The sequence below is a fragment of the Eleutherodactylus coqui genome, chromosome 4, assembly GCF_035609145.1.
Source record: "Eleutherodactylus coqui strain aEleCoq1 chromosome 4, aEleCoq1.hap1, whole genome shotgun sequence".
Lineage (NCBI taxonomy): Eukaryota > Metazoa > Chordata > Amphibia > Anura > Eleutherodactylidae > Eleutherodactylus > Eleutherodactylus coqui.
The window spans coordinates 95,611,543-95,726,533 of NC_089840.1; the positions used below are offsets into that span (position 1 = coordinate 95,611,543).

The 114,991-nt window shown below is 44.1% G+C and overlaps 1 protein-coding gene across 4 annotated transcripts; it reads left to right on the forward strand.

Annotated features, from left to right (window-relative positions):
• The first annotated feature begins 40,756 nt into the window (after positions 1–40,756).
• Positions 40,757–103,074, forward strand: CD99 (CD99 molecule (Xg blood group)). Of its 4 annotated transcripts, none has more exons than XM_066599885.1 (16): positions 40,757–40,947; positions 67,987–68,001; positions 69,455–69,484; positions 71,163–71,219; positions 74,320–74,364; positions 78,157–78,201; positions 79,314–79,379; positions 79,591–79,623; positions 81,908–81,979; positions 85,302–85,349; positions 91,334–91,354; positions 92,063–92,086; positions 92,662–92,703; positions 94,456–94,569; positions 97,742–97,798; positions 100,254–103,074. In XM_066599885.1, exons 1-16 carry the CDS (start codon positions 40,899–40,901, stop codon positions 100,277–100,279), a joined length of 744 nt encoding a protein of 247 aa, XP_066455982.1. In that variant the 5' UTR covers positions 40,757–40,898; the 3' UTR covers positions 100,280–103,074. The 4 variants fall into 4 exon arrangements, with proteins under 4 accessions (XP_066455982.1, XP_066455983.1, XP_066455985.1 ...); XM_066599886.1 differs by having other exon boundaries at positions 92,662–92,698; positions 94,454–94,569; XM_066599888.1 differs by lacking the exon at positions 92,063–92,086 and having other exon boundaries at positions 92,662–92,698; positions 94,454–94,569.
• Positions 103,075–114,991: the final 11,917 nt, after the last annotated feature.

The window sequence follows — 114,991 nt, forward strand, 5'->3', positions numbered from 1 at the left end:
AAATTACTCTTTTGTAACTGGGAAAGCGTTCACATTTTTGGCATACAGAAAGACCTGAATTGTAAATTAAAAAAACAAAATCGTATTCTAACCCTATACAGGTACATTTTCTGAAAATAGACACCCGGCTCGTTGTAAAAATGTCACCCAACACTTTACACTCACAGGTCCTTCCTGCAAATTTGCATCAAAATGTAATATTTTGTTTAAAAAATGCATAAAAATATTCATGTGTGCGGCAAAAATTCTGATTGGAGTAGAGCGAAAGGTGGGGTCATAGTATGTTTCATCTCTGGTCAAAAAAATCTCTAAAGGGGTTGTCCAGTTGTAAACTACTGATGGCCTATCTTCTGAATAGGTCATCATTAGTAGATCGGGAGGGATTTGTTGTAGTGTATCCCGCTAATTGGCTTTTTTTTGGACCGGTGGCCATGTGCATTGAGCTGATTTTTGCACGAAGCAGACAGCTCTGTTCCCACTGCAGTTGCTTCGTTTGGTATTGCAGACCAGCTTCCCACTGAAGTGAATGGGAAATTGGCCTGCAATACCAACCCTGGCCACTGCAGTGGGAACACAGCTGTCTGCTTCCTGCAGAAAGCATCTCAGTGCACATGGCCACCAGCTGATCAGCCAGGTTCCAGTATGATGGATCCCTGCCTATCTGCTATTGATGACCTATCCTGAGAATAGACCATGAATAGTTTACAACTGGACAATCCTGTAAGTTAGCTGTGAAAGGGTTTTCGCAGTAAACACATTTATCACCCATCCACAGTGTAGGATGCACAGAATAATTAATTGCAGGGGGCCCAAATAATGCAGGGACCTTCATTCTTGTGATCTTTTGTGGATTCCATTGGTCGGACTCCCAACGACCATATGTATCGTGTGAATAGGTGAAAGGTGTTTAGTGGAAAACACCATTAGTTATTAAACTACCTTAGACAAGCATACATTCGTTATTAGTTATTTCCCCATAGCCACCATAGACAATAGATATTAGAATTACCCTCCTGATTAGCAGAGATATTAGACAATAACAACAGTTAAGCTCCTACTAGATGTGACCCCCAAAAAAGAAAGTGTTATTACTAGAGATGAGCGAGCGTACTCGGAAAAGCACTACTCGCTCGAGTAATGTGCTTTATCCGAGTATCGCTGTGCTCGGGTCTGAAGATTCGGGTGCCGCTGCGGCTGACAGGTGAGTCGCAGCGGGGAGCAGAGGAGAAAGATCTCCCCTCCGTTCCTCCCCGCTCTCCCCTGCAGCTCCCCGCTCCGTGCCGGCACCCGAATCTTCAGACCCGAGCACAGCGATACTCGGATAAAGCAAATTACTCGAGCGAGTAGTGCTTTTCCGAGTACGCTCGCTCATCTCTAGTTATTACCCCTTGGTGATATCCAAAGTACATGCACGTCAGATGTGTACAAGATTTGTATAAAGCGGCGAGTGTCGGCTGTCATTGACAGCCAACACCCGGCCATAGTGGCTGTCATTGGATATAACTCTGATGCTAGGCATTAATCATTTAGATGCCACTGTCAGTTTAGACATCAGCATTTAATATGGTCCAACAGAGGGAGGGGACTCACAAACGGCCCCCATCGCTACAAGATTGCAAGTTGCCGTTTAGGTCTCATGGCAGACTGTGGCCTTGTAAAGGCCCACAGGGCTGCCTTGGAATTTTTGCCTATGGCAAGGCTAAAAAGATTGCCTTCAAAAATACTGAAGTATTACAGTAAGTTGCATAAGTGATCAAATGATTGCTAGCTCAAGTCCTCTGAGGGCTAAACAAAAAGTAAACATAAGTTTAAGTTTTTTTAGTTATTACAACAAGTAAGAAATATTAAACATTTAAAAAAAACTCCTTTATCCTTTTGTTTAAACGCAAAAAAAGGATAACAGAAATAAATATATTTGGTATCACGGCATCTGTAAAAGTCAGATCTTCACTGACCAATCATTGCAATAGGAACAGATGGCGCATCACATCTTGTGATCAGTAATGCGTTAGCACATGATGGCCACGTCATGACCTGAACTCAGATAATGCGCTAACCTCTAGTCTGCATAGCAGAAGGCAATATTTGGTAGTTATAGGTAAATGTAGTGACTTAGGGCTCATGTCCACGGGCAAAATATGATTTAAGATCCGCAGCGGATCTCCCGCATGCGGATCCGCATCCCATAGGGATGCATTGACCACCCGCGGGTAGATAAATACCCGCGGATGGTCAATAAAAGGCATTTTAAAAAAAATGGAGCATGAAAAAATCTGGACCATGCTCCATTTTCGTGCGGGACTCCCGCGGGGACGGCTCCCGCGGGCTTCTATTGAAGCCTATGGAAACCGTCCGGATCCACGGGAGACCTAAAATAGGAATTTAAAAGTATTTACCCATCCGGAGCGGACCGGGAAGGTCTTCTCTTCCTCACGGCCGCATCTTTGTTGCTTCGGCTCGGCGGATGTGCCCGGCGCATGCGCGCGGCCCGTCGACGGCGTGCCGGCGACGTGCCGCCGGCGTGTCGAATTCATCCGCCGGCCGAAAAAGAAGATCCGGCCGTGAGGAACAGCTGACCTTCTCCGCCCGCGCCGGATAGGTAAATGCTTTTAAATTCTTATTTTCAGCGCTCATGTCCACGGGTCAGGAGGGACCCGCTGCAGATTCTCCATGGAGAATCTGCAGCGGATCTGATTTTCCCCGTGGACATGAGGCCTAAGTGACTTTGATGGGGGGCAGACTGTTGGTGCCCAGAAGTGTGGTGCCAGTATTTTTGAAGCAGTCACACTTGTTGGCTGTTTCCAAGTAACCTGAGACTGGCTGAACCATGGACAGACATCCGACAGAAAATCGCACAGCGGCAGGTCACATGTGGTCGATTGTAGAGGTAAGCTCAGGTGGCACGTCTGGTATCTCAGCAACAATGTGCCACAATGAGCCAACTAACTCAGCAGTACAACTGTGGGAAAGTTAGACAAATTTCCACAACGACCATGTGGTGTACCTTGCGCTATAAACTGACAAGGGTGCTCCTGCTGACCCCGCATCATCACCAACAACTCCTCTCATGGGTCCAGGAAAGACGTCAATGGACCTTGGACACATGACAGAAAGTTGTCTAGAGTTATGAGTCACTCTTCCTGCTGAATCAAATGGATCACTGGAGCCACAGCTGGCATAAACACCATTAGGCTGTATCAGGTGGACTGGACCCTGCTGATCTAACCTGTGGGTAGAAGATAACTTTATAGCTTGGTACAACCGCTTCCTTTAAAAATAAAAAGTACCATATATGAAAATATTTAGAATGCAATAGTTAGGGGTTAAGGCCCATTTATACACAAATCGTTCAAAAGATAGGTTTTGAGTGACTGTTTAGCATAAACTGCTAATGGACACTAATGTCCATTAGCAGTTTATCACCTTCATTTACACATAAATGAGCCTCCAGGACCTATATGCAGAGAACAGCAGGTGGTCTGCTCCCTGCATTCAGCTCCTTTGTTCTGCTGTGGGCTGCAAGCTGAATACAATGTAATCAGCGCTCCCACAGAGAACACAGTACCATGGACAGCAAACACAGCATGCGGTCTGTGTTATCTTCTCTCTGGCTGAACAATGGATTTTATGCTCACCCAAAGGTCCATTTACACACAAAGATTATAGCTCAAAATTTGTTAGAAACGGACAGCTTTGAACAATAATTTTGCATTAGGTACTAATGATGTTAATTATCTGCCATGTCCATTAGCAGCTAATTAACATAATTAGCATGTTAATCAGCTTCCAAGAGATGTATTTACAGAACAGGCGGTGGTCTGTTCTTTAAATACACGTCCATTGTTCTGCTGTGGGGCTGCCAGCTAATAACTATGTTATCAGCGCTGCCTGTGGAGAACACAGCATGAGATCCCTCTGATCAGGGACGATGGCTTTTATGTTAAGCTGAACTCCACATGTCACAAAAATCTAGAATATTGCATATTTTTGAGGTTACGTGCACTGTAATTTGTTGCTAATTTTTGGTGCAGAATCTGCACTGAGACGTCAGTCAGATGAGCATTTTTTTGTGCGCTACTAGGCATGCAAAAAAAAAGCGCCACCCGCATCTACTGAAATCACGTGACCGGGCAATTTTTTTTTCATACTCAGAAAACCTGAGCTTCATGCGCATGAAATTTGCCCAATCACTCTAACAGCTGCGCTAGGAGAAGCACAGCTGCTCCAGGAGGAGAGATAGAAGAAGCCCCACAGGGCTTCAGGATTTCCCCATAGCAGGGACAGAGAGCGGAGCTATGGGGGATTTCCTCATAGCCTGTAGCAGAGGGAGACGGAGCAGAGCTATGCCCTATTGCTCCCCTCTTTCTCCCTGCTATGGGGAAATCCCCCATAGCTCTGCTCTCTCTGACTGCTATGGGGAAATCACAAAGCCATGGCAGACATTTTAAAGAGTGCTTAGGAGTATCTTCTTTTGGAAGCCTTCTCCATCAAGTGGAAATGCTATTGCTCATAAATTTCATAGATCAGTGGCAGGCACTCTGGGACCCCAGAGAATGAACCCCGAACCTCCTCCTTTTCAGAACATCGCCCACTATCTCATATGACTGCCTACATCGTCCGACAGCAACCAAGGCAAAAGAACATCCTCGTCATCAGAAGACGTCTTCAACCTCAGCTATTCTCTCACAAACCCAGAAGTATCAAAAGCACCGCAGGATGGCGTCACACCACACATGTTGAATATTCATGGGTAATTACAGGGGGCTGGGTCAATGATGACACCATGACGTATTGCTAGTGAGTTTTTACTTGCACGTAAATGTGCTTAAAATATATGCCGTTATGCACGCAAACCCCCCCCCCCCCCATTCACCGTGCAAATACATTGAGCAGGAACGACTATATTTGCGCTTATGATTGCGTGCAGAAGCCCTAAGAATGGTTTCACATTTGCAGCGGGAATTCCATTTTCCTGCTCTGTTGATAGGGGAATCCCCTGGCCAAACGGGTCCATCTTATGATGCAACCAACAGTGCAGAAAGATCCCAATTGACTTTAATGGGATCCATTTAATTTCTTCTCAGCTGCCTGGCATTTTTTGTTAAAGAAAAAGTATAGATGCAGTGCTATGTCTTCTGGAGTTTTGTGCCGGATCTGCGACGTAATCTCCGTCCAGAGGTCCCAATGCGGATGTGAAGGCAGCCTTACTGCAATGTATTTGTAATGGATAATATTCTGGGAATATTTCTTGTAAAAGAAATGTAAAGCAAAAAAATCCATATGATCACAGCAAAAACTACACGTCTCTTGGCATTTTCTCTGTATGACCTTTTTGGTACCAAAGCAAAGCAGTTCTCAGCTGTACCACTATTTGTAGTATCATTGAGTATTATAGTTCCCAAAGATATAGGTATACTTTCATGCACAGAAAACCGAGAAACTAGTTTCCTGAGCCTGAGCTTCTCATTAAAGTGGAATTTAGGGAATTTAGTATCCACCCAGTAAGATAATATTTCTGCAGCTGAGTACAACATATAGAATGGTGTAGCTTATATAATTTATTTGTACCATGTGGCAAGAATTGATAATATGGCACCAGTAGTGCCTACTATTAGCCTATACTGTACCACCATGTGCCTCTACTTCATACATGATCCACAAGACCTTAGACTGGTTTACACTTCTTTGCCCTGAATCGGATCTAAAATGCTTGAAAATCAAATGGACATCAGTTTGAATCAGTTTCCTCAATCCTTCGCTTAATTGATCTTGAAAATAATAGTAGAAAAATAATCATGTAAATACAAAAAACATGAACTGATGCAAAATGGTGCCCCTTTAGCATAATTAGGTCTCGCCATACAGGGTTAAAATGTTGCAGTGGGAATAGACTGTGATTTGCACCAAAATTGCGGCATGTGTCAAAATTTGCATCACATTTTGGCACATTGGAACTGAGCATGCTCAGTAGGAACTGGAGCCTTGGTTATGAAAAGGGACCTTTTGTGCTAAGTCACAGTGTAGTGATAGTGCTGAGCAAAGTGAGCTGGAGGTGCTGCAGAAGCTGCGCATGAGAGAGCTGTGGAGCTGCTGAGAAAGGACAGTCTTCAAAGGCCAAGAGAGTGAGAGAGACAGCTTTGTGTCTCCACAGTAGCGAGACACCTAGGTAGTGACAAAAATGTACAGAAATCATGGTAGAGAAGCGCTAGACCCTTGACTAGACTGAATCAGACAAAGGAAGTACTCCAACATGACATATTGTATGCAACACTAGCTTTAATCTGATAATAATAAACTTTATTTGTATAGCGCCAACATATTCTGCAGCGCTTACATAGACAGGGGGAATACAGAAAGACAAAAGTACAAACATTACAGAACCACGGTTACATAGTAATCAATTGATGGAAACAATAGGGGTGCGGGTCCTGCTCCAACGAGCTTACATACTACAAGTAATGGGGTGATACAGAAGGTAAAGGGCTGGAGATGTGCACGGTATGGCGAGGTGGAGAGTGAGAGATGCTATACACATAGACAATGGTCAGACATTTAGCCGTGTGACGGCAGAAACAGTATGACTGCAGGAGTGGTTTATGATGGCTAGCAGGGATTGCAGTCAGTAGGTCAGGGAGCATGTTATCAGGTGGAGTACAGAGGGGTTTATTTAGGGAATGCGGTATTCCTCCCTGAAGAGGTGCGTTTTTAGAGCACGCCTGAAGTTCTGCGAGTCCTGGATTGCTCGGGTAGCCTTTGGTAGTGCGTTCCAGATAATAGTTTTGCACACCCAGGAAAAGTTTAGACTGTGTGTTAGCAGGCCTGCTATAGGGGATAGGGCTCGTATTGCGGACATTAGCATCATACAAGTTTCTGATGCCCGAATCCAGGGGTTGGATTGTGTTGCCTGAAGGTGAACATGGGACCCAACTTTTGTAAGAGACTGTATTGGACTGTTGACCCCTAAGGGGCAGCTGTGTTGCTGTGTCATATATTCCATAACCGAATATTGTATGAAACAGTGCTGATAATAGTTGTGTTATTGATATTCTCCAGAAATTATTCCTATTGTGCACAAAGTATTGTTTTTATAAGATGTAGTTAAACATAGTTAGATTCTAAGTGAACATGTTTAATTGTGTAACCATCATTGCTGTACTGTTATTGTTCATTTCTGCACTTATCAATAAATTATGTAAAGTTTGGTTACTCCATCTTCTGCATTGTATCCTGAAACCTGCATTGCACCACCACCCACGATTCACATACCCATATTAAAGGGATTTCCTGGGGCTAAGATACTGATAACTAGAGATGAGCGAGTATACTCACCAAAGGCAATTGCTCGAGTGAGCATTGCCTTTAGCGAGTATCTCCCCGCTCGAGACAGAAGGTTCGGGTGCCGGCGGCGGGCAGGGAGCTGCGGGGGAGAGCGGGGCGGAACGGAGGGGAGATCTCTCTCTCCCTCTCTCCCCCTGCTCCCTCCTGCTGACTGCCGCTACTCACCGCTCCCCCACGCCGGCCCCCGAACCTTCCGTCTCGAGCGGGCAGGTACTCGCTAAAGGCAATGCTCGCTCGAGCAATTGCCTTTAACGTGTATACTCGCTCATCTCTACTGATAACCTATCCCCAGAATAAGGTCACCAAAATCCAATCGGTGGAGCTCCACCACTTGGGACTCCCACTGATCACCAGTCTTAAATGACTATAGTATTTAGGTAAGGGCTATGGCCACTTCGCTGCATATGAGGCACAGTGTTGTACATTTAATAACGATTGTACATGTTATAGCAGCTTAATGTCATTCACTTAAAAGGGACTGAGCTGTTTTTAGGCCATGTGACTGACGAACATGACATAACAGGCTTAAGAAAGAATCACAGTTGTCACCTGAACTCCCCGGCAGCAGACCACCTATGATCTGATATTGATGACCTATCCCTTTAAAGGGAATATATCACCAAAATATTTTGGTATTAATTAAAACCAGATAGTGAAACATTTTCCATTTTTCTAATGTGTTTCAATTTTCCATTTTTTTTTGTTTTTTTTTTAATCTGTTGTCTATACAGGACTAAGTGGTCGGCCATCTTCCCTGAGCTACATTTAACAGCATTTAGAGATATGTTTTAAAGCAGCTTCATGGGCCATCCACACAATGTACAGGACGGGACCCATAGACTTGTGTGGGAGACTGTTCTAGACTGTTCTGTGCAGAGGTCATTTATCAGGGAGGAGGAGTAGATAGTCACAGCTTATACCTATTGCGAATGGTGGATACTGTGTTATCTATATATAGGTGTCGCCTCTCAGTGTAATACTACCTGTGATGTCAGTGAGATCAGAAAGTGACAACTAGTATTAGGTTCTGTGGTCAGTGTGAAAAATGCAGGATTTTATTTATTTTTTTAAATATAGATTGTGACTGAAAGTTGAAAGAAAATCACCAAAAATTCTAAAAAATATGTTTAACACAAAAATATGTTATAGGTCATCTTCTGGTGACACCTTCTTTTTAAGGGGTTGTACCCCAATATACATTTAATACCTACTTACAGGTTAAAAAACCCTCACTCCTTCTCACTGCACAACAGTAATGAGACGTTTGAATGGGGTGGCGGTCAAACACGTCAAGTACAATGCTTGGCTGTTTCTGTCTACGCACAAAACAAAGTTAGTCATCACTCCCAAACAACGTGAATTAAATGTGCAGGTGCACACTACAATGCAAGAGAAAGCAAACACTAAAGATACAGCAGCATTCTGTGGGTGCGAAAACTTGTATCAATTTGCATGTATGGATGATTTTGAATTGCATTAGTACTCTATTTAATGTACACATGAAGGTTCTTAGCACACACACCGTGATCAAATCATGTGAGCCCATCTGCCTCAACAAGGCGACCTCATACAGATGGGAACAATCAGTAGGCCAAAGATGTAAAGCAGAAACATGAGTTTAAACCACATGGAAGCAGTTAGGCTGACCAAAGAACAGATAATAGAATTCAATTGGGATGAGAACTCAAAGGTCTCTTTAACATCTTAAGGACACAGTCTATTTTGGTGTTGAGGGCTCAACACTTTATGGGGAATTTTCATCTCCACTTTTAAAAGCCATAACTGTCTTATTATTCCGTCGACATGGCCGTATGAAAGCTTGTTTTTTGCGTGGTAAACTACAGTTTTCTATTGGTACCATTTTTGGGTGCATATAATGTACTGTAAAACTTGTATTATTTTTTAGAGCAGGGAGAGAAAACACATCAATTCTGTCATTATTGTTTTTACAGTGTCAATCATACAGCATAAATGACATAATACATTTTTTCCATTTTTGCACAAAAAAACACTTTATTTTGGAAATTATAATTATGTTTACATCGCTGCATTCAAAGTCCCATAACTTTTTTATTTTTCATGGAAGGAAATCTGTGAGGGCTTGTTCTTTTGTGTCACGAGTTGTAGTATTTATTGGTACAATTTTGGAGTACATATGGCTTTTTTTGATCGCCTTTATTGCACTTTTTGGGATGTAAAACAAACGATTTTTGCTGCACAGGATAAACAGTGTGCTCAAATTATAGACCATTGCGGACATGATGATAATAAATATGTGGGGTTTTTCTTTAATTTTGATTTGTTTTTTTTATACAAATAGGCAAAAATGAGTAAAAAAGTTTTTTTCTGTTATGTTTTTTACACTATTTTTTTTTCTTACATTTTTACAGCTATAATCGCAATGCTAAGGCATTATTTTTTTTTCTATGGGTTGCATGCTAGGAGCAGGAAAAGAGAATCCTCTTGCCGAAGAGGTCCATCTTATGATGGGGCTGAATGGACCCCATTGACTATAATGCGGTCTGTTTAGTTTCCCCTGGTTTTCCAGCATTTTCATGGACAAAATAGCGAAGCATGTCGTGCTATTTCATCTGTGATTCAGACGGAATTCAGCAATGGAGACTGAACAGAGCTCTCAATGGTAATGTCAACATAGATTTTGTTTAACGGGATGGAACTATTGGCTAGTAACCCCTTCATCTACCAAAGAGTACCAAAATAAGGAAGCAACACTCTAGATAATTTAACTCAGAGAAAAGCAGCTGTTTTGTATATACAAACAGTTATCAGCGTTGTCCCGCTGAGCTGATTGCTCCGAGAAACAGCAGAAGCATGGACAACTCCTTTGTTCTCAGAGCTTTCAGCTGGTATCCCGCGTTTAGGCACAACGATTATCGCTCAAAAGAGGGCTTTTGAGCAATTTGTGAGCAATAATCATTGTGTCTAAATGGGCCTTAAACTAGCATGTCATTCAGTTTTCTCATTTCTCAATTTGCCTTTGTCAGCCAGTGCGACCCACTATTGAGATACGGGGCAACCCACTGCAATGTCAGTGTGAGTTGTAATCCTGTATTGTGGGACACACCCATCTATTGGCTGGCTTCTGTGGTATCGTTCACATTGCAGATTTAGTTGCATGCAGTCCTCCCCAATCTGGGCTGGGTTGAGTGGGTGGCTGCATATAAGTCTGCAGTGGACAGTTTAGCTCCTCTGGCTTATAGTCTGGCTTGCTGCATATTGTTAGGTTCTACGGCCATTGTGCCTACCCTAAGGTCATTGTGCCGGCCTTATGGCGATCGTGCCTGCTTAGCGGTGATCATGCCTGCTCTGCACCTTATCAGGTATTGCATTTTTGGCTCTTTTCCAGTGAAAGAAGTTGAATATTAGAATAAATAATTACATAGATAATTAATTGAAATTATATAGAATGTCATGAAATATTTTTATTTTTTTTATTTTTTTTAAACTGCATAAAATGAAGTCATACCATGTAAAACATTAATATTAGATGTTCATAAGAATCAATACATAAACAAAAAACACAAATACATTTTAATGTATTTTGTATAAAATCTCTGAACGAGACATAGTGCATAAAAATTTATAAATTAAAGTTGGACGATTCTGTTTAATTATCCAAATGGCAACAATATTTAAATTGTAATAGAAAGAATATCTATGCTCAATGTAGTCAGTTAGCAAAAATTCCCTCTTTTCTTCCCCTCCTCCCTCCCCCTTTTCCTTACAATCGAGAGAGCGGTTTGTCATTAGGAAGCTTATGTGTTGCTATTAAAGGGGTTGTCTCGCGGCAAACATCAAAATTTTACTTTACCCCATTCCCCCTGTCACCCCGCTGGCATAAAATAGCAATTTAATGCGGTTTTTAAACCTCTTGCTACTCACCGATCTGACGAAATCTGAAGTTTTAAAAATCTTCTGCCTAAGATGGCCGCCGGTCCTTTCCCAGGGATGCACTGCGGTTTTCTCCCATGGTGCACCATGGGCTCTGTGCGCTCCATTGCCGATTCCAGCCTCCTGATTGGCTGGAATCGGCACACGTGACGGGGCGGAGCTACGATGACGACGCAGTGACCAGCTCTCCGGCACAAGCGGCCCCATTCACCAGGCAGAAGACCGCACAGCGCAAGTGCGTCTAAAAAAGCAAGAAGCCAGCGAAATTAGACGGCACCATGGAGACGGGGACGCTAGCAACGGAGCAGGTAAGTGAATAACTTCTGTATGGCTCATATTTAATGCACGATGTACATTACAAAGTGCATTAATATGGCCATACAGAAGTGTACAACCCCACTTGCTGCCGTGAGACAACCCCTTTAAGTAAAAGATTCTGTCTGTTTTGTAGCATATCCATTTACACCAAGTCTCCAGATATCTATCCAGATTCTCATCTCGGAGGCATCTAGTTTTTTCACATCATCCACTTTTAATTTGTTATTCTAATAATGCTCTGCATGTTCACAGAGAAACTGTTTCTTGTTTTTCTCTCCCACATGCTTCCAGGGTTTCGATCTGGATAAGCGGATTTCCCTTTTTTATTTCTGTACCCACCCTAAAATTTATAAATAAAGAATTTATACAAAAAAAAAATTATTTATAAAAATTGTTTAGAGTACATAACTGAATAATATGTCTACTATGTAGTGAATTTGTACACATCAATTAATTTCTGTACATTAATGCGTTCCCATTTATAGCAATTTTAAAAAAGGACAAAAACTAACAATTTTCTCTAGTAAAATTTCCAAATCTGATGATGTAATGCTCGATCGGCGGGATATGGTACTGACAGACACACACAGCACCAGACGTGGAAACAGATATCATATATAACATTTTCTATTATGATGATGCCATGTGCGCCGATGATGCCATGCACAAAAGTGGCAAAATGTGCCAGATATCGTACATAACATCAGCCACAGGGACAAGCAAAAGAAAATCTAATGCAGGGGTGGCAAAGTTTAGATATGGTTTACCGGGATATGGCAGAGATTTCTCCTATCCTTTCTACCATTCTGGAGAACAGCGGGTATTAGCTGAATGGCTGAAGCAGGAGTTTTTAAACTGGTGATATTGCAAGGAATTTTGAAAACAAATAAATGCATAGAATCACTCATGTGCAGAGAGACGCATGAGAAATCCCATGCAGTGTGAACTTTGGTGTGATTTAGGGCCCTTTTACATGCAATGATCACTTAAATGGCCAAACGATTTAACAACATTTTTTCTTACAATAACTGGCACCTAATCATCTCTATTTTCCCTCATTATCTAAAGTAAACTCAGTAGCAGCTGGCTCTGTGTTTGTGCCAAAGATTATCTGGCCTGCAGATTCCATTGTCTTCTTCCTTGCATACACAATGAGTACACTGTCCTCTCCTGACATGAGTAAACACTGCACTCATTGTGTATGCAAGGCAAACAAAACCATCCTTAAGTCACTGAAAAGACAGAAGGAACTGCATTCAAATGGAAAGAATTCTGAGATGCTTAGCGATGGTTTTTATGCCGACTAAAAACCAGCACTGAAAGACAACAGAACTAATAGTGCACGACTGCAAGTGTTTACATGTAATGATGACCGCTCGCTCTCTGCCGTTTGAATGAATTTTGAGCGATAATCATTGCATGTAAAAGGTCCTTTAGTTTTGAAAACTCAATTAAATGGGAAAGGAATGTGGGAATAGGGACAATTTAACAGTCTAAGGGCTCTTTCACACGGGTGTAGGCGTTCTTACATTTTGTTGCTTGGCTTAAATCCTCTGAATTGACTTCTAATGCCTACATAGAGGCATCTGTAAGCTTTTCACAGCGTTGGCTGCTGCAAAAACACCTCGCCCTACCTTTTTCCCCCTGCTCCCATAGGAGTCTATGGGACCCGCTGGCGTATATTGGAGAAAAGATAGTTCCAAAATTATCTTCTTGCCCAACGTATATGCGACGGTGTGTATTTTGATCGCGTATGTTCTATTTTTCACGGTTCCACGTTTTTTATGCATGGATGCATTGGAACCAATGCTTCACATCGGTAGCTTATATACAGCCGGGTGTGAAAATGCGGCGTATATGCGCTCGTACGAAAGTGCCCTAAAGGTGGAACATGAATTAATATGTGTTTAATTGCGTTCGTTGTTTCAATAAAGATTTTTAAAAAAATCGGAAGAGAAGCACCCTGTTTCAATTTTCCTTTGCTTCTTTTCACCCTTAGTTTTAAAACATCAATAAATGATAAAAGAATGTGCGAATGGTGACAAATTAAAAATCTGAGGGTGGAACATAAATTAGTATATATAGGCCAACTGCACACTGGCAGAAATCCTGCGGCGGGATTTCCTGCAGGATTTCCGCCGCTCAAAGCCTGCATAGGATTGCGTTAACAAACGCAATCCTATGCAGACGACCGCGGTTTGGCCACGCAAACAAACCGCGACATGTCCTATTTCTGTGCGGGGCTCGCGGAGCCCCGCACAGAAATGTCACTCACCCGGCCGCCGGCTCCGGTCTGCGCATGCGCGGGCTGCCCGGCAGCCGGCACATGAAAGAGCCAGGGTAAGTATGCGCTCGTCCCTGCAGGCGCTCGGGTCGGGTCCCGCGGCGAGAATCCTCGCCGCCGGATCCGACCCGCTCGTCTGCAGGTGGCCATATATGTATATAATTATGTTAATTGTTTCAATAAAGATTTTTTGGGGAAAAACAACCCTTTGCTTCCTCTACTTTTTTTAATGAACTATTAATTTCTCATTTGGATTTTAATTAAACTGGCTTTCCAAACATTCCAAACATTTCCAAACAGTCCCAGTGGAGTGAGAGCATTGAGTTTGTATATCCAATACATTTCTCGTACTATTACTACTGGGGCCTCTAGGGGGTCACTGTTAATATGGGGACCACTGTGGGGTCACTATTAGGGCTCATTCATTTGGGCGTGTGATGATAGTGCTTAAGATGACTATTTGTAGCCTCCGTTTTCCATAGTTTCAGCCATGTATATATGCTTTGCATCAACTTTGCGTTCTAGATAGCTTGTTGTTGTAGATTTCCTGGGACCTTGAAAGCATTCGAACATAGTGCCATTCTTGTTTCAAGCTTATGTCTTGTGATTTTGACTCCCTTGAAACTGGGAGCTGGCCACTTCCAGTTGTGAGAGTTTCGGTAAACACGTCAGCAATGATACGTAAGCACTTGGTTTGAGTGTAACATAATCTGGTGAGCCTTATGGAGTCAGAGGCTCTGTACTGGTGAGGAGACGTCCTCAAACTGTTGAATTGTCCCAAGGGTTCTGTGTCTTTGCTGGCGCTTCCCCAGCTGATGACCAGACAGATGATGCTTGTATCAGCCATTGGTGATGTAAGTACTTAACATTTACTAGAAATTATGGCAAAAGTGTACATGATATCACTTACTATAAGCAACTGTATTACAGTTCATTCTATTAGTAAAACTCTGTTCAATTTACCTCTTTGTACTTTTTTAAAGACATATCAGAACCACAAACAGGGCGTAAACATATTTTGGGCATGCAAATAATCGTATTTGCACGACCAAAAATCGCTTATGACTATGTTTTTTGCCAGATCCTGCGTGTTTTTATATGCGCAAATACACTGCGTATTTGCATATGCAAAAAGAACACAAGTGGGCCCATTGAAATGAGCACAAATATACAGGTTTCCTGCATATTCACTGTGTATTTCATTTATTTCAATGGTGTATTGTAGTGCAGAAAACACACCAAAATAGTTCATGCCGAATATATTTTCACACAATCGCAAATCGCATGAAAAAACATGCTAATGTGAACGAATCTATTAAAATCTTGTTCTCATTTGCTTCTATGTGAAATAACAATAATGAAATATTTAAATAACACAGATATATGAATATATCCAATGTAAAAGTTAAAAAAAGAGATAGGACTAAAATAGGAACATTGTTTTCACCTGACATTGTCATCTCACAATCAACAAAGTCATATTCAACATCACCCGGAAGTAATATGGCAAATAGGTGTAGATGCCAGACATTGGCAGAATTTCTATCCATGGCACAGGAAAACAGAATGAAATGCTCAGAACTCGATGTGCTCTTCACTTGTAATGCAAAATGGTGACTTAAAGCTCAATGGAGAGAAATAAATCAGCTGCCATCCAAAAGGGATGGGGTTCACTTATTTTCACAATTTTAAATACTTGTGTTCATTAAAAACCAACACCATATGACCAAACCGTAGAACATTCTGCAGTGGAAAATCTGCAGCATAAAAACACAAGTAAGGCTGGGTTCACACAGGGCGGATTCCCGTCGTAAATCTCGCGGTTTGGCCGCAGCAAAAACCGCGAGATTTCCGCCGGGAGAACCGCCGCGGTTTAAGCCGCGGCGGCTTTGAAGCGGCTCGGCCGCACACTTTTCCGTTGCGGCCGGCGCTCCCATAGAGGAGAGTGCAGCCGCGAGGTAAATAAACAAAAAAGGAAAGGTAAACAGACATGCTGCATCTTTTACTATTTGGGGAAATATTTTCATCTGTTTCACTGTCTGGTACTATTGTTTGCAAGAACACTATAGAATCATAGCTGGAAGAAATCATCACAGTGATATGAGCCAAATGGAGAAGAAAAGAGTGAGCTATCTATTAGTATTAGAGAAGACATCACCTGTGAGTCTAAACGTTTCCCATTAATGTGTATAAAAAATGTCTATAAATTGCTACAATTGCTCTTACAATGTAGACATCTTACAATGTAACAGTGTTCAGGGGTACCCACTCATGAAACCTTAGATTGGTCCCACCGCCACAGTGACTTCTCATATATACACTGCTTACATGTGGCCTGCATCATCAAGAAGTAAAGAAGTTAGCTGTTATATGCAATAGCTCCACATTTTATTTTTTACCTTCGGTGTCAGACAAACACAAGGATAACTTCTTGCTGAGGACACCCAGCAGCCTAGGAGGGAGATGGGATGTATAATGGCAGACAAATTTTTATTTCTAGGTTGTGGGTGGATGTGTCTTTTAAGACTTAATGACTAATATTCCTTTAGAAATACAAATATTTGAAAGTAGACTTGAAAGTGAAACGTTACAGTAGTGACTGACATTACGACACCCATGTGAGCCATTCATAGTGTTAGAAAATGAGATATGTAATTGACGAATTCCTCTTCTCCCATTGTTTTCAAGAGCCATTAGATTTGTTTCAGCAAAGCTTCCCAGTCTGGCTCTATTGTTACAAACCAAGGTGGGATTTCCACAGCTGAAAGGCAGATAGTATCCAGCCTCTGTAACAGCGAACTTGAATATCCAAACATGATGATCAGCAGCCACAAGGATAAGGAAATTGGCACATAATGAGTCACATCATTGCTGCTGTGTTTAATTGTGAGTCAAACACGTATCCCCAGAAGTTGTCCTATTATATACCAAGCTGCCATATTACACACGTTCTTGTGCTCTGTTCCGGCTCTACAAAAATAGCTGCAAGCACTCACCTATCATTTTATGCTGTGCTAATCCTGACTTTTCCTGAGCAGTAATGGTAAGGTACATAAAACCACATCACGCCTCATGGAGCATGGCATTTGTTTTGATGGGGACGTTGTGTCCTTGACCCAGCTGCGGTAACAAAAGCAGCCCTAAAAGATCGGAAATTCACGCTTTACAGAATACAAAGAAATGCTAATATACTGACATATCCTCATAAAATATGCTGGTTGCAAAAAAACTCTACTGCACCCTAAAGGGACGTTGGATGGGTCATAAATATTTCATTCAATGTCAACTATATCATAACAAAAGTGTTTAAGACAACAAACAGTGAGGAAAATCCATTAACCCTTTTCAGCTAGTTTGGGGCTTTCTGACACAGATCTGTTGGGTGTCACCTTATGAAGTGATAACTTTGGAATGCTTTTACTTATCAGGGGTTGTTAACCTGAAGTTTTTTTCATTTGCTTGGACATCTTGTCCAAAAATCACGGACAGCCAACATTTTTTATGAACACATCGAAAAAACTAGGCTGAATGATAAATATTATAAGGGCAGTTTCACATCTGCGTCGGAACTTCCGGACGGAGATTTCGATGCAGATCCGGTTGAAAATACTGGAAGGAAAAGTGCTGCATGCAGCAATTTTTCTTCCATCCAAAAGCTGGGCGAAAAACAGGCAGACCCCATTATTGTCAGTGGGGTCCGTCCACCTCTGTTCGTTCCGTCCAGGGATGGAACCATTTGGCTGCCGAGATTCCCCTTTCTTGCTCCTTGAACTACCTGCCAGCCATGCAACAACTTAAGGGCTCTTTCACACATGGTTTTCGTGTGGTGGAATGCAACTTTTACAGTAGGAAATCCTACTGTAAAAGCCCTAAAATAAATTCTATCTGCATAAAAAAATTAAAATAATAATACATCACCTATTAGGCGCTGTCAGCTCTGGCGCGCGTCTCCTCTTTAGAAAAGTGTAGACTTATTTTAACTTTTTTTTTAGACTCCAGAGGGGACAAGAACTTACGATGCTTTGATCGCTTCTGCCATTGCATTACATTATACCGCGATCCAACAGGCATTCTAGCATGCCATGCCACAGGCATAGCTTGATAGGCAGTTTGCAATGACAGCCATGTGGCCTTTCAGAAGGTGCCCAGCTGCCATAACACCTGCACAGCAACCCGCAATCTGCAGAGGGACATCGGTACATGCAGTCTGATGAGAATCTAACGCTCCTCTATTTGTATACATATTTTATTCCTCGGTTCCTCTGAAGTAACCATGACTTCATAAAATTTTCTGTGTGAACAACAGGTACATACCTGTACCAAATTAACTTGGGCGAAGCTGGGTATACCAGCTAGTATATTATATATAGTACATGTGACCCAAAATGGGGCCAATAAAAACTACAGCTCACCACACAAAGAACCAGCCCTCACATGGCTATATGCAACAAAAAAATAAAGTTATGGCTTTGAAAAGTGGAGATGAAAATCCCAAAAATTCAATATGTCCTTAGGTCCAAACTAGTCGCGTCCTTAAGGGGTTAAAGCCTCCTTCACAAGAGTGTTGCAATTCTATGCTTCAAAGCTCGCACCATAAAATCTCATGAACAAAGAATAGCCGTAACCAAGTCGCTGCTATTATTCAGGATTTCTCCGTTCATTTACACAGTCAGCTGAGGCGTAATCCAGAGAAATTATGCCGCAGCCCCGAAATCCCTCAGTCGGCAGAACTTCTAGTAATCCCTTTTAAAAGCCTCACTAGAGGTACCTGTCAGTGTTTAGCAGCACTAGCCACGGCTAAACTCCCTCCCCCTCCCTTTTCTGATGGCTCCCATAAGAGTCTATGGAGCCTCCAGCATTGTTCAGACCAAAGATAGAGCACAGCCTATAATTTTCCTGTGAATAAAATTTTGGTCGCTGAAATAACGCGCTTCTGTGGTATATCTTTCGCTCTGATTTTTTTGTGCACCAAAAAATCATTTATCTGAATGTATACATTGGAAATCTATGATTCAGAGGGTCGCAATTTTTTGCGCAGCTGGATTAGCTGCCATATAACACTCGTGTGAATAAGGCCTAAGGATGAATCACTGAGGACAAAACAATGAGGTTAAAGGAGATGTCTCGAGGAAGCAGTGATTTTTTTTTTTTGCCCAGTCCCCCTAATTAAACATACATTACTAATTAACCCTGTAAATTACTTTTCTAGCTGGTTTGTACTTACCGTTCCAGCGTTTCAGCAACTTATAAAAGTTTCCCCAAGATGGCCACCGGCTCTTTCCCCGTCGCTCGCTGCAGCCCGACGTGCGCGCTCCCGAGACGCTGCCAGCTGTGTCTCCATGGCAACCGGACGCCAAGCAGCCGCCGACCGGACGCCCCGCAGCCGCCGACCAGAAGGTAACCGGCGCAGCCCCCCCCCCAGCGACAGCCCCCCCGGCCTAGCGCTAGTTCCCCCATCACAGCGGCAGCCCCCCCGGCGCAGCGACAGCCCCCCCCGGCCTAGCGCTAGTTCCCCCATCACAGCGGCAGCCCCCCCGGCGCAGCGACAGCCCCCCCCGGCCTAGCGCTAGTTCCCCCATCACATCGGCAGCCCCCCCGGCGCAGCGACAGCCCCCCCCCGGCCTAGCGCTAGTTCCCCCATCACATCGGCAGCCCCCCCGGCGCAGCGACAGCCCCCCCCCGGCCTAGCGCTAGTTCCCCCATCACAGCGGCAGCCCCCCCAGCGCAGCGACAGCCCCCCCCCGGCCTAGCGCTAGTTCCCCCATCACAGCGGCAGCCCCCCCGGCGCAGCGGCAGCCCCCCCCCCGACCCATCACTTACCTGGGACGCTTCTCGGGGCTGCTGGGCTGGGCTGGGCGGCTTCTCCGCTGGGCAGCTCCAGTTTCTGCACCTTCCTCTAACAGAGGAAGGTACAGAATGGCCGCTCCAGCGCGCTCCCGAGCAGTGACAGCTCGTCTGCGCATGCGCAGAAGAGCTGTAGCGGGGAGCACACTGAAGCGGCTCGTGCTGAATGGAGAAGACCGGACTGCGCAAGCGCGTCTAAAAAAGCAAGCTGCCGGCGAATTTAGACGGAACCATGGAGACGAGGACGCTAGCAACGGAGCAGGTAAGTGGAATAACTTCTGTATGGCTCATATTTAATGCACGATGTATATTACAAAGTGCATTAATATGGCCATACGGAAGTGTATAACCCCACTTTGTTTCGCGAGACCACCCCTTTAAGTAAAATGATATAGCTGTAGTCTGTAGATGGTTAAGCTGGAAAACACAAAATAACTTTACAGCTAGAAGATGGTCAAAAGGGTTGACTAACTAAGGGCGCATTCACACCTGCAGACTGCGTTGAGGCTGCCTCTCTGTTCTGTTTTCCAAGCAGAGAAAAGTAATTAGAATAGAAATAAACTTACCCTTTTATTCCCTTTCAGTCTGCTTCCATTCATTTTTTTTAACTGAACAAAGAAAGCAGTCTGTTCAATAAAAAAAAAAATTGTAATCATTAGGTAATTATAGTACCAATATTTCAGATGGCGCAATGCACCGCACAGCTTAGCAACATGCACGTCACACACACAGGTCTGCTACATGCACATCACACACACAGCTCTGCTACATGCACATCACACACACAGCTCTGCTACATGCACATCACACACACACAGCTCTGCTACGTTGTTTTCGCATGTTAGCTGCATATGATTTATCAACTTCAGCAGCTCACTGAGGAGACATGTTCGCTCATAGCTTTCGCATATCTGCTGCTCGAGATTCACAAACTTCAGCTGGTGGCTGAGGTGAAATCGTGGTTTGTCGCTGAGTCATGTAAGCTGCATTAACTTTACTGCGGCGTTGAACCCTCCGTGTTGACATGTTTGCACAACAGCGACGGTTTGTTTCAACACTGGACAACGGTTGATGATTAGATGAAGGCTGGACTGGTGTTGGCAGCATTAGCACTTAATATGACATGATATCACGTTCAGGAGATGCGAAGATAGTGGTGAAGGACTATGCTTCAATGTTCTTGGTCAATATGCACCTCCAGCCATGTATGTGTACAGCCTCAACATTCTGCCATGGAATTTCATGTGGATCCACATATGGACTTAGCCCCAGTTGGTCGGCCAAATATGTGTGCGGTTGCCCGAACTGAATATAATGGCTAGAGCTGACATGTCAATTCTTTTTTTTTCTACAACGTGGATTTTTAAATCCTTTTGTGGAAAACAGAATGTATAAACTACAGCACAATTCTTCATGGCATTCAACAAAGTGCTAAAATAGTGCAGATTTCACTGCGGACTTGGGTATGGAATCCATGCCCAAATGATGTTGTGTGAACTAGTCCTTAAAGTGTGAGTTTAACATAACTGCTCAATAACCATAAGGGTGTACTTACAGGGGCGATATTCCCGAGAGTTCCGTCCAATTGCAATATGGATGGAACTTGCATGGGTAAAGAAAACCTTCATTTGAATGGGTTCATGCACAGAAGCAATTTTTACTAGGACCTATGGTACGAGGTTGAAAAATCTCTGCATGTCCTATTCTTGCATTCGTTTCGCACAAGAATAGGATACATATTATGCGGTATCCCTGTCAGGAATATACTGATTATATGATTGATTATTTAGACTACATTTTTGCTTCTCTTAAACACACATCAACTTAAGAGTTATTTTTCTGTTCTAGACAGAGAGCTAAAGTCAATGTTTAAGAAGGTATTTAAGATGTGCATGTCTTCAAGAGTAGTTTAAGCATACAATAAAAAGTTATGTTATCATGCGTCTGGGAGGAGGATCATCTGTGTATGCTCTAGATAAAGACTGCACACAATAGGTTTGTTTTTCTATGTCATGGCAGAAATTGATGTCATTCTCTCATGAAGACTAAGAAATCGAAACAGGATTTTTTTGCTAAGATAGTATAAAAGTTTTAATTTTCAAAAGCTGTTCAGAGGAGTAAGGGGACGCTCTACTCATCCAGTTTTTGTATCCGATTGAAAGTGGGCTTCTCTGGTTGCTGATATTCAAGTCAGATGATGCTACCTCCCAATGTAGCGAGGTAATTTCCGGGTGAAGGTCCTCTTTTAAGTCAGATGATGCAATGGAAGTTGTCATCTTTATATATAGATAACGTGTGATGTAATTTGCAATCTTTATCCTTTGTATATAGATATTATCCTTTGTACATCGATATATTAATTTACAAAGCAGAACAATTATTCATCACTGTGTCAATTATCACTTAATTTGAATAAACTATTATTGTTAAACCCTCCTTACTGTCTTATTCTCTTTAAAGCAGCATTCAAACCTAAGTATTCTTCCTTAAAGTAAAACAACCCAGCACGTCGTACAGCAGATTGACGGAGTGTCCATATGCTGTGCAATGTGAGTTGCAAACAAGAATTTCAGGAGCAATCCGCACTCCCCATATAAATACACCCTAACGACTTTTTCACACGGGCGTTGACATTTTTACGTTCGCTTGCGAGTAACGTAAAAACGCATGAGCCGGCGAACAAATCTAACATTTGTGCACCCATTCAGATGGCCCTGGCCCGAAGCATATAGGCTGAGCCTATAATGCTTTTGGGCAGGGGGAAAACAGTTTTCCCTCCCCCTCACTGTCTCTCAGCAAGGGGAGGAGGCAGAACGGGGCGGGAGCTAGTTTGCTAAGCTTCCGCCCCATGTCAGCAGCCAGCAATGGGAGGGGGCAAGGGCTTAGCAACTAGCTCCCCCCATTGCAAACAGCTGGCAAGGGGTGGAGAGAAGGGGGGGGAGTTTAGCAGTCATGCTGCTAAACTCTCTCCCACCTCCCTTCTCTGCCAGCTGTCATAGGCTCACACAGGAGTCTATGCAGCCGGCTATTCCGGCTAGGAAGAAAGTTCCAGGACTATCTTTCCTGCCCGTTGTAAAAGCGCACGGGCTATATTGGCCGACCAGGTGCTTTTACGCTGCAGGAATATGCCTATTTTATCTGATGCATTGGAATCCAATGCATTAGATGGTAGCGTATATCGGCCGGGCGTGAAAACGGCTGCCAATATACGCTCGTGTGAATCCAGCCTAAAAAACACATATACTGTTTAAGACAGTGTGCCTGTTGCTACTGTATGCTGGCATAAGAGAGCACAACGAAGCCGTCAAGGTTCCTTTAACTTTCTTTCTGGGCTTCAATGAAGGAGGGACAAGAGCAGTTATCAATCCAGTTATAATGTTTTTGTTTAATGAAAACAGCTTTCATGAAGTAGAAGTGCTGCCCTTGACTATTTAGGGGTTAAAGGTCAAGTACTTGAGCATGAGCCTTCAGACAGCTGGACATAATTTGCCTGATCCTGAAGCATAAATTATTCTCTACACACTTGGCTCTTTTGTGTAGATTTTCACAGGCAGCAGTCATCAGTGTTTCCCTGGTAGAGAGAGGAACATCAATACTTGGAGACACACTCCAGTGTAATGCACATTACTGATAACATATTTGCTTGCCCTTGGCAACTCTTATATATATGAAAGGGACAACTGGGAACTTTCCATTAAGCTACTTTTTGGTAAGGAAAAATAATTTTATGTTAAGAAATCAGTCCATCAGAACTTGTCTGAAAAACAGAAAGATGGGAAAGATGGTTGTTCAAAACTACTACTCAGACCTACACAGCAGACCTATCCCTGTTATCAGTGTGGCAGGCACTACAATATGCTGCTCTCAGAGTGCTGGAAAAAGATGGCGACAGAGTCTCTTTAAATAGGCTGCCAGTAAAAAGTGCTCTATACTCCAAAACAGAAATATTGTATAAAAGTATATTGTATAAGGGATCAACCCAGAGGCGTAACTTGAAACTTCTGGGTCCTAATGCAAAATCTGTAACTGGGCCCCCAACTATAATGCTTTATTCATATTACTGAGCTCCCTATAGCGAGAAGAGAGGCCTTATGGGCCCCCTAAGGCTCCTGGGCCCGGGTGCAACCGCGTCCCCTACATCCTCTATAGTTATGACCCTGGATTAAATTATTACATGTTCAAATCCCCTATGGGGACTATGACTATGACAAAAGTTAAAAATCTATATATTTTTTTTAACATAAATTGATTGATTTTAAGGGGTTTGTTCACATTTCCATATTTAGCGCATGCATTTCACTTGCGCAAAAACCCCTTAGTGTGCTGTACTTTTCTGTGCATATGTGCACCAAAGGTCCCCATAGGAGTTAATGGGGCTGCGCAAATGCGCACGCAATACGCAGGGAGATGAATAATATCCTGCGTAATTCTGCTGGAAAAAGTCCACATCTGAAACACATTAGATAAATTAGCCATTTCAATTAGTGCGTCTTTGTACAAAAAGCCGCATTCAGTGTGCAAAAAAGTTGCGCCGAGGCGCGCATAAATGCATCATCGTTCATGTGAAGGGTGCCTTACAGAGTCCCACTTACAGAAAACTAAAAAAGGTATGGGTGTCAGAATATGGCAACAAAAGGAATTCATTTTTAACATTTTTTCCCTGCAAGTCATAGAATATAAAAAATTGGTATTGTTGTAATCACACTAACCCATACAAGATTTCAATGGGTTCGTTCAGATGCGCTTATTTTTCATGTGCATTTCACTCATGCAAAAAAATACGTAACATGCTCTACTTTCATGAGCAATTGTGCACTAAAAGTCCCTACAGAAGTCAATAGGGATGTTCAAGTGCGCGCACAATACACTAGGAGCTGTGTGAAACACTGTGTAATTGTGCAGGAAAAAGAACACATCTGTCACTCATTGGACATCTTTTACCCCCCATTTTACCGACCTCGGAAGAATGGATGGCACTCTTGCGCTGGCAACCTGAACCACACGGAGATTGAACCTGCAACCTGATTCAAGTCGTGACTTCTGCTACCTTAACACTCTGCGCCATAAATAAGGTCTACACAATGACAACACATATAATACTGAAAGCACCCTGTGAGGTCACTCAATTTCTAGCTATAAAGAAGAGATAGACTCAGTACCCAGCTGTAGTGGTCAGCTCTAGGTAGAATTCAAATCCCTTCTGAAATTGGATTTGTTGTGGGACTGCCTCAAGCAAATCAAAGTGCACATGCTCAATAATCTGGAACTGCCTTAGGTAGAGATATAGTCCAGTGACTATAACCAGGCCAACGATCAGAGTTCAGGACCTATATATGACCGATAAGATGTTGAGTCGGTCGATCTCCAGTAGGGCAATCAAACTCAATACAGAGGCACAATACCACGACTATTGGAAATGGGATGGTTCAGTAAGGGCATCAAAATCCATAAATTAAAACATATTTTAGCTTAGTACAAATAGCAAATTATGATCAATGCTCTGGCTCAAAATGTGTAAAGAGATTTTGGACTCACTGACTGCTATGTCTAAATCTACCTGGTCACAAGATTTAGATCATATATAAATGTTAAAGCTCAATAAATGATAAGGAGTAGATCAGAAAAAAATCATTTGGATAGCTCACAGAAATTTTAGAAAAGCTCAATATATAAGCTCGATGATATAATTAGATGGTTCGATGCGTTTCTTTAGGATGCTCCTAATGCCTCAGGAATCCAATACAACTGAATGGATATTTTCACAACACAGTATATTGCACCCAGAGTTCCCTAGCCAAGTCAAAGATATAGATGGATTGACTAAGGAATCAGTCAGTACTAGATATGTCTCAAAACTCGTGAAGTAACCCCACTCGTGCTATAAAAGGGCACCATTTCAAGCATAGCCTGAGAACCACTGACTATTAAACTGTTAACTACGTCAGACTGGACTAGCTTGCAATCGAAGGCACACTGCTACATGACAAAAAGAATATTAATTCATAGTAGGAGGCCATTGATAAGGCTAAGGACAATCTCCAAAAATAACAAACAGAGCATCCATCAGCCCTGATGGTGGCCTGACGGTATCAAATAGCATCTACTTGTGTAGCCCTTATTTTAATCCCTTAGCAACCAAGCCTGTTTGCGCCTTAATGATCAAGCCAAATTGTACTTCATTTAAGTGGTAAAAACAGACCGATAGAATTTGTGTATAAGTACTAAAAGCCCCAAAATGGGAAAAGTTTGAGAAAATTGTAATTAGTTCAGTTTAACTGCAATATGTCAAATATGTGCAAACATACTGTACACATTTTTAAGAAAATATTTATTTCCATCTGTTTACTTTATTCTGGTAGCACATTGGAAAAATTTTAGCTTTTTTTAACCATTTAGAATGTTTTTTTTCCCTGCAAAATGGATACCCCTTTGTGCTCCGTGTTAAGAAACATACCCAATGTGGCCCTAGTGTTATATCTGAATGCACAAAGGGGCCCAAACTGAAAGGAGTAGCTGGTGGCTTTCAGAACAGACATTTTGCTTGAAGGTGTTTTAGACCCTATTGCTCACTTGTAGAGCCGTTGAGCTGCCAAAACGATACAAAACTCCCACAAATTACCCCATTTTGAAAACTAGACCCCTTAACAAATTGATGTAAGGGTTTACTGTGTTTTTTTTAACTCTTTTTTTTTTATTGTCCTTTTCATATTATCGCAACAAAAACATATAATATCACAGCAGTGTCATACATTACAACTGGTATATATTCACATACATAACTCATATCTTAATTTTATTGCTAAAACATTAATGAGCAACTCCAGATTCTCAAAAAGTATTCTTGTGTTGATCTCATTACACATTAGGAAAATTCCCACATATGATACGAGCACAATATGTATTGCTGGCAAGCGTAAGTAGGAAAAAAATGTGATGTGTTATACATACACATTGTTTACTAAGGATTTGTCCATCTCATTGGTTATCTGTATTGCGTATTTTGACCCCACAGTTTTTAAATGAATCTAAGTAAAGCAGAAGAAAATTTACGATTTTTATTTTTTTGGCAATTGTGTCATTTCATGGGTGACTGGGAGGTTCAATCGGGAATGTGGTTGAAATATTTCCAGTTGCGAGGATTTGTTTACTCACTGATGCCACAGGTGAACCAGGTGGGCCCCACACGGAGTTTGAGAGATTATGTCTTACCCCCTCACTCGCCAAACACTTGATTTCCAGACTATACGGCTTGCTGCTGTCTCAGGAGACGGAGAGTGAAGACCCTATTTACATGGGTACCTGGGAGAGGGAACTGGGCAGGAGCTTTCCCCCAAGGACTGGAGCAGAGCGTGGCTCTTGACTCACAAGCTCTCCTCGGTGGGTAGAGTCCAAGATTTGAATTTCAGAATTTTGTCTAGATTGTACAGAATGCCGGATTGGCTTCAGAGGATGTTCCCCTAAGTTCCTGCCACCTGCTGGAGATGTAATGGCAGCAGAGGTACTATGACACATATCTGGTGGGGCTGCTCTCTGGTGTCGAGCTTTGGAAGGAGGTGGTGGAGTTATATAATCATATTAGTTATATGAAGGTGACTCCGTCCTCGGAATTGGCTCTTCTATCTATGTTCCCCGGGTCAATGAGAGCAACGAAAAAGTCTTTTTTGATTCTTTGTTATCGCATTCAGGAGGATTACCCCGAGGCTGTGGCGTTCCACCACTGCTCCGACCCGGATAATGTGGGTTTAAGAGCTCCACACACTTATGCATTCTGAGGAGTTGGGGTGGAGGAGCCGGAGGCCTGAGAAAAACACTATTGTACATGGCAGGCCTGGGTTGCTTTCAGGTCCTCAGACGAGTTTGGAAGGTGGCTGGAGTCAGGCTCCCTTTGAGTTGGAGAGGGGGAGAGGTGGGGAAAAGTGTAGAAGAAGAGTGGACTTGGATCTGGGCCTTTGCTTCCTGCTCCCCTAGCCCGCCCCCTTGTGCTCTTTCCTGATGTGGTCCTCCCTTGTCTGTGTCTGGTGGTGTTCGTTTGTTTATCTGCCAAATGTGATGCCCCTTGGAAAGTTTGTCTTGTCTTGTCATTTCTTTTGATTACTGTTGAAATTATAATGTGAACTATCTAGTCCTATTCCCTTATTACCCCATTTTTTCTCTTATGGATGTTATATTATTTTGTAAGTTGGAAAATTCACTAAAAATTTCTTGAACCAAAAAAAGAGAAAAAAGAGCTGGAAAGAAAAGAGAAGAGAAAAGAATGTAAGATAGCACTCAAAATACAAGCAACATCATCTGATGTAAATAAATGAATGGATTTACCAGAGCCCCACATTAGCATGTACTAAATATTGTGTGCCTGCCAAAAATAAAGAAATATCCAAAAGATATAAATGTGTCAGTGGTATATATATATTAATACATACATAAAATAGTAAATACTCCCATCATATATAGTCCCAAAAACAGTGTCCATATATCCAGTAATGGGGCCTGAGAAAAAACGCAGGAGACCAAAAAAGGTAAGATGGTGACACCAAAGTGGAGCACCAACACTCAAAAAAATCTTCACTATCATAGGCAGATAAGGGTTCCAGCAAACATCTAAGAAGTTGCAGATAAGATGCAGTGGTAAAAATTAATATAACATCACCACAGGAAGATCTTCAAGACGTCCAATAGACCCCAAGAAGACATTGTGTCCAATACCAGGAACATAAAAAGTCACTAACAAAGATCCTAAGACTCAAGGGGTAATGATAGCTCAGTGAAGCTGGAAGGGCGGCAAGCCTGAGATCCAGGGTGGACCAGCAGAGGCCTCGAGTCAGACAGTGACGACAACCCTCGACTCTCACACCCAGGTGGGGTGCGGAATGTAAACTTTGTGTTGTGTGCTGTGCACATACGTTTGCTGCGGTGATGTGGAATAAAACTGGCAGGTGCTAGTTTTTAAAAGAAATGTAAGTGTTTGGAGTGTTTTTGACACGTGTGGTGCTGATTTCCAGACGGAGAGATTGACGATCCGCAGGTAAGTGACCCCGGCTTGCCACAATATGTAAAGACTGAAAGAAAACCAGAAGTCAGGATCAAAAAATGACAAGAGAGGATAAATCTACTGAATAGGTGCAAAACTAATACATTCATTAAAGCTGAAGGGGGTAGTGGTGTTAAGAGTAAATATTCACCCAGATCCCTTCTTTGCCAACAGGCACTTCCAATTACCACCTCTAGAGTTGATGACTCTGAACCCAGTTAATAACCTGAACCCCCAAAATGCTACTATTTGTCCATTTACATAGCATGATTGTCAGGTGTTCTGAGAAATACTCAGGCCCGATAATCTGCCTGTGTGAAAGGGCCATCAGATTAGAGTGCAGAGACGAGAGGGGGGCAGAACAGCCTTTACTGTTAAGTCCCATCCACACCTGGGCCTCGGGCTAGGGTACATTTTGGAGCCGAATAACGAAAGTGCTGACATCGCTGAATCTGGCATTCCACTGGATGAAATGGCACAACATGCTGCACTATTTAGTCTGGGATTTTCTGCCAGATCTGCACCAGAGGTTGCCAACAGAGCCCCCGATGCAGATGTGAATTGGCCTTTAAATGAAGTTCTGTTCACGAGTTAAAAGTGCCAGCTCACCAAGCTGAAATGCCCATCACTACTGCAAAGCTAGCACTCAGTCCATTGAGCAGATGAACATCTTCTCTTTATTGTATATATGCGCACACACTGTCCATGAGAGCACAGCTTGTGCGTGTGAACAAGTAACGAAAAGAGGAAACCGATGCATGTATCAAAAGGCAGATTCCTGAGCAAGGGAATGGGGAAGCAACTGAGCATAAGGGCTCCTTCACACTGGCAAAGGTGATATCGGGCCATGATTTACAGCTCGATATCATCCTTGCAAACTTTGTGAAACCCATGGTTATGATGCGTTTTCACATGGAAACGGCTTTGCATCCCTGTGGGGGTTCCCTGCTACGGCTGTCACAGGAGATTGCGTTCTTCCACTGTTTTCAATAAGCCTGGCACTGCCGGCGTTACTGTGTGCCATGCAGGAAAATATCAAAAATGTGAATGAACCCATTCAAAAGAATGGGTTTCATATTTGTGTGTCTCACAACGCCCAAATCTCGCACGGGTTTCTCGCCAGTGTGAAGGCGCCCTAAATGTCACTTCCCCAAACTCAGCAGCCGCTGCCCTATGAGCCCAAAATATTCTGTTATGGTTCTCATAGGACCTGAAAGCTTCCCTTAAACCCCGTAACACTACAGGATGTACAGTTATGTCCTGCAGGTTCAGGGTATGTATTGAGGGGTATCGCGGGTTGATTCCGCTTCATACAACACAGGTGCTGACACACGACCGCAACAGCTCCGATAAGCAGCGCCGCTCATCCGAGTTGTTAACCCTTTAAATGCCACCATCAATTCTGACAGCGGCATTCAAATGTCTTCACCAATATTCGGGGGTCCCATACAACCCCCTGCTGCGAGATCCTGGGTTGCCGTGCAGTTGTCATGGCAGCTGGCAACCTTCTGAAAGGCACCAAGGCTGCCATTGCAGAGTACCTATCAATGATAGAATGTCTGTCAAATCACGGTATGATGTAATGCTATAGCATACTGCAGGAGCAATCAAAGCATTGCAAGTTCTCGTCTCCTATGGGGATTAAAAAAAAAGTTAAATTAGATTTTAAAAAGTTATACTAATAATTTAAAACCTTTTGCCATAAATATAATAAAATACATATTTGATATCGCTGTGTCCATAAAAGTCCTTTCTATCAAAGTAATGCATTATTTACCCCGCACGGAGAACTTCAACAGAAAAAAAAAGAACCCCAGAATTTCGCTTCCTTGGTCACCCTGTCTCCAAGAAAAAAATGTAATAAAAAGCGATCAAAAAGTTGTATGTACTTCAAATAGAAACTACAGGATGTCCCGCAAAAAATGAGCCCTTACTCAACTATGTCGACAGAAAAATAAAAAACAAAGGTTTGGTACCGTGTTAGCCAGTAGAGCAAAATCATTACGTGGTTTCTCTTGCTGGGAACAATCACAAAAATAAAAAAGTGATGGCCGTCAAAAGATAGCGGCAGAAAATGATTAAAAAAAAACTAAACATCTTTGAAAAAAAATAAAAGTACCGGTAGTACAGTAAAAAAAAAAAAACAATATAAATTTAGTATCGATGTAATCATACTGACCCATAGAATAAAGTTATCAGGTAATTTTTGTTGCAGTGTGTACACCATAGAAACAAGACGCACTCAAATAAGGAGGAATTTAGTTTTTTTTTCCATTTCACTCCACAGGTGACATGTGCTCCTCAAACAGCAGTGAAGACAATTAGTTACACGTTTAAGGGCTCCTGCACACTTGCGCAAGAAAAACGCAAGTGCGCAGGAGCCCCAAAGGGGTACTCCAGGACTTTATTTAACAACTGTCAGTCATTAATAGCTGATGAGTGGGCACCAGCCGATCAGCTGATTCCTGAGGCCGACGTCACTTTCGGAAGTAGAATGCGCTGACCACAGGCAGCAGCGTGGATTGGAACTGCAGGCGCAACTCCCATTGAATTCAATGGAGCATTGTTTTACTTCCTCGGTATGTGGAAATAATTGTATGTCTGCAGAACTGTCCAATGTTATTGGGATCGTATTACTGTGAATTCTCTTAGGCCTAATGTCCACGTGTGGATTTTATTTATAAAATCCGCACGTGGCCTCCACACAGGAGATCCGTGTGTCTGGCTGCCCATAGGAATGCATTAGCATCCGTAGGGCAGCTAAAAGCATGCGAATGGGATTTCTTTCCGGCGTGCGGGTCGCACACACGGAAAGAAATCGCAGCATGCTCCATTTTCCTGCGGGTCTGCCGCACAGATGGCTCCCGCATCTTCCATTAAAGCCTATTGAGGCCGTCTGTATCTGCAGCACACCCGCAGCTGAATTTCTGCTCTGCTGCGTAACAGCGAGACAGCAGGAATTCAAAAAGAAAAAAATGTGCACGGCGCATGCGCGCGCCACGTTGCCGGCAGACCCAGCACATCTGCCGGGCCGAAGAAAGAAGGTCTGGCTGCGACGTAGGGGAGATTTGCAGCGCCCAGACAGGTAAGTATGAAGTGTTTTCTGGCCTCATGTCTGCGGGAAAGGAGGGATTCGCAGCGGAATTCTGCATGAAGAATATGCGCGCGCCTGAATTTTCCTGTGGACATTAGGCCTTAAAGGAGATGTCCCGAGGCAGCAAGTGGGTCTATACACTTCTGTATGGCCATAATAATGCACTTTGTAATGTACATTGTGCATTAATTATGAGCCATACAGAAGTTATAAAAAGTTTTATACTTACCTGCTCCGTTGCTAGCGTCCTCGTCTCCATGGAGCCGACTAATTTTTGGCCTCCGATGGCCAAATTAGCCGCGCTTGCGCAGTCCGGGTCTTCTGCAGTCTTCTATGGGGCTCCGTGTAGCTCCGTGTAGCTCCGCCCCGTCACGTGCCGATTCCAGCCAATCAGGAGGCTGGAATCGGCAGTGGACCGCACAGAAGAGCTGCGGTCCACGGAGGAAGAGGCCATCTTCAGCGGTGAGTAGAGAAGTCACCGGAGCGCGGGGATTAAGGTAAGCGCTCCGGTGAGCTTTCTTTACCTCCCTGCATCGGGGTTGTCTCGCGCCGAGCGGGGGGGGGGTTGAAAAAAAAAAAAACCCGTTTCGGCGCGGGACAACCCCTTTAAGGCCTAAATTATTGTTCTAACTAGCGAAAGTGAACGATGATAGATCAGTCTAAGCGTGAGTTAACGACCGAAAAATGATCGTTCAGTTTTAGTCCATTTTATGAAAGCATAAAAGTCATACAGGCTGGACTAGATGGACATTGTCTTCATTCAGCCTTACATACTATGTTACTATATTGTTGGCTCATTCATATCATTAAGTTAAAATCGCGCTCATTCAGTTGTTCTCATTCTCTTATGCAGGGAATGTGAACAACGAAATGATTTCTAGTTTAAACGAGCCAAAGCTGTACCTGCCTGTACGGGGGGCTGCTGATAAGTCTTTGGCTTTGTGTTCTTTTTTTGTTTCCATGGTAACGAATGTTACATCACATGAACGCCTTATGTGTCTAATATAGGTTTTCAAAATTTTGTGTTTGTAGCTTATGGCAACAGTGATCTAGGCACGCGGGAAAACAAAATGGCGGAGTCTAAGGCGATATTCACAGCAAATGAGAGCAGAGGAGTGATAAAATTCTTGTTTCTGCAAGGAAAGTCCATGAAGGATATTCATGGTGATATGTCGCAGACATCGGGGGATCAATGCCCTTCATAGTCTACAGTTAAGATCTGGGTTGCCAAATTTAAAACAGGCCACTTCAGCGCCAATGATGAGGAACGTCCTGGACGACTAAGAGAGGTTGCTGTTCCGGATATCGTCGGTGCTGTGCACAATCTCATACTGGAGAATCGGACAATTTCAGCTAAAGGAATAGCAGACATCATGGGGATTTATCGTGAACGTGTTTCTGTCATCCTCCATGAACATTTGAACATGAAGAAGCCATCCGCAAAGTGGGTAACAAATGTTTGACAACAGATCAGAAAAGCATGCGAGTGAAAACGTCTCGGTCCACTTGTCAGCGTTTCTGGACTGATAAGAACTTCCTGGATCGACTGGTCACTATGGATGAGACCTGGATTTATTTGTATGACCCTGAAACCAAGAAGCAGTCAAAAGAGTGGAGGCACAGTGGTTCTCCTTGCCCAAAGAAGTTTAGTGTGCACAAATCAGCCACTAAGGTGATGGCATCTGTGTTTTGGGATAAGGAACGTGTGCTGATAGTGGACTACCTTCAAAATGGTTCCACCATCAATGCAAGGTATTACATTGAACTTTTGGACTAATTGAAGGCAGCTCTGAAGGCCAAACAGTGCAGCAAGCTGTCCAAAAGAATCTGCAAGACAACGCCTCTGGTCACACTGCACAAGCGACCACGGCAAAACTGGTGGAGCTAGGCTTCCAGCTGGTTGACCACCCACCTTATTCACCAGATCTAGCTCCCTCCGACTATCATCTGTTTCCAAACCTGAAGAAATACCTCAAGGGGACCAAATTTCACACCATTTCTGATGCCATGGCTACTACGAATGACTGGTTTGAGGCACAACCGAAATCCTTCTTTTTGCAAGGCTTACAGAACTTGGAATACCGATGTAAGAAGTGTGTTGACATCAGTGGAGAGGATGTGGAATAAATGTAAAGTTTCATATTCCTATCTTGTTTCTTTCTGGGCAAAGCCAAAGACTTATCAGCAGGCCCTCGTATAAACAGGTTATCTCCGCGAATGAGCAACTCTGACATCCTTCGCTCATTCAAACGATATCTGTTTGGTGTAAATGGACTCTAAGGGGTTATTCGGACGACCACATTATACCTAATGGAGGATACCAGAATGAGGAGGAGAAGTGCGGCGGAGCAGAGAGCGCCATGTATTGTGTTTTTTGTTTTTTTTAATACAGTCAGGTAGAGATGAGTGAGCATCAAAAGGCTCGGGTCCTTGTTATTCGAGTCAAGCTGTTTGTAGAATTCGAGAGCTCATTTCGAATAAGGAACCCCATTGACTTCAATGGGAGACTCATGCATTTTTGTATGGGACCCGCTGTTGTCTGTGTGAAAGAGGCCTTAGCTGGAGCCATAGACGGAGATGTCACCAATGGCAACACGCTATTCTGCATCTGGTGCAGCAAAGAGAATAGTGCCAGGTTAAACAGGATGCGTCTTCTGCAAACTAGATTTTGCATCGAATTAAGTCACCCAACGACAATTCCCTTAAAAGGGTTACTTGACTTTTTAAGTTGTGTAAAGGGTAAAACTTCTCACTCCTGTGTAAGGGGCACGTGTCAACTTTCCAGCAGTGACAGGGTTACAGGGGCTGTTTCTGGCTCCTATCAGTTCCCCCATGCAGTACTGACAGTGTGTAGGCGGCTGGAGGGTCCTTCCTGTCATCAGCAGAGAGGAAGCACAACAGCATCAGTACTACATGAAGAGCCTAAGGCTGCCTGTGCACGGGTGTTGCGAAATCCCGCGGCGGATCTCAGCCGTAGGAGCCGCCCAGGAGCGGGAGCCAGCAGACAGATCTCCACTGTCAGATAGGCTGACCGCAGAGAATCGCGGCAGTTCGCAGCATGCTGCAATTTGCCGCCCTCGAGCGAAGAATCGCTATGATTCTCCGCTCGTGGACGGCGGGGCTGCGCTTTCCATAGCAACGCAATTCGATAACGCCTGTGGACAGCTGAGCCAAATGATCCAGGTCTCCAAAAAGACCCAGAATACCCATCACTGTCAGCTTCACACGGGCAGATGCACATTTGTGCGCGCCTGAGCATGCGCATATTTTACTATTCGTTTTGCAAAAAATATGCCTCGCATCCGCGGGTAAAACATATGTTGGCAAGTGCGATATTGGGCCGGGTTTCTTGGTCCGATATCGCACTCGCCCATGTTACTGTAGCCGTACGCAGCGTTTCTCGCATCTCCTTGCGTATTGAGCTCACATTTGCGCACCCCCTATTGACTTCTATGGGGACCTTTGGTGTGTAAATGTGTAAAAAAAAAAAAGCATGGTCTATTGTGGTTTTTTGCATGACTGAAATGCGCGCACAAAATACGAAAATGTGAATAAACCCATTGAATCAATAGGTTCCATTGACTGCGTATCGCATGCACAAACGTTGGCCCGTGTCACACGAACGTATTTGCGCAGTGTTTTGTGCGCGCAGTATGCAGTGAATAAAACCCACTGATTTCAATGCGTTTGTTCACATAAGCGTCTTGGCCCCCCCCAAAAAAACACAGCGTGCTCTATTTTTCTGTGTATTTGTACACGAAAATGGTACATAACGAACTAATTAATTGTAATTACCCATTTCAAATGCACTTGCGCCCTTGTGACACCGGCCTGGGACGTGAACGCATAACATACTCCAGCAATATGCAGAGAAGGGAACCCATTCATATCATTTCCTGACTTTGTACGCGCATTTCTCGCACACAGAGAATTAGAACCTGCTATAGGGGCACAATGTACCTCACAGCTCAGCCATGTATACGGCACCACTATAGGGGCACAATGTACCTCACAGCTCAGCCATGTATACGGCACCGCTATAGGGGCACAATGTACCTCACAACTCAGCCATGTATACGGCACCACTATAGGGGCACAATGTACCTCACAGCTCAGCCATGTATACGGCACCGCTATAGGGGCACAATGTACCTCACCGCTCAGACATGTATACGGCACCACTATAGGGGCACAATGTACCTCACAGCTCAGCCATGTATACGGCACCACTATAGGAGCACAGTGTACCTCACAGCTCAGCCATGTATACGGCACCACTATAGGGGCACAATGTACCTCACAGCCCAGCCATGTATACGGCACCACTATAGGGGCACAATGTACCTCACAGCTCAGCCATGTATACGGCACTGCTATAAGGGGCACAATGTACCTCACAGCTCAGCCATGTATACGGCACCACTATAGGGGCACAATGTACCTCACAGCCCAGCCATGTATACGGCACTGCTATAAGGGGCACAATGTACCTCACAGCTCAGCCATGTATACGGCACTGCTATAAGGGGCACAATGTACCTCACAGCTCAGCCATGTATACGGCACCACTATAGGGGCACAATGTACCTCACAGCCCAGCCATGTATACGGCACTGCTATAAGGGGCACAATGTACCTCACAGCTCAGCCATGTATACAGCACTGCTATAAGGGGCACAATGTACCTCACAGCTCAGCCATGTATACGGCACCACTATAGGGGCACAGTGCACCTCAAAGCTCAGCCATGTATACGGCACCACTATAGGGGCACAATGTACCTCACAGCTTAGCCATGTATACGGCACTGCTATAGGGGGCACAATGTACCTCACAGCTCAGCCATGTATACGGCACTGCTATAAGGGGCACAATGTACCTCACAGCTCAGCCATGTATACGGCACTGCTATAAGGGGCACAATGTACCTCACAGCTCAGCCATGTATACGGCACCACTATAGGGGCATAATGTACCTCACAGCTCAGCCATGTATACGGCACTACTATAGGGGCACAATGTACCTCACAGCTCAGCCATGTATACGGCACCACTATAGGAGCACAATGTACCTCACAGCTTAGCCATGTATACGGCACCACTATAGGGGCACAGTGCACCTCACAGCTCAGCCATGTATACGGCACTGCTATAAGGGGCACAATGTACCTCACAGCTCAGCCATGTATACGGCACCACTATAGGGGCATAATGTACCTCACAGCTCAGCCATGTATACGGCACCACTATAGGGGCACAATGTACCTCACAGCTCAGCCATGTATACGGCACCACTATAGGAGCACAATGTACCTCACAGCTTAGCCATGTATACGGCACCACTATAGGGGCACAATGTACCTCACAGCTCAGCCATGTATACGGCACTGCTATAAGGGGCACAATGTACCTCACAGTTCAGCCATGTATACAGCACTGCTATAAAGGGGCACAATGTACCTCACAGCTCAGCCATGTATACGGCACCACTATAGGGGCACAATGTACCTCACAGCTCAGCCATGTATACGGCACCACTATAGGGGCACAATGTACCTCACAGCTCAGCCATGTATACGGCACCACTATAGGGGCACAATGTACCTCACAGCTTAGCCATGTATACGGCACCACTATAGGGGCACAATGTACCTCACAGCTCAGCCATGTATACGGCACTGCTATAAGGGGCACAATGTACCTCACAGCTCTGCCCATGTATACGGCACCACTATAGGAGCACAATGTACCTCACAGCTCAGCCATGTATACGGCACTGCTATAAGGGGCACAATGTACCACACAGCTCTGCCCATGTATACGGCACCACTATAGGGGCACAATGTACCTCACAGCTCAGCCATGTATACAGCACTGCTATAAGGGGCACAATGTACCTCACAGCTCAGCCATGTATACGGCACCACTATAGGGGCACAATGTACCTCACAGCTCAGCCATGTATACGGCACCACTATAGGGGCACAATGTACCTCACAGCTCAGCCATGTATACGGCACCACTATAGGGGCACAATGTACCTCACAGCTCAGCCATGTATACGGCACCACTATAGGGGCACAATGTACCTCACAGCTCAGCCATGTATACGGCACCACTATAGGGGCACAATGTACCTCACAGCTCAGCCATGTATACGGCACTGCTATAAGGGGCACAATGTACCTCACAGCTCTGCCCATGTATACGGCACCACTATAGGAGCACAATGTACCTCACAGCTCAGCCATGTATACGGCACCACTATAGGGGCACAATGTGCCTCACAGCTCAGCCATGTATACGGCACCACTATAGGAGCACAATGTACCTCACAGCTCAGCCATGTATACGGCACCACTATAGGGGCACAATGTACCTCACAGCTCAGCCATGTATACGGCACCACTATAGGAGCACAGTGTACCTCACAGCTTAGCCATGTATACGGCACCACTATAGGGGCACAATGTACCTCACAGCTCAGCCATGTATACGGCACCACTATAGGGGCACAATGTACCTCACAGCTTAGCCATGTATACGGCACCACTATAGGGGCACAATGTACCTCACAGCTCAGCCATGTATACGGCACTGCTATAAGGGGCACAATGTACCACACAGCTCTGCCCATGTATACGGCACCACTATAGGGGCACAATGTACCTCACAGCTCAGCCATGTATACGGCACCACTATAGGAGCACAGTGTACCTCACAGCTTAGCCATGTATACGGCACCACTATAGGGGCACAATGTACCTCACAGCTCAGCCATGTATACGGCACCACTATAGGGGCACAATGTACCTCACAGCTCAGCCATGTATACGGCACCACTATAGGGGCACAATGTACCTCACAGCTCAGCCATGTATACGGCACTGCTATAAGGGGCACAATGTACCTCACAGTTCAGCCATGTATACAGCACTGCTATAAGGGGCACAATGTACCTCACAGCTCAGCCATGTATACGGCACCACTATAGGGGCACAATGTACCTCACAGCTCAGCCATGTATACGGCACCACTATAGGGGCACAATGTACCTCACAGCTCAGCCATGTATACGGCACCACTATAGGGGCACAATGTACCTCACAGCTCAGCCATGTATACGGCACCACTATAGGGGCACAATGTACCTCACAGCTCAGCCATGTATACGGCACTGCTATAAGGGGCACAATGTACCTCACAGCTCTGCCCATGTATACGGCACCACTATAGGAGCACAATGTACCTCACAGCTCAGCCATGTATACGGCACCACTATAGGGGCACAATGTGCCTCACAGCTCAGCCATGTATACGGCACCACTATAGGAGCACAATGTACCTCACAGCTCAGCCATGTATACGGCACCACTATAGGGGCACAATGTACCTCACAGCTCAGCCATGTATACGGCACCACTATAGGAGCACAGTGTACCTCACAGCTTAGCCATGTATACGGCACCACTATAGGGGCACAATGTACCTCACAGCTCAGCCATGTATACGGCACCACTATAGGGGCACAATGTACCTCACAGCTTAGCCATGTATACGGCACCACTATAGGGGCACAATGTACCTCACAGCTCAGCCATGTATACGGCACCGCTATAAGGGGCACAATGTACCACACAGCTCTGCCCATGTATACGGCACCACTATAGGGGCACAATGTACCTCACAGCTCAGCCATGTATACGGCACCACTATAGGAGCACAGTGTACCTCACAGCTTAGCCATGTATACGGCACCACTATAGGGGCACAATGTACCTCACAGCTCAGCCATGTATACGGCACCACTATAGGGGCACAATGTACCTCACAGCTCAGCCATGTATACGGCACTGCTATAAGGGGCACAATGTACCTCACAGCTCAGCCATGTATACGGCACCACTATAGGAGCACAGTGTACCTCACAGCTCAGCCATGTATACGGCACTGCTTTAAGGGGCACAATGTACCTCACAGCTCAGCCATGTATACGGCACCACTATAGGGGCACAATGTACCTCACAGCTTAGCCATGTATACGGCACCACTATAGGGGCACAATGTACCTCACAGCTCAGCCATGTATACGGCACCGCTATAAGGGGCACAATGTACCACACAGCTCTGCCCATGTATACGGCACCACTATAGGGGCACAATGTACCTCACAGCTCAGCCATGTATACGGCACCACTATGGGAGCACAGTGTACCTCACAGCTTAGCCATGTATACGGCACCACTATAGGGGCACAATGTACCTCACAGCTCAGCCATGTATACGGCACCACTATAGGAGCACAGTGTACCTCACAGCTTAGCCATGTATACGGCACCACTATAGGGGCACAATGTACCTCACAGCTCAGCCATGTATACGGCACCACTATAGGGGCACAATGTACCTCACAGCTCAGCCATGTATACGGCACTGCTATAAGGGGCACAATGTACCTCACAGCTCAGCCATGTATACGGCACCACTATAGGAGCACAGTGTACCTCACAGCTCAGCCATGTATACGGCACTGCTTTAAGGGGCACAATGTACCTCACAGCTCTGCCCATGTATACGGCACTGCTATAGGGGCACAATGTACCTCACAGCTCAGCCATGTATACGGCACTGCTATAAGGGGCACAATGTACCTCACAGCTCTGCCCATGTATACGGCACCACTATAGGGGCACAATGTACCTCACAGCTCAGCCATGTATACGGCACTGCTTTAAGGGGCACAATGTACCTCACAGCTCAGCCATGTATGAGGGGCGACAGGCTACTATTGTCACTGCGTAACAGGAAAAGACCGCCAAAACTGAACTGCAGCCGAGCAGCTCCGGCACCACACCTAGCCGCTGCCACTGGCCATTGAGGACGGGGCAGAGCCGGCAGGAGGGCGGCTGTCTGCTATTGGTCCCGGCTGCCGGGGAGGAGGAGGACGGCGCGGGGGGTGGAAAGTTGAGGAAAGTCTGAGCTTGTTAACAGGAGACTTGGTGCGGCTCCCGTCCCTCTCCGCTCGTCCACTACCACGTGACCTCTCCTGCGGGCTCCTCACCCGAGTGCCCACCTTCACCATGAGGCTGCCCGTGTGCTGCTGCCTGCTGCTGCTCGTGGCGGCTGGAGGTAAGACTGCCCATATGCCCAGCTCTAGTGTTAGTGTGTGGGCACGGCTGCGCTGACAACTGCTCCCTATATATAACCCGTGGTGCCCCTCACCCCCGGCTCCTACATGCCAGCTCTTTGTCTGTTCTCAGGGCTGGGCGCGGGAGGCATCCCGTACCTCACTACTTGTGGGGAGCCTCTCATGGCGGCCTGCAGGAGATCAGTGCCAGTTGTCAGAGGGGTGGGGTTGTGCCAGCTTTGTTATGATAGTGGCAGTGCCCCTCTGTATGAAGCGGTGCCCACATATGACTACGCCCTGCCTTTGAAGTGGTCTACCTATTCAATAAGTCAGAGCTGGCATTATTGCCTGTACCGTAGAATCCGCCATACCTAAGTACAGCTCCGTTGTCATGGGCAACGCATGCCCCCCTACTGGCACGTGCCCCGTTGCCTATATGCCGATGAGCAACTCTTATGAGGTAAAAGTTATAAGAAAACCGCTCTGCGTTCCGTGAATATGGCGAACGCGGGCCGAACCATTTTTATAACAATCGTTTTTATTTTTTCCTCCCCGTTTACCAAGTACAATATATATTTTTAGGGTGTAACCACTTTTTTTCGCCCGCTTTTCTATACTTGCAATTTTCCATTGGCTAAGGTCGGGGGCACACGGACGGGTCGGATTCTGCATGCTGGTGACCGCAGTAGAATCCGGCTCGGCGCCCGGTCGGCGACTGCACGTACCTTTTATTTTCGGATGGTTGCGGCGAGCCGCCGCCGGTCATGTGCAGTACAGATTTTATCTTCAAAACTCTGTTTTCCCTGTGCCGTCAGTAAGCGATGACGCGGGTACACGCGACCTATCCGCAGTGTCCATTGCAGATGGGCCGCGGGTCTTACGGCTTCCATTGACTTCGATGGAAGCCGCCTGTGTGGAATCCGCACAAAAATAGAAGATTCTGCGATTTTATTTGCGCTCGCGGACATGCGACTGTTCTAATTTGCGGTATTCTGCACACATTACAGGATCGTCCACACAGGTGACGATCGCGGATTCCGTCATTCTAACCCGGGCATGTGAGATGGACCTGAAGCCTTAGTCACACGGAAATATTTGCCCTGCGCCATTCGCAGGAAAGTAAACCCGTTGATTTCAATGGGATTGTTCAGAAGCACATATTTTGCACGCGTATATTGGTTGCGCAAAACATAAAGCAGCATGAAATGCGAAGGAGAGGAACTCGCCCTGAACTCTTTAAAGGAATCCCCCTCGCTGTTTTGATTTATAAGGCTATTTTGCCCAAGGAGGTCCAGATGTGTTCTTTTGCGCAGTGAATATGCCTTTGCGCAGGTATTGACTGCGTATTTGCGCACCTCCTACACACTTCTATGGGGCCCTTGGTGCGGAAATGGGCAGGAAAATGGAGCCGGTCCTACTTTTTTGTACGCGCAAAAAATGTTCATGCGAACAAACACACACTGAAATCAATGGGTTCTATTTTCTGTGTTTTGCGCATATTTCACCCATGCAAAAACACGCGCAAATATGGGCGTATGAAGAAGCCCTTAGAGCGGTTTATCGTTCACACGAGTAAACCACATCAGAGTTCGCTCGTGCGCCGGTGTATGCAGGCAGATCGTTTAGTCGCTCGCATTCACTGTAGCGGGGAAGGACTGACCGATCGGTATTTAAACCGAACAATTAGCGAATGAGACGCTGATGATTTTCATGCCTGCATGGAATGAATGATAAGTGAATGAATTATCATCCATTGTTCGATCGCTGGCTGCGTTTACACTGAACAATTGTCCTTCAAATTCGAACAATTTAGCGGTTTTTATAGCGGTCATTCCGTGTAAACGCACCTTAATTGTTTATTTAATTGGCGTGACCCGTAAGGGCGGCCGCCGTGACACGTGCGGACCAGTTAGTGTTTGCGTTAGATTTGCTTCTTTATACAAAGATAAAGTATAGGCGCGGCTCCCCGTACAATGCGGCCCAAGTCAGTTGTTTCTGTCAGCATGTGCTTATAGGGCATGCTGGGACATGTAGTTTCACAAAAGTTGGAGAGCCACTGATTGGACGGCACTAACATACGGTGTCCATCTGACAGATGGGCTCACCGCAGAGAATCGCGGCAATCCGCAGCATGCTGCGATGTGCCGGCCACAGGAGGAAATTGCTATGATTCTCCACTCGTAGACGGGGGAACGCAATGAAAATACGCCCGTGGGCAGGCAGCCTTACTCTGCAGGGATGCTGGTGTGGTTGGCACATGACTGCGGCAGGAAGTAAAGACCTACAGGGACCAACAGAGCAGCGGCGCTGGACTGAGGGGGATTTGTCAGATGTTTGAGGTTTTTTAATAGTATTTAGTTTTTTACCTTAATTTCTTCAATTCCTGGATAGCCCGTGGCCAGGTTCCCATGTATCTGGCTAAGTAGCTTTTTTTGCCCTGTGGTGTTGTAGTGAAACGTTAGAAAGACTGGTGCCGGGACTGATCCCATAGATTCCTACAGGATGGTTCAAGGCATCCGTTGCATCGGTTTTTCTGACTAGGGACATCGGACAAGAGAGCAAACTGCACCAAACAGGGCATCAGTTTTGTCCGACTCTGGCATAAAAATCATTGCCGGACACGACCGATGAATGAAAACCCAGCCTAAGGCTGCCTGTCCATGGACGTTGCAGTATCCCGCGGCGGATCTTAGGAGCAGGAGCCAGCAGATGGATCTCCGCCCAGGAGCAGGAGCCAGCAGACGGATGTCCGCGGTGAGCCTATCTGACAAATAGGCTCACTGCGGAGAATCGCAGCATGCTGCGATTTGCCGGCCACGAGCGGAGGATCACTATAATTCTCCGCTTGTGGACAGGGGGGGCTGCACTTCCTATAGCAACCGTATGGAAAGAGTGCACTGCGTTCCTCGCGGCCAGATTATCGCCGTGGGGAACGAAATGCAATAATGCCCGCGGACAGGCAGCCTAATGCCCCATTTAGATGGAACAATTGTTCAGAAAATCGTTCAAACATATGAAACTCAACGATAATTGTTTTGTTTTAAATGCGGGAAAACGACTAGTGAGAATCGTGAGGTTCTTGCTCACTGTTCAGTTTCAGCTGGCATAAAAATCTGCTTGGGCATTTATCGTGCAGTTTAAACACTGATTGTTCAGGGTTTCATATCCCTGATGAGGCGCAAACGCACCGAAACAGCTGTCTGTGTATGGATTATGACTTTGCTTTCAATTCCCATGCATTGTTACAAGGCTTGTATAAAGAGTCTAACGTTGACTTGCAGGAAATCTGCCTTCCAATAGGTTCTCTCCCTAAGGAGAAAAGATAGTGTTCATATCCCTATGGGAAACTCTAAACAATCAGTACCCAAGGACTGCATGGTTCTCTTAACCCCTTAGTGATGACCCAATAGTCTTTTTACGTCCTGCTATTGCAGGAAGTGTATGGAGGGAGATAGCGGCGCTATCTCCCTCCATACAGCGCGGGCGTTAGCGGTTTATTACAGCTGACACCCGCTGGCAACAGCTGCAATCGGCAGATCATGGCTATTAACCCTTTAAATTCCCCTGCCATTTCTGACAGCGGCATTTAGTTCCCCCGACCAATGTTTGGGGGTCCCGTACACTCCCCCCCCCCCCCCCCCCCCCCCCGCGATGAGATTGGGGGAGCTGTGCAGATGTCATGGCAGCAGGGGCCAAGGCCCTATGGCTGTCTTGGCAGACCGCCATCAAGTAGTCCCAGTGGGGTGGCTTGGTAGTCTGCCTGTCAGAATACAGTATGATGTAATGCTATGGCGTAACATCATACTGCAGGAGCGATCAAAGCATTGCTGGTTGCGGTCCCCCCTGGGGACTAAAAGAAAGTGTAAAAATAAATACGATAAAGTTTTATTCATTATTAAAAGAAAAAAATAATAAAAGTAAAAAAAAAACAACAAAAAAACCTTTTGCCATATTTGGAATAAAAATATCTAAATAATAAAGCAAAAATACGTGTTTGGTATCGCTGCGTTCGTAAAAGTCCAGTCTATCAATGTAATTCATTATTTGCCCCACACGGTGAGCGACGTCCGAATAAAAGCCAGAAATGCGTTGTTTTTTTTTGGCCACCCTATCGCCAAGAAAAAATTTAATACAAAGTATTAAAAAATTTGTTTGTATTCAAAAATGTACCTTCGGAAAAGACAGAACGTCTAGTCAGATGGCGGAATGTCGTTTTTTTCCATTGCTCTCCACTTAGAAATTTTTTTAAGTTTTTCAGTTCATCATAAGGTACAATAAATAGTACCATTGAAAAATACAACTCGTCCCGCAAAAGACAAGCCCTCATATAGCGACGTCGATGGAAAAATAAAGGAGCTACGATTTTTTAAAAGGGAGGAGAAAAAAACAAAGGGGGGGGGGGGGGGAGCAAAAAAGCTCCGTCATTAAGGGGTTAATGGGCTTGTAAAAGGGGCATTAATCCTTTTATTTGGAAACTTGAGTAGTCCTTGGAAGTCGTGACCCGTTCTGATAATTCCAGGTTTGGGGTGGGCTTTTGGTGAGTTCTGGTAATTACAGGGGACTATTGTATACCGTAGTTCGGTGTTTTCATGATTAATATGCAACCATTTTACCCCAAATGTAAATTTCAAATTTAGGACTTTTTTTTCACCCATATTTCAAGTGTTTTTGGCAATATCTTTTGCTCCTGTCCATATTGGTCATAGATTCTCATCAGAGACAACGATTGAGGCTGAAAGAGTGACTGATGGATCCAACAATCAATGTCTTTATCTCCTCATTTCAAGTGCATTCTAATATACTTATGAAAATGAGGGCGAAGGGAGGATGAAAGGACAAGTCATTCCAGTAATTCCGCCCTTCCCCTCAGTCTCTGGTTTTGTTACTGACAATGTCAACATGCCTGGCGAGGTTCCCATACCTCTGTGAGATCGCACACCTCGGATGCTGCGGTGCCCAGGCGTTCACACCGAGCTGAAAAAAATCTGCAGCAAATCCACACCGTTTTGGTACGGATTTTGGTGTGAATCTGCAGCAAATTTCAGCCCTTCAATTCAATTGGAGTGAAATTTGCAGCAATTCGGCACCAAATGGTGCAGATTTTGAAACAGACTTTGGTGCAGATTTTTTCATTTGCAGAAAATCTGCAGCAAATCAGTTAAGTGTGAAGCACCCCGGGACACCTTCTCACATCTCCTATTCGGGGGCAGAACAGGAAGTCGCCTAATAGACTTCCTGCTTTGACCCCGATGATGACATCTGGCCGTGATGCACTTAGGCTGGGTTCACATGGGGCGGTATTGCCATGGAATTTTCGTGCAGATTTTCCGCATGCATTTTTAAATCTGAGACTAAGCGGCAAAGTGGATGAGATTTGCTAAAATCTCGTTCACACGCTGCCGACAAGCCGCTTAGAAACAGACATGTGGAATTATCAAATCCATGACATGTCAATTGTATTGCCATTTCCGTAGCGGATACAGGCGGAAAAGCCACTTCAAACCTACGCCAAGTGGTGCAGGTCTTGAAGCAGCCTTTCCGCTCTGGAAATCTTGTGGAATTTCCGTGCGGACATTCCGTGAGATTTCCGTCACTTGGGAACCCAGTCTTACAGTGGCGGGGGCAAACAGCTGATCGCCAATGATCACAAATGGCGGATTCCCATTGATTAACTATTGCTGAGGATAGGTCATCGATAGTATAAGCCCGGAAAACCCTTTTTAATGTTCATACTATGGCTCGTGGATTATCCCTAATGGATCGTAATCTCTTAGGTCTCACTCGCACGGGTGTATTGTCATTGCGTATTATTCCTAAGCAATGCTAAAAACCCATTGATTTCTATTTGGGCTCTCCACCTGGGTTTTGTTCACACAAGTATTGCACATGTATTTGCGGGTTCTGCATGCTACACGTGAAAAATACACGTGTAAGGGTAAATGCCAACGGATGGAATGGGTACGTGTTTCCTGCTGCAGAAAAATGTATGTGAATTCCGCAGCTATTGGGTTCTCTTGAGGCTTTCTGCCTGCCATGGCTTTCTGCCTGCCAATGCTCACATGCGGAATTCTACCTTGGATTTCCGCGAGCGGGGAAAAAAAACGGCATATTCTATTTTCACGGATTTACGCCACGGGAGGTTTTCATTAATGGAGACTGCGGAAAAACGGGGATCACTTGCAGGCACTTTTTTGTTTTTAATCGCAGTTGTCCCGCGGCGTATGCCCGCGGGCATATTCCACATCGCTCGTGGGCATGAGCCCTAATACTCAATGACAATACACCCGTGTGAGAAAGCCCTTATGGAGACCTGGTCAGGACTACATCAGACATGAAGTAGATTCAGTTTTTTCTGTGGTGTTACTTGTGTCTAGCCATTATACCGAGAGGTCTTCAGGTGCCTTTTGAATGATGTTCATTTTACTAAGGATTGGGTTTAACTCATAGACGTATTCTTCTATGGAAATGTTAGCTGTTAATTATTAAACGGCGAGCCTTGAGTCAGTATAGAAAACAAATATATACTCTTTGCTAAAAAAGATCCTGGGAGAGCGTCCGATGGGAGATTATCAGAAATCTCCTCCCGGAAGACTTCCTAGAGATTTAACGACAACAAAGTGATGAGCAAATGGCAAAAACCTGAGAGCTATTGTAGATCATAATGAGACATGATCATAGAAAGAAACCTCCTACTATCTTGTCCCAATCTTCTATTGGTACACCTGGAGCAGGGTATGCGGTCCCATGGAGAGCCCCCTTTATAGGAGTGGTACATGGGGCCCTTTTACACAGGACGGTCTATCGGACACAGGTGCCCAACAAGTCGTCCCAGTGATGCTTGTTCCCATGTTTTTACACAGGAACAAGCATGGTTTACTGCATGAAAGTGGGACGGGGCTCGATGCGGTCCGCCTCCATTCACAATAAGTAGGCAGTCGTTCATAAACGAATGACTGTCTATTTAAATGGGCCAATCCTTCGTTCAGTGTTCCGCATACAGAAACTGAACGACGAATGAGAAGCAATCAAATTCTTGTTCGCTATTCAGTTGGGTATGCATTTACACTGAACGCTAGGCTGGGTTCACACAGGGCGGAATTTCGCTCCGGCAAATCAGCTTGCGTCCGCTAATCTCGGAATTGGCCAGCCATGTGGACGAGATTTGTCGAAAATCTCATCCACACGGGGCTGCCAATCCTATTGTTTGTGGAACCACCATATTATATGGCTGTAGATGTATTCGCTCATTTTTTGGCTTTGCATCATGTTCCAACTGATTTGAAGCTCCTCGGCTCTTTTTAGCATACAGAGAATAGAGGGCCGCATGTGAAAACCTTTTATAGCCTGGTACTGTACAGCTTCACGTCTAGGAATCCTGGTAGTAGACAGATTCATTATAACGTGAACCTGACCTGTCACAAAAGTGGTTAAGAGCTTGGCCATTAACCCAGATATTATTATTAAGAATGTCCCACGAAGGACGACGAGTGGTTATTATTGCTTCTAAATATTAGGGGAATCACTGAGGATCCCTTCAGGTTCCAATTATTATAGGAAATTGGAGGAATACCCTACAGTGATATTCTCAAAAAAAAAAGATAATCTATTAGATGTTGAGTTTAAAGGGGTTGTCCCGCGAAAGCAAGTGGGGTTAAAGGGGTTGTCCCGAGGCAGCAAGTGGGTCTATACACTTCTGTATGGCCATAATAATGCACTTTGTAATATACATTGTGCATTAATTATGAGCCATACAGAAGTTATAAAAAGTTTTTTACTTACCTGCTCCGTTGCTAGCGTCCTCGTCTCCATGGTGCCGACTAATTTTTGGCCTCCGATGGCCAAATTAGCCGCGCTTGCGCAGTCCGGGTCTTCAGCAGTCTTCTATGGAGCCGCTCGTGCCAGAGAGCGGCTCCGTGTAGCTCCGCCCCGTCACGTGCCGATTCCAGCCAATCAGGAGGCTGGAATCGGCAGTGGACCGCACAGAAGAGCTGCGGTCCACGAAGACAGAGGATCCCGGCGGCCATCTTCAGCGGTAAGTATTGAAGTCACCGGAGCGCGGGGATTAAGGTAAGCGCTCCGGTAAACTTTCTTTACTTCCCTGCATCGGGGTTGTCTCGCGCCGAACGGGGGGGGGGGGGGGGGGGGGGGTTGAAAAAAAAAAAAACCCGTTTCGGCGCGGGACAACCCCTTTAAGCACTTCTGTATGGCCATATTAATGCACTTTGTAATATACATTGTGCATTAAATATTGGCCATACAGAAGTTATTCACTTACCCCCTTCTGTGTTGGCGTCCCCGTCTCCATGGGGCCGACCGAAGCCTTCTTCTGCCTGGATTAGACGCTCTTGCGGTGAAGGGGCCGCTCCGGCGTGCTCGCGCGTGCATGCGCAGAAGACCTCTGCGGCGCGAGCACGCCGGAGCCGGACAGAAGAGGGCAGACTGTGCAAGCGCGTCTAATCCGGGCAGAAGGAGGCTTCGGTCGGCCCCATGGAGACGGGGACACAAACATCGGAGGGGGTAAGTGTATAACTTCTGTATGGCCAATATTTAATGCACGATGTATATTACAAAGTGCAGTAATATGGCCATACAGAAGTGCTTAACCCCACACTTGCTTTCGCGGGACAACCCCTTTAAGTCAGTAATACTAGGTAAAGATGAATACACGTTTATTAAGATTCCCCATCCTTATTTCCCATATTTTTATTTTCTTCTCAAGATCGTAAGATGTTAAACAGACCACCAGGTTGACCCATTATAGCTGGGGTGGACTTGGTTATGTCACACCTTTCAGCTTGTAGAGAGAGATAAGTTACTTCAGAGATGTGTCATTCATCTCCAGTCTTATGGGATTCTAGCCATCTGATTTCCCTGTCAGGCTGGGTTTACGCGGGGCGCAATTAAAGGCGCACATTTAGATGCAGTAATTATCGCTAAAACGATTGCCGATTAGCGGTTTTTTTTTTAGCAATCATCAGCTCGTGTAAATGGGCCTTAATGGGGACTAAATTCACCCCGTTTTATGCCAGTGTCTTCATGGGTATGGTTGAGCAACAAATGGACTTACTTTTCCTATTTACAGTAGAGGATATTATATTCATTTGGAAGGGACCAATCTGGGAACTTGATACACTAAGTAGATAAACGTTTAATATTTGTAGATTGTGTTTCACTTCACTATAGATCCAGCGGAGATTATTTCTTTGGAACTTCATTTGTATGTCAACAATAACTTGATTCAAACCAAAAGGCCTTTTTAAAAAGACTGACACGAATAGTTATCTAACACGGCTACCATTACTGCAGCTGGAAGAACAAGATCTCATACAGTCAGAAGGATTAGGAAGAAATGTTCATCCCAGAAGGATTTCCACCAAGAAATTGAAACCTCAGGTTCCTGTTTTGTCTTTGAAGGCTACTCAAAGAAATTAATAAATGATTCCAAAAAGAGGATGTTGCAGAAATCCCAGGCAGAAGATGGCAAATAGTGACCCATCTGAAGAGTTCACCACTTTTAGGTTTCTAAGGGCACCTTCACAAGAACTTGTGGTGACTGCGTATTACGGGCACCATGCGCTGTACCAATCTGTCATAGGCTCCCACACATTGTGCAAAATAGGCGCACAATAAGGATCGCAGCATGTTCTTTTTTTGGCACCTATCGTGTTTCCACGAAAATAAGACCCTGTCTTATATTCATTTTTGCCCCAAAAGAGGCACAGGGTCTTATGTTTGGGGGTGTCTTATACTCGCCTAGCAGACGTAGTTTAAGTTCCTCCCACTGGGCTGCGGCGCTCTGGCAGGCTTCCGTGTAGTCCTCAATGCCGACGGAGCATCTCTTGCTGGTGACAGGGCTTGAATACCCCGCCTCCAGCAAGCGATTGCTCTGATTGGTTTAGGGGCACCGTCTTAGCCAATCAAAGCCGGCGCTCAATGATCCAATCACAGCCATTCAATTATGTCACTGAAGTCGCCCATTCACATTGCATATCAGCGGTGGAAACACTAGGAACTTCAGAGGAAAATGGATAGAAAAGCCAGAATGCCGACTGGAGGTGAGAGAGAGATTTCTTCCATGCATTAGATGCGCTTTGCATAGTTTACATCCGTGTAGAAAAAATGCTCGCATTCCCAATTACTTTCCACAAATGATTGCAGGTCTTCCACCGCGGAAATCCACCTGCGGAATCCGACCCGTTGGTGTGAGCCCGGCCTTAAATAGACCTGGGCAATGTGTGAAGGAATCCTCCTCTGGCAAGCTTCAGCTGCTCCAGCGCTCCCCCCACCCTCCTGCTGTCCAAGGCATTGACCTCAGCTCCTCCTGATCTGCCCAGTGTTATCTACAGGCAGATAATGAGCTGATAATCGCATCAGTTTGGTAGAAAAATAGAAAAACAAACTCTTCTCCTTGCTAAAAGCCCCTTTCACACTCCCCACAGCCATCCATCCATCCCTGACAGACCCCAGCACAGCCAATAAAAAGCTGTAACCATATGCTATACTGTATAGAAATTGTGTGTATGTATATATACACATTTCATATAGTCATTTATCATATCCCCCTCAGTAATTAAACCCCTTCCTATTCGCTTGAGTATTACAAAAAATATTGAAGTCTGAAAAAAAACTTTTACCAAGTTGTTGCAGCAAAAAAAAAGTAAAAATCAGTATCTGTAAAGGTCCAGTTTATTAAAATACCACATTATTAACCCTGCATGTTAAATGCCGTAAAAAAATGCCAGTTTTGTGCTTCCTTTTTTCTTTTTCTTTTCTTCTCATCTTGTCTCCAAGAAAAAGTAGAATAAAAAGTCATATCTACCCCAAAATCTACCAATAAAAGCTGCACAACACTTTGCAAAAAACAAACCCCACACAGCTACATCTATGGAAAACGTAAAACGTTATGGGCGTCAGAGGATGGCGACAGGAAGGAACTTTTTTTTTTAAAGGGTATTTTATATTTTGAGTAGTAAAACATAAAAAAAACAAACTATAAATTTGGTATAGCCGTAATCGTGTCACTATAGTTGCTGGTGTGACGCAGGCTCAGGATGGCACAGACGCTGACAGGGGACAGATTTTAATTTTTTTTTCTTTTAAATAAAACCAAACCTTACTGAACAACCTGGTAGGTGGTCCTTGCATCGGAGGGTAGTTGTACTTCACACATTTCCTGAGAACTGTGACGTCCCTTTCAACACATGGCAGTAGGTACATCAGGTTATTCATTAATCACTTCTGTTGGCCCCTATCAAATTCTGCTTTATGTAAAACAGACCAGATGTTGTAAGCGTCATAATTTTCCTAAGGCTGTCCGGTCCTCGTACTCCTTATCTGCACCAGGTGGCCGGCTGCATCATTGCACCAATGTTACCATGATAAGCATCAGAATCGCATCCCCTGAACTATTGTGGTGCCACACACACAGTTTGTAAATGACAAAACTCTCTCCGCTCCTGCGGGATCGATTCTAAACTAATCACACAGTCCCGACTTGTCGCGCAATTCCTAACTTGCAACTCGGTCCCAACTCTTTGCTCGTATCGGAGCCTGAAGCCCCAGTGATGGCTGCATACCGATTGTTATGTCCATGCAGGCCATGGGGAAAACGACCTACACGGATGCCACCCAAATAAGGGCGGAGACATTGTGTTGCGTTCACCCTGAGCAAAGGAGGCGCCTCGCGCGGGATAAGCACAAGGTTGTGTTCACACCAGGAGAGGGACATAAACAACACTCTGTACTGTAACGCTACAACAGATTCACCGGATGTGCGTGCAAACCAACAAGTACGGGCAAACGCCAAAACACTTACCAATAATACCAACGCACATAAGCAGATGGATTAGTTAGGCCTCCCTAACATGGGCGTTTTCCCCCCGTGATTAGCGCTGCGTTTCCAGTGGTGCACTAATCACGGTATAATGTTCCCATTGTTTTCAATGGAGCCTCTCAGACAGCCGCTCGATCACGGTGCTGGAAACTTTTGAGTGGAATCTGTTCTATTTTTCAGCTTTTAATGCACCTCATCGATGATGTGATTTGCTAAACCTAGCTGTAGTAAGATCACAGCACTTGGCCAAATGCCTCTGTGAGGCAGGCCTTGGTAATTTGGCCAAAGTACATAAGCTCACGCACCCAGGACAAGGGTTGTTTGAATTGATTTGCACCAAGATCTTGGTGCATCAATGTCACTCTGTGTTTGTACCCTAAATCTGCTTATAAACCTTAAGTCTATGTTGGCAGATTTCAATTAGCGCCATGATTGGCACCTAAATTTTGGGGCATCTAGCACAATAGTAATAAACCTGCCGCATTGTGAGAGGATCCTCCGTAATCGAAATCTGCCAACATATACTTAAGGTGCTTTTACATGAAACGCTTATCATTCGGATTCCTGTGATCCAGCGACAATCTAAGCGATTATATTAGTCGTTCAATATAAATGCATTGAATGATGAGTCGTTCGCTTCTCATTCGTCATTCAGTTTTTGCATGCAGAAAACTGAATGACAGATTGTTCCTTGTAAACGGGCAGAGGCTCACTTATGAATGACAGCCTGCTTACTGTGAATGGAGCTCGGCCAGATCGATCCCCGCCTCTCCGCCTCCATTCACTAGCAATGCTCTTTCCTGTATAAGAGCACAGGAATGATTATCTGATGCCCTACAGATCGTCCCATGTAAAATCACCCTTATGGTGTATAGGCGGATTTAGGGATCAGACACTGAGAACGGTATGGAAGTAAGCTGAAAAACATGCCGCTGACAGAGGCTTCGAGATTAAGTGGCTACATGACTGAAATCTGTAAAAACCGGCAGCACCGTGTGGCCATTAGTCGCCCACAGGGGTTTGCAGGTGAGATAGTCGGCTTCTGACAACATCCTACAGCCACGCAACAATCCATTTAAAAATCGCAGCGGCCGCGTTCTTGCCGCTCCGCGTGTAACTTTAGAGTAGCCTAGTTTAAGAATTATTAGTTGCCTTTGCTTTCCATTTCGGCAGACTAATAAGACCCAAGACTAGAAAGATGTAGAATTGTGTGAATGCTCCGAATGCCGAATGTGCTTTGGGTGTGTAAAAACTAAAGATGCGGGCGTAGTAAGGGCGCGGGGCGTAACACTGAACAGCTGACTATGTCCTGCCTGCTAACTCACATATGATGAAGCAGATCGTATCCGAGTCACTGAAGACTTGGCATCAGCCCACACACTTCAGTAACACAGGGGTTACCGGGGACTTTTCCATGCTGATTGGCTGCGGTTTCCTGAAAAGTGTGCATGCTGCGGATCCGGACTGTCGGAGACATTGTACGCTGTAGGTTCAGTATGGATTACAACTTAAGGGACATATGAACACATTTTGTGTGATTTATCATTTGTGTAAATGTGATGATCATTACGTATAAATGCAAACCCATCGTTTACTTTTCATTGGTCGCTCCCTTTCAATCAGCATAAAAACCAGTCTGATTCGCTCGCTGGTTCTCGCTGTGTAACTGCCCAGAATATAGAATGTGAAGCGCTGAGCGACAAGTGAACGATATTGCAGCGGTGATCGGCCTGTCTAAACGCTCGACACGCGTGCAAACAACCGGCGGTGATGCCGGCGCTCGTGCAGTCGTTTAGCCCAGTGTTCCCCAACTCCAGTCCTCACACCCTCCAACAGGTCATGTTTTCAGGATTTCCTCATTGTTGCACAGGTGATGTAATTATGGTCAGTGCCTCAGACATTGCCACAGGTGGTGATACTATAGGAGATCCTGAAAACATGGCTTGTTGGGGGGACTGGGGACTGGAGTTGGGAAACACTGGTTTAGCCGACAGTTGTCCCATGTAAATGAAGCATTACAATGTCCTGTGAAGACCATTGTATCGGGTAAAAAGCGGGCTGTGTTAGAGCGGCCTGAGCCTGCGGGTGGATCTGTGATGTACTGAAGCACATCTCCACTACAGGAAGCCACAGGCTGAGGCAGAATCTGCGTGCTAAAATCAGACGTGGTTTCTGTCATGTAGGCCCATCCTAACGCTGCGTTCACACGTGGCATATTTTGGTGAAGATCCGCACCAAGCTCCCTGCCAAAATCTGCACAGCGGATTTCACCCTCAATCAAAGCGGTAAAGTGTGCTGCTGGCCTGCCGAAAAATAAACAATAATGCTATGGATTTTCTGCTGCGAAAAATCCTCAACAAATCCGCTGCGAGTGAACGCACCCCAGGGGCTCCGTTTGTCGTCTGGTCCATTCTTTCAGGTTTCTATTCTTTCTTATGGAAACAGTAGTGTAGTCCGCTGAGCTTCATTTATTTTTAATTTTTTTTTTTGCCATCCAAAAGGAAGGAAACCTGCTGGAAGGGGCTTCTGTGTATTTATTTCTATATTGTTGTCGATGGCGAACGGATGCAGTTGGCAAGCCTTCCATCTGTGTTTGTTATTTGGTTCTTTTTTTCTTCTGCAAAAGCTCAGAAGGAAACTGTAAAAACAAACTTACACTAAAAAATGGATCCGTTAATATCTGATGCCAAACTGATACAACGGCGACCAATGTTATGGACCGATCCAGCTAAGTGATCCTTCAAAAACGGCAGATGTTGGTTTCACTTTGGAAACCATTTTGTAATCCTTATATGGACGTGTAGGGGGATCAGTTGAGAACGGAAACCCGAATGTGGATGTGAGGAGCCTTCAGGATCTATCAAATGCAAGGAGCCTCGGTTGTAAGGCTAATCTGTTCTGTGAGTCTATGAAACGCGCTTCTCTCCCTCTGAACACTAGACAGAACTTTCTCGCCCTCCCTCAGGCTTAGCGCACTTTCTGCAACTAATCCCGGCACAGTGTGTTTTTTTTCCTCTGCAGTCAGTTTATCTTGCCACCTGCTGCCACGCCGATGCCTACTGCGGGTGTAAATGGCAGCATTGCCTAGGAACCAGCCAGTGCAATATCAGCTGGAGGTGTTTGTCTTGTGCCTTTTCTGGCATCGTGTTTCTGGCTCTCAGCCTTGACGTCTGCCTGTAATCTGTGCACAAGCTAATAAAGGCAGCAGATGAATGTTTTCCCGTTTCTTTTGGTAAGCAGTTTTAGTCCATGACCAGCTCTCTGCAGGCGTCTGTGCATTTTTTATGCCTGTGTCACGTCCATATTCACTGAGTTTTAGCACGCACAAATAAGACAAAAAGTGCCATCAATTGGGATTATCACCGGCTCTGGGCCACGTGTAAAAAGGCACTGAATATGCCTGTTACATTTTGTTTTCACTGCGTTTTTAGGGCCTCCTTAAACACAGATGTTTTTGTACGCCGTTTAGCGGTGCCTTTTCAGCGCTGCGCTAAACGCTGTGCAACACTCCCATTCATTTCAATGGGGCTGTTCACTTAAGTGTCAAAATGCTGCGCTGTGACAGCGTTGCATGTTCTATCTTTGCCTGTTTTCAGCCCTGTGTTGCGCATTGAAATGAATAGGCAGCGGTTCCAGAGCTGCTGAAAACGCGGCACAACTTGGTTCCACGTTTTTGGCAGTGTTAACTGCACACTGATTTTTTTTTTTGGAGGGGGAGGCTTGAAATATAAGCCCTACCCCAAAAATCAGCCCTAGCTACACTAAATAGGAAAAAAAAGCAATACTTGCCTAGTAGGTGCCGTCACGGTCCCGGACACTGATCTCTGGTGCTGCTTCAGGCTTACCCTGCACTGACAGATCATCTATTGCTGATAGCAAGGCTTGAGAACCCCGCCTGCAGCAATAGATTGCTGTGATTGGCTCTCGGTGCTGGATAAATGAACCAATCACAGCCATCCTTTTTTTTTTATTTTGCCAGTGCTGCTGAAACAGGGCTGAAACCACAGTAAACACAGCCTCAAAAAACGCCCGTGTGAGAGCGGCCTAACTCTGCAGCTTGTGAAGTTATGCCGCAGATTTCACGCTCTGAGGCCTCATGTCCACGGCCCCGCACGGTTTCCCTGTGCAGAATCTCGCAGCAGATTACACCCGGCCTGCAGACCTGAGGCCAAAAAATACATTTTACTCACCTGATCGGACGCGGTGCGGCTCTCCTCTGTCGCAGCCAGATGTTCTTTCTTCTGCGTGGCAGATGCGTTCGGGATGCCCGCGATGTGCCATGCGCATGCGCCCTGCCTTCTTTAATTTTTTTTTAGACTCTTACTCTTACACAGTGACAGCTGCAGAATCTGGATGGCTTCAATGGGAGCCATCCGTGCGGGAAAACCGCATAAAAATGGAGCATGCTGCAGTTGTTTTCCCGCGCGTGCGATCCGCACACCAGGGGAAAATGACATCCGCAGGTATTTAATTGCCTGCAGGTGCCCAATGATTCCGTATGGGTGCGGGAGACCCGCGCAAATTTTGTAAATCATGAGCCCTCCGGCTAGGGTGAATTCCAGGAGTCAGACTTCTGTGGGCAGCGTTTCAGAATAAACCTACATGGGCCTAATTGGCGTATCTGTCCCGGGTTCAGGCAATGTGAACCCAATGACGGGGTACTCTTTAGCGGCCTGCTTTGGTACATAATCTGGACCAAAATATGTCTTGCTGCATCTTTTTTCCACACGTAAATGTGCAGGTCTGTATGCCGCAATGCAAGCCAATGGGGATCTGGTGCTCCTTACTTTGTGCGTACAATAGAAGTATGCTCAGTGTATTTACACCCGTGTGAATGAGCCCTTAAGTACCCTGAGGATACTATTGCACAGGACGGCAGCTGCTTGAGTAATTGCTTAAAGAGCAATTACAGGTGACGGTCGTCCTGTGTAAACATTGGACTCGGCGAGGTAACGAGAACCGCTCACTTGTCAGTCACTGACAACCATGTGATTGTCGGCCCGTGTAACCAGGCAGATACTAATCTATAAACCACCGCCTGCCTGGAGATCTCTGGAGCGCTCCACCTCCGTTCACTGATCATCGCTCCTGTAAGTTGGCACAGGAGCGGTAATTGGAGGGGCCGCTATTGGGCACTTAGGTGCCCGACTTTTCCATGTAAAAGCACCTTTTAGAGGCCTGTCTTCCTTTTTTGGGTCAGTACAATTAAGGCCCCATTCACACGGGCGATGCGTTTTTACGCCGGCCTCATCATGGCCAGAAAACGCATCCATGAAGAATAGCTGCAATCGAGTCCCGAGCTTAATTATTGTTTTCTTGTCCATTCACATGGGTTTATCACGGGGAAAAAAATGCTGCAGCGCGGAATTCCGTCGGCAGAAATCCTTGGAATGACTTCTAATAGCTGAAATAGCGGCAGCTGTCTTCTTTCCTGAGCGTCCCCTGCTTTTTTTTTTTTTTTGCACTCCCATAGGAGTAAATCATTTTGATGCCACAAAAAAAAATCCTCAATCGTAAACTGTTGCTGATTTCATGTTTAGGCAGCGCAATTTTTTTAACACGCCCAAAATTGTCTCATGTAAAAGAATGCGCTGGAGTCTAATGCTTCACATGGTCGCGATAAAACGCTTGTGTGACTAAGGCCTATGGATGGGCTCACACGAGCGTATCTCGCAGCGTGCAGGCAGCAAGATATATGCGTACGGCATGCAGACTATGCAATAACGTTGCCATGTACTAGCTTGGCGTGTGCACTCGTAATTAGTGCCAAGATGGAACATGTTCCTATCTTTCTTGCATGCGTAATTTACACAATTTGTGTGAGCGGCAACACGGTGTGTTATGTGCACAAAACCCGCGTGCGAAATATGCAATTACCATACGCTCGTGTAAGAGCCCACTTGAAGGTACATGTAAACTTGTAGATTTCTATATTTTGGGCAGGGTTGGCAAAACATGCTATTCTACCTTTTTGGTTCAAATTATAGCGTTTTCCTTAGGTCAGCTTCCGACCCACATAAGCGCATTTCCGCACACATTTGGGAATATGCAGAGTGTGTGTCAGACGTACATGACCCTACGGTGTGAACAGGTGAAGTTGCTCTGACTATAGGACAAGGGCTTGGGGTTGTCTGTAAACACTTTAGGTAACCTCTGGCCCCTCGCCGGAGCACACGCCTCAGTAAATTGCTTTCTGTGTGTCTTGCTTCTGGATTATCCTGGAACAATGGGACTCTGTATTGTAGAAGATTCTGCCGCACCCCAAACATATCAGCAAGTAGAGCCATTCTGTTCACTGTTGATAATAGGATTTTACCACAACTGTCGTGTGTGTGTGTGTGTGTGTGTGTGTGTGTGTAAGTGTTTTTCCTTTTTAATTATCCCTTTTTTATTTCTTTAGCTGGATGCTCCCTATAACCTCACCTCCCAGGCCGGCGCCGCCATAGGCAGTGGCGGCTTAAACAGATGAGCACATGTGCAGATACGCCCGATGTTATGCGCAAATATACTCCATGAATAAGTCAAAATTCTTTTTTTTTTTTTACCATTTAAATTTTGCTCCATAGCGCGCGTTAAAAAATTTAAAAAGCAGGAAACCGGGTATTTACTATCTTTTCTCGCATGTATTAATATCGCGTATATGGAATCAATGATTTGGTTTTGTCATGTTTTGCGAGCGTGAGAATCGCGGTCGTGTGTAAGCCCTAACTGTGCATTTTCACTTTCTGGGCTCCTTCACAAAGCGCGAAACCGCTTGCGCAAACCGCTGACAATACGGTAGAACCCATTGATTTCACTGGGTTGCTTTGCATTCAGCAATTTATTTCTTGTGTGTATCAATACGCAGTGTCCAGCGGATCAATGTTTAATGAAAGTCCGTTGACTCTGTTCACCATGTATCACGTATCTGTGCAACGCACACGTGACACGGGGTGAAAACACTGTTGTGGGCGTGAGCCTTTAGAATACACGTTTGTATACCCCAGTACACAGTAAATATGCATAGAACGTCAGTATTTGCTGCATATGTTAAACCCCATAGCCGTTATGCAGTAAAATAGGATCTGTTGCGTTGTTTTTCACACGTGAATGTGCGTGGGAAAAAAAATAGTGGCCCAATAGAAATCAATGGGCTTTTAGCAGCACGTATAAGGTGTGTGAAAAATACCTGTGTAATATGCGGGGGGCCGCGGGCTCCCCCTGTAATATGCGGGGGCTTGTTACACGCAGGTCCGCCATGTGCTTGTGTATCACGCGTGTGAAAAAGGTGGGGATAAGAAATGTGTGGAGTTGGGATACTGTATTCCCATCTGCAGCGAGGTGTGACGCTCCTCCTCAGATGGATGTGTTTTTGCTAGCAGTGTACAAGTGACCTGCTGGCCGCTTCCTCTCACATCTGGCTGTATGATACAAACCCGGAGGAAATTAATCATGTGGAATTAGTCATAGGGGTTTTTTTTTTTTTTTTGCAAACTCGTGTTTTTGGCAATAGTTTCCAAAGTTACCAGGGAGATGTTTTCCAACCATTGTGATGAGCTTTAGTCACAGCGCAGTCCCCATTCGCTGCTTACATGCTGGTTTTCATTGTGAGGCATATATCTTGCAGAACGTACGACGTCGCACAGTAGGGAGCGCCGTAACCAAGGTAAATAATAGTTACATGGTGTCCCGCAAACATCAGGAGGAAATATGTGGGGATTAATCAGCAAACATCTGTGGCAGCTCCGTGAGGGCATAGACACATGGGCGCACGCACAAATACGTTGGCCGCTATGGAGCGTATTTGCACAAGAACCAATGATTTTCTTTTTTGACCATTCAGCCTCTGCATTATTGTGCGTGAGTTTAATTTAAAAAAAAAAGTGGGAAGATGGGTTTTGCCCTAAAAAAAAAACTAAGTGCGCGTAAGATAGGACTTGCTCTATATCTTCTTGCACATAGTAAGTAATGTCGTGCGAGTATCCCATTACTCAAAACAAACAATTGAGATTAAGGTTTGGCGTTATCACTTTTTTTATGGCTGTGATTTTCATGACCACAAAAAGTTGCAAAATCATGGTCATCTGAAGAAGCCCCGAGGCCCCCGCACACGAGAGAATTTGACTTGCGGAATCCGCAGTAGGCGCCGCACAGACTATCCGCTGTTAAAGTCCCTCATAGGGAAGCATGAGCTCCGGCAGCTCCGTGCACACATACGGATTTGAATTGCGGGATTAGGCGAGCGGGAAATAAATCGCAGCATGATCCATTTTACCGCGGACTAGCTCTGTTGAGGTCTAGGGAAGCGTTCGATCACAATGCATCCACTATTACATTGCGGATTTGTAGACTGATACTTCTCAGGTTGCCTGGAGACCAGGCAGGAAGGTGGGGGAAGGCACTATTGGGCTTGCGATTATTTGTTCCACGTGGATTTTCTGTTGTGCGTCTGTGTGGAAAAACTCTAGACTCCGCGATCGTCCACAAGCACTTTAACCCCTTAATGACGCGGCCATTTTTCGTTTTCCATTTTCGTTTTTTCCTCCCCCCTTTAAAAAAATCATAACTCCTTTATTTATCCATCCACGTCACTGTATGAGGGCTTGTTTTTTGCGGGATGAGTTGTATTTTTCAATGGTGCTATTTAAAGTACCATATAATGTACTGAAAAACGTTTAAAAAATTCTAAGTGGAGTAAAATGGAAAAAAAACGACATTTTGCCATCTTTTAGTACGTCTTGCTTCTACGGCGCACAAATGGCAACAAAAACGACATGATAACTTTATTCTATGGGTCGGTACGATTACTACGATGCCAAACTTGTTTAGGTTTTTTTTTACTATACTCCTCTTTTTTTTTTTTTAAAGACATAAAATTTTTTTCAATTATTTTCTGTCGTCATTTTGTGCGCGCGATAACTTTTTTATTTTTCCGTCGACGTAGTTGAGCAAGGTCTCATTTTTTGCGGGATGTCCTGTAGTTTCTGATAGTACCATTTTGGAATACATATGACTTTTTGATCGCTTTTTATTGCGTTTTTTATTGGAGACAGGGTAACTAAAAAAGTGCATTTCTGGCGTTCTTCATTTTTTGTTTCGGACAACGTTCACCGTGCGGGAAAAATTATGTGCTACTTTGATAGATCGGACTTTTACGGACGCGGCGATACCAAATACATATTTTTAATTTATTATTTAGATTTTTTAATAATAGATATGGCAAAAGGGGGGTGATTTAAACTTTTACAACTTTTTTTTTTTTTCAATTAAAAAAAAACTTTATTGATTCTTTTTTTTACTTTACTTTGAAGTCCCTCTGGGGGACTTTAAGATGCGATGCTTTGATCGCTCCTGCAGTATGACGTAATGCTATAGCATTACGTCATACTGCTTTTTGACAGGCAGCCTATGAAGCCACCCCACGGGGACGGCTTGATAGGCAGTCTGCTAAGGCAGCCCTGGGGCCTTTCATTAGGCCCCCGGCTGCCATGATACGTGCAAGGCTCCCCCGATCTCACCGCGGGGGGGCCGCGCGGGACCCCCGAACATCGTTCGGGGGATTTAAATGCCGCTGTCAGAATTGACAGCGGCGTTTAAATGGTTAATAGCCGCGATCGGCCGCGCGGCCGCTCGCGGCTATTGCCCGCGGGTGTCAGCTGTTATAAACAGCTGATGCCCGCACTGTATGAAGAGAGGTTGCCACGCAACCTCTCTTCATACATACCCCGACGCTCCATGACGTACCAGGTACGTCATTGGTCGTTAAGGGGTTAAGGGTGCCTGTCCACGGGCGTGATTTCGCCGGCGGTAAACCGCCGGCTAATCACGCCGCCCGAAGCTTTCCATAGTCCCATGTTCACGAGCAGAGAATCATTGCGATTCTCCGCTCGTGGCGGGCAGTTTGCAGCATGCCGCGAATTGCCCCAATTCTGTGCGGTCAGCCTATCTATCGGATTAGACTGACTGGCGGAGATTCATGTGTGGCTCCTGCTCCCGCTGCGGGGATTTGCCGCGGGACTCCGCAAAGCCCGTGGACAGGGAGCCTAAATTGATTTTTATCAATGAATCGCAGGTCTTTCACAGCGAAAATTTGCATGCAGAATCCAGATGTGCCATGTGCAAGCGGCCTAAGTAACATGCGGAAATCCCACAGCTGATCTACCGCTACAGAAACGATGTCCTGCTTAGATGTAATCTGGGTCGCTGGAGGAACAAACTACCAGATACTAGAATACACCCAAAGTGCTAGTCTTACAAACCACCATGAACCGTGCCCGCGCTACGGTGTGTTCGGGGGATTTTTGCTGTCTGTTGTATAAAAGGTTACTTCCTTATCCTGATGGAGATGGACACAATGGGACGACACAGCTGCGGCGATGGAAAAGACGCTCCTTATTGCCGTCTTTCTCTTCTCGCGCCTCTCCTTTGGGATCGCCTCACGCTTGTCCCATTATACCCGCACCTGATCTTATACCCCCGTGTATTACATGAAGTCTGTGGCGTCTGCAGGGAACATCCTGCCTCACAAACATCAACACAATCACTAATAACAGGCTCGCTCGGCTTTATTACACTTGTCAGGTCTTATATCTGTAGCTGTCAACATCCTTTAAGGCTACATTCACATAGATGAGATACTCGCTTGTACAAATAAGCCTGGGTTTCATATTTGTGCGTCTAGCATCGCCCAAAACTTGCATGTGAAGAAGTCCTAAGGGCTTCTCCAAATGGACGGATGTGCGACAATGTTCGCTGTAAGGCGGGGTTCACACAGGGTGGATTTGTCGCGGAAATTCCGCGCAGAATTTTGCTGTGACAAATCCGCCTGCGGGCGCTAATCCCGGGTTTGGCCAGTCATATGGACGAGATTTGTCTAAATTCCCTGGCCCGCAGCATTTTTTTTTTCTTCTGTTGCGGCCTCGCTCCTCTCTATGGGAGAGCCGGACGCAACTGAAAAGCATGTGGGCAAGCCGCGCCAAAACCAAGCCAGAATCCATACACAGACAGCTGTTTTCCTTATTTGCACATTACCCAGAGGAGCATTGATGGCCTTATAAGGCTGGTTGTCCACGGACAAGCTGTCATTGCGAGATCTGCGGCGATAAATCGCACGAACAGCTCGCATGACACACTTTCCATAGCACAACTATGGAAAGCGCAGCCTATTGCACACAAACGGAAAATCATAGCGATTTTTGTGCTCGTGTGATTAAAATCGTGGCATGCTGCGACTCTCCGCGGTGAACCTATCATTAATATAGGCTCATTGTGGAGACCTTTTAGTGCTCTCCTCCCCTGTGGCAGAATATCGGACAGGCGGCCTAAGTCTCCTCACTTATTGGTGCTCTCCGTGAAGAGTGACACGACAAATGTAAAGTAACATACTTGGAGAAATCCATGATGGGGGTGGGTGTCAAAGGCCGTACATGTAATGGGTGCCGTTTTTATAGGCCAAGAGTGGAACCACTTTTAGGACCTCAGGTGGTAAGACCGTTCATCTAATCACACCACAACTCTGCCTGAGATGGAACTGCATGCCGAGTCTTTTAGTGAATTGCTACAACTGTAGATGCTTGGAATAAACGTTCAGCAGACGTGGCTGGAAACTCAACTATAAATGAATTTAAGCTGCCGGGAATGAACCTAACCATCCCAAGAGAGAAATAATAAAGGGCAGACTAGATGACCCGGATGGTCTTTTTATACCGCCTGTTTTCTAGATTTCTGTTCCGGTTTTATTGACTTGTAGCTACAGACACTTTTGAAGCTTGCATGTGAAAGCAGAGGGGCTCTAGTACCCCGGTGTGTTACATAATCCCAGTCAGTTCAGGTTACTGTTTCTGAAAACTTGCCCAAAGTTTCACTTTGGATATCACTGCAGAGTCGGAGCTGTGTCTTAGAGTCTAACGTTGACTTTAGGTATTGCTGCCTTCCAATAGGTGGCGCTGTGGAGGTATTATTTCATCTCTCTTGTTTACTCCAGTCCCACATGAAGGTATTACAGTGCTGTACCGCAGGTTTACTTACCTGAAGTCAGAGAATACTAGATCCTTATGATGCTCTGAGTTCATAAATGCGCTCATGGTACACTTGTGTGAAACTGGCCTTAGTGTGTATTCAGACAGTGCAGTTAAAATCTCTCCACACAGATTCTTTTGGCCATGACTGCATTGAAAATCAGCGTAAAATTGTGTGCAGTTTCTAATTGCGCCTGAACAGCCCCATGTGAATGCACCCCAAGTACAGGATCTAATGCCTACTGTCATTTTTCTCTCTTAGGATCTGCTGTAGAAATAGAACTTTAGAAAAAGCAAAAACCATAATTATTTAGCAAGTGGTTGAGGAGATGAGTAATGTGCTTCACGCTCCACCCTAGATGACTCATGATTACATTCTTGTGAGTGGTGTCTGCCGAGGTCTGACTGTAATGCAGAACACGACGCCGGGACTTTATAAAGAGGCATCACAACAGATTATTAAAGCATAACGTCAGGCGATGGTACCAAGCATGATTTATTTAAAGGGCCTGTCCCGTCCGTCCGTGCAGTGTCAAATCAGGATGCACTGCCAGAACATCACCAAACAAGACAGACTAAGGCTGCCTGTCCACGGCTGCAACGATATATCGCTAGCAATATTCCGCTAGAGTAGAGGCGGGCACTCTAAGGTCTCCATGATGAGCTTATCTAATTGATAGGCTCACTGCAGAGAATCGTTGTATGCCGCAATTTTAATCATGCAAGTGGAGAATCGTTATGACTTTTCGCTCATAGGCTTTCCATAGTTATCCTAAGGAAAGCGTGTCATGCGAGCTCTGTGAGCGATTTATCGCCGTGGATCTTGCTATGACTAGAGATAAGCGAGTATACTCGCTAAGGCTCATTACTCGAGCGAGTAGTGCCTTAGCCGAGTATCTCCCCGCTCGTCTCTAAAGATTCGGGGGTCGGCGGGGGAGAGTGGGGAGGAACGGAGGGAGATCTCTCTCTCCCTCTCCCCCCCCCCCCCCCCCCCCTCCCCCTGCTCCCCGCTGCAACTCACCTGTCACCAGCGCCGACCCCCGAATCTTTAGGGGAGATACTCTGCTAAGAAACTACTCGCTCGAGTAATGTGCCTTAGCGAGTATACTCGCTCATCTCTAGCTATGACGTCTCACCCGTGGACAAGCAGCCTAACTCAAAAAAGCATGGCAATCGTCCTGAAAAAAATCGGTGTGTGTCTCAGGGCCTAGTCTATCACTTCCGCAATGCAAATCCTGCCATGTGCAGCCGACCTTAGGCTAACTAGCCATTTAAATCGGCAGTATTTACGCAGGCACGAGCACAAAATACAATTGTTCACTGCGCCAACACATTATGCAGGAGGAGGTGTATTGCATAACACGCTCGTCTGCTTAAGCCCTTGGTCTAGAAATTGCTTTTATGTCTCCTAGCCAGCATGGTTTGTGCAGAGCGTTTTCCTGTTAAATGAGGAAGCTGTGTGTAGGAGAAAATCTGTGTGAGCAGAATTCCACATCTGGCAAGGCTTGCTCCACGGAATATTACAAGTATAGCCAATATGAAACGACAAGCATGCAAAATACTTTTATGTTAGTACCTCTAACATCACTTCTGTGCAATTGAACAATAATAGTTCTGTCTAAACACACTGATTTCAGATAGCAGACCCTTGTCCCCACGTTTCCGCATATCTAGTGAAACAATCTATTTTCTTGATATCTCCGCCTCTCCACAGAGTGTTCTTCCCATGAGTAGCAATGTTATACCTGTATATTGTTTTATGAAATCTGCTTCAGGCCAAATGCACATGGGCAGGATGTCCCACAGAATTTCTGCCCGTGCCCGCTGCCATTAGTTTATGCAATCCTATGCAGACAGTCACAATTTGACTGCGTGAAAACTCGCGCGGTAAACAAATCGCGGCATGTCCTACTTTTGTGCGAGCCTCGCAGAGGCCGCACAGAAATGTCACTGGTGACGCTCTGGTCTGTGCATGTGCGGCTGTGCGCCAGCCGGCGCAGAGCGAGACGCCGGGAGGAGGTGAGCAGCGGGTCACTGCAGGGGCAGAATTCCCACAGCGGGATCCGACCCGGCCATCTGCAGGAGACCTAAATAAGCTATCGTATTTTTCGCTTTACAAGACGCACCGGTATATAGGACGCACCCCCGTTTTAGAGCGGGAAAATAGGGGAAAAAAATTTGAACTCACCCAGGGACAGCGCAGGGTTAGTGCCGGGTGAAGGAGCAGAGGGAGCAGCAGAGGTCTAAAAAACCGGCGCTGCATATCACAGCGGTGCTTGTGTGCAGCAGGAGGAAGGAAGGAAGCTCTTTAGTGGAGGCGGGGAGCAGCAGTAGTACCCGCCGGCGCTCACGACCAATCAGAGGTATGTATGGGCGGCAGTTGGGAGGAGACTGGTCGCACATTTGTTCGTGCGATCGCGAGTTTAACACGCAAACGAAATCACGTTCGTGCGTAAAATTCGCGATTGCGTTAAAAATGGTGAGCGGAACAAATTTTTGGGCACATTCACTTTATAAGACGCAGCAACTTTCCCCCCTGCTTTGGAGGGGAAAAAAGTGCGTCTTATGAAGCGAAAAATACAGTATTTGTTGTCCCGTAATGCCATCTATTCTACTTGGGTGACTACAGTGATCCCTCGCTATGATTGCAAAAACAGAATTATTATGGTCTATCTAGCTGCAGAGTTTTTTGTGATATTGTGGAATATTGCGGTTCACACGGGAAATACAGTACGCCACTAGCGCTTGCCAACATGAGATTGTACACGGCACACTATTGGCTGATGGAATGTGTTCTGTATCGGGCGCTGATTGGCTCACTAATTGTAGCATCGATCTGTTTGTTCGCTTTTGTGATTGTTTGGCAGTTCACCCGACAGATTGATTTGTGTAAATATAACGCTGCTACTTTACTGATTTTTCACGTATCGCTGTGATCTCTGGAACGTAACCCCCGCGATAGATGAGGGATCGCAGTATATAGGATTTCTTTTTGAAATTTCTTTGACTTTAAGGCCCAGATTCACACGGCCGTATGAGTATTATGCCCAAGAGAATTAGCAGTTGGCATAGGTCTTATAGGCTATTATGGGGCCATGGGCTGTTTCTGGATCACATGGACCCGACTATACGGCCGTGTGAGTGGACCGTAACCTATAGTAAATATTACATACTTCTAACGTTTCCCTTTTTGTTTTCTTTTTCTCTCTTAGGCCAAGCTTTTGATGGTAAGTTTTTGTAATATTCTTGTTGTCATTCTAGTAAATAAAGTGGCTGTCCCAACTTAGAAGGCAGCGGTCCTGTCAGCGATGTGGCTGAAGTGCTGCACGGGAAATGTGTGGTTGTCAAACAGAGATGTAGCATGCACATCGGCCACTGGCATGAGCGCACTGATGTATCACAGTTTAGTGGGAGCCGCCTAGTATTTACATACATCAGAAAGACCCCGAGTCTCCCAGCTGGTTTCCCATAGGTATATTATATAGCATCCGTGCCGCTCATGGTGCCTTCACTGTGAAGTTTTCTTAGGCTTTGTTCACATTTTGGTTAACCTTTCTTTCTTTACATTCCGTGACTGAACAGAAAAAAGTAAATAATGACGGCATACCGGTCCCTCCAAATGATAGACGCCCAGCAGTGCCCGATGGAAACCATTCACAAGAATGGCTTTTATCAAGTTTCTGCTAACTTTCAGAAACAAAAAATCACTGCATGCTGCACTATTTGTTTACGCCATTTATGATGGGAACCCTTTACTGCAACTCCTAATTGACCTGTAATCTGGGCTCTATTTTATTAAAGGCAGTCATACACACTAGACCGCAGTTGATGAAAACGGACAATTTCAACCATAATGATCAATTGTTGGGTATGATTTTACAGTGAAGGGCTTAGTCTACCAAGAATGGACCGCTGTCATCTGCAAAGACGTCGGTCCTGTTTGAGATTCACATTTGGAAGGATTGTCCATGAAAAGAGTTAAAAAGGGCAGGGTGCATGTATATGGCGGTGTCACACACATGTGGTGGCGGTTTTTCTAAAAGCTGCAGTTTTCCAAGCCAAAACCAGAAGTGGATTTAAAAGATGAGAGTAATATAAAGGAAGGGCTCCCTCTCCTTCTACCTTTGGAGCCACTCCTGGCTTTGGCACAAACTGCAGCTCTTTGGCACCTGTGCGTGAAACCATCGTATACAGTGTTTTTATTTATAAATGGTCGTTAGGCCTTCTATAATGAATGTCCCTTCTGGCAGTAGCTGTTACTCACCAGCGCGGTCTAACATATATGGCCTCTTTGAACAACTGTAACAGCCCATGATGTCTAAAATGTGTATGGCTGCTTCATTGTAATGGTCGTTGACCAGATGAGCATTCATTCAACCATCAACTAGCTGCTGTCTAAAGTGTACAGCCACCTTTACATTGTTCCCATCAGTAGACGGCACAGACCCGTCAACTCAGCGAAATAATGATTAAATCTTAAGATTAAATGCTCTTGTTGTTTTTTGGGGTTTTTTTGTTTCTGTGGTGGTGGTGGTGGTGGTGGTGGTGGTGGTGGTGGTGGGGGTGAAAGGGGCCCAGCTGTTCAATTGCACATTGTGTTTTGCCATTTAGGTCTCTTTGCCTAACTTAAAAGCTATTTGATGAAGATCAACCCATTGTTTATATTTTTTTCCGTTGCAGATCTTGACTTAGCCCAGGCTTTGCCAGATGGTAAGAATGAATTATATATGTTTTATATGTGATTATGATGCAATGTAGCTGTTCAACTTTCAAACTTCAGAAATGGAAGAGCATTACAGAAAAGTGGACAAAGAGATTCTTTTCTTCAGGCAACATACCAACATATTACGAATTATTAGGTGTTGTAGACACACATGGCATTTTTGTTTCTAAATTGCTGCAACTTGTTCTTTCTCATAAGAGGGTGCAGAGAGTTTGATGACAGCCTTGTTAGGCCGAGTTTCACACAGCCAAGAAAATTGTGCAAGATTTGTGTATTGCGAGAAATATGAACCACTTTCTTTTGAGTGGAGTCGTATACACGAGCGATGTTTTTCCGCATTGGGGTGCGGGAAAAAAAACTTTTCGTGGTCCTCCTAATGCATCACCCATTGATTTCATTGGGACCTTTAACTCCTTGCTATGTGCATGCGAGTGCGATGCAAGGTTTCACATTGAAATCGATGAGAAACTCTTTCGATCCTCTATTGTATGAGAAACTCGCGCAAGAGGATCAGAACTTCAGATGTGAGATGTTTTTGCCTGAAAAATGCCTTACATCCGTGAGTAATTCGCTTGTTCGCGAGCATGTTTCTTGGACCGATACCGCACTTGACTGTGTGCTGGGTAGCCTAAAGGCCCCTTTAGATGGGATGAATGTCGGGCAAACTATGCTCGACACTCGCCCCAGCACAGACTCATTCTCGTGCTGTTACATGGGAGCTAGTATCGCTGGCTCACTCACAGAGCAGCAGCAGGGGGTGGGGAGGCTGCAGGAGATTTCACTCCTCACTCTCCTCCGTCCCTCTCCATTCACTTAACATAGCGGCTGTTCAATAGTAAACGGCTACTATTCACACTGAGCGATCAGCGATCTGTTCATTGTTTATGCTTCATAAACTATAAGCTGAACGATGAGCTTCAGTGTATGTAGCAGCCATTCAGTATTGAACAGCCGCTATGTTAAGTGAATGGAGAGGGGAGAGGGAAAGCGAGGAGAGAAATCTCCTCCAGCCGCCCCGCTGTGAGCCAACGATACTAGCTCCCATGCAACAGCACAGGAGCTAGTATGTGCGGGGACGAGCGTGGGGCATAATTTGCCTGACCTTCATCCTGTGTAAATGGGCCTTAATACTGGGGAAACGCTGGATAAGGCAGGGGTAGCAACACTAGAAGTACAGATGAGGTACACTATGTATCTCCACCACCACTCCCTGATATCTAGGGGAGGGGGATGTACTATGTCACTTTCTGTGGACTGCGTTACTTTATTGACATTTCATCGAAAATCCACTCCTGTTGTTTGCAGCATCCATAAAGCATACACTCCGCTGCTCTGTCTATACAAATGATGCTGAAAAGATGTTTTTACTACAACATTTTAAAAATGTTTGTCTTTTACAGACTAATATTTAATTAATGGAGCTAAAATGAAGAGTATAATACATTTCTGATCTACAGAATGCGCCTCTGCCTTTTGCCCATTAGAGGATGGGTGGGGGAATTATTCCATACTAATGGATGGAAATAAATGCAGATCTGTTTGCATCCATTTTTAGACATATTTGTTTTTAACCTTTTCCTAAAATACAATGAAAGATGTTATATTAACAGAAAACACTCTGTGGACATCGCCTAAAGCTTATAATGACTTTTATGCCTTTTTCAGATCCAACTGTAAAACCTAAAGCAGATGACACTCATGTGGCTACAGGTGGGCCAGTTGGTAAGTTGTAGAAGCCCTCAACCTTGCTGCTACATACATATACTTTGTATCTAACTTCTGTGTTATTTAGACATATTTCCTTTTGCATTATTAACCCTTTTCTACCGTAGTCCTTTTTTTAGTGGTTTTCCTTTTTCATGGGGCAGCAGAGTAATCCTGAGAAGGGCGTTGAAAAAGTAATAGATGGCGTATTGGTGGGGGTCTCTGACCACTGGAACACTCACCAATCACAGGGATAAAAGAGCAAGTCCCATCTGCTGTTCCCTTGGCATAGTGCCACATCGTGTCCCATATTGCAACACCACCTCTTTAATGACTTTGCTGTTCCACTGAAGGCTGCCTAATAGAAAATCCATTAGTATAAAAATTTTGATAAAACTATTGCTAGCGCATGATTGTATCTTTTAAATGAGCCAAAACATTATACACTGAGGTATCTTTTTAAACCATTCTTGGGTTTTGGCTTTCAGATTACATAAAGGACAGGTAAAGGCATGTTAACGTAGTAGCTTAGCATGCAAGGCTGAAAAAGACACATGTCCATCCAGTTAAGCCTGTTTCTACCCCCCCCTTGTTGATCCAGAGGAAGGCAATAAACCCTCCATGAGGCAGAAGCCAATTTACCCAATTTTGTAGTTTAAATAGCTATTGTCATTTCAGCAAACATTGCATAAATCAATCGTAGGAACAAATGTAATAAACTTTAAAATACACGCTTGCAAGAAAAAGCAAGCAAATGGGGGATGGAAAAGTACTTCCATAGTGCCACTTGCTGGATGGTAAATCCGTTGCATTTTAACACTACTTAGTCTATGATCATACCCACCTATTAGTTGTCTTGGTCTGTGCTAAAAATTGCACCAAAATTTGGCACTAAACTAATAAAGCACAAACCGCTGTCCTGTTGTTGTCGTATTGAGCACAATGCATAAACTTCCAAAGTGCAGGGAGACGGGGAGCCTTCCGGGCCGTATGAACACTGTAAACTATAGGCCCATTTAAATGGAACGTATCGTTCAAAAAGTCGGATGAATGAATGATAGCTGTTCAATGTAAACACAGCCAATTATTGAATATTTTTTCCCTTAGGCCTCATGTCCACGGGGAAAATCAGATCCGCTGCAGATTCTCAATGGAGAATCTGCAGCGGGTCCCTCCTGCCCCGCGGACATGAGCGCCGAAAATAGCAATTTAAAAGCATTTACCTATCCGTAGCGGGCGGGGACGCTCTGCTCTTCCTCACGGCCGGATCTTCATTTTCGGCCGGCGGATGAATTCCTGACGCCGGCGGCACGTCGCCGGCACGTCGCCGACGTGCCGGGCACATCCGCCGAGCCGAAGCAAGGGAGATGCCGCCGTGAGGAAGAGAAGAGCTTCCCGGTCCGCTGCGGGTGAGTAAATGCTTTAAATTCCTATTTTAGGTCTCCCGCGGATCCGGACGGCTTCCATAGGCTTCAATAGAAGCCCGCGGGAGCCGTCCCCGCGGGAGACCCGCATGAAAATGGAGCATGGTCCAGATTTTTTCATGCTCCATTTTTTTTTAAATCACTTTTATTGACGATCCGCGGGTATTTATGTACCCGCGGGTGGTCAATGCATCCCTATGGGGTGCGGATCCGCGTGCAGGTAATCCGCTGCGGATCCTAAATCATATTTTCCCCGTGGACATGAGCCCTTATTGTTCATTTCATGCAGGCATAAGAATAATCGTTGGCTCATTCTCTAATCATTTGGTTTAAACACCTATCGTTTGGTTGGTCTTCACCAGTACAGCGAACTGAACGATGCTGTTAGAAAAAAGACCTAAAATACACAATTTATCTTTGTGTCTAAATTGACTGCACGAACGAACTCTGCCGAAAATCGTTCCGCGTAGAAGGACACTAAGTTCATGATTCTGTAGGCCTGGGGTCACTGAGGTTGAGGGGGTTTGAATATTCCCCTACTTTCTCGTTCCCTCTCTGTTAGCTCTGCAAGCTGGCCCTCAGCCTGCACATTGAACTCATGTCGGCATACAGTGGGCACGTAAACCCATGTAGAACAGTGTGTGCATAGGCACTAAATGCAGAGATGAATCCAATGCACAGGCCAAAAACAGCGAGGAGAGTGAATATAAAAAAAAAACACACACCCCAACCTCTGCTGTCTCTTGTCCTATGAGCTCATAAACTTAGTTTATAGTGCTCACGCGGCCTGAAAAGTTCCTTTTCATAATCCTCCTTTAGCGTGGAAAACCTGCAGCGGCGTACTGTAGCAGTAAAGTATATGTATAGGAGATGTAAACAGAAATTGACCTGCAGTGTGGATTTATAATTCTGCAGTGTGTCAATTTATGTTACGGATGTATTCTCTCTTCTATGGGAAAGTCAAAATCTAAAGTGAAAGATATTATGGTGTAATTTGCTCTGGATCATCCATGCACAGGAAACCATGGAGTATTACCTGGTAAAGACATTCATGGTAATTGAAAGAATAGGCCATATGCCCAATGTCCATGGGAAAACTTGATTTGCAGAATCCGCAAATCAAGCCGCCCATAGAGATGCATGGGAGTCCGCAAATGAATTAAAATATGCAAATTTGATTTGCAGACATTTTGGTCCAGAAAAACAAATCGCAGCATGCTCCATTTTTGCGGATCACGCATGGACAGCTTCCATTGAGGTCAATGGAAGCCTTCAATCTGCAGCACACCTGCAGCTGTCACTGAGGATGTTCCACAGGAAAGCAGGAGATTTAAAAAGTGAAAAAAAAAACTGCACTGCACATGTCCAACGGCAAGCTGTGAGGAACATGCGCAGTACAGTGAACCTGGAAGTTGAGAGATGCGCGTGGACGATGCTGCCAGGGAATGCAGGTAAGCAGGGCTCACTGGCCGCAGGCAGTGCTGGATTCCATGCGGTATTATATTAGGCCATAAGGGTCTCACCTGTGGGGTCTCTCCAATAATGGGAGATTCTACAACTCATTGCACTGGAATGAGAAATTTCTATCCAGGTAATTGTGGAAACATTCCTTTAGCAGGCCTGCAAATACTGTATCTGAGAGTTGTTTGGTAATGCATGTTTTTTTTTTTTGTTTGTTTCTCTTTTCCGTTTAGACATACCCAAGAAGCCAACTACAAAACCTCAACCAGGTTTTGGTGGTAAGTACGTTCATTTATAAATCTTTCTGCTTCAAATGTATATTTTACATAAAGGCCCAAAATTAATTACCACTCAACAAAATTCATTGTAAGCAGTCAGTAAAACAAAGGCTTATTTTATATAGTTTTGCTGTCCAGTTGAATACTATCTTTGGCAGTCTTTTGGAACTGTACATTTTGGGATTGGCTATAGAGATTTTACATATTTTAGGTTTAGTTTCCCTTTTAAAGACTGTTCACCAGTTCTCCTGACACATTGGTTTTAGTAAATGCTTGTTTTCTGCATAATTTAGTGATTCTAGAGGACCTTTTTTAAGAACTATGTGGTGGTCTATTGTTCCTCATGGATGTATCAAACTACTAACGACTACTTGTCAGTGAGTATGTATGTGAGTGCTTCTCATGCCCTGGTGACATCATCGAAGGACCTACAACATATATAAAACACAGAGCCTGACCAACAGGAGAACTACAAAGTTAGGGCTCTTGAAAAGGAGAGGACAAAAATAACAAAATGAGAATACAACTAAGCTGTTATTATCTCAGACACAACTCAGTGGTCCTGACAGAAGATACCTACCTACCGCCACCACAGAGCTAAAGGACCTGCGGTGACATCACTGCTGTGGGAGGAGCCATTCTGCAGTTTGGCAGAAAATACTGTATGTGGGTTCTTCTCATGCTCCGCCCCATGCTGACATCACAGGTCATACAGGATATATGAAACACAGAGCCTAACTGACAAAAGAACAACACAGTTAGGGCTCTTGAAAAGGGTAGGACAAAAATAACAAAATGACAATACAACTAAGCCGTTATCATCATAGACACAACTCGGCAGTCCTGACAGAAGACCTAGACCTACCACCACCACAGAGATCCGGTGAGCTTAAAGGGGTTGTCCCGCGCCGAAACGGGTTTTTTTTTTTTTTTTAAACCCCCCCCCCCCCCCCCCCCCCCCCCGTTCGGCGCGAGACAACCCCGATGCAGGGGTTAAAAAAACAACCCCCACAGCGCTTACCTGAATCCCGGCGGTCCGGCGTCTTCATACTCACCTGCTGAAGATGGCCGCCGGGATCCTCTGTCTCCATGGACCGCAGGGCTTCTGTGTGGTCCATTGCCGATTCCAGCCTCCTGATTGGCTGGAATCGGCACGTGACGGGGCGGAGCTACACGGAGCTACACGGAGCCCCATAGAGAAGAGGAGAAGACCCGGACTGCGCAAGCGCGGCTAATTTGGCCATCGGAGGGCGAAAATTAGTCGGCACCATGGAGACGAGGACGCCAGCAACGGAGCAGGTAAGTATAAAACTTTTTATAACTTCTGTATGGCTCATAATTAATGCACAATGTATATTACAAAGTGCATTAATATGGCCATACAGAAGTGTATAGACCCACTTGCTGCCGCGGGACAACCCCTTTAAGGACCTGCTGTGACATCACTGCTGTGGGAGAAGCCAAGCTGCGTTTGTCTTGTGTGGGATTCGGGATGCATGTAGCAGAGCTGTGTTTGTGATGTGTGGATATCATAATGGATGTACCACGTAGCAGATCTGTGTGGTGCATTGCGTCACCAGAAACTCTGGTACTATAATGTCCTAATAAGTACTAGTATGAATAAATTGACCACTGGACACTACCGTTCCCCTTGTCAAGGTAGTGTCAGCCTATACACTCAGACTTTGTAAAATCAGTGCTGACCATGTCAGACTGTGCAGGACACACACCCCATTGACAAGCCTAATGTTAATTCCCAGTTGTCCATTTATTCAGAATTTTCCAGGAGAATTAGCGGAGGGATGACAGAATGTAGAGTTCTAAGAATGGATGCTCCAGAATTGTTGCTTTATAGGGGGAACATGTATTTACTAAAACAGACATGAGCGGAGAGCAGGTAGGTCTTCTTCAAAGCCATGCATTTACTAATCGCCCTAAGGGGGGAAAAAAACACCCCTATCCCATGAAACACGAAATGATACGTTAATCTGCACTGCTCAAAAAATGAAGGGGCCACTTAAACACCACAGCCTAACCCCAAGTCACTTCAGGAATAGCAATCATTAATGCTTATGTGGCAGCACTAATTGCCAGTCAATTTTCACAACGGTCAGCTGTTGGGAAAACGGCAGGCAGCCGCTAGCGCTTATGTAATGACAGTTACTGGAAGCATAAGTGATTGTGAATCAGTTTCACCTGCTTTCAAATAAACTTGCCAACAAGCCTGGAGAAGCAACAGCAAGACGGCGCCCCAAAAGGTAGTGGCCACACACCAATATTCCTTCATTATGTGTCTGACTGATTTCTTCTTGAGTCTTGCTAGTTTCGTGATCACTACTGGTAGCATTAGGTGCTGCCTGCAGCTCAATCAGGTTGTACAAGTATTCCTGCTCTTCCAGGGTGGCACATCCAGAAGGCTTGCTGTGTCTTCCAGCACATTCTCAAGAGCATGGATCATTTCTGAGTATGGATGGATGAACATGGCCGTAAAGGGCATCAACCCAGCTTCAGGATCGGTACGTGCCCTTTTGAGCGAGGAGGAGCACAGCTACAGCCCTACAAAATGACCTCCAGCGGGCCACCAAACTGCTGTACTGTCCAAGGACCTGTGCTCACAGCCCAGCACTATGCAGCTCAAACGCCAGAACTGGCAAGTCTCCCACCGGCCCTCCCTTCTCATCACAGATGGAAGCAGGTTCACTAGGAGCACTTTTGACAGCCTTGAAAGTCTAGAAACGATGAAGATCATCGAGATCCGATGTGTAACTGAAGTTCTCCCTTAGTTTTTTTGAGCAGTGTAATGTTAGTAGATTACGTAAAGTGTTTCTTTTCCCAGTTACTGAACCTTGCCATTTCAAGGCGTTGTCCCACAAAAAGAACTTATTCACGAGATATGGAATAAGTATCTGATTGGTGGGGTTCAACCACTGGAAGAAGACCCACAGGAATGAGGGTCATGAATGTCCCTGGATGAATGGAGCGGTGCTTACATGAGCATACTACCACTCCATTCCTTTCAAAGGGGCTGCTGGAGATATTGTACAAGTGCTTGGCTCTCTCCAGTAGTCCCATATAAATGAATGAATCACAGGTAGCTGACACTGATACTAGGTAGCTGCATCCTGATTTTTTATTTTTTTTTACTAGTTCTGCTTAAAAGAATAAGCACTAGGCCTACGCAATGGGTTTTGCTGAGAAACGGCATCCTCAGGGGTTTAGAGGCTAATAGCTATTAGTAATTTTTAGTCATCTACCCCGTATCCACCAAGGGTCGCTCTCCGTGGTGATATGTAGACTGTGTAGGGACAAAACACTTTGACTAGGGGAATGGTAACACCCAGTTGTCAAACTTCTAGGAGCAATAACCGAGAAACTGCCCAAAGTTATAAGAGAAGGTGCTTCAGAACTGCTGTGGGGAACACAAGTATTTACTAAAACAGACACGTCAGGAGAGCGGCCTGGTCCTCTTTAAAGGGAACCTTCTACCACACCATTCCCACTGTTATTCGTCAGTAACCCTCCTTTCTAAATAAAATAAATTTTATTTGTATAGCGCCAACTTATTCCGCAGCGCTTTCAGGTAATTTTTAAAATTTTTTTATTTATTTATTGGCTGTAAATGTATAACTTGTGAGATCTTCCCCAGGAGTGGGAGATGGCGCAGAAATACACAGCGCACTTCATTGGAGAAAAGTCTGCTTCTTCAGGCCTGAAAATAATGTACCTGAGTGTTGTGTGCCAGTGCATAGCTTTTTTTTTAATGCTTTTTCTTTTTTTTCTTTTCTTTTTAAGATGTACCCAGAAAGCCAACTGCAAAACCTCAACCAGGTGGTGATGGTAAGTAGTTTCATCCGTATGTCTGTCTTCTGCAAATGTATATTTTACATCAAGACACTAAATTGACTTGATTGCATTACCTATGATCAACAGAACTTACTGTAAGTGGTCAGTATACTAAAGGCTCTGTGTGTACATACATACATACGTTCTGATTGTATTTAACTGAACAATGTATGTTAAATGTAGATAGATACAATACGCTTGCGTGATTAAAATTGTGGCATGCTGCGATTTGCCGCGGTGAGGCTATCTATTAGATAGGCTCATCGCGGAGACCTGACAGGCGGCCTAAGAGTGTAAGGCATATATTTTGATCAAAACACGTGGGCCAATCTGCCACGTCCAGGATACACTTACGTCTGATCAGGACCCAAATCTAATCAGACAGACCTCTTTTGGGCCTAAGCTTCAAATGTATTCAGGGAAAGCAAGACCTAGGTTATATACTCAAATTAAAAGGCCTTGGGTCAGATGGGGGAGGCAGGTTCCACGACTGATATAGAGGCAGTCATGCTTACGTGCTCCTGCGCATAGGATTCATTTGTAGGAAGTGCTGCCAGGAAATAATTTACCTAAACCATATAGTTAAAAAAAATAATCACAGAAAAAAATGGCCACTAACATGCATGAAGAAATTTTATTCAACTGAACAGCGTATTGAATCTTATCTACATCTAACACACCGTTCAGTTAAATACAATCACAACACACACACACACACACACACACACACACACACTCTCTTCCAGGCTGTGACGTATTTTTCCACTAATACGTTGCGCTGAGCCGTGTGCACATGAGAAAATGCTAATTAAGCTCGGAACTTGATCGCTGAAAATCCTCCATTCATGCGAATTAACGTCGCGTACAAGCGAACGTAAAAACGCATACGCCCATGTGAAGGAGCCCTCCCAATGAGAGGTGATTGCAGCTTGCACTGTCTTAGACTACCAATGTGTATCAGGCAGTCACATAAACTGCGTGGCTTGGTTTGTCTGGACTAAATTGGCACAAATGAATTGCTCGGCCCTATGTGCATATAAGACTATCTTTTATAGAATCCAGGTTTATTTGATAATTGTTATTTTTTCTTTATGCTTATTTTGAAGATCCATTCGCGAAGCCACCTAATAAACCTCAACCTGGTCATGAGGGTGGTGGAGGAGGTGGGGATGGTAAGTAAAATCCTGGCACTGCCTATGGATTATACCATTCTACTGTACAGAGAGGGGCCACTGTACTGGTGAGAAAGATATGTGAGCAGAATTTTAAAACCCTTTTATTCAAACATTGTAAGATTTCCTATTCTATAACTTAATAAAAATGGTAAAAAGGGGACACCCCTTTAAGGTTTGTCATCCATTGTCTGTTTATCATCTCTTGCAGAATTTCGGTTGGAAGATATACTTGGAGAAGATGGTACTTTTTTCTTTATTCTTTGTGTGTGTGTGTATAATATATATATATATATATATATATATATATATATATATATATATATATATATATATATATATATATATATATATATATATATATATATATATATATATATATATATATATATAAATATATTAGAAATATTGTCTATTTTCCTATAATACTCCTACATCATATTTGTATAATCTTGATTTAATGTATATTCAAACAGCGGAATCTGATGAATTTCCCATGTGGATTCCACTTTTAAAAGACCGCAGCAGAAATTCACATCTGAGTTGCTGATTGGTGCCGTGGCTATGCAAACGAAAATGGCGCAGAATCTGCATCTAAGATTGACTTTCCATTAATTTTTCTTTTTGCATGGGGATCTGAAATTCGCATTCAGAAAAAAAAAATCTGGGCCATGTAGACTACGGCGCGGATTCCCATTGAAATTAGACGTGTGCAGATTTCCCACAGAATTTACTGGAAATCTGTGGCAACAATCTGCCACGTGAACGGCCCCTTATTAAGATTACATACTCGCGTGTTAAAAGAAAACACAAGGGAGTAGGCGACACTAAGAAAGATTAGTTTTATTTTGCCTTGGCAAATTTGGCAAGTTTAGTTTTTCAACAGCTTTTCACGTATGCTGATTTGGTTAGGGGTTTGACTGGACAAGTTGTATTCATTTCAGTTTAAGCACATGCAAAGCAGGTTTTACTGGGGGGGTGGGGTCTGTTGGATCCTCACCAATTCAGACATTTCAGCTTCCACTGAAGATAATGGAGTGTAGGCGCATATGTGTAGCCTCCACTGCCCGCACTTCAAGATGCACTGGGACTGAAATCCCCACCAATCCAGAGATTTCAGTCCCAGTGCATCTTGAAGTGCGGGCAGTGGAGGCTACACATATGCGCCTACACTCCATTATCTTCAGTGGAAGCTGAAATGTCTGAATTGGTGAGGATCCAACAGACCCCACCCCCCCAATAAAAACTGCTTTGCATGTGCTTAAACTGAAATGAATACAACTTATATACTTTTAGTATGAAAGCTGCAGTGATGTCCTGCCGGCGGCCCCAGCAGCTCCACTTACACATTTGCTTTGACCCCGAGAGCTTCCTCCTTGCTCCCCTTGTATGAGGGGACTGGCTGACTGTCACATTTCAGTAGCAAAGCCAGCCTTGCTCTGTCTTTGAATGAGTTGTACGCCTAATAGGCTATAGAGTCCTCCAAAATTAATTAAAACTAATGGAAACGAGGACAGACTGAGACCAAACTTTGCATCCTTGACTGCTTTTGACTTATTACAGTAAGTGTTTTGGTCATAGTTTCAATTTTTAATATTTTCGGATATTCAAGCGGAAACCTGTGACGGAAACTGTGGCTGTCTTGAACGCTTGGTGAATCAGCCTGTCATTTCATAAAACTTCTTAGGTGTCTTAGTGACATAGTCTGAGGTTTTGATTGATGCTGGCCTAAAACAAATGGGGAGAGGTGTGTGCTGTGCCTCTGTGACTGACTCTCTGGATTAGCTGAAGGTAGTGGAAGTATATGAAAGTTTGAGTCCATTTTCCACTGAGGCTATGTAGCTGCGTTTTCACGCCCCGCTGTAAAAAGCATGACAATCTGAAGCATTGGATTTCAATGCATTTGTTCACATGGGCGAATTTACTGTGCTTAAAATTGTTGCTCTGTAAAAAATAAAACATACGCAACCGAAATCTGCGGGCGATTTAAGCGCGGCCAGAAAAGAGATTTCTGGATCTATCTTTCGGCCAATATACGCTAGCGGCTCCCATAGACTCCTCAGGGAGGGAAAGGGACTTTAGCAGTGTCTAACGCTGTGAAAAGCTTACAGGTGCCTGTATTTAGGCATTAGAAGTCAGTCTGAGGATTTATGCCGAGCGAGGGATTTCCAGGCTGCAACGTATTTTTCCGCTAATACGTTGCGCTGAGCCGTGTGCACGGATGAGAAAATGCTAATTAAGCTTGGAACTTGATCGCTGAAAATCCTGCATTCATGCGAATTAACGTCGCGTACAAGCGAACGTAAAAACGCATACGCCCATGTGAAGGAGCCCTCCCAATGAGAGGTGATTGCAGCTTGCACTGTCTTAGACTACCAATGTGTATCAGGCAGTCACATAAACTGCGTGGCTTGGTTTGTCTGGACTAAATTGGCACAAATGAATTGCTCGGCCCTATGTGCATATAAGACTATTTTTTATAGAATCCAGGTTTACTTGATTGTTTTTTCTTTATGCTTATTTTGAAGATCCATTCGGGAAGCCGACTAATAAACCTCAACCTGGTCGTGAGGGTGGTGGTGGTGGAGGAGGTGGGGGTGGTAAGTAAAATCCTGGCACTGCCCATTCCAAACATATTCTAGATTTAGCTGCTGATCTTCCTATTTAGTACGGATGAATTTCATTACTATGGGGAAAGAAAAATGATGATGAAATAAAACTATGAAGATTTGTCATCCTTTGCTGGGAAGGCTTGTTAACCCCTTAATGACATGGCCTATTTTGGCATTGAGGACCAAGTGATTTTTGGTATTTTTCCATCTCCATTTTTCAAAAGCCATAACTTTTTTATTTTTCCGTCGACGCGGCCGTATAAGGGCTTGTTTTTTGCGTGGCGAGCTGTAGTTTTTATCGGTGCACCTTTTGGGTACATAGACTATATCGTAAAACTTTTTTATTTTTTTTTATGACAACAGGGAGAGAACGCATCAATTCTGCCATAGATGTTTTTTTTACAGCGTTAATCATGCAGCATAAATGACACACACAATTTTTTTCTGCGGGTCGATACGGTTACAACGATACCAAAATTCTTTTTTTTTATTTTAGGTTTTTACACTTTATTGCAATAAAAACTCTTTTTTTTGGAAATCTTTTTTTTTTCTCTATAGCTGCATTCAAAGTCCTGTAACTTTTAAATTTTTCTATGTACAGGGCTCTATAAGGGCTTATTTTTTGCGAGACGAGCTGTAGTTTTTGTTGGTTCCATTTTGGGGAATGTATGGCTTTTTTGATCACTTCTACTGCATTTTTTGGGAGGCAAAATGCTAAAAATTAGCATTTTGCCTCTGTTTTTTAGCGTTTTTTGTTACGCTTTTTGCCATACAAAATAAAAAGTGTGTTCAACTTTTTGTACACGTCGTTACGGACGTGTCAATACCCAATATGTGGGGTTTTCATTTTTTTTTTACCTTTTTTTTTATGCTAATAGAAAAAGCATAAAGGTTTTTTTTCCCTTTTTTTTTTTTTTTTTTTTACATTTTTCTTTTTACATGCTGCTCTGCCATGCTTTGTCGTTTATACAGCAATCATAGGCATTGGCAATACAGGACGTCAGTGTCTGGCGTCCTGTTGCCATGGTGACAAGCTGGGCTCTCGCGATGACATCGCGAGAGCCGGCCGGAGACACAGAGGGAGCGCGCTCCCTCTGTGAACTCTTTCCCTGCTGCGATCTACTTAGATCGCGACAGGGAAGGGGTTAACGGGGGCGCATCTCCGATGTCCCCCTGCTGTTACAGCGGGACGCCGGCTGTGACTGACAGCCGTCTCCCGCTGCGGGATAGCGCTGGATCATATGTGATCTCGCGCTATCCCCAGGACGTAACGGTACGTCTTGTTGCGGGAAGTACCAGGCTCCCAGGACGTACCGGTACGTCCTGGGGCGGGAAGAGGTTAAAGCCCACCTCACTTTGCCTTTTGAATGAAGCTAAAATAAATTTCTTAAGACTATCAGTTCTACTTCCTTTTGCACTTTGTGGCCAAAAGAAAGCTTCATCAGAAGTGCTATCAAGTATTGTGTATCCCACCCAGGTGTGAAGAGACTATGCATGCTGCAATAGGGAATATACAAATGGGGAGATGGAACAATGCCTCTACAGCACCATCTACTGGAAGGCAGCATTCCTGCAAATCAATATCAGACCTTTTTAACAGGCCTTGTAACAAGGACTGGGAATAAAAGCCTGAGTCTGAAGCTAATCGGCCCTATTGATGTCTAGCAGAAAGGTGTTTGTATACTCAGGGCTGCCATTGCCGTCCTGCTATATGTAAGGGAAGCATCGGTATAGGGAAAGGTCACTCCCCCCTCCATCCTCAGTTATTGATAGGCTGCTGGTATGCTCTTGTCTATTATTATTATTATTATCATTATTATCATTATCATTATTATCATTATTATCATTATCATTATCATTATTATCATTATCATTATTATCATTATCATTATTATCATTATCATTATTATCATTATCATTATCATTATCATTATTATCATTATTATCATTATCATTATCATTATTATCATTATTATCATTATCATTATTATCATTATTATCATCATCATTATTATTATCATCATTATTATTATCATCATCATTATTATCATCATCATTATCATCATCATTATCATTATTTGTATTTGTATAGCGCCAACATATTCTGCAGCGCTTACATAGACAGGGGGAACACAGAAAGACAAAAGTACAAAAAATTACAGAACCACGGTTACAAAGTAATCAATCGATGGAAACAATAGGGGTGCGGGTCCTGCTCCAACGAGCTTACATACTACAAGTAATGGGGTGATACAGAAGGTAAAGGGGCTGGAGATGTGCACGGTATGGCGAGGTGGAGAGGTGAGGGGTGATATACACATAGACAATAGTCAGACATTTAGCCGTGTGACGGCAGAATCGGTATGACTGCAGGAGCGGTTTGATGGCTAGCAGGGATTGCAGTCAGTAGGTCAGAGAGCATGTTATCAGGCGGAGTACAGAGGGGTTTGTTTAGGGAATGCAGTATGCCTCCCTGAAGAGGTGCGTTTTTAGAGCACGCCTGAAGTTCTGCGAGTCCTGGATTGCTCGGGTAGCCTTTGGTAGTGCGTTCCAGAGGACCGGTGCTGCTCTGGAGAAGTCTTGGAGGCGGGAATGAGAAGTTCGAATTAAAGGGGCGCTCAATCTGGTTTCGTTAGCAGAGCGGAGAGCCCGGGCTGGTTGATGGATTGAGATGAGGGAGGCGATATAGGGGGGCGCTGCGCTGTGGAGGGCTTTGTGGATGAAGGTGGCGAGTTTAAATTGAATTCTGTATTTAACGGGCAGCCAGTGCAGTGACCGGCACAGGGATGAGGCGTCAGAGTAGCCGCTGGACAGGAAGATGAGCCTGGCTGCTGCATTCAGGATGGATTGGAGAGGGTAGAGTCTGGTGCAGGGGAGGCCGATCAGCAGCGAGTTGCAATAATCGAGCCGGGAGTGGATGAGGGCAACAGTAAGCGTTTTTAGCGTGTCCACAGTGAGAAAAGAGCGGATTCTTGCAATGTTCTTGAGGTGCAGCTGACATGTTCGGGCCAGAGATTGGATGTAGGGGGTAAAAGAGAGATCAGCATCAAATATGACCCCAAGGCAGCGGGCATGTTGTCTAGGAGTTATGGTGGCGCCACACACTGAGATGGAGATGTCAGGATGAGGTCGGTTAGTGGAGGGTGGAAATACCAGTAAATCAGTTTTAGAGAGGTTTAGTTTTAGGTAGAGAGAGGGCATAGTGTTAGAGACAGCGGACAGACAGTTAGTGATATTCTTCCTATCACCTCTCTTCTGTCTATCCTTATTATATAGATTGTGGCTGATATATTTTATTTTTCCTGTTTAGTCATTGCTGACAGTGATCTTGGTGAAGTGGACCCTAACCATCCTAGTGGTAAGCAGTAGACGTATATAAATTGTAGAACTAAATGGTGATAGAATATCCTCTGAATTTGATTGTGTACCTTTTAGAGTATTTCCTTGTTCATACACTATATGCCATGTAACTTATTGATATGTTCTCTTAGAGGTTGCTATTCATTATTGTGTACTGACGGGATTGAACACAATTGAGTTGGAGTAAAGGGTATTGCCAACTTCCTACTTCAACTAAAAAGGAGGCATTTCTTTAGATAAACAGTTATTTCAAGAAACTGCTTTCGGCAAAATGGAAAGACATTATTACTGGGGGTGTAATAACCGCATATGACTTCAAGGAGGATACAAATAATTCCCCAAACTCTTTCCTCATCAGTAAAGAATATCTATGGGATCTTCGAGGCTCTGATTTCGGGTCAGTAGATGGATGTTTGGGCCAGCACACACTTCTGCGTTATGGGTGAATGAATGCACTCTTAGTACACTTCTGTGATACTGGCCTGTAGGGGTATACTCGTCCCTGTCCTACATCGTATCATATCCCACTGGCTGCCACGTCCAGCGTATGACAGGTGGCCAGGTTTATGCAGACTACGCTGTTTCTGTAACGTGTGTGTAAAATACACAATGAATTTTAATACAAGCAAGGTGGATGAGATTTAAAGAAAGGCTTATCTACACACTGTGGAAAAATAGCTGTGAAAATTGGCCTGTGGTGAAGATGTTAAATACACGGTCTGTCAACTTGTGGTGCAGATTTTCACAGGGGGTCTTATCCCTTTAAACGAGTGGGGTGCAATCTGCAGCATGTCCACAAGGGGGGGCTGCAGATTCGTTGAGGATTTTCCAACAGCATGAAGCCAACGGCAATTTTCCCTGACTCCACCATAAAGTGATAGCTGTTTAGGTAAGCCCAACGATCATGTAATTTCTATGGTGGGAGAAGAGATAAGTGACTACCAGACACTCCTGGCTCTGAATCTGAATAGAACCAGGTAGGTTGCCAATAGAAGCTTCTAGCATGCACTTAATGGAAAAAAAAATTATTTACCATGCGTTTTGCTCACTTTCAGATTCTTAATGGATTTGACAGCAGAGTCTAAGGTCATCGCAGCACATTCCCAGCATCCTTTGTGCTAGTGTGTGCTTTTACACCGCTTCATCAAGGCATCACCAGGTTCTCGTGACCTGTTGAGTCTTTGGCGATAGGTCAATGAGGCATTGTCAAAGAACAATGGATGTTGGGAATGTGCTGGCGAAGGCTGCAGAGATTTGGTCGTCCCATTAGGAATATCTGAGCAACATCTGCTCTGAGTCTGCATGTTCTGCTCTCGATGTCTGAGTTTCCTCTTGGGATGTGGTTTCCTCCCACGGACGGATGTGTCAATTGGTTTTATTGTCTCTCTGATTTCAAGAAATTACATTGTGAGTCTAACGCGCAAATATTAGGTGGTAACAATACTTAGTATAGCAGAGGATGAGTATGCTTTCTATTATTACTCCTGCTTATGACAAATGCGGTGTAGTTCTCTTTGTGTCTACATATAGGGGAAGCTGAAATTGCATATCATCAAATCTAGAATAAGTATGTGTGTATGTATAGCGCTGCTTAAAAAAATTCTGGGAACATTTATGCGTCATAGTATAAACCCAACTCGCTGAAACTTCAGGGATATCAAATCTGTCCCGTTAGATTCACAATTGATTACGCTTCCTATTTCACCACCTTTGGTGCAAATGAAAGTGACAACCGCTGGTGCAGCGGTGGTACCTGCAGCACAACGAGGCACTAGTCCTGCTCCGTTGCAAGGTTTGCTGCGTCTCCCATCAGTCTCCAGAGCAAGCATGCAGCAGGTACCAGAATACATGTTATTACGGAGGGTCGTAGAAGGACATCAAGACAGACCCAAGACTTTGATCTACTCTTCTGTGCAAGGAGGCCTACAAAATGACCTCCAGCAGGCTACTGGTCTGCATGTTTCTGACCAAACCCAACTCCATGAGGGTGGCTCTATGGCCTGATGCCCTGTAGTGGGACTTGTGCTTACAGCCCAGCACTGTGCAGCTTAATTGGCATTCACCAAAGAACATCAGAATTGGCAGGTCCACCACTGGCACACCGTTCTCTTCATAGACAACAACAGTTTCACACTGAGACTATTAAACAGATGTGAAAGAGTCAACTTGAATCATTCGCTCAAGATCAGCTGTTTGATTAAAGTGTTCGCTTCCCCGGACAACTTCATGAGGGCAGTTGTGGGACCTGCGCTCGCAGTCCAGTACTCTAGAGATCGTCTGGCATTCACTAGGTACCACAGGAATTGGCAGGTCCGCCATTGTGGCCCCGGTCACAGATGAGAGCAGGTTCACACGGAGCACATATGACAGGTGTAAAAGCCAACTTTGTATTTTTTGTTCAAGATCCAATGTGTGGTTTTAATTTTTTGAGCAGTATTCATATATATCATATTATAATGCATACATGTTTGTATCCTGATTCAAGAACCCATAAGGCTAGTGCGATATTTGATTCATCAGGCATCCTCATACAGGAGCTCCAATACACTAATACGTTAGATCAGATTTATTTCATATTCTATACACTATGTACAAGCCCACAAGTAGTATATAGGAAATATATGCCTGAAAGGGAACCTGTCCCGTCCCCACATCACTATAAACTAAGTTATAGTACTGTTAGAGGATGTGATAGGGAGCTGGGTGATGTGTTTTTTATACTTGCCCGCTTCCATGATTGAGCGCTGTCGCCCTCCAAAGACCATGCGGTGCTAAAAACTCTTTTCAGAGTCGGCATTTACTCATCCTGGCACTTTTCTATCACATTGCACCTTAAAAGGAACTTCAGAAAATAGGATGTGCTGTACTTCCTCAGCAGAGAATAGTCTTACTATACATCTGTTTGTTTCTTTACATACCAGCTTATGTTGTTTTCCTGTTTTTGTATATTGCTTGGCAACACATGCCACATGAAATAGCTGTTGTTGCTTAACAATATTGGTTGCATACCACTTGGCAGCAGGCGAGTAATATGCTGCACACAATCCACATTAGGTGTATTCTCTTATTAAAGAGAAACCTAAAATCTGCCTTATGTGCTCTTGCCCAGCGCTATCTGTATCTCCCATTTACTTCAATGAACAGCCACCCATTCATCCATTGTCTGCAGATGGCCCAAAACAGAACAAGCATTGCCTTAGGTTAGTGGGTGCAGGTCTCCATGTCTGACCCTTGCCGATCAGTTTCATGACATGTCCTTTTGACATGCAATAAACCATTATGAGAAAATAGACCATAACAACTGGATAGGTAATAAATGCTAAATCGCTGGCTGTCCAACTGCTGCAACCCCCATTTGCCACAGAGCGTCTTTTCCCCCAAACTGCAGATAGGAGTTTCAGTGGCTCATCAGGTAAGCTTGTGCGCTGCGGCTCCGTTCTATGATGGTGCCAGAACCAATGAGAGCATTGCTCAGCTGCTGCTCCATTCAAACCCCTTTTTGTCGTGGCCTTGCAAGTGTGGCAAATGTAGGGCCAGGGTTAAATTACTGTGTGCGTGTGTAATAAATATATAATATAGTGTATGTATGATAAATATATATATATATATATATATATATATATATATATATATATATATATATATATATATATATATATATATATATAATCTCTCAAAGTATGTGTGTATATATGTGTGTGTGTGTGTATGTATATATGTGTGTGTGTGTGTATATATGTGTGTGTGTGTATATATGTGTGTGTGTGTGTTTGCATAATATAAAGTATTAGCTTCATACTTAAAAAATGCTGGTATATATGAATTTTTGTGGGGTTTGAAACTTCAAAGGGAAAGTGCCAACAAAGTATGGGTGAGGAAAAAATAGCAAATTGCAATGTACTACCTGGCGGTGTAAGTGTGGTACCACACTTGTTGCCTATGGCTGGGTTTGCACAGGGCAGAACTCACGGAATGTCCGCAGCAGGACCGCACGGAAATTCTGTGAGATTTCTCTAGCGGAAACCCGCACCATTTGGCAGGGCTTTATTCCCACTGCGGAAATCTCTCCCCATAGAAAGAAGAGAGCCTACACCGGAAACGGTGATACAATTGACACGTCGCGGATTTGAATTCTGCGCCGCATGTCAGTTTCCGCACGGCTTGTCAGAAGCATGTGAATGAGATTTTTTGCAAATCTCAGCCACTTTGCTGCTTAGTCTCAGGCTTAAAAAAGCATGCTTAATCTCTGTGCAGAGGGTCCGCGCGGCCGCAGCAATTCCGGCCCTGTGTGGATGCAGGGACAAAATAGATCCACAAATACAAACTCCAGCTCTGGTGCAGTAAAGTTAAAATCCAATCTGTTAGGTGTATGATCCATCCAATAGAGTGCAGACAGCAAACTTGCATGTTTCATCTGAAAGCCTTTAATTATAGCCTTCATATAAAATCTGTATTATAAGCCGAGCTGTAATATTGCCGTGAGCATGAGGTGTCCTGCTGTATGCCACATGATGTTTATATGCTCATGACAGAACAGTAACATATTGCTTAATTACTAACCACCTATAAAAGTGTAGAACTGGTATTAATATCTTTTCGTGACATAATTGCATTTTCAAAGGAGCAGGTTGGTACGCAGATTATAGAGTTCGTATTGTCTAGTGAGATCATCTTCATTTGTACCCTATCTTATACAGTTAGTCATGCTGAAAACCATAGGGCTTCCCTACATTGAAGCTGCTCAGTACGTTACCACCCATCTCATGCATGTGTTAGGCCTCATGTCCACGGGCAGTTCTGATCTGCGGAATTCGCGTGGGTAACCCACAAATCAAGCCGCCCATAGGGATACATGGGTGTCCGCAAATGCATTAAAGCAGTGTTCCCCAACTCCAGTCCTCAGGGACCACCAACAGGTCATGTTTTCAGGATTTCCTCAGTGTTGTACAGGTGATGTAATTATTATCAGTGCCTCAGACATTGCCGCAGGTGTTCTTACTATAGGATATCCTGAAAACATGACCTGTTGGTGGTCCCTGAGCACTGGAGTTGGGGACCCCTGCATTAAAGCATTTTTTCGGTCCGGAAAACGAATCTCAGCATGCTCCCGTTTTGCTGCAGATCCTGCACTGACTGCTTCCATTAAAGTCAATGGATGCCGGATGATCCGCGGCCTGTCCGCAATTCAGTTTCGCAATTGCGGACGGGCCGCGGGAAAGTAGGAGTTCGAAGAAGGGGGGAAAAAAAGAAAAAAGTACTGCACATGCGTGCTGACCGGTGCTTCCGCACACATCTGCAGTGAAAAAGAAAGCGGATCCAGACAGGACACAGGAGACCCGCACAGGTAAATGTGTCTTCTGCCGCAGGCAGGGTGGGATTCCGCTGTGGGCTTACTATTAATTACCTATCCTTATGAGGGGTCTGCCACTCGAGATCCCAGACAGCCGACTGATCCCTGGACCTATTGTCAGTGTGGACAGCACTGGAAGCAGATGTATCGCTGTCTGTATTGCAGTGGCCTGATTTGATATCGCATGCACAGTTCCTATTGATGTCAATGACAGCTGTACCTGCTTTCAGTTCTGTCCACGCTGACAGTGGGCCCAGGGATCAGTTGGCTGGCCGAGACCCCTGCCGATCCACTATTCATAGCCTAAGAGTCCCAGGGAACCACACTTACTGTGGACTCGCGTGTCTCTATATAAGTCTAGTTGTGTAACCCTAACACTGCTGGTTTACACACAGATGGTGTGCCCTCTAGTGACAGAAGTGTGAAATACTCAGAACAATGAATCATATGCTCAAAAATACAGCTATGAAGGATATTAAACCCCTGCCACACCAAGTTACATTCTCTTGATAAGTCTGGACAGCATGATAAAAAGTGGTTGTGAATCTCGCAGCATACAGCCTTAACATGCGCGATCTATAACTGTATGTAATTCATATATACTTAATGTGCATTTTGTTTCTTTACTGCAGGACATGATGATAAGCCGAGTGGTAAGTGGCGGATCTCATTTTTTAAGTTGAGACAGGATACTTTTGCATATGCTATAGTGGTGAATGTTTTCTTGCCACCACAACAAATGGTGATTGAACTTGAAAACATGACAGCTTGCTAAATAACCTCCAGCGCTGCAGTATCAGAGTGCAAACTGAAGATGATACCGAGCTTAACAACAAGGCTAATAACACTGCACTTGGCTTTTGTTATTAGGCGCTGCCAGTATGCTAGCCTGCACGCTCGCGCTTGTACGTGGGTTGCCTTACATCCAGCTCCGGCACCGGCTTTGTAATTATTGGTCACCTTTGGCCAAAACTACTTTTTATTAACATTCATTGCAAGATTATATATAATTTATTTTTTTTCTAATTTCCTCCCACTTTATAAAAAAGAAAATAAGGGAAGTAATACAGCGTACTTTCACATCCTAAGGACCTTACTATGTTGTATATAGTGTAGTGCACCACATCTGGCACCGTTGGTAGTGTTGTCTGCCGATGTGGTGCCAACCGTCCCTACACAAGGTGACTTGTTCTTCCTCCCTTTATCTCTTGGAGTTGTGGATCCGCTGTAAGATGTTTGGTCGTTGTTTTTATATATTTTTAGTAGGACAGTGCAGCCACTTGTGTATTTTTGGGTGCAGTTAAATTTTCTATATTAGGTCTTTCTAATCATGGCTGTATTTTACTTACAACTTTTGCTAGGTCGAGCAATGCAGCCATCAGCTGGTATGTCTTCACACTTTTTCTCATCACTGTACAGTGTGTAAACTTCATTCTTCTCCCCTCCACAAACTATCAATATTCTCTTCCACCTCTTATAATATGTGGGATTGCTTTAGCAGCAATACCCGAATAAAATATCAGACTCCATCCCCTTGCAAGCATCCTTTCCAGGCAGATCAAGACTGGAGAAGATCGAATGCTCTTCAGGGTTGTCATTGGGGTGCTTGTAAAGGGAGGGATTTTTCTCAGGATGGTCATTTAACCCCTTAAGGACATGGTCTATTTTGGCCCAAAGGACGCAATGATTTTTTTGGAGATTTTCATCTATGCTTTGACATTTGATCTATCCAGAGCTTGCTTAGCTACTGAAATGCTATAAAATTGTAAGTTTGCTTTCCTAACAATCACTGCAGTGTTTTCACTTCTAATTGCTGTAATTTAGCTTACTCTCTTCTAACAACTAACACGTGCTGCTTTGAAGTCGTCTTTGCTTTCCACTTGAAAAGTAGCATCAAGACCTGCTGAATGTTAATTTACTGAACATATATTAATTGTCACCATTTTTATATTTTTTGTAGGTGGTGGTGAACAGGGTCAAGGAGGAGGCGGAGGAGGAGGAGGTACTGCCCATTTCAGAAATTGTTTAGTAATTGTGTGTCAATGACCTTTTAAACATTAACTTCCAACCTCTTTAAAGGGGTTATAACAATCCCCAGATCTCTCTAGTGCACGGAGACATGGTGTGTATTTGTGACCACCACTCCATTCACTTCAATGGGACTATAGCGCTTGCCTCTCTTCACATAGAGTGAATGGAGCAGAGGTCACACATGTGCAGTAAAACTCTATTCACTAGGGGGATCAAGTAATCTTTGTTCTCATGACCCTTCAGGGTCACAGCAGTCGGACCCCCTCCAGTGATAATACATTTATTGCCTATCCTGTGGATATGTTATGGTGTTTTGGTTAGGCTCCATTTAGATGGTATGACAGTTGTCTGAACGACTGTATGAGTGCTGACATCACCGCTAAGGTTGTTAGCACTCATGCAGAGCGTTTAGACAGGCACAGTTCACCGCGGGACCGCGGGCTTCTTGCCAGGCGCTTCACCTTCTATATGAAGTGGAGAGCATTTTCACACAGCGAGAATCCAGTAATATATTTTTTTAAATGCTGACTGAAAGTTAGCGATAATGAGAAATGAACGATTGATAAATAATTTTTTTTGTTTTTACATGGGACGATTATCGCCCAATTCCGTTAGCTAACTCTGGAGGTAGTAGTATGATCAACATTAAACTGACCATACGTATTGGATAATCCAGGGCGACCATGGTGACAACGCATTTCTGAGTTGTTCTGACTATGACTTTGATTAAAAAAAATTAATGTTATATATAACAGTTTTTGCCATGTAGGATAAATAATTAAAATTTTTTATTTTTAAGGGACTTGAACAGTAATCACTATGAGAATGCATTGCAGGGCTTCTGTGCTGCAATGCCTTATCGCTTACAATTGTGATCATAGGCAGTGGCAAGCTGGGACACCAGTATTTGGCATCCTTTTGCCATGGCACCCCGCGATTACATCTCGAAGGGCCGATGATGTCACAATGGGAGCGCGCTCCCTGTGTGAACCCTTTGCATGCAGCGATCTGCATGGATCGCTGTGGCGTGTAGGTGGTTAACAGCAGGGAAAATCCACATTTACATAAGACTAGCTGTCAGGCAAACCATGCACAACAGCGTGTCCCAGCGAAGCTTGCTCCTGTGCTGCTACTCGTGAATTAATATCGTTGGCATCACTTAGTGCGGCCAGCATGAAGGCAGGTTGGCCCAGGGAGCGCTGTCCCCCACCTTCCTGCATACACTGTAAGCAGAACTCATTCAGAACTAAAGTATGCTGTTTACACTGAACAGCTATTCGTTCAGTTTTTTGTATGCATTTACACGGGATGACTAGCATTCAATTGTGCTGCGTGTAAATGGGCCTACAGCTGTTCTAGTCTATCCCCACTGTTGCAGTGGGAGGCTAACTATCAGTAACAGCCGGCTCCCTCTGTGGGCTGGCGCAGGCTAAGTTTACGTCTTGTGCTGTAAAGGGGTTAAACTGCATTAGCTGTTTTTTGTGTTTTTTTTTTTGGTTTTTTTTTTTCTTTTTTTTGGTGGGTATATTTTAAGAGATTGCTTAATTACAAATGTATTTTTCTTCTAATTTAATAATTGACATTAGTTGGTGTAGAAGCAATAAACGTAACAGATGAGTCGGTGATGAACAAGACGCACATTTTTTGTGTCCAGAGAATAAATTGTAACATGTGAACACATGCAGCACCTTTAATAAACTTCCAACTGTGCTGTCTGTTGCAGAAAACCAGAACATAGTGGCCGGCATCGTCGGGGCCGTGGCGGCGGCAGCAGTCGGAGCGGTGTCAAGTTTCATTGCTTACCAGAAGAAAAAGCTGTGCTTCAAAGGTGCAACAGGTAAAGTACCAAAGATCTGTCCGTGCCAGCGCCCATCAGCAAAAATGATCTCGATGAACTTCACCCTTTGGTTCAAAACTTTTTACTGCAGAAGCACATGAAATCGTTCCTTGAAATAAGGATTAATAGAGCGCTTTCAATGAGTTCCCTTCTAAACCCAACGTAACACGTTCGATAAGTTAGCTGAATCAGCTTACATTGTAATGTGTATCGTGGCCTTCACACCATTCCCCAACAGTTGGATTCCAACTTGCCCTTCCCAACGGGAGATTAAATCCCACAGGTGCTGGTAGCGGCTTATTGCCTTCTTGCTGAAATAAGCAAGAGATGGACGCTGCCCTCCCTTTTGTTATTGACGGATCACTGAATAAAAGTTAAGCCTTAGCTGCTTTACAGGCTGTACAGCGTGTTGTCAGCTTCAAGGACATTTCCACCGAGATTCTCCACACAACATTTTATGCTGCTTTGGAACTGACTGCAAACTGTCAATTTGTGAAAATGTTCCATGTGCCATGATGTTTATCACAGGTCTAATATTGTGCCACTCTGGTAATTCAACCTTCATTTAAGATCCTGCTGAGTTTGGGGTACTTTACTCAAAATATTGTGGATTTGCTTGATCAGCAATTATCAAATCTATTACCACCAACAAAATAATTGTGATGCATCAATGTTTTGATGGACTTCCAAATGCTGCCTACGGCTGAGGGCTCGTTCATATCAGTGTTTGCAAGTTCAGTCCTCCTTCTCAATTTGGGGAACAGAAAAACGCAACCCCCTGTATGACTAATGAGGTCTGTTCAATTTCCGGATAGCCTTTTGCCAGAACTTACAGGACAAAGCAGTACAGCTTGCTGCGTTATTTTGTCCTGTTCTCCAACGGAAATCAACGATGGAGGTTCCGATGTGAATAAGCCCTCAGTCCACATGTGGTGGCTATCTTCCAATGTGATTCCGCAGCAAACTCTTCAGTTCTTCCATGTGTATTTTGATGCCTATTTGCTGAAGATTTCACCCTATGCAGAAGGCCACTCTCACACGTGCTTTTTACTGCAAATAATGCAGCATTTTGGAAGAGCGCTGTTCTATTTTGCTGCATTTTTGCACTTTTTAAAGCGCCTCATCACAATGCTGGGGTGCGTTAAAAACTGCTATCGGATGCAGTTACCTGTGTCCGAAAACAGCTATAAATTTGCGGTGTTTGGCTGACGCTGTGTGTAAGTTGCCTAAAAGTGAAATCCTCAGCATGCTCCTATATCTTTGTGGATTTTTTTTCTTTTAAATTCCATTACCTATATTAAAGCGACCCTCCGTACCTGGAGAAACAAAGATGGCCGCACTGCTTCTCTGACTTCCTGATGCACACTGTGCATAGTATGCATTGGTAGTCTAAGACCCCACATACTCTCTGACTGCTCAGTGCTGCTCGTGTGGGCAGCACTGGTCAATCAAAGCAGGTGTAGTGACGTAGACTAATGATGCATACTAACACACACAGTATTTATCAGACAGTCCAAGAAGCTGGTGTGGCCATCTTTGTTTCTCCAGACCCCAACACTCACTCTAAACTAAATTGGGGCAGATTGGTGATGCGGAATCCACCTTATGTGAACCTAACATTTCCTGAAGAAACATTGCATAATTACATAGACTGAATAATAAAGATGGCTTCACACAGGCGTATTTGCACGTACACATGCTCTACTTTTGTGTGCATTCGCTCACCAAAGGCCCCCAACTCAACGCTAAATATCCATTTAAATCAGGGCGTGGTTATGTCACGTGTGCAAGAAGTACAGTAAAATATGGCAGTATGTGCGCAAAAAAACCTTGATCAGGATGAACATGAAAATAGTTGTGGTTGTTAACCCCTTTAGGACACAGCCTGGTTTAGACCTAAGGACATTTTTTTCCCCGCTTTTGAAAAGCTAGAACTTTTCTTTTGTTTTTGTTTTTTTGAACTTTCAACATACTCGCATGAGGGCTTGCTCTTTCATTGGCGAGCTGTAGTTTTTTATTTGTACTATTTTGGGGCATATATGATCTTTTGAACACTTGTTGCATCTTTTGGGAGGTGAAATTAGCAAAAAAAGCATTTTGGCTACTTTTTTTTTTTTAATAGCATTTGCTGTGCAGATTAAAAAAGATTTTCAATATAATGTATGGGCTGTTATGGCTGCAGCGTTACCAAATGCATTTCTTTTTTAAACAAAACTGTAAAAGTGCACATGAAGGGGGCTGGGGTTACTGTTGTGTATTTTATTTATGTGGACTTTTTGACTTGTTTTAATGTCCCTGGAGGATCTTAAGATTGCTCAGGTAATCATTGCAGTACTTCTGTACTGCAATGCATTTTCTGTATTCTTTACATTTAGAAACCCTGGCAGACCCAGATGCTATTGACTTTTACCTGGTTGCCATGACTTGTTGCAGAGGGCTAGTGACATCACTGCTGTGATTAGCATGGATTGCCTCCCAAAAAATGCAATAAAAGTGATCAAAAAAGCCATACATTCCCCAAAATAGTACCAATAAAATCTACAGCTCGTCTCGCAAAAAGTAAGCCCTTATAGAGCTCCGTACATAAAAAAATAAAAAGGTTACAGGACTTTGAATGCAGCTATAGAGAAAAAAAAAAAAGATTTAAAAAAAAAAAAGGGGGTTTTATTGCAAAAAAAGTGTAAAAACCTAAAAAAAATAACCATTTTGGTATCGTTGTAACCGTACCGACCCGCAGAAAAAATTTAGTGTTTCATTTATGCTGCATGAATAACGCTGTAAAAAAAAGGAAAAAAAATCTGTCAGAATTTATGCGTTTTCTTTCCCTGTTATCATAAAAAAAATAAAAGTTTTACGATAATCTATGTACCCAAAAGTGGCACCGATAAAAACTACAGCTCGCCACGCAAAAAACAAGCCCTTATAAGGCCGCGTCCAAGGAAAAATAAAAAAGTTATGGCTTTTGAAAAATGGAAATGGAAAAATACCAAAAAATCGCTTGGTCCTCAACGCCAAAATAGGCCATGTCATTAAGGGGTTAAAGAAGTTGAAAGCACAACAGATTTTAATACTATTTTGTGTATCAGGACAGTTAATTTGCTGTTTTCAATGAACATTAATTCTGTTTGTTTCCAGCTTTTGTTAAAATCTAAGCATTTGTAACTCATTTCAGATGATCCAGAAGCCGTGAACATGGATAGTCATAAAGGAGACCAGTCAGATCCACAAGGTAGGGATTGATGCTAATGTGTGCTTATGGAGCGCTGAACACCTCTACTCCCGCCCCCCCCCCCCCTCATATTCTGGGATTCGCTTAATGTTCATATACAGAAAATGTTAGTTTATAAGACTGATCCGCTTGATTATATTGTCATAGAGGAAAGAACAGCTTCCTTTACATCTAGTAAACTGTGTTTTTAACTGCAATGTCCCTGAACACTGTTGTTTGCCATTGCCTGCAGAATATTTGTTTGTTGAGCTAACATTATCCTGCTAATGAATATAAATGGTTCTGTTTTGTTTACTCACCGGGAAGCTTACACACCAAGTGCACCTGCTTTCAGTCGGGACCATTAGAATTAACCCTTTCCAGTCCAATGTCGGGCCTGCCCCGACATCATCATTTTCCTCCACAGCTCCGATGTCGGGGCAGGCCCGACACTGCAGTGCAGGAGTGGATCTGCACCCGATCGTCAGGCACATCGGGTGCAGATGCACTCCTTTACTGGTCGTCATCGAGGACCCCCGAGGAGAAGGCAGAAAGGGTTTTTAACCCTTTCTGCCCACTGCTTTACACATTACATAGCGCTCAATTAGCGCTATGCAATGTATAGATTCCGGCCGGCGATCATGTGACCGCCGGTGTTACCTGACCCCCGGCGGTCACATGAACGCCGAGCCGGGAGCCTGCACCGTGCAAGGACCTGCTTACCTGACCGGCGTCTTCCGCATTCTCCTTCTGTCTCCCGGCCCGGCGATCATGTGACCGCCAGGTGTCACCTGACCCCAGCGGTCACATGATCGCCGAGCCGGGAGGCAGAAGGAGAATGCACAAGACGCCGGTCAGGTAAGCAGGTCCCTCCCTGCACCCTCCTGAACTCTGTCAGTTCAGGAGGGTGCAGGGAAAATGTATTTTTTCTCACCCATTCTCCCAGCTCCAATTTATTTGGAGCTGGGGAGAATGGGTGAGAAAAAATAAATGGATTGGAAAGGGTTAAAGAGACTCTGTCACCATCTTTGAGCAGCACAAGTTAGTCCTGGTCACACTGATTACATTGATGTGTCTGCTGTGTAGGGGTCTCTGTAGTACTTTTTGAGAAACTTGTATTTTAGCAGTGGCAGCAAATGCACGGAGGACTAAAAGTAGTCCTGGATATTCATGGGCTGCAGGCTAGTTATACCCATCCTGCCTCCAGCCAATGATTGACTGCTGTCTGTCTATTATTGTGCCTAGAGAGAGCTGCCAATCATTGGCTGGAGAGCAGGAGGGTGTGGCTAGCCTGCAGCTCATGAATATCCAGGACTAGGCCTCTTTGCAGGGGCCTCATGTGGCGCAGAGTGTTAAGGCAGCAGAATGCAGTCCTAAGCTCTAAATTCAATCCCCGCATGGCTCTGGTAGCCGGCTCAAGGTTGACTCAGCCTTCCATCCTTCCGAGGTCGGTAAAGTTGATAGCTTGCCGGGGGTTAATAAGTAATAAAAATTACCTGAAAGCGCTGTGGAATAAGTTGGCGCTATACAAATAACAAGTCCCTATACAAAAAACAAGTCCCCTATGTCTGGCTGCCGCTAATTAAATGTATGTTTCGCTAGAACTTCTGCACATCAGACATATCGCTGTAATGCATGTGACAGACACTACCTTATGGCTGCAAAAAGATGGTGATGGGGCCTCTAACTTTTTATAAACCTTTCTAACATTTCTAGAAACTCTTCATAGCAAATACATTTAAAGGTCTGTTCGGATCACAGTTTACCCTACGCCCCAGGGTTGTCTGAATCCCTGAAGACCGGGTCCAGTAACGTCTCCATTTGAGCAGGTTTCCGTTATTTTCCTAGTTGACTACATGCTATTTTGTCAGGCACAAATTGCTTGAAAGAAAGTAACAGAAACCTGTTGAAATAGAGATATTATTGGTGTCCGTTTAACTGAGCCTACGATTCCATCCCGAGATAGACAATGTGGGACATAGCGTAAACCAGGGTGGGAACAGAAACTGATTCTTGTATAACCGCAGGCACAACTTAAAGTGAACCTGTTGCCACCTAAGAGCATTATAAAATCATCCTCATAGGGCAGGCCTTGAAGAGTCTATGGATGTACTCTTTATGCTTCCCCCGTGCCCTGCCTCTGATCTGTGGAAATCTGGGCACAGACAGTGCCGTTGACCCATCTCTGCAGGCTGTGCAGTCCCTTAGTTCTGTCTTATCACTAATTCTACCTATGACAAGCCATGCCAGATTTAAACGCCATTGACTGTCATCCGATTGCCATGGCAACCGATCAGCCCTCCGCAGGTTCATGGCAGGAGGGTAAGTCATTAAAAGTATTTCGTCTGGAAAACCCCTTTAGGAAGGTAAACTCCATGGAAATAATAATGTCGGGTGGGTTTAGATGGCTGGAGGTGACTACAATCTGGCGGCTTTGTACTTTTATAATATCGTCTGTTTCTGCTTTCTTCTGCAGTTCAAAGTTCTCTGCTGGAAAAATAGATGCTGGAATTGGATTACCTGTGTGTCTCAAAGCTGCCCACCAAAATGCATTTTCGAAAGAGGACACCTAAAGCCTTTTTATTTTTTTTTCAGAATTGTCTAAAAATTCTGCAAACTTGAGTGGACAGCTGTAAGCAGCACAGCCAGAAATTTACGACGGACATTATAAATGTTCTTGGTCAAATTTTGCCTGTTACACGGTTGGTCATATCTTTTGGGGGGGAAGGGGGGGGGGAGCGTACGATTCTCTTCTTTTAAAGATTTGGTTGTTTTTTTTGTTTTTTTTTTGTTGAGTGTGCGTGGTTATTCTTTTTTTTTTTTTGTTTGTTTTTTTTAAGAATTTGTTTAACTTGCTTTCCAGAACCAGTTAAGTACATCTGTACTTTAAAAAAAAAAAAAAAAAAAATTCGTTTGGTAGCAAACTGAAGTAAGAATTCCTAAGAAGAAATGCAGCATATTGAAATATATCTTGCCAAATCTAAATATTTTTAGCACCATCAAAGATTACATTTAAATTTGGCAAAGTATAATTGTGGTGTCACTGGCATTGCGCAATTGTTACTTTGTATTTAACATTCCCTCTCCTGGGACTGTTGAAATTAGAATTTACAAGCCTTTGCTTTGGTTAGTTAGTGTTTTCTCTACCTTTTTTATCAACTTCTCATACCACCAAAGATAAATACATGGTCCCTGTTTGCATCATCCACTGGAGACCTTGTCACTTACCGTCTGCCTTGTGAATGGAAGGTGGAACACTTCTGGGTGTGACCATCGCCTGAAGATGCTGGCCGAGGGACGGTTGGCAAGCGAATCTACACATGCTAGTTAACGTGGATTGTGCATGCCTTTCTTGCACGTTAAGTTTTTTAGGAGTTACTTTATATGTATCCATTTAGGGAGGTTTATGTAAGAGAATAATACATGAAATTAGATAGTCAGGGAATCACTAAGGATGTTGGACTTTGAGTAACTCATGCAGCCAGGCCACACCAAACCCATTTATTAACTGTGATAATTTTACATTATGTGACAACGGAACCGCATATTTTAGGTCCTACGATTTTTTTTCTTTCTTTTGTCATACAGGAACAAAATCTGCATGGTAAAAGGAGAAAACAAATGCATCCTTTACATGTGTCACAGGGATGTGCTTTTCAATAGAAGTTGTCCTAGGTACATGTTGAGTTTTTTTTTTTTCTTTTTTTTTTCTCTTGAAACCGTTCTTCAAACAGCAATTAAGACAAAAAAAGCAGCGTCAAAATGTGTGGGTTGGTTCTAGTGTTAGTGGTGTGGCGAAGAGCTGCTCCACTAAGTGTGGTAAATTGTAACGGTAGTCATGAGTTCTTTTTAAGAGTACTTTATAGCATCTCTAAATTGACTGACTGATTTTATATCTGCCAACTGTTTTCATATGTTGGGACTACAGAGGTCTGTGACTTTGTTAAAAAGAATATTATCTATAACCTTATTGGGTGTTATACTGAAACATACTTTTTTTTGTAATCTGCTTTTATTTAGATAATTTTATCAATTCCCTTTAACATTGTGTGGAGTTCTTCTGTGCAGACTTACAGTAAGCTGGCCAACTCTATTCGAAAAATGTTGTTCCATCCCAATGTATGGAAAAAGCATGACTGTTCCTCAACATCTGCTGATTGAAATCCAGTATGTCTGCCGCCCCTCACAGCAACTTGTGTCATTCTCCGTATTGAAATAATCCTGCATGTTTAACTGACTTAAAGGTGTTATCCGCTCGTCATGGTCATGGTCTATCCTCAGGCTATCCATAACTGATCAGTAAGGGTCTGTCATCAGGGTTGCTCACGATCATCTGTGTTCGCACTGGGAATGCCATTATTTTTTGGGGCTGTTTTGAGTACTAGAGGTTCGTCCCATTGAACTGCATGGAGCAAGCCTGAAGTACTGAGATCGGCTGCTATAAATAATGCAGCGCTCTGTATATAAACGCGATCATGTTCTCACATCCACATGGAAGAGACTGTGGCTTTTACAGAAATGCAGCTGCCCTTTCAATCTGCTGATCGGCAGTGATCCAAAACAGTACACCCCCCATCAATCAGATATTGATGGCCTATTCTGAGAAAAAGCAATCCGTTCTTAAAGTCTGGATAACCACTTTCATCTTGCAAGTTTATGGGAGAAATTGAGCTCTGCCAAATGGATTTATAGGGGTGCATTCACAGGTGCTGGAATAAGCCTACGGGACGCACCCAAATCTGCAGCTGCGGAATTCCACAGGTTTGAAGCGGAATTGCAGGCAGGTTTTAAGCCATTTTCAATTCCACATCAAATTCCGCAGATGGCCTCTGGATTTTGATGTGGAGTGTACCGTTGATTGCGGTGCATACCGTGGGTTTATTACGGCCCATGTGAAAGCACCCTCAGTTTCATATTGCAATGAAAATGGTGGCATTTTAATGCTGACTTTGTTTCTGACATGGCACAAAAATTCTTTTTCGTAGGGTATATGTTTTCATTAGCTACATAGAAAAGGTTCAGGGTGTAAGACATATGAAATGTTAAGTAACTAGTGTCAGAATTTAATGTTCTTAATAGCTACTGTATCTGTTTTAAAATGTAAGGCCTTGAGCCAATTGTTACAGAATTGACAAGATTTTTGAACTGTTCATATAGTACAAAGAAACCAGAAAATGGTGTATTAAGGAAAAGAAAACTATACATACATCACCTCTCTGTGGCTTTTAATTCGTGTTCTTTTAAAGTTTGCCATTTGCCTGTTATAATGTACTCTAAATAAATGTTTTGTTTTTGTATTTCCTTGTGCAATGTTTTGTGTACTATTACAGCATGTGTATTGGGAGATCTTAAAGTGGGCTCAAGTCCCTGTCTGCACATGTTTATCTAAAAAAAAATGGGGAGGTCAGCTGATCTGAATGGGCACATTGTGAGGTGTATAATCACCCTTAGGAAACTTCAACACCCAACGAACAAGTGATAAGTCCGTGAAGTTCCACAGTTTCCTTCCTGTATTACATCCACCACGCCGCCACCCGAATCTTTTCGTCTGAGTACTCAGTTACTCGGAAAAAGCGGTGCTCAAGTCCAAAAACACCCGAACCGAGTACGTTCGCTCATCTCTAAATAAAACCAACCGACCCTCCAAACGGAACCCCTGATGGCAGTGTGAATACAGTTTTTAGTCATGTGTAGGTGCAGCGTTGTTACAGCAGACCTCAAGAAATCAAATTAAAAACCTTCTAGGGGATGTGGGGTAATGTGTAAAATGTTGCTTAAAGGGGTATTCCAGGACTTTTACTATTGATGACCTATCATTGGGATAAGTCCTCAATAGTTGATCGGCAGGGGTCAGTGCAACAGGTCAGACAGTCATTGATAATTTGGGCTGGAAGTGTAATGGCTTCACTCCCACTGAAATCAATGGGAGCAATGCCTCCTATTACACTTTCAGCTCTGACCTCAATGAGGAGCCAGAAGTGTAAATCCAGTACCCTTCCAGCCCTGACCAACGATGACTATGTCCAGAGTGCTGCTCTGAGGATCAGTTGCTCGTCAGGCAGACCATTGCCGATTAATTACTATTGATAGCCTATCAATTGTTAAAGGGATATTCTGGGACTTTTTACTATTTTTTAATTGGCTGTTGTAACCTGTTCTACAGCTTAATTTATGTCCCGATCACACCCTCTGTTCACTACAGTATAGGGCAACGGTGTTCTGCATCTTTCACATGGTTAAGAGTTTGTCTCTACCTAATTGAAGAACCTGTCGGTATAGCTTTGGGCTACACCTTCAGTGCTTTCAGAGCAGTGACTTCCTGCAGTGTAGTTAGGCTGAAGTTCATTAGTGAACTAGCAAGCCTATCAGATGACTGCAACTAAAAAGTGTGGGGGGGGGGGGGGATAGCAAAGCAGCATGCAGCTGGAGCTCCCCAAGACCAGGAAGGACTCTGCTTGTGAGGCACCCATCAAACCCTGCAAAACTCACCTGCGGGCCGATCGCCGACCAAGTTTTCAGAGCCATCTGGCTCCAGAAAGAGCACGTCCCAGACCCCACACAACTGAGTCTGAGACGTGGCAGCTTACCCACTGACAATGCAGCTCACATTCCCCTGCTGTGTGTGGATGATTGCTATGGGAATAGCACAAGTCTCCTATCCATTTGCCTTGCTGGGAGCCATTTTAAGCAGAGGGAGGCACACATGGAGGGAGACACTGGTAACAACAATGTTGTGGAGTGCTGTTGACTGACATTCCACAAGGCTATAGCGATGGTGAGTGCTATACCTAGGGCTACTGTGAGCAGGGGGTTGACACCCATGTACAGAATACAGCGGCACTATGCTGGAGTGTCGGGGGAATAGGCTCTTGCTGTCCTGGCACGGATATATCCTTCTTTCCTGGCCTCCCATTTACTCATCTGCTATACAGATCTTAGACATAAAACAGACATTCTATTTATTTATATGAACTCTGCCTCCACCTAGTGGAGAGAAGTGGAATAACAACCGGTTTCACTCCTTAAGACCATCTGAAGCAGTTACATCCTATTCAAGCATTCATAGTTCACTTATCCTCCTATTAAATAAGAACATTTAACTGTAATTACAACTTTATTAACTAAGACTGGCTGACACGTCAACGCCTGCTTAGACAGCCTAATAGTCACAATGCCAGGAGTTGTCTGATACACCCTAAATATCACCACAACTGACTCACAATATGCTAAAAACTAAGTCTAGCATGACCGCATTTTATAAAAAATTTGTTTTGAAGTGCATCAACTGATTTACGATTCCTTCCCAACATTACACGTTGGTTTTGCCACTAATGCGAATGAGACCGCAGAGCTAATTTACGCTCTGGAAATCTACATTCCTGAGATACACAAGGAATTTGAACCACTCTGACATAAAAGCCTGAAAAGAAATCCAACTTCCCCTTAACCGAATGGTCCCTATGGGTACTGGATAAGTCACCTCATCAAGAAGCAACATCCATAACATGACCTATCTGATAATCCTTTACTAATTTGGAAGACCAAAGGATGCACCTTTTCTCATTACATTTCCAGTCTGTAAATTCGTTGGGCCCAGAGAGACCCAAGTCTGGATAAGTACCTCACTGGACAATACATCTGCAAATCATCACACTGAACTCGACAATCAGACTCCGAAGATCAACACAACTGGAAAACAAAAAAACAATCCTCAAAAGGGTACCAGGAAAAGGAGACAAAAGATCCTGGTGACTCTCACTTTTACCCAAACCTGCATCAATGACCACTGCAGACACATTCCATTTCACTCCACGTAGAATTTTTTTCAGTACATTATATAGAACCACTGAAAAATACAACTACTCCCACAAAAACAAGCTCTCATAAATCTACATTGATGGTTAAATAAAAGTTATGATTTTTTTAAAAAGTGGGAGGAAAAAACGGAAATGGGGGGGGCGGGGGGAGAAGGGCTGCGTCCTTAAGAAGCTAATAGAATTCATATCGGACTTCCCAGAGACGAGCGAGACCATGGTAGAGCTAGGCCGCAACCTGTATTTCCAAAGGAGAAAAAGGTATAGCAAGAAATTACTCTACCCACAAAGAACAGAGCAGAGGAGAAAGCTACAGCCAGAAATTGCTCTATCCACACAGGGCAGATCAGAAAGAGGTACAGCAAGAAATAACTCTACCCACAAAGAACTGTGTACTAAGCACACAGTTCTCTTACATGGAGAAAAAGTGTTGTTGTGAAGTAGAAAAGGAGAGTGGTGGTGGTTAGGGATTCCCTACTGAGAGGAAGAGGCCACTGTTTGCAGATCTGACACCTCACAAGAGGTGTGCTGTCCTCCAGGTGCACAAATCAAAGATGTGTCTGATAGGCTGTCAAGACTCTTCAGTCCTACAGAACACCACCCATTCCTACTAATACATGTAGGGACAAAGAACACTGCAAAAAAGGACCCTACAACTATCTGAAGAGACTTTAAAGACCTCGGAAAGAAGGCAAAAGAAATGGGAGCACAGGTGGTCTTCTCATGTACCCTTTAAGTGGATGGCCATGGAATAACAAGATGGAACAGGATTCTAGAGGTGAACAACTGGCTATGTCGATGGTGCCGTCAGCAAAGATTTGGATTTATAGACCATGGAGTGAATTACCTATACAATGGACTGCTTGCTAGAGACCGGTTGCACTTTACAAAAACAGGTAAGCATATATTTGGTGGGCGCCTTGCTTCACTCATTAGGAGAGCTTTAAACTAGAACAATATGGGAAGGGAAGTGAAAGGCCAGGTAAAAATATACATCTAATTAATACATTTTTTTTTTTAACATAATTTTTATTGGTTTTTTTGGTAAAGCATGAGTACATACAATACATTATGTATATACATAGTTGTTGTATACATCGTTACATACTTTGCTAATATGACTATAAGCGTATTAAAATTAACAATTTGTGCAGTGATATATGCTGTAGGTGTGATAATTTTCCCAAGAGGTCTTTGATTGGGGGGGGGGGGGGAGTTTCTCTCCACTTTCTGGCTATAATACTTTTGGCGGATAGTAGAAAGTGGCATATCCATTTTCTTTTCTTTTTTGGAATTGCCTCGCAGTCAATGAGAAGGAGTGCTAGTTGAGGCGAACGTTTTAGGCGTATACCAGTGATGGATTGAATGGTATCAAATACCTCTTTCCAATATTTGTAGATTTGGGGACATTCCCAGAGCAGGTGATATAGAGTACTCTCAGAAGCTGGAAAAAACTTTGCCAATTTCGAAGGTGTATAATACCAATTGGTTAAAACCTTATAATGGGTTTGAAGAATGTTAGCAGAAAGAGTGGCCTTATTTGCCCACTCAAAGGCCTTCAGCCACTTTGGAAGTGGTATATTTTCTTTTGTTGCATGTTCCCAATTTAGTAGGTGCATCTTTTTTGACTTATTGGTGTTCTGAATGATTGTGTTGTAAAATATTCTGATTTGGGAATCTCGGGAGTATGTGCACCTAAGAAATATATATTCCAGTTCTTTCGGGAAGGAGAGGTTGTATATGTTGGCGTGCTTGAGAAAGGAGAGAATTTTAATGTAGGAGAAGGCTTCTGAATCAGGTATATTGAATTTGTTTTGGATTAGTTGAAATGAAAGAGGCTTCCCTTTGTTCAATATATCTGAGATAGAATTGACTCCTTTCGTTAACCATCTATTTAGATTTATATCTCGTATGAAGTAGGAGAGCATCTCAAACGGGAGCCCATCTGGGGGGCCACGAGAGACTGTCTCGCATTCCAAGGGCCAATTGGTTCCAGTACTGGAGGGTGTTTAGCATTAATGGGGAGATATCTTGAAGATGTAGCAGCGATGCAATCTCCGGGGTCAGGGCTCCAAGAATTGAGGCTTTAATTAGGGAGCTTAGGGATCTGTTTCCATTTCAGTTTATTTTCTATGTGGCACCAAGAGGGGATTAGTTGGGGTTTCAGCCAGACACTGGATTGGCTTAGCAAGGGAGCTTTGTAGTAAGCTTGAAGGTTGGGCACTCACAGGCCTTGTTTTCTGTGTTGGTATAATATTGATGCAGCTAGTCTAGGTTTTTTATTATTCCAAATAAAGTTGAGTAATTGTTTTTGGAATTTTTGGATTGTAGGAGGGGGGATTGGATAGGACAATGTGCGAAAAAGATACAAAATTTTCGGGAGTAATAACATTTTATAAAGTGCTATTCTTCCGAACCAGGAAGGCTCTCTTTTACCCAACTTCCATCTCCTCCTTAAGGGAGGCAAACAGAGGGTCAAAGTTTGCAGAGACTGTTTCGGATAAGTTTTGGCATATTTTTGTGCCTAAGTATGGTGTATCGGTTTTCCATTGAAATGGAAACTCTCTCTCTGTATATCTGATTTTAGATTAGGTTCTACATTAATTCCCAATATCTGGGATTTATTGGAGTTTAATTTGTATAAAGAGGCATCGCTGTAATGGGTGATACATTTATATACGCCCCTTAGGGAGTTCAGGGGGTCTTTTATGGAGACAATGTCATCGGCGAAAAGACAGATTTTATGCTGTCTTAACCCCATTGACACACCTTATCTCCGGAAGAAAAAACGGCTGTCCGCGCTCCTAGGGATACCAGACTCTGATCCAGGATAATCAATTCCTTCTTTTTATTGGGAACACATACAGGGATCTTCGTAGATCCCTGTATGTGTTCCCAATAAAAAGAAGGAATTGATTATCCTGGATCAGAGTCTGGTATCCCTAGGAGCGCGGACAGCCGTTTTTTCTTCCTTGTGGTTTGCCGTAATTAAGCCCCGGTTACCCGGTGTAGCTTACCTGGATTGTCCGGCTGCTCTCCGACGGAGGTTGGATGGATTAAAGACCTATTTTACAAGTGGACCTGGATTGCGGTGTCAGCGAGATACCTTTTGCAAGGTATTCTCGCTAGACACCAGGTGAGTTTAAACACTCTACCTTGTTTTTCATTTCATGTTAAGATAATATAACATGATTTAGCAAAGCATCAAGTGCGCCTCCTTATAATATAATTACCTTATCTCCGGAGAGATTCTAATCATTTCCGCGAGGAGTTCTATCGTCATGACGAATAGTAGTGGGGACAGGGGGCAACCCTGCCGGGTACCATTCGATATAGAAAAAGGTGAGGACAGCACCCCATCAACTAAGACCCTAGCAGAGGGTTTCATGTAGAGGGCCTGGACCGCCCGGAGAAAGCCCTCACCAAATCCAATCTTTTGGAGCACCTCAAATGCAAAGCCCCAGTGTACTCTATCGAACGCCTTCTCTGCATATAGGGAAAGGAAGAGAGAAGGCGTCTGACTCGTTCCAACAGGTTCTGAATCTTGCGTGTGCCATCCGTGGCACTTCTTCCTTTAGTAAATCCCACTTGGTCGTTATGGATGACCGTGGGCAGGACCTTCAGAAGTCTATAGGCCAGTATTTTGGCATATATCTTTAGATCGGAATTCAGAAGAGAAATAGGCCTAAAATTTGCTGGCGTTGTGGGGGCTTTCCAGGCTTGAGTATGGTGACGATGGTGGCCTGGAGCATTTCTTCATGCATAGAGTCCTGGTCCATCACATCGTTAAATAGCGAATTTAAGTGGGGAGATAATAAATGGGCAAAGTTTTTATAGTACTCATTTGAGAGACCGTCAGGTCCAGGGGATTTATAATTTTTAAAATCTTGAATGGCCTTGTAAATTTCTGCATTGGAAATTGGTTTGTTCAGGAAGTCTCTTTTTAGCTGTAGCGTGGGGAGGGTTACTCCATCTAGAAACTTCTTTATTGAATCCGGAGTGGGCTGAAAAGTGTCGGAACTGTCCTTCAGGTTATAGAGGTTGTTATAATAATCTTTGAATTGTTCAGCTATCAGCTGGGGGTGGGAAATTTTTATCTAAGAGGTGCTGTTTTTAATGACAAATGGGGTTTTTGCTTTTATTTGTTTTTTTTTTACTAGATTAGCCATCAGTTTTGAAGGTTTGTCCATGTGGGAGTAGAATTTTGCTTTGGAATACATCAGGCTATTGTTATCTAGAAGCGGTTTTTTTAAATTCTCTCCTCAAGGAAGCCAACTCTAGTAGAAGTTTGTTTTGGGAGGATTCCTGGTGGAGTGTTTCCAATTCTTTTATTTTATCTAGTAAGAGGTCTCTTTTTTCTTGTTTGTTTTTGTTTTGTTGAATTTAGAGTTTTATTAGGACCCCTCTTATAACTGCCTTATGGGCATTCCAAAGCGTTGCGTTATTTATGTCAGGGGGGAGTTGATAGAAAAATATTCCTCTAAAACTTTTTTGATTGTTTTTTGGTTTTCAGGAATTCTATATAGGTTTGTGTCGTTGCACTAAATTTTTGTTAGGGCACAAGGGGCAACAATGTTCAGTTTTATAAATATTGGCGAATGGTCCGACCAAGTGGAGACTCCAATCGTGGTGTCAGTAATTGAGGTAAGAGTTCCCCTGTCCACCAGGAACATGTCTATCCTTGAATAGGTCTTATGTCTTGGAGAGAAAAAGGTAAATTCCCTTGAGGAAGAATTAAGACATCTGAATGTGTCATATAAACCCTCTTTGTGTAACCAAGGGTGGAAGACTGACATGTTCCTGGTGGGTGCCGTGGAGTCCATCTCTCTATCCACTATCATGTTGAAGTCTCCACATAAGATCAATTTGCCCGTGAGGACTTTTTTGATCTTTTTTATTAATTTGTTCAAGAAGGAGATTTGGGATTTGTTAGGTGCATAAACGTTTACCAGAGTTATCGGGGAGTTGTTAATGGTACCCTGCAGTATCAGATATCTGCCCCTTTCATCTGCAATTTGTTTATTAAGAGAAAACCGGAGATTATCTCTCAGGGCGATTAATACTCCGGCATGTTTTTTATGGGCATTTGAAAAGATATGTGGGTATTGTTTATTTGAGAATTTAGGGCATGCCTGTTGGGCAAAGTGCGTTTCCTGTAGACATAAAATGTCGACGTTGGACGCTTGCCGTCTTTCCAGGCCATAGCACGCTTAAACGGAGAATTTAATCCCCTCACCTTTTGGGAGCAAATTCTTATAGCCATTATGGAGATAGGTTATGAGCAAGTCAATCTGGGAGAAATATGCAGCATAATTAACATATGAACCTGTAACAAAAAAACAAGCGGAAATAGTAATATGTCTGTTAACATTAAGAGATGTGTATGTTGCGCTGCTCATGTTGTAGAGGAGAGCTAACTTAAAATATTTGTTCTTATGGTATAAGAGCGTTGAGCTAAGCACTCCAAGACAATAGGTTAGAACCTGTAGAACAAAACAGATTAAACATTGAATAAGAGCAGCTATAAAAACCTGAATCCTGTTGTGGGGGGAAAAAGTTCATCTTGCAGACCATCAGCCTGACATTAAAGGTCAGCGAAAAATGTTTCCAGCATCTAATGTAGAAGGAAAGCACCTAGAGTACATATGTTGCTCTCACGGAGGAGTAGTAGGGAGCGTGTGGCGGTGGGAGGATTTAAGAGATCTCTGAGGCTTGCCTGGTTGCGGTTCTGGAAGCAGGACATTCCATTTTGAAAGTACGTTGGTGCCATCTTCTGGGGAAGTTAGAGCATGTACTGTTATCTTTATGGACTATTATTTTAGCAGGAAAGCACCATTTGTAGGTAATTTTCACTGCTCTCAGGGATGAGGTGATTAACAAAAAAGCCTTTCTTGCTTGAATTGTATTCTGCGACAAGTCGGTAAAAAGGCTGATATTTGCAAAAGGAGGTGGCAGGGTACCCTGCTTTCTTGAAGCTGTCATCAGAGCGTCTTTTATATGGAAGAAATTAAATTTAGCGATTACGTCCCTTGGGACGGAGTCTGGTAAAAAGTTCGGCTTTAGCAATCTGTGTGCTCTATCAATTGTGCAATCTAATTCTGAAACATCTGGAAGGATGCTTTTGATTAGCTTGGTGAGAAATCTTTTTAGGTCGTGTTGTGAAACGTTCTCTGGGATACCTCTGAACTTGACATTACATCTCCTGCTTCTATCCTCCAAGTCTGTGAGTTTTTTCTTTGTCTTCCACTTCATCCTCTAGAGAGTAGTGTGCATCGATTAGCTTATTATGCGATGCGGTTACTTCTCCCATTTTGTTTTCAATGTGGTCCGTTCTCTCTTCCAGATCATGTATGGAGGAGTTTATTGTGCTTGACAGGGATTTGATCTCTTTTTGCAGTGACCCTCTTCGTGCTAGGATCATTTGCTTGATAAAGTTCTCTGTAGCAGGCATGTTGGATGATGGAACGCTGATAATAGGATCAGGTTCATGTATGGAGTCTCCCTGGGGTTGGTTTGTGTGAGGGGAGAGACGGGGGGCGCTGTTTTTCAGGGCTTGCTGATGGGGTGGAGGGGGCAGATGAGAGCTGGGAGCCTGTCGGCGCCATTTTGCGGCCATATAGAGCGGCAATGTCATCTTCCCCAGATGAAACACTCACCCTGCGCCGGGATGTGAGCAGCGGTGTCTCCTCTCTGCAGCTCTTGGTCCACGTCCTGGTTTCTATCGCTGGGTAAGTGAGAGGGTGAATCTTCCGCTCCTGCTCTGGAGCTTGTGGATGAGAGGGAGCCATCTTTACTCAGCGGTCCCTGTCTCCTCGGGCCACGGGTATTGAAGAAGTCCGAAACTTTGTTCAGCAGTGTTTTTGTGCTTCTTCTCTTCGGCATCTTCTTGCAGAAGGTCTCCGGTCCGTTTTTATGTATTTTTTGTGAGGCTGGAATAGCTTTAAGTCGCTATGCAGGCTGAGTATGAGCAGAGCTCCGGGTTATGCGACTGTCCCTGTCTGCATCTAGGCCACGCCCCCTAATTAATACATTTGAGAACCTTGCTATTAGAAGTGGAAAGAAAGAAGAGACAAAAAATTTAGAAGGAAAGTAGAGGAGCAGGAGACACCGATCACAAACTAAAATGTTTCTACACAAATGCACAGAGCATGGGAAACAAACAAGAGGAATTGGAGCTCCTAACACAGAAAGAGAAATATGATATCATAGGCATCACGGAAACATGGCGGAATGATACACATGATTGGAATACAAGGCTTGAAGGGTACAACTTATTTATAAGAAACAGACCTAAAAAAAAAGGGGAGGAGGTGTTGTGTTGTATGTTAGGAAAACCTTCATCTCCACAGAGATTCAAGCTTCAGAGCATGGTAGTTCTGTAGAAACTGTTTGGGTAAGAATACAAGGAGAGAACAACAGAAAGGACACCATTGTAGGCATTTCCTATAGGCCACCTGGACAAGCAGAAGATATTGATGAACTCTTTCTACATCAGATGGCCAAGCTCTCAGAAAAGCGTGACATAGTGATCTTGGGAGATTTTAACTATCCAGACATTTGTTGGGAATCTCTCTCAGGTAAAAGTAATGGATCCAACAAATTCTTATCTGCTCTTGCTGACAACTTTATCTTTCAGAAGGTAGAAGAGGAAACAAGGGAATCTGCTATCTTGGACCTAATTCTACCCAAAAGGGAGGAAATGGTTGAGGAAGTAAGAGTGGCTGGGACCTTAGGAGGCAGTGATCATGCTATCCTTGAATTTTGCATAAAAAGAGGATGAAGACCTGAGAAAACTCAGACCTCAAGGTTGGATTTCAGAAAGGCAGATTTTAATGAAAGAGGATAGGAAGAATCCAATGGCTGGAGGTTCTTAGGGGCAGAAATGTCCAAGAAGGTTGGGAAATATTGTGAAATGAGATTCTCAAAGCATAATTGTTAACCATCCCTAAAAGAAGGAAGAATGGGAAGCATTTAAAGAGACCAGGATGGATGAACACAAAACTTGCACACATGTTAAAAACAAAGAAAAATATGTTTATCAAATGGAAAGAGGGGCAATATCTAAAGAAGAATATAATGCGGTCTGCAGAAACTGTAGGGCACGTGACAAAAAAGCTAAAGCTGATAATGATTTGATGCTTGCAACGGGCTGAAAGCAATAAAAAAGGATTTGGGGGGTATGTCAAAAGCAAAAGAAAAGTCAAGGATGCTATTGGATGCTTACAAGATGAAAATGGTGAATTGGTTAACAATGATGTTGAGAAGGCCTAACTTTTAAATTCCCATTTTGTATCTGTTTTCTCTCAGAAAGTTGATGGAACATCAACTGATCTTCCCTGTGCTATTTCGGGAATAAAAGAATTCAGGCTAACATTAAGCCGGGATGGTGAGGGAACACTTGGATAACTTAAATGAGTTCAATTCTCTAGGTGCAGATGAATTACATCCTAGGGTACTAAAGGAAGCAGCAGAGATAATTGCTGAACCACTTGCCATAATCTTTGAACATTCCTGGAAAACAGGAGAAGTCCCAGAAGATTGGAAAAAAGCAAATGTCTCTATCTTCAAAAAAAGGGAAGAAGGTGGATCCAGGAAACTACAGGCCTGTAAGCCTGACTTCTATACTGGGAAAGATCTTTGAACAAATTATTAAACAACATGTATGCAAGTTCTTGGAATGGAGTAATTAACCAGATCCAGCATGTGTTTGTAACAAACAAGCCATGCCAGTATGTGATCGTACTCAAAGAGTGGTCATAAATGGAGGCACATCCAAGTGGAAGAATATATCAAGTGGGGTACCACAAGGCTCTGTCTTAAGCCCAGTGTTGTCAACACTTTTATAAATGATCTGCAGGAGGAAATTGATGGGAAACTGATCAAATTTGCTGACGACACAAAACTAGGAGGGATAGCTTAAACTAGGAAAGAGAGCGAGAGCGTATTCAAAAAGATCTAGAAAAGCTGGAACAGTGGGCGGCGACTAACAGAATGGTATTTAACAAGAAGAAATGCAAAGTCCTACATCTGGGCAAGAAAAATTAAAGAAACATATGCAGAATGGGAGGAATTGGGCTAAGCAGCACGTGTGAAAAAGACTTGGGTATACTAATAGATCATAGACTGAACTGGAGTCAACAATGTAGCAGCCAAAAAGGCAAACACAATTCTGTGATGTATTAAGAGAAGCATAGAGTCTAGATCATGCTAGGTAATTATCCCCCTCTACTCTTCCTTAGTCAGACCTCATCTGGAATACTGTGTCCACTTCTGGACACCCCACTTTAAAAAAGACATAGACAAACTGGAGCAAGTTCAGAGAAGAGTTACCAAGATGGTGAGCAGTCTGCAAATAATGTCCTATCAGGAACGGTTAAAGGATCTGGGAATGTTTAGCTTG

Coding starts and splice junctions, on each gene's coding strand:
- CD99 (XM_066599885.1), top strand. CDS start 40,899: ATGAGGCTGCCCGTGTGCTGCTGCCTGCTGCTGCTCGTGGCGGCTGGA. Junction 79,380..79,590: donor TGGTGGAGGAGGTGGGGATG/GTAAGTAAAATC, acceptor CATCTCTTGCAG/AATTTCGGTTGGAAGATATA. Junction 81,980..85,301: donor TGGTGGAGGAGGTGGGGGTG/GTAAGTAAAATC, acceptor TTTCCTGTTTAG/TCATTGCTGACAGTGATCTT.